The sequence below is a fragment of the Prunus mume genome, linkage group LG3 (assembly GCF_029339155.1).
Source record: "Prunus mume cultivar Tortuosa linkage group LG3, ASM2933915v1, whole genome shotgun sequence".
NCBI classification, from domain to species: domain Eukaryota; kingdom Viridiplantae; phylum Streptophyta; class Magnoliopsida; order Rosales; family Rosaceae; genus Prunus; species Prunus mume.
This window is the reverse complement of record NC_142700.1, coordinates 26,630,573-26,756,517: the sequence shown is the minus strand read 5'-3', so window position 1 is coordinate 26,756,517 and position 125,945 is coordinate 26,630,573. Positions and strand designations below refer to the sequence as shown.

Genomic DNA, 125,945 nt, shown 5'->3' with positions numbered 1-125,945 from the left:
ATGATAAAAAAAACCATACTTGGTTTGAACAAAATAGCCACTGAAAACGGCATTGAAAAAATTTGAAACTCATCGGCCGTTAGAAGCTTGATTTGTCACTGTGAGTGGTTGAGATGATCAATTGTAATATCTCGATCCAATTTTAATCAATTAATTAATCTTTATAAATGTATTTAAATTATTTAATTGTGAAATTACAATTTTGCCCTCTGTGGTAGGGTTAGTTTGGTCACTTTTTAATCCGGAAGAATTTTGGGGAAATGAATAGCATCATGACATAGATCGGGTCAAGATGAGTCCTTAGACACATAGTGGGCGCAAAAAACTGAAAAACTGATATGCACCAAAATTTTCACTCGTAAATATCATAATGTAAAATCTTCCAACTGACAGCATGCACAATAAAAAGCCATAACGATTAATACTAAGATAGTTCTCATATACCCAAGCATTTCTCTTAAAACTTCACAAATCTATAATCTCATGTAGTCAAAATACTCACAATCATTCCTCTCATAAATCATGCTTTTCAATGTATAAAACGATACACCACCCAACTCTATGTGATTTTATAAATAGAGTATTAGTCACGCATCATACTAGGGTCCAATATACCAAAGCATGTATGCCTTAAGGTCTGACATCTCTGAACCTACAAGTATATTAGTGCACACTCTGAAGGAACAAGAGCCCACAACTAACTTCACAAAAATACAAGTAACATAGTAAGGCTTTAATACATAAGCACGTTCTCAACAAAGGTTATCTAGCTCTAAGTATACAACCACATAATATTTAAACTTCATAAAATCATAGACTAGACAATTGAACTGAAATGTGTGACATAGTATCATAGTCAATCTACCTAGATGCATAATGTAGATAATGCATAACTTTAACAGTTTATTTTGCAGCTGCACCTAGGTTAAACCTTAGGCTACCTACGTACCTCTTTGTGCGGGACCAAACTACATGTAGTTCTTAAATCAATAATCACGATTCAGATAATATACGATTATTTAAAATAATGCCAACGATTCAATTTAGATTCAATTTCAACATCAAATTCGATAAGGCAACCACTGAACACTTTAATAATTCCTTTCCTTTTATTCGTTCATCGCCACAACCATACCATATCCAAGGCGTATGTTGCCAAACAACACTTTCCAAACCATGATTTCAACATTCATACCTGTACAGAGTACTAACGAAGCACAAGTTCAAGAATCTTAACCGAAAACGAATCCCCATATATATATAATATGTATGTATGTATGTATGTATGTATGTATGTATATATATATATATCACACCTCACACCATCATCATGTATCAGGGGAAGACAATTCAACCCGAGGATCGTTTGACTAGACCACATGGAGGAATCCTCAACAACCATGTGGCCAGGGATGAGGCGTCCATCTGGGGAATTGGGCTAACCATCACGTATAGTAGAATCCTCAATACTCGTGGGCATGTGACAAGTCCTACGCGCGCAGACTATATAGCTATCCATTTTCATGTATCCAAGTATCCATATCCATTGTTTCCAAGTATTAGTATCCAACGGGAGGTATATGTGATAGTACACATCATGCACTAGGGAAAACAATCCAACACGGGAATCGTTAGGCTGAACCACAAAGAGGAATCCTTAACCACAATGTGGCCAAGGACGAGCCGTCCAAGGGGACTAGGCTCACCAAAGACGCATAGCAGAATCCTCAATACACGTAGTGGGCTCAAAATTCAAGTATGGGCAAAATCGTAATTTTTTAAACTGATTTTTAAAACCAGAATCTCTTTCTCTCTCTCTCTCTCTCTCTCTCTCCTCAAGAGCAGAACCCTGCCTCATTTTTTTAGTTCATTGGTGGCTTCCAAGAGCCACCGCCACCACTCATGGGATTATACCCAAAAATGACCCCCTTCCTCTTCCTTTACCAGCCACAACCCTCTGCCGCCTCAATCCACCACGGGTATCACCGGAAGCCGTGAAAAAGGCCGATTTTGAAAAAATTTGAAGCTCTTTAGGGTGATTCGACGACCAAATTTTGCGATCTAGGTATGCTTTCTCAACCTCTTGAGACGTTCTAGCTGCTGGTTGTGTTGGATAGGAGAAATTTATGCTTTTAAGGGGTTAAATAAGCAATTGAAAATCTCTCGTTTTAGACCTTCTATTCCGCCATACATCAACTTTTTAGGGGGTCCAAGAACAAAAGTTGATCCACTCCATGTGGTAGCGCGTGGACACTATGTGGGTGACCTTCTTGGTCATAAATTGATCCTCATGTTATCCCGAGCATGATGGTATGCTCGGATTTCATTTTGGGTACCGTTTGACTGTTGATCGAATATCGCATATTAGGCGATATCCGGGTTTGATATGTTTGGATCGTTGGATCAATTTGATTCTCAAATATGTTGATCTAGGCACTTCTAGGATTGTATAGGAATTCGCGGATCTAGAATCGGAGTCCCAAATAAATACTCTGATTCAATAATTTAAAGTTTAGATAAACGTTAATCGTCCGATCATGCGATTGTAAGCAATCCGACTGTTCGATTTGGACCAAACTTGCAGAGTAGGTTTGGAAAAGTGTGTAGAACCTATATGAACTCCCGGATCAAGAATCGGAGATCGTGGGCCCTACGGGCCCAGTTGACCAAGTTTGGCAGTTTGACCCCTTGGTTGACCGTGAGTCTTCCGAGGTAGTTTTACCCTTCGAGAAGTACTAAAACGACCACTGTAAACGAGTCTTGACCGGTAGTCGAGTTATTCTGATTACGTTGAGATTAGGGAACTGTTTTATAATATCTTATGGAAATTCTTGCTTAATGAGTTTAGAATGAGAAATTATTTGATAAGGGATTTTCTTTAAAGGTTAATACTGTTCATCGATTAAATTACCATGAAATCTATTATGGATTTATATGGTTATGGAATGAAAATATATATATATATATAGTGATATATATAGATTTCCAATTGTGAATATTTCTATTATCTTGATGTTTGAAATCTCTAAGGGTGGTGGTTATTTATTTACTTGTTTATTATTTATTTACTTATCTATTACCATTAAAATTATTATTATAGTATTGGAAAGGAATACTTTGTTAATCAGATTGTGACGTGATTAATCAATTAATTAAATATCTAAGTTCATGTTTGCATTCAATATATATACTAAGGAGTTGAAAATGATGAATTATGGACTTTAATTCTCAATAGTATGTGGTGTAAATTCATAGGCAGCTGAGAATTGATTTTTGTAAAATTGAGGAAAGATTTGAAAAATGGATTTGTGGAATAAAGGAAAATTTTGTGATAAGTTTTGGATATGGTTTTCAAACCCACCATAGGAGTACCCCCCCTAGTTGCCTTGAAAAGTTTGGTTATTTTTGATAATGCCCCACGAGTTTCGAGGACGCTTGAACCGTGTGGTGTGAGGATTGCGGCTCGGGTTGACTTGGTGTTCCCGAGGCCTGCAAGGAATGCGGCTCGAGTTGACTTGGTGTCTCTGAGGCCTGCAAGGATTGCGACTCGGGTTAACTTTGTGTTCCCGAGGCTTGCGAGGAATACGGCTAGGGTTGACTTTGTGTTCGAGGCCTGCGATGATGTAACAGACAGGATACTTGGAATTGACAAAACATTATTGGAATTGACAGAATTTTATTGGAATTGACGAAATGTTGTTGGAATTGATGAAATGTTATCGAAATTGATGGAATATTAAAGGAATTGACGGAATATGGATGGGGGTATGTCCAGGTGGAGAGTTTTGTAAGTTTTAAGGATTTTATACAATTCACAATTAATTTATTAAGCGATGAGTTTGTTTTATAACTAAAAGAGGAAAATATATGTTTAAGTTAAGCTGTTATTATTGACATTAAGATTTCACGTGGTCAATGTTATTTTAATAATTTTCTCATTTTCCGACTTATCTGTAATAAATTAATTATAAATTATATATATGTGTGTGTGTGTGTGTGTGTGTGTTTATAATTGGGTTTTATGTGAGTTTCAAAGGAAAGGTTAAAAGTGTCTTCAGCAGTTGTTTGTTTTATTTTTATTTTTATTTTCATCTTTATTTTTATTTTATACATATATATATATATTAATTTAAGCCAGTAATACATAAATTGATTTATGAATTAGAGGAAGTTTAATGAGTAGCTTGCTTATGTTCTGAATATGAACTGTTTTGAGAATTAGGAAAGTTGGAAAGTATTACTTTAGAGTTTGTGAATGTTATTGAGCATATCGCTAACATGAGAACTTGGATTGATTTGCAATCACAATGGACAATAACAACTGATGAGATACACAAGTGCAATATAAAAAGAGGAAGAACTACGTGTGGCTTGATCCCTTATTAAGGGTAGGCAACCTAGAGTTACTAGGTGCAGCCGTGAGTTCAAGTGATTGAAAAGTTATTTAGTTAAGTTATTTTGAAACCTATTTTAGTACTAATGTTGTTCTAAAATTGAGATCAAATTCGGTTTGCAAAACGATTTATTTGAGTTAATGAGGCCTAAGGCCAAAATGATTCGAGCATACATGGGCCACTTTGTGGCAGGCCATTCAGTCCTAAAATGATCCCCATGTCGTCTCAAGCATGACAGTATGCTCGGATTTGAATTTGATTACCATTTGATTGTCTCGATCGAATTACGCATATTAGGCGTTATCCTGGTTCGATATGTTCGGACAGTTGGATCGACTCCATTTTCAAATATGTTGATCTAGAAATCTCTAGGATCGTGTAGGAATTCGCGGATCGTGAATCAGAAACCGGGATGCCTCAATTTTCTCAGCGCGCTTGACATTTGCCCCACGAGTTTCGGGGAAGGCCGGACCATAGGAGCGAGGAATGCGAATCAGGCTAACTAAATGTCCCATGAATCCTGCGAGGATGGCAGCTCAGTCGACTCTGTGTTACCAAGACCTGAGAGGACATGTCACAAATGTGGGAATTGATGAATAAGGAATTGACGGAAAATAAGGGAATTGACAGATAAATATGGGAATTGACAGAAATAAAATAGGTATACCTAGGTGGTAGAGAAATATTTATTTTTCAATATTTAAACTGTTTGATGATTTCTGTGAGTGTGTGAATGTTTATATAAATATAAATATGCATGCCTGATTTCTGTACGAGTATAGTATGCAACTTGATTAAGTTTTCTAAATGCTTTGACGGTGGGGTTAGTATGTTCATATGCTATTTTCTAAAACTTTATTTTTGGTCCACTCACATTTTTGAATGTTTTGCGCCCCTAGGCATTAGACCACCAGGAAGTCTCCACACTCCGCACCACTCTCTCTCTTATATAGGATTTTCTTTTGAAATCAAATTGCTCTGTTGTATATTCTTAAATTAGTTGCTCTGATGAATTGCCCTAGGACTTTTTGTATAGCCTGAGGCCGTTTAGTTCAGTAGAACTGTTTAGATGTAAATTGAATGCATGCTGGCAACTGGGATGTGTATGTTTTGATAGGCTAAAAAGTTGGGGAAATGATCAAATTACAAGGGAGACTCTACCGAATTTTTGGCAGAAGTCAAACTAGTAATAAACCTGAATTTTTTTTTTACTAGAAGGGCAATTTAGTCATTGTGCCCGACACCTGCCAAGTGTCGGACACGCATAGGGTTCGGCTTGGATTCCAAAGTGGAATTAGGGTTGGGTCCTTTCATAAAAGGAAGAAAAAAAAGTCGAAGACAAAGAGGGAAAGGGAGAAAGAAAAATAAATAAAAAGAGTTGGTTTCAAGGGATAAGATAGATAAGAGACAAAATAAAGAGAAGAGAGAGAATTGGTTTCAACGCATGCAACATTTAATATTTAAAAATATTTAAAACTAATAAAAAGTTTAGTTTGTGTCCCCTAATGCACTTTTTTTTACTAGATTCCAAAGTATTTTATGACTTAGCACCTTTTGAAATCTTCATGTGCCTTGTCTCTTCCCAATGCACTTACATTTTGTTTTAATATTTTTGATAACCCCAATAACCTTCAATCTCTCTCGTCTCTCTTCCTTATTTTTGTTTTCTATCTCTCATTCTCCCTGTTCTCTTTCTCTTTATCTCTCTCTCTCTCTCTCTCTCTCTCTCTCTCTCTCTCTCTCTGTTCACCCCGTTTATGTTTACTCCTGAGATGGAAGGGCAAAGTTCCCTATTTCCCTGGAAACCATTGACTGGTCAACAATGAAGATTCTAGCAGACTTCTTCTAAAATAGATAACTTGCGCCCCAAGTTACTGATTTCTAAAACAAACGATACCAAATCGATACCAAAGTTCAAGTTTGGCAGAGCTTTAATCTACTTCAAGCTTCGGGAGGCTTTTGAGCGGGCAGAATGCAGCTTCTTCGCATTTGAATGGGCAGTGGTCGTTCTTGAGGATTTAGTGAGCTAGAGACTGCACTGTGAGATTTGTTGAGGTTTTCATGATTGGGAAAACTCAAATTCTGCTTGTTTTGGCTTTGTTGAACCAAATTTGTAACGAGAGAGATCTCGTTTTGAATAGTTAAGTCTGAACTTTGGGAAATCTGATCTAAAGCTGGTTTTTCTTGGAGTTCAAGTGAGCTTTTGGTTGATTTTTGAGTTGTTTGTTTGATTGATGAATTGAGTGTCTTTTTGTCTACCCTGTTCACTCCCTCTTATATTTACAAGAAATGCACAGGGGCAAGGTTTCTTTCTTTAAAATAATGGGCGACAAGTCTTCTCAAAGATCTGCAAAGAGATACAAGAAAGGGAAGGATTTAATTTAATTATGTCAGATAGGCTTTTATCAATCAATCTTTGAGATCACTTCCCTGTTTCTAAAAGAAGCCTAATTCCTTTTCCCAATTTAACTGCCCCTTGTGAGATTTCAACCGTGATGGTTAGTTTGATTTTCCAGATGAATAACTCTCTGTCCTCCTGCTTATCTCCTTTTTGAAAATATGGCATGCGTATCTCTTGAAAGGATGGTGCCTCCTTGGAGTGAAATCAATATTTTTGAATATATAAGAAGGATTTTGATCTTCTGGTGGCAGAAATTCAGAGAAGTCCTTTTGCCACTGACCTGCTTTAATTAATTCCCAATCAACTCAGTTGAGTTTGTTGACTTTTCCATTTTGGTAGTCACGTGGGTTCTGAAAATGGGTCTCTTCCTTTTTTTCTTTTAATCATGCTGGGCCCATTCTGATTTGTCTGAAGCCCAAAGGTGATTGATTTTCTTTTGGGGCCCAAGTTTGCTTGCCACATTTTGATGAGTCTTGGGCTGGGGCTCTCTGGACTTTGGGTTTTGCCTTCCGTTTTGCAAAAGCCCAAACTGCTTTAGTCCTGTAGCTTTTATTCTGGGCCTTCTCCGTGTTGGGCTAGGCGCATTCAATTTAGGCCCAAACACTTTCTAAATCTCTAATTGCATGGTTGGGTTGGCGTTGACGAGTGGTTGCAGTGGGGATGAGGAAGAGGAAAAATAAAGGGAGAGGGTAGGGGTGGTTGCGAGTAGGAAGTTGGAGAGGAGACCTTCAACTTCTATGGAGTTTTCAATTTTTTTTTTTAATATACTTGGTCGGTTGCGGTAGCCGACGGAATTGATATTCGGTATCGTAACCAGTATCGTCATTGGTCGGTCTGGTTGTCTAACAGCAAACGCGTTGCCTTTCAAGTTAACCATAGTTTGCCCACCCCAAAAATAGGTCGATAATCAGTGTTTTTCAGTATTTTTAGTCTAACCGCACAACTCTACTTGGGTGGGTTAGGCTCGACTGTTGACATTGATCTTTTTCAGATGGTGGCGTCGGCAACTGTGACCGAATGGCAGCACAACACCAAAGGGAATTTAAAGCGGAGCTATGCACCGATGAGAGAGAGAGAGAGAGAGAGAGAGAGAGAGAGAGAGAGAGAGAGAGTACGGCACACTTCCCCTCATCTCAAAAACGCATGTTTTGGCTTTAAACCACTTATTTTATTATTTTGTCTTAAATTACAAAATTGTTCTTGAAGTTCATTGATCGTAATGTCCTCCTTAAAACTTGGATTTGAGCCTAGTATATGTTCACGAACTCATTAGAGTGAGCTATACTCAATGGTGCAAAGGAATTTCCTAAAACTTGTCCCGACAAAAATTGACCAAAATGCCCATAGTTAGAAGGGCAAAATGGTAATTTTCACAAATAAGATTTCAAAATTAAAGTAAATCTCAGGATGGGATGCTACATATATGGTTTCCCTCTTATTGATTTCAAAACAGCGAGGTTAGTATGTTCATTATATTTATGTTCAAAAACTTTGTTTTTGTCTACTCACTGGATTTATATGTTTTGCACCTCCAGGACTTATATGGTTTCCCTCTTATTGATTTCAAAACAGCGAGGTTAGTATGTTCATTATATTTATGTTCAAAAACTTTGTTTTTGTCTACTCACTGGATTTATATGTTTTGCACCTCCAGGACTTAAGGACGCGAGATCAAGCACACCACGTTGAGGCATGTTGGATTCTATGGAACCTTTTGGTTTGTGTGTTTTGATTATATGGCAAGTTGGAATTTTGAGATCCTTCATTGATAAGTGCCTCATTTCTTTTAGACCCTTTATATTTGGTTTTTGTAGGGAAAGTTGATTAAAAAGAGCCTTATTACTTTACTTTCCTTATTTCTAGCTTTTTTGCGCTATTATAAGGTTTTTGAAGGACAATAAACTATTTTGAGGAGTTTTAGCGTAAGGCCAGTTGGAGAAGAAAGCTAATACATTGGAGATCATTGTGTCAAATTTTCATAATTTTCTATGAAGCTAATTGTTCTAGAATTGCAAGTTAACATAGCCTAAGTTGCAATCCCATCAGAACTATGCTGCTATGGGAGATTGAACATTTGAAGACCTTCTCGATTTTTCTAAGTGACGTGTAGGTTCTTTCCTAGTTTGTTCCCATAATTGTTTAGGGTTTTGCTTTGTTTTAGGAGAGTATTTTTAGACCTTTTTAGATTAGGGTTTAGTTATTTTTGCACTATATGAGGCCACCTTAAGCTCTCTCTAACGACCTTTTACACAATTTCCATTCAAGAGACGACATGAAGCTTAAGCGTGGCAACACCATTATTTTCCAGGTTTTATTTCTTCACGACTTTTCTTATGATTTTTATTATGACTATATGTAACTAAATGCTTTTCTAAGGTTTATGATGAAGCCATGACATGATTATTTACGAAGTACTTTGTTGATTGTTATTAAATTATATGTCATGTTAAATTCTTAATATTTGTGTGAAATTTATCCTAGGTTTGAAATCCTATTGCTTGATCACCACTAGGAACTTTGCATCTAGATAATTGGATAAATCTAGGAGGGAAATGCCATCTACTAGTCCTACTTGGTTGATTGAATTCTTCTAATTTTAACAGGTTCTTATATGTTAAATTTTTACACATTGACATGGTAGAATTGCATATAGGGATACACGATTTATGACATTGACAGGCTTACTTCATACTTTAGAAAGAATAACCTTTAACGTTAGCATCATAATTGGATAGTGATTGGCTCTAAGAAAAGGAAATAGGATTGCCATTGGTGGATTCATAACCTTAGATCTTCATAACTTGATTTCTTTTAAACTCTATCTTTGTTGAGTGTTTTATTTTTCTTTCTTTTAATTCTTGCAATTTAAGTTTTCTTTAATTCATCACTCAAATCAATCAATCATTCATTTAATTGAATTTAGTGCGATTTAATTAATTAAGTTATTTTTATCAGTCCTTGTGGGTTCGACCTCGTATTTGCATATTTCTATACTATTATTGATTTGTGCACTTGAGATTAATTTAATTTGTGAATTTTGGATACTCTTTTCAAGTGTTCAAAAATCTACATCATTTATTATAGGGTATACTAGTGATTTGCCCCTTGAACTTGTACCACACTTTAGATTTACCCATTATCTTTTTTTTTTTTTTAATAGAGAATTAAGGATATGAACTTCTTTTATTCGCCATTTCCCCCTGTTGAGGCCCAAAAAAGTCCACAGTTGGGCCCAAATAAGTTTTCGGTCCAATATGCTACTATATTAAGAAAAGTCACATATCTGAGTACACGAAGGCTCGTCATATGCGAGTCACACCACACGCCATGCCAAATAAATAATTCGTCATGTTAGGAATCGAGATTAAGATTATAAAATGCATTATCTTTGCAAATCCATGCTAATTATCCCGTCAGACATAATAATTGAAAGCATGCCAAGCGATATGCCATGCCAAGCGACATGCCATGCCAAGTAGGAAATCATTATTACATACCCAACCACGCTACAAGCCTAAGTAGACCCAAGCCAGTCGAATGCCCGGGGCTTGCTTGAGTGGGTTGTGGTATGGACGGTAATAAATCAACATGAGGCCCATTGATGGGCCAGAAAAATGGAAAGTCTCGGGTTGCTTGGGAGCCTCGAGACTCAAGCCCATTTCTTAGGCCCAAACATATGGGTAAGCACAAGAGAGAAAAGCAGCCCAAAGGCCTAAGCAAAATAACCTAACCAAGAAATAACCCAACCAAAAAAATAACCCCAATCAAGAGGCCCAATGTTTCACAAAAAGCCTATTTGCTTAGAAAGTCATCTTGGCCCTTAGAAAAACCCAAAATAGCCCACAAGAGCTTCAGCTCTTTTGAAAAAACAGAGAACACGTGAAGAGGTTGGCAGACTCATCAAGCAAAGTTGCTGGGATCAAGTTCCAAGCCAGAGATGCCCAAAGAACCAAGGAATGCTGGCCTGCACCCTGTCAAAAGCACCCCTTGGACCAGCATATATTTTCACTTCTTTTCCTTCATCACATTCAGCCAAGGAAGAGGAAAGGAAAGAAGAAAAAACAGCAAACTAAGAGTGGAAACTCCCACTGCTGCGGGAAAGGAGGATGTTGAGCCCCCAAATCCCCTGAATTTATGTAAATAGACATAAGCAATCTTTGCCAAGAAAGGGAAGTCAGAGAAGATGAGGAGAAAGGAAGAAAAAACTTAGCCAAAATAAGTAGAAGCCATTAGGGTTTCTTGAAAAATGGTGATTTCCAGCAGCTATAAATTGAGCCTTCCCCTACCCAACAGAGACAACCCACAACCTGCAGAGAGCAAGCTTTCTCTCTAACTTGCAAAAACTCAACAAACTCGTGCACTGTTCATCTTCTTCTCCAATTTGTTTTTCTGGCAGCTGCCAGAAGAACTCTGCCTTTCTTTTTCCTCTTTCCCTAGTCAAATTCCTCACAAAACACCTCATTCCTTACTTAAACACTTTCTTTTCTCATAAACCAAGCCTAATCTCTCTCTTAATGCTAAACTCATGTTGGTTTTGCTCCCATGCCACATGCCACTCATGCTGAGCTAAAAAGACCATCTGTAAGCATGCCAAAACTATCTGCAAGTCACCATTATTCTCGTTGGTGAAGATTATCCAAAATATCTCCTAAGGTTTTGCTGCCCTTTCGAGGTATTTTGGGGCTTAATTTTCGAACCTAAACAAAAGGGGGCAATCTCCTCATCGCCTTTTGCAGCAGCCCAGCCCATTAGCTGCAGGAAGAAAAAGTCCCCCTACATAAATTGGCGACTTCACTGGGGATTAAGCCACTATCTGCACCAATGCCTCCAAAGAAGAAGACCGAGCAATAAACCGGAGGAAATAAAGAGATAAGAGCATTCCCTCTTTCTTTTTCTTTTTCCTTTCGTTGGCTATCTACTTTGTAGAACAAACATAATATAGATTACTCACATGCTCCCTTTGCTTGTGTCTTAGATCTCCATTTTCAAGCAAAACAAGATCTTGTAAGAGTACTGGGGGCTTCACCAACGTGCAAGCCCGACGACCGTCCAATTGTTGAGGCTAGCTCTGCGTTCACCTTTCCGCCATGATACATCATCAGCAAGTCTGGCCATCACCGTAAATCACCTTCATAGCAGCCCTCACCTCTCTAGAGTTGTGAAAACACGGTGAGAGAGGGAGAAGGAACACTTGCTCAATGCTCTCAGCCTCATCTCTGCGAATGGCTTCACAAAGATAAGATTTTTATTATCATGCCTTGTTGATCTCAATATAGTATATATATTTGTTTGTTGTTTTAAGATATCCATAAAATTTATGTTTCATTGAACAATCTCAAGCATAGACAAAAGCATGTGCATTCAAGTCCAAAAAAAGATTGATTGATTAGTTGTTATTCATATGGTGCACCAGCTTGCATCATTTTCTTGTTATGTATTAAACCACCTTTCAATTTTGCATCTCCAGCAAAATTTCTCAGGGCCTTATTCCACGCACTATTCACTTATCTTACTTCTTATCATTTCGTATCGATCCACCTTTGTGTTAATCAATCCAAGTTACACATTGCAATGTAGATGCCAACTATGCATGCTCAGTACTAAAATCATACCTGCCCAGCATGCTTATGTCAATTATGTTAGTCATTTGCAAGCTACAATGCTTATATTATTTTTATGCTTTGGTCATGCAGCATTATATCGCTCATGTGCAAGGGACCCAAGCCTTCAAACAACAAACAAGAAAACAAATGCTCTCATGTTTCCTACCTAACATCTCAACACACTGCCATTATCATCTATTCCTTAGACAAATCTCTGGAAGGGTGGAAGAAGAACAGAGCCAGTCAAAATCCAAACACCATTGCTGGAAGAGTCGCTGCTAGAAGCACATGCTACCACCGAATCATGCCAAACTGTCACCGTTGCAACAAAGGGATATCCCAAGTTCATCATACCATGCAATAACCCAAACAAATACTAAGAAGGCCATGTTGCAAGAGTTTTTGTAGCCTATGCCCATCAAATCCTTTTCTGATGATTATGGTGCACTTGGGGGCTGAGGAAGGAATTCATTGCAATCACCACGGCAGTGATTCCAAAACCCCAAAGGAGCTTAAAAATCCATTATTACCAAAACCACTATTCCCAGACCAAAAATCTCATTGAAATCCCAATTATGTTATTATGACCTCCAAGTTCGCCATCACTTGTTGTTGTAACCCAACATATTTGCTGCAGTGACCACATACAAAGCTCAAGCTTCAATAGCCAAGTCCAAGCTTTTGGTTCCTAAAACATGTTCACAACAGCTGCAACAAACAATATCTAAGTTGCCATAACTGATATGCTCCAACGCCTTAAGCACTTTCTAAGCCTTGACCATTCCAATGACCAAGTTTAGGAGTCAAAACCAAAAGGCTATCGGGATGTCTCAATTGCCACAATTCCATAATCAAGCATCATCAAGCCCCGAGCCTTAGTCAAGAAATCCAAGCACTATGCTTTACTCAAGAAGGAAAACATCTCAATTCATGGCAAATGAAAGGAAAATATTGTGAAGGTAGTGCTATGATACTGCTGGAAGATCCTAAATTTGTCAAGATGAAGTTTATTTTACCAAGCAATTAGAATTTTTGAAGCGATGTCAAGCTTTCAAGAAAAGGGGTGCTGGAAGCGTATTTTCCTATATTCATCCATTCTTCACCTGCAACATCCACCACTGCTTGCCATACTCTAAGGAAGATCTTACACGCCGAGATACATGACAAAACTCTAAGAGGCAAGCTATTGACAAGGACCCCTTGCCAAAACGAAGGGGAAAGTAGATGGCTACTGTCATTACGTGCTTTGATGACTTGCTCGACGACGACGTATTGTGCCACCTGTGGAAGAATGACCCAAAGCCACCGGAGGCTATGTGGGAACCTTGTGGAAATATGAGGAAGGCCAACTTGAGCAAATATTCAAAATCTGCAAGCTATAACACCCCATGGCTACTTGCTAATTGATGGGAGAATGGTTCCAGCAGTGAAGTATTCACATTGGACATGCTGGAAGAAAGCCACTCAAGGCTTCATTTGGTCATCAAGATTATCAAGAAGCAGCTGTTGTAACTTCTCATAACTTCACAGAGGTTGAAGAAAGTACAATGGGTTAGGAGCTGCAAATCACTCTTTGATTAGTTGGGTTATGAGCTGCAGGCAAGCAAAGCAGCAACTGTGGCTCTGTTAAATATCTCTACAGAGCATGGCATCCTAGTACAACACATGCCAAATACATACCAACCTAAGCCACAAGCTTTCATGCTATTGCAAGTCATGCACAACCTTGGGCCCTATTTGGGGGGCTTGATTTGATTGGAGTATTCATCAATGCAAAGTGGCTTAAGGTCTTATTATTGCTGAATTGCTTTTGCACCTATCATTTTGTTTTTGGCTTTTCAAATTTATTTCAAAAATGAACTCCTTATGTATTTTCACCCTATGCTTTCACAACTTTTTTAAAATGCACCACCATTATAGCATGCCGAGGTGTAAGACGATATTTGCAATAAGAATGGAGTATTTTGGAAGAGGAAAGAGCCTCTAGAATTCTTCCTTGCTTTTACCTTATTCTGTTTTACAAAACATGTTCTTTGATTAAAAAAATAGACAAACAAACTTTTCATTAAAAGGCTAAGCCTCTCAGCAGTGACTATACCAAGCAAAGCCACTTAGATGGGGTCCTGAACTGAAACAAGCATCAAGCCTAAGCAAAACGATGTGGGGTATGCAAAGTCAAGCTATTACAAAGAAACGAGCAGTAAAAGTGTATTTTGAGGCGCTGGAATAACGAAACCATTGTCCCCTTTTGATAAGCAACCAGAATATGCATTTTACAAAGACCATGCATATGCTAGTTTGACATTTTTTAGGTATGACAAGAAGGTGTTTTTCAGGCCCAGTGGTTGGACAAAATTTTGGCAGCATATACCTTGTTTTTAAGGATATCCAACCTGTCAGAAAATCTCCAGCAGTTCATAAAAACAAATTTTGCCAACCAAGCAATATATATATATATAAGACATGCATATTACAACGTGCCTCAAGCATTCAGAAATTAATACAAGCTCCAGTGATTCAACACTACATTACAAAGTCATAACGACATGGTCGTTAGAGTGTCCAAAAGAGAAATGAAAAAGAAGGGGGAGCATTTGGAAGTGGAGAGGTGCCGGCGGTGTGTCGGATGTGACTAGGAAAGGAGGAGTAGAAGGCCTTCGAAGGTGTGGAGAGGTGTCGGCAGTCGATGTGCTTAGGAAAGGAAGAGTAGGAGGCAGCATTGCTGCAAGTGTGGAGAGGTGCAGCGGTTGTGTCGGATGTGCTTAGGGAAAGAGGAGTAGGAGGCAGACCTTCTGGAAGCTGTGGAGAGGTGCCGCAATTGTGTCGGATGTGCTTAGGAAAAGAGGAGCAAGAGGCTAAGCTCTGGAAGGCGCAGGCGTGTCGGCAGCTACGTTGGACGTCCCAAGAGGAGGAGTCAGAAGTGTATCTTCCGTGACTTGTGAGATGCTCTCAACCTATAAAAAAAAAAAAAAAAAGGGAAGGTCATGCTATGAAGGAAAATCATCCCAACCCTTGCAATATTTGAAGAGAGTGTATGTGTTGGGGTGCTGTGAAAGAAAAAATCAGATTACATAAGGAATGCCTTATGGAAGTAGAAAAAAAATGCAGAGGCAATGGGGCAAACACTTTTGTGATCCTGTAAAAAAAAATTGGCAGCATGTACCTTGCACCTACCACAACCCAACCTGTTAAAATCTCAAGCAACTCATGCATTTCGACCAAGCAAAGTGTACAAAACAAGCTGAAAATCATTATCTCAATGCAATCTAAACCTCAACAATTCATGCATTTCAATATTTCCAGCCAAGCAAATTGTACAAAACAAGCTGGAAATCATTATCTCAATGCAATCAACCTCAACAATTCATGCATTCCAATATTTCCAACCAAACAAAGTGTACAAACAGGTCGAAGCTTAATATCTCAAGCATTCAACATCAAAAGTTCTGACAGAAAATATGCAACAATGCTGTGTTTCAACCTTCCAACAACACGAGTTTTAGACTCTCCAAAAAAAAAAAAGGCGCACAACTCAAGCTTAAATGCAGCCAACTATGCTGCAGATCAATACACCCTGCATTTGAAGGAAAAGCTACTATGCACTGAGCCACCAGCCCCTACAACAAAGAAATGCAACCTGCAAAGCGAAATAAGGACAAGTATTAAAGAAAGATGGTGCTGGAAGATATGCCCTTTCTATTAAAAGAAATATATATATATATATATTATGGTGCAAAGAAGGAGAATTGGGTACCTCAACTAGATCACAATGCATGACTAAAACAGAATAGAAGAAGCGCTATGAGATGATCCTTTCGATGTTTCCACCATGCACCAAGCGTCATTCTTAGTCGCTCATTTGTCAAGGAGAAGATCAAGCAGCTTACGGCACTGGCTCTCCAATTGTGTTCTGAAGGCTTAACGCATTAACGACAACTCTTGCTTAAGGGGATCATGCATACATCTTCATGCTACAAGCAGCTCGTGCTCTAAAAATTGTGTGTGCTATAACTTCTTCTAAGTATTCAACGGGAAGTCCATGCAAAATCCTAATAAGACACACGCTTAAGCCCTTTCAGCACGCTACTGTAAGGTCAAAAATGATGTTTCCTTGGCAACCTTCAATCATTCTCAAAACATCTTTGGTAGTTGGGGCTGTCAACTCGCGATCGAACCACTGTGGCCAGCCCTTAGTGATGCTGTAAGGGTATTGAAAAAATAAATAAATAAAGCGGCCACCGGAAACATGTCTTTCTTCTATACAACACCTGAAAATGAGAGTAGCCTCCAAAGCTTACCTAGTACCTATGATCAAGTCTTGGCAAGTGTTTCTAAGCTATGAAGGTAGTCATCCCTTCTTCAACCCATCATGCAAGGGGAACTAGTCCATGAATCCCTGCAAGAATTGCCAACAAAGAATATGCTGCAAAATAGCAAAGTATAAAGTTAGTTCTCTGTGTTAAAGCCAAGCAATTTCCACACTAGCATGCAAGCAATATAAACTTCGCATGCCAAGCAAAGCAAGCTATCTCATGCCAAGCGAAATGCATAAACAAAATTTTTTGAAGCATCATGCAATCTATTATTCGAGCCCATGGCAAGCAGAATTCTTGCTTCATGATCGGCAAGCAATTCCCATGGCAAACAAAATTCTTGTTTCATTATCGACAAGCAATTCCCATGGCAAGCAAAATTCTCTCCAATAATACAAAATTCAAGCATTTCAAAGCATGCATTCTGTCAATTTCTATTTCCACAAGATGGGAGAAAAGTCCAGATTCAATCAAGCATGTGTTCATAAGAAAAACAAGCCTAAGCCGAGATATCAGTTTATATATTCCTACAGAGTTAAAAAGAAGGACTTGAGATTCCAGTGAACGAGCAAAGCCCATGGGCATGAAGAACCCAACAAGCCCCTCGATAGATTCAAGAAATTGCAAAGAGGAAAGGGCATACCTTGTCAATCACCTCAAAGGACGACCTCAAATGCACCAAGAAAGAGGGGAGGTTGGTGCTGGGAGAAGGGTAGTTGGTGCTAAAATAATATCGTATCTTATATTTCACGTTACCATCTCCTTCAGCATCATTGTTGATCTCATTATTTATGCAACCAGCTGACCCATCATTGCAATTATCCACATGTTTTTCTGCGCAAACTTTGGCACCATCATTATTTTCAGGCATACTTAAGAATTGGTCTTTCTGAAGATGGATACTTCGGCAACTAATACTTGCAAGAACTTCTTCTCATGGCTATACGACAACTCCTGAAAAATCACAAGCTTTATTCATGCAATTGCACTACAGCAAAATTTAAAGCTTTTCAGATAAAACATCTTGCGAAAGGCTTATGGGGGCTTAAGAGAATCCATCATAGCAAACAGCACATCCAAACTCCAAATGGCTTGGGGGCTTCATGCCAAGAAAAAGAGAGAGACAAGAATTCAATTTGTAAAATTGAGTTTTCCTCTTGGAGGAAAGCAAACTGCTTGTTACTTATCCGAGGAAAACAAACTGCTTCTCTTCCAGAACTCGCTTAGCCTCTTCCTTCTCATATTCAGCCTACTTCTTCCAAAGATCTTCTTTGACGCAAGTTGCAAAAAAAAAAAAAAATTTACAAGCAGGCCTCTACTTTGTTTCTCGACCCTGAGTAAGCCAAAGAGAATATAACCCAACTCTGCAACCAATTGCTGACCTCAACAAGCTGACTTGAGGGCTTCATGCCAAGCAAATTCAAGGAAGTACACCATGCCATCCAAACAAGCAAACCCATCTACCTTTTTTTTGCCACACAGTATAAATCATCTCTTTGATTACAACAAGCTTAGATAATCTTGCATTATGGTGAGAAACAGTTTTCTATTTCCCCTTTTTGAAACAAGCCAAGTTACATTCTTCTAGCACCTACTCCATAAGCAAAGAATTTTTATCACCTACCCTATTTCAAACATCCTTCCAGTACATGCCTAATTTCAAACATTCTGCCAGTTTCAAATCTTCCAAAAGCCTTCATATCGCAAGTCAAGGTGCAAGCAACCAAAACTCACCTTCATGCTACCAAATTCCTTGCAAATTAGTAAGAAGATGGCATTTCTCATGCTGTGGAATCTCTCAATCAAGCCTGAAAAAGAAATAAGGGAGTACGTTGGTCGATCAGTCTTTGGAAGGAACTTGTAAACGAAAATGGGGCACCGGAAGCATAATCGCTATTGAAACATTTTTTTTAAAAGACAAGTGACAAGGGACCAAAACTCACTTTCATGCTATCAAAATCCTAGAAAATTATATTTTCTCATGCTTTGGAGTTTCTAAACAAAAGAATACTTTAGCCAAAATCAGAAGCCGGAAAGGTACTCATACACAAATGGAGGCGCCAGAAGCATAATTTTCTCATAATGCAAGCAAACTCATGTATCAAGCATTTAACAAAATTCACAAGGCTTGAAACCAATCCACATGCCAAGAAATTTCATTTCATTCAAGCATTCCAAGCAATTCGGGCATTTCAAGCAAATTGAAGAACTCATGCTCTTATGACAATACCTTTCAACATCATGCTGTCACAACAATATTGCTCAAGAACATGCTCTAGCAATACTCAGATCAGCACTCAATGCCAACAAAAAGGACATGCCAAATTCTCAACAAAAAGCAGCATGCCAAGCAAAACTTATACACAAGCTTTCCAACCATCCTAGCTAGAACATCCCACCTTTAGAAAATCACTATAAATCAAGCTTACAACCAACAAATCCCAGACTTTCCAGATTAGAACTAGACATATCAAGCTTCATTTTTCCAAAATTTCGTTGCATTTCAAGCTAGGGAAGCATGTCAAACAGATTTCTAAGACAGCCCACACAGCAGAAACTGTACAGCTCCAGCACCTTAACCCTTACTTTGAAATTCCACCGAAAATTCATTTTTTCTTCAAGTGATGCAAGACCAATTCCAACATAACCATTGAGAAGTCCATTTTTATGTCTCAAAAGCTCCAACTCAGATTCGAAAAGAAACATTTCAAAAGTTCAAAAAGCAGCCAGCAAGCTACTTTGAGATATTTTGACAAACACTTGGCATGCATACCCAAGTGAGCTTGTATAACTCTTGTTTATCACCAAGCTAGAATCCTAAATCAAAAGCTCAACCTTAGAATTCGATTTCTAGTTCACAAATTCTGGGAAATACAGAGGAACTCAAGCATTCAAGCATAGAAGACAAGCATGCAACAAAGGCATCAACATCAACTCATGAACATGCTTTAGAAAAATGGAGGTAGAGAGCACTAGAATGGGTGGATGATCCTCAATTTTGGATATGTTATAGACAACATAATTTCAAGCAAATTTTGTGAAGCAAGCGCAATCATACGAGTATCATAAGTTAAATACACATGCAGAAGAAAAATCTGCAAAAACTCACCAGCCATGGATGAATTCAGAAGTTGCAAACTAGCTTTGAGGTATCAGAAAAATTCAAAAAATTATGCAAATTTTACTGGCTATAGTACTCGAGCAGATGAACAACTTTGATCGAGGAAGTTTTCTGATCCGAGCTTCCGAAATACGACTTATGTACTGATGCACAATACCCACGGGTTTGGGTCTTGAAGAAGAAGAAGAAAGAAGAGAATGAGAGAAAATCAGAAAATAAAGCACATCATGCCAAGTTCAGCCTTTTTATATACAAAAAAGAGGTCAGAGCAAGATTAAAGTAAGAAGAGGAAAAGGTAGAAACCCATACCAACAGTTTTGTTCGCACGGAAATTGGCACCCTTCCAGCTACTCGAGCAAATCAAAGAAAAGGGAATCCCAGAAGATTAGTGCGAGCCCTTCCTTGCTAGCACCCACGTTGTAAGCACTCACGTTGCTGCAATAACAAAATAGGTCAAAAGAGGGTTTGATGCTTGACAACCAAAACAAAGGGCAATATTCATGGATGACGGGAACCCAACAAATTCCTCAATAAATCCAAGAGAAATACCTTGCTAAAATCCCAACAGGTGACTTTGAATATACCAAGAAGGGAGCGAAATTGAGAATCATAGAGGAAAACCCGCACAAAAAGGTCCCTTCTAGCAACGGAAGGGCTTTTCAAGGGAGAAGGGTGAAGGGGTTGAAATCGACTTGGGCTCTTTTCCCAGTGGTGGAGGCAGATGTTTTCCACTTGATCTTACTCTCTCACTCAGTTTTGAGCTGGGGGAACAAGGGAAAACGAAGAAAAGAAAAGTAGGAAGAAGTTGGATCTGGTGCAAGAAAAGGGAAGAGAAAGAAAAAAATAATAAAAAAGAAAGGAAGAAGGCGTTTGGCATTGGGAACTGCAAATAACCGCTGGGCCAATTATGACACGTCGTCATTTTGCACGCGGGAAGAAGAGAAGTTCTCTACAAATACAAATCTGATTTTTTTGGTCGGGTTTAATTATTTGGCCCATTCCAGCACCTATCCTGTTTCAAATATCCTTCCGGCACCTGCCATGTTTTTAAACATCCTTCCAGCACATGCCTTATTTCAAACACCTTGCCAGCACCTGCTTTATTTCAAATATCCTCCCAATACATGCCAGTGCCAAGCATCCAAGCATACAAGCCCAAAATCAAGCATACATAACTAATATTAGATACACAAGTCAATGCAACTCTTGCAAACCACAATCATGCAAAATCAAGCCTCTCTAGTCACTCAAGCAAATAAATCACGCAAGGTAAGTACTTATCTTGGGCTAATCCATCAAGCATTTTCTTCTATATCATGCCACAAAATAGGTCAACTCTTGGTAACTCTAGTAAATGACCTCCAAAATTACAGTGTCTAGGAAAGTTCTTCAAGGCAACACCCTTGGTGTTTAAGAAGGATTGGGTTTTAAGCGGGACTATTGCGACCCCTCCAACCTTCCCGGAAAAGACCTGGCTGTAATTTCAGAGACCCTTAACTGGTCATCCTTGAGCTGCTCCTAAACTCATGCCATGCCATGCCACTGCAATTTATTTTAGGTAGAAAATTGATTATTCGGACCATTTCAATACACATTTATGGCCCCAATAATCAAGGGGGCTAATGTTGAGGCCCAAAAAAGTCCACAGTTGGGCCCAAATAAGTTTTCGGTCCAATATGCTACTATATTAAGAAAAGTCACATATCTGAGTACACGAAGGCTCGTCATATGCGAGTCACACCACACGCGCCATGCCAAATAAAGAATTCGTCATGTTAGGAATCGAGCTTAAGATTATAAAATGCATTAACTTTGCAAATCCATGCTAATTATCCCGTCAGACATAATAATTGAAAGCATGCCAAGCGATATGCCATGCCAAGCGACATGCCATGCCAAGTAGGAAATCATTATTACACACCCAACCACGCTACAAGCCTAAGTGGGCCCAAGCCACTCGAATGCCCGGGGCTTGCTTGAGTGGGTTGTGGTATGGACGGTAATAAATCAACATGAGGCCCATTGATGGGCCAGAAAAATGGAAAGTCTCGGGTTGCTTGGGAGCCTCGAGACTCAAGCCCATTTCTTAGGCCCAAACATATGGGTAAGCACAAGAGAGAAAAGCACCCCAAAGGCCCAAGCAAAATAACCTAACCAAGAAATAACCCAACCAAAAAAATAACCCCAATCAAGATGCCCAATGTTTCACAAAAAGCCCATTTGCTTAGAAAGTCATCTTGGCCCTTAGAAAAACCCAAAATAGCCCACAAGAGCTTCAGCTCTTTTGAATAAACAGAGAACACGTGAAGAGGTTGGCAGACTCATCAAGCAAAGCTGCTGGGAGCAAGTTCCAAGCCAGAGACGTCCAAAGAACCAAGGAATGCTGGCATGCACCCTGTCAAAAGCACCCCTTGGACCAGCATATATTTTCACTTCTTTTCCTTCATTAGATTCAGCCAAGGAAGAGGAAAGGAAAGAAGAAAAAACAGCAAACTAAGAGTGGAAGCTCCCACTGCATAGCTGCGGGAAAGGAGGATGTTGAGCCCCCAAATCCCCTGAATTCATGTAAATAGACACAAGCAATCTTTGCCAAGAAAGGGAAGTCAGAGAAGATGAGGAGAAAGGAAGAAAAAACTTAGCCAAAATAAGTAGAAGCCATTAGGGTGAAAAATGGTGATTTCCAGCAGCTATAAATTGAGCCTTCCCCTACCCAACAGAGACAACCCATTAACCTGCAGAAAGCAAGCTTTCTCTAACTTGCAAAAACTCAACAAACTCGTGCACTGTTCCTCTTCTTCTCCAATTTGTTTTTCCGTTTGTCGGAAGAACTCGCCTTTCTTTTTCCTCTTTCCCTAGTCAAATTCCTCACAAAACACTTCATTCCTTACTTAAACACTTTCTTTTCTCATAAACCAAGCATAATCTCTCTCTTAATGCTAAATTCATGTTGGTTTTGCTCCCATGCCACATGCCACTCATGCTGAGCTAAAAAGACCATCTGTAAGCATGCCAAAACTATCTGTAAGTCACCATTATTCTCGTTGGTGAAGATTATCCAAAATATCTCCTAAGGTTTTGCTACCCTTTCGAGGTATTTTGGGGCTCAATTTTTGAACCTAAACAAAAGGGGGCAATCTCCCGATCAGCCTTTTAAAGACCCATTAGCTGCAGGAAGAAAAAGTCCCCTACACCCCCATCCGTCTAAATCCACAACATTTCATCCAATTTGCCATTAAAAATGAGGGCAAAATGGTCATTTTTTACATTAACAATAAATAAAAATGAAAAAACAAAAACATAATAGAAACTCCAAGTCATGGCCTACCATCATATTTCAAGACCCAACTCTACTTCATTGGTTGGAACTAGCTTCGCTTACTTCTTTGCATTCCATCTGCCTCGACAATTGGGAGGAAAGGTTTCTCCCTGCAAGCTTTGTTGTAATTCTTGTAGTTATAGGAGGAGCTTGTTGGGTAAGCCATGGAAGCCATTGTTTTTTGGTCTGTCTCTCTTTCTCGTTTTGTACAACCACAATTGCAGACTTTCAAATTACTTGCCACCGTTTGGTTAATGGGTTTTTTCTCTCCAGCCTTTGTGAGAAGAAAATCATGGCGTGGATTATGGGCTGCAAGATTGCAATTGTCGCCACTATCAAATGACGACCCCCATCTCCACGTGAGCCTGAGAGAGAGAGAGAGAGAGAGAGAGAGAGAGAGAGAGAGAGAGTGAGTGAGTGAGTGAGTGAGTGGTTGGCGAGGTTGGGGTTGTGTAAGGATTATATTTTGGCTCTTCTCTTATGACAAAACCAATGTATTTTGCTAAGGTATAAATATTTGTTTAAGTCTGTTTGAATGAACATGCTAGATTCAAAAGTGTCATCTTTGCAATCCAAACTTAAATTCATTGCATACATTCACATGGGTTAATACACAGGATTGATACAAGCCTTAAAATAGTTTTCTATTTCATTTTGTATCAATCATTCCTAGTATGTTTTAATCCATCTTTCACTTTGCATTCATACACATGGATTGATATACGGGGATTGATACAACCTTTAAAAGACGTGTTCTACTATATTCTGTATCAATCCTATATATTCTGTTTCAATTAATATTTTATTAAAATATCTTCAGCTCTTGATTTCATTCCTTGAAGACTTCTTAAATTGCTTCTGGTGGCAATTAACTTCTTGAAACTTGTTTTCAAAAGCAAGAGTCTTGGATGAAGTTACCCCATGTTTATGTGACCACAACATATTATTATAATATATTCTTTCTTTCTTGAAACTAATTTTCTCCAAAAGAAGTCTTTATATTATCTTGCACATGGGCTACTTCTTTTATTGCTTGTGGAGTCAATGCTCCATGCTTCAACCGACTCCTTCTATTCTCTCTTTTAGGATTCTTGAAAACAACATATTATTATATAATATGTTCCTTCTTGAAACTAGTTTTCTCAAAGGGAGTATTTATTTTCTCTTTTGTGCACATGCCATCTTTTCTCCACTCTTGCACATGTGTTCTGACAAAGCATGAGTTCTTTCTTTTCAATAGTTGTAGCTCATGGCACGGCTATTTCCAATAACATGTTATCCTCTTCATGACTGTATATGCAGATTGCATATACTTTATTATTTTCTACCACTTGGACAGACCATGCTTAGCTTTATGTGTGTTGCTTCTTATTAGACAACAAATAGGTTGTTCATTCATACTGGTTTTCCAGCATCACTTCATAGGAACGGATTTGCTGCAGTCTTGCCCTTCAAGATATTTTAGCTACCAAACAACATTCTTTATATTATATGTGGTTGGGTGAATGATTCCCTTTGTTCAAAATATCCCCTCTTCATTCGAATCAAAATCTCTATATATACTAAGCTAGACCTAAGGAAGAGGTTGAGAAGTTCATTTGAACTTGCTTCATTTTTATCAGTTCTTTGAAGAACCATTCATGCTATTCATGTAAAAACAGAAAATCTGCATCTTAGATGCAGACTCGGTTCTAGTTTTTGAAATTGTTTTATATCTGCTCTTGAGCATTCAAAAACTATTTTATTGTTTCAGCCATTGTTAATTACTTAAGAGTAGGAGTATGATTGCATACACATAAAATTCATCCAAGTATATTCACATTGATTTCAGCTGAGTCTTTTGTTTCATTGTTGTTATGTTGATTTAAACTATATGCTTCAAGTTCATTACTTCCAGTTTAATCATCACAACACTTGGTTTCATTTGTCTAGCTTAATCATTCTTTGTGATTAGGAAAGATGAAAATCTGAAACCACAACTCACTTCATATCATTATACTTTCTGCAACTTGGAGCTTCGTGCTGTTGCAAACCATGAAGATTTGTCTGTTGCAATTGGAGCTGAATGCTCATGCAAAGACTGGAAGAGAACTTGCTATTGAGAAGTAAAGATTGTGCTTTTCTGGAAGGTTTGATAGTTAGCTGCCTATTGTGTGCAAATGAGCTAATATTGTGCTTTGCTAGAAGGTTAGATAGTTTGCTGCCTACTGAGTGTAGATGGAGCACAACTCCCTTTGTATCTTGTACTTCTCTTTGATAGTGGATTCTCTTACTGGCTTGGTCCCCCAGTTTTCCCCTTGTTGGGTTTCTAGGTTAACAAATCTTTGTGTATGTTTATATTCTTGTTGTCATTAGTTGCACTTGCTGCATCTTGTTCAAATGACATCAGTACACTAACGTGGATCAATATGGCGTTGCACTGTATGATCCAAAATCACAAGGGTTTCTGTTTGTATTAATATGTGGTGTCGTATGTATCAATCCAGTTTCATGCAGTTAGTTCCGTTTACTCACTGCATATGCTAAGTAATTAAACACCATGGTTGTGCATGTGTTTATGTTTCCGCTTATTAATTCTTAGTTGGGCTTAAAATTTAAAAAGATAGGTTATTACCATATAGCCTACTTCACCCCCAACTGTAGGCTTTTAGAGCCTAGAGCCTGTTTTACAGGTTGGTTGGTAGGGATTGGAGTTTGGGGTTGGGGTAGACGCCGAGAGGATAAGAAATCGAAGGGGGTTTATAGGTTTGTGGGTGAGGGGTGAAAAACTAGAAGGGGTTTCTGGGTTTGGAGATGAGTGGTAGGGGTAAGGGGAGGTCATGGGAGAATTGGGGAGAGAGAAATCGAGATTTTAAGGGGAGGTCATGGGAGAATTGGGCAGAGTCACCCATGTAACTATAATATTTCCCTTATAAGTACATGGGTGACTCTGCCGGATTTTCAGCAGAAGGTTAACGTTTTATTTGTTTTGAAACAAGGCTAGGATTAATTTAGTATAGGGGGTCCAACATCTGCCAAGTGTCTGACATGCACATGGTTCATCTTAGATTTCAATAGGAAATCTAGGGTCTAGGGGTGTGGGGGTGCGGCAGTTGATGACCAAAAGGGAAGAGAGGGAGAGGATTAGGATTTTTGTTTGAAATATTAAACTTTTTTAATTAAGCAAACTTACAGTATTGAGACAGTGAGCTGGGTTTGTTAATTACTATAAATGCGATGATGAATGTGGGAAAATTGAAATCCTGGTAACCAAATTGTTTTTTTATCTAACCTCAATGACCAAAAGTGTATTTAACCCTTATATATAGATATAAATTAGTTTTAGGCTTCCCTTCAAAGCTTGAGCTAGGGGTGGCATTTTAGACCCAAAAACCGAAAAACTGCAAAAACCAACCAATATTGTACCGCATTGGAACCACAATATCTAGAAATTGACCGCAAATTGTTGTTTGAGGAACCGCATCGCAATTGCGGTGGATGAATTTGGCAACTCGCGGTTACTAGAAACCACAACTATATTTTAAATAATAATAAAATTGCATTTTATCCTATTCTTTTATAAGTTGCCAATGATATCTTTGCAATTCTAAGTTCTACGGTTGCTAGTGAAAATGTTTTTAGCTTAGGCAAGAGGATTGTGGATCCTTTAGAAGCTCCTTGCATCCAAAAATGGTAAAGACATTAGTGTGTACTAGTGATTGGCTTAGGGCAGACAAATTTTCATTTTACAAGGAACCAACAGATGATGAGGTTGAATTCTATAAGGAAATAGAACATATGACAACTTTTAAGTAATTCGTTTATTTATGCTTATGTTATTTCTTATAATAAAATGTAGTAAACTTATGTTATTTTATTTGTAGATAGCATTAGTGCTCAAACAACGCATCCGGGTTCTTAAAATCCACTCATCACCACCAACTCCTTTTGGTTTATAACTTTAATTAATTTTGAGTTGGATTTGTCATTTGGATTGTAACTTTAATTCATTTTGCATTGCATTTTTCTTTTGGGTTGTAACTTTAATTCATTTTGCATTGCATTTTCCTTTTAGTTTATAACTTTAATTAACTTTGAATTGGATTTTTCTTTAGGTTGTGAATGCTTGAGAAGTTGAGGTTGAGGTTGTAAATTTATATATACTTGAGAAGTTGAGGTTGTGAATTTATTTATTTAGGATGTGAATTTATTTCTTTGGGTTAAAGTACGCTTGAACTCAAAGGGCTTAAAAAGAAGCATCAAAATTAGGCCTAAAAGTGTGGAAGATTGGATTTTTATAACATAAAAAGACCACACTTGAAAGACCTAAAACTGTCTAATTTAGGCCCAAAATATCCGAATCGGTTTAAACCGTTAATTCATGGTAACCAACCGAACTTGCGGTTTTACCACAATGCGGCAAACCACAAAAAGCGGTCAGTTTGCGGTTTTTAAAATTACCTTATCGCATATTGGTCGGTTTGCGATTTGGGCAAAAATTTGCCACGTGGCGCGACGGGACTCTCGGATGGCTTTTTCCGAATCTGACGGTCCTCGTTTTTGGCTAAAAATTGCAAAAAATTGAAAAAATTTTGAATTTTTTTAAAAAATACCCAAAAATTTTGTATTTTTTTCTATAAATACCTAACCATTTTATTTACTTTCCACACTAAATCTTCATACAATTTCTTCTTCATCCAATATTTTTTACTCTTTACTCACATTATTCACTTCTCACACCAATTCTTCATACAAACTTTTCTCCTTCCAATATTTTTTTTCTCCACTCACATTTTCACTTCCACACCAATTCTCCATACAAACTCTTCTCCTTCCAATATTTTTTACTCTCCACTCACATTTTTCTACTACTTTCCATTTGTATAAAAAAATGAATGGCATCTTCTATTGAAGTCGGAGGCTCGTGGTCAACGAATGAAGATATTGCGTTGTGTCAATCTTGGGTGAACATTAGTCATGACCCTATCACGGGCAATGAGATGAAGTTTCATCACATGTGGAGCAAAATTCATGGAGAATTTTGTCAAAGATCGGGTTCTATTCAGACCGAAATGGCCTTGTCTAGTAGATGTAAACTTCTGAATAAAGAGTTAGGGAAATGGAGAAATGCCTTGACAAAAGCAAAGGCGAACATTCAAAGCGGTCAAAATTTGACCGATGAGGTAAAATATTTATAATTGCCATTTTAATCAATTCAATGTCACTTTTTTTATTGCATATTCTATTTATTTTTCTTGCATAATTTTTTTCTTGGTGCACCTTTAATTTGTCTATATTTTCTTGCATAATCAATTTTATTTTTGCATTTCAAAATAGTTTATATTTTCTTGCATAATAATTTTTGTTTCTTACACTTCCAATTATTTATTTTAATAGATGATACAAGCACAAATGTGGTTCGGTGCCATGGGGCAAGGCAAAAAAGTTTCGTGCATTTCCTTGTTGGGAAATTGTGAAGGATTGTTCGAGATTCAAAATTATTCCCACCGGTCCGCCAGTTGTGATGAATGAGATGTCACTCCACAATTCGACATTAACCGATTCTCCATTGGACTCCCCAATGGAAACGGAGTCACCATTTGTGCCACGTCCGCCGAGACCTATTGGGAGAAAGGCGGCAAAGGCCAAGAGAGGGGGCACTTCGACCAATGAATGTGTACAATTATTGGAGCAAATAGCTAAGAGCACCTCACTAAGAATGGAGAAAGACTTGAAAAGAGATGAAATGGACGTGGCACGAGAGGAAGCATTTGTTATGCAACAACAAATGGCACAAGAAAAAGACATAGAGGATAGAGAGATGAAAATCATGGCCATGGATACGAGCCATATGTCTCCCAAAACAAAGGCCTATTGGAAGCTACGACGAAGAGATGTGATGAGAAGAAAACTTTTCCATGACGACGGATCTAGCAATACGGATTGATTAAATGATGAAAACTATTAGGTTGTATTGAAACACCTTTGCCATATGTTGTATTGTTGTATTATCCTTTAATTTATTGTATTGTTTCATTTTTATTCAATAAAAAAAGCATTAAATAAAATAATTATTTATTAAAAACATTTTAGCATCAAAACAAATATTAATTAAAAAAAACCTTCATTTATTGCAAACAACACACAAAACAAACCATACATAAAAGCATAATAATAATAAAAAGCATAATTCCAAAAAAAACCACACACAAAATAAAGCATAATTAAAAACAAAGCATAATTCCAAACAAAGCACTCATCTTGACTTCATCCATTGTGATTGCCTTTCATCTCCCACAAGTGCTCAACCAAGTCACCTTGACGTATCTCGTGAACATATAAAGATTGCATTTCTTGATACCGATCAATCATGGGGTTGTTGAATTGACCATCCCGAAGTAAGGGTTCGGGCTCCAATGGTAGTCCATTTGGTCCAATCGGCCTTTCATATATTCTTGTCAACGATGTGTTCATTGGATCGGGTTCAAACACCTCTTGAGCATCATAGTCATACTCATCCTCCATAATCATGTTGTGGAGGATGATGCAAGTCATCATAATACTCCGCAGCACCTCCTCATCTAGCATCCGAGCGGTACCTTTAATAATTGCCCAACGAGCTTGCAAGATACCGAAACACCTCTCCACGTCTTTCCTGTAACCTTCTTGAAAGGAAGCAAAATTTCTTTCCTTCTCGGATTGGGGATTGAATTGTTTTCACGAATGTCGTCCACTTAGGATAAATTCCGTCGCAAGGTAGTACGCACGAGTAAACGGTATTGTTGATTTGGTACGTGACTGGGGGAATGATACCTCGTCGAACACTAGGGATTGACCAAGGACATTGAGGTCATTCGAGATCCGCAACCCCGAAGAAGGCATGCCAAACCCAACAATCGAATGAAGCTACGGCCTCCAAAATTATACTTTTTGGCCCTTCCGATTCCCGTACTCCCTTTGCCAAGCAGAGGGCAGTTCTTCCACCGTGCATGCAATCGATGCTTCCAATCATTCCAGGAAACCTCGAGCCTCGCCTTTTTGTAGAAGCCGTTGCAGGTCTCTTGGCGTGGGTTTGCGAAGGTACTCCCTCGTGTACAAATTTTCCACTGCATCACGATCTCACCAAGCACTCTAGGACAGAGATTTTCCCATCCTTGCAATCTCATCCACTGCTCTGCAGATGACCCATAAGCAAGCATCTGCAGCATTGTAAGTTTTTGCTCCGGATAAGACCCAAAGCTCCAACAACATCATGCTTTTGAATGAAGTATGTGTCGTAATTACAAATATCATGCATGATTTTTTGGAACAAATGTGGCTGCATTCTATATCTTTCTCGAAACTTAGAAGCAGGATATAACGAATTTGGGATAAAATAATCCTCCATGAGATTCTTACCCCAAGACTCCCTACGTCTGTCCACATTCGGGGCACGACGACGACGGTGTTGCCTTGATTGATCCATTATACACACCGGCTGCGCGGTTGTTCCTCTTCTTCATCAGGCCCGATCTTCTTGAGCACGTCTAAGCCGGATTTCTTCCCTTTGTTTGTTGCCTCTCCAACACCCTCGACAAGTTTGACATTGAGAGTAGAATGTGTTTTCTAAAATCCGAGAAATGAAGAAATATATAAGAGATGGTGTGAGAGGTATGAGTTGATGGTGTAGTTTTATAGAGAGATTTAGAAGATAGAGATGACACGTGGCACAATTTTAGAGGATGAAAATCTTATCTAAAATCTGAGATTATAATTTTTTAAAAATATCTGAAAATCTTATTTGATATTTGACACGTGGCACAATTGTAGAGGGTGAAAATCTTATCCTAAATCTGAGATTATAATTTTTAAAAATATCTGAAAATCTTATCGACATTGGACACGTAGCACAATTTTAGAGGTGAAAATTTTATCTGAAATATGATATTATAATTTTTTTCAATATCTGAAAATCGTATCGACATGGGACACGTGGCATAATTTTAGAGGGTGAAAATCTTATCCAAAATTTAATTATAAAAGATTATCAAAATTAATGGTTTAAAGTATAAAAATAGGAAATAAAGTACAATGAATAGTAATTTCTTAGACTTGCTAGACTCTCGTGAACCATTAACGCAGCCGACACTATTCACGTAAATAGCACTTTTCTTCGCTTAGACTTTCGCGCGAGATCTCTAGGGTGGGCATTTGAGCCAGAGAATCGGGAAATTAAGCCCAACGAGTCAAAAAAATCGAAAAAAGCCGTGTTGACCAAAAAAAATGAACTTTGGTTTTTCTGTTGGGAAAAGTACATGTGGCATCGTATGATTGGCACATGAGGCCGATTCTATACTTATAGAATAGAACCGGCTGCACGGAAACCCATTTTCCGTCTTCCCTCTTTCATCTGAGCCAGCCAGCCACATCTCGCTTCTCGTCTCTCATTTCTTCTGCAACAGTTTTCTTTTCTTCTTTTTCTTCTCTCTCTGTTTCGTCTCCGCCACAACTCCCTCGCTTCTCCAAGCTCTGAGTCTAAAGATCAAACTCAGACTGTCGCCCTTTCGTCTCATTAATTGTTCTTCTCCTCTGTCTCACCCGAACTGGGCTTTGGGTAGCCTAATTTAGGCTTTGTATAGGGGCAATTTTAATTAGGGTTTTTAATCTGTGAGTAATTGAAATTGTGGAAAGTAGAAGAAGAAGAAGATGATGGTGGAGGATCTTGGTGTGGAAGCTAAGGAATCAGCGGTTCGTGAGGTTGCCAAGCTCTTGCCTCTTCCTGAACTCCTTCAGTCCATAGCTTCCATCAAGGCCGATTACATTGCTCGCCAACAGGTCCCCTCTTGTTTTGTTTTTAAAAATTATATTTCCATTTTGAAATGAAAACTCTAAATGTGTCTTATAATTCTGTCTATTTGACTATGTTTTTTGAATATGAATAGTGGGGCAAGAATAATGTTGCTGTCTCTTATTAGAGTTTTGAAGAACTTTGTAATTGGAGTATATTGTTCTTTAATTTGATTGTGCAGTAACAATTGTTGACCTAAATTCGTTTCTCTAGTAAGCACTGATTGGTGGTGTGAATAGTTTGTGTGTTTGGTAATCTTGGTTTACTGATTGTTGGATTGATGTGCTAGATTTATAATGTGTTGAGTTGGGAGAAAAGAACAGTGGTTGGGATGGTTGTGACACATAACATAAAAGCTATCTAGGCCAGTGTTTTTAAGGGTTGTTTATGATGGTTTTAGTTGCACAGAAATTGCGACATCTACAATGTCTTTAGTAGGAAAAGTAGAGTTGTGGTTCAGTGGGACTGGCTGTGACACCATGGATAAAGATCTCTAGAGCAATGGCTTTAGAAGTAGAGGAAAGGATGAATATAATCTCATGCAATATATGTTGCATTTTTAGGAGATGGCCAAAGATGATTTTAAATGATTAAAATCAACAAGTTATTTTCATGATATGATATATCTCTTCAATTTCTACAGTAGATTTTACATAATAAAAAATTTTACGTCGAATTTTAAAGCACAAGATCAAGTTAACCAATTCATGGCATGGTAGTTGAATTGAAATAAAGTTAACATTGATAAAGCAGTTCATGCATTAAACATGAACTGTAGCATATTGGGGTTCAAGTTTTAAGTAATTTATGTTTTCAGATAAGTGGTGGTCAGTTGGTGCTGTCGGCATTAATTTTGTTTCTGGTAGCTGCTTCTGCTGAAGTGCCACACATGATAGTCTGATAATGATACACACGCACAGACATGCAAACACATTCGTTGATTAGTGGCATTACCTTTTGCAATATTGAAGTTCTTTTATAATCAACTTGCCTTTTGAAAGCTGTTCTTTATTGTCAGGCTAATGATGCACAACTTAGCACTATGGTTGCCGAGCAGGTACATGCACAAACTTTAATCCATATTTCGTTGGTCATGATTAAAGTTTCTTATTGATAGTGAGTCAAGTCTTACATGATACGTTTATGGAGGTGAGAAAGGTGGGCTCTTTAATTAATATCAAGTGTCTTACGTGGTAGTGCTTTGCATGCAGGTTGAACAAGCACAAGCTGGGCTGGAATCCCTGTCCTTATCTCAAAAATCAATAAACCAACTCCGTGAAAACTTTGTTTCTATTGAAAAGTATGTTGTTTATGGAAATTCTAGAGGCTTTATGATTTAAAGGAGATTATTTTTGTATGTTACTTGCTATGCCTAAGCAATTGCACAGCATTGATCTGTTCATAATTTTTGGTGGTTATGATTTCCTTGTCATCAGGCTATGTCAAGAATGCCAAACATTGATTGAAAACCATGATAAGATAAAGCTCCTTAGCAATGCAAGGAATAACTTGAATACAACCCTGAAGGTTGGCAAGCCTTTCCTTGTGTACATATTTTGTGAGTCATGATCATTCTCTGTATGTGTGTGTGCCTGCAATGTGTATAACACAGAAGGATTAATAGTTTCTTGTCAGATTTTCTTTCTCTTTTGACTGAGATACCTTGAAATGCTTGAATTTCCCATTTAAAGTAACAATAATATTAGAGTCAGCATAACCTTTTCCAAATTTTAGTTACCAAATGATGTGGCAGGTCAGTGTCTTATTTTTTTAGGCTCTTAATTTTGGAGTTGTACTTGTTTTTATTTGTTCATTCCCAAATTGTGGATTCCTTATCCACTCTTTGTAATAAGCTTCCTACTTTAATAAAATTATGTTTCTTTTTAAAAAGAAAAATATGTCCGTGTCTTATTTGTTATAAATGAATGAGTTTCAGTTAGAGCCTATATGCACAAATAAAGCACTGAAACATCAATTTCTTATTTTTTGTAAAGACAATTTTATTGCTATAAAATAAAATAAAATAAAGTTACAAAGGGAAAAGATAGTGGACAAGAGGGCCACTACAGAAGACAAAATGAAAGAAATAAAAGACCGAACTTATGCACTGCAGCATGCCAATCTGGGAAAATAATTGAGAAAGATAAACCACTAAATCTCTGGAGAACGCTCAGAGAGCTGACCAAAAACAAACTTCCCCATAACTCCTCAACCTCTACACCAATGTAGTCTTCCAATACCTTCTCTCTACCCAAACCACCCAAAGCACAGCCAACACCATACAGCCCCACATGAGTTTTTCCTTCTTATCCTTGCATATCATTTTATGGCTCTCACAAAGAAAGGAAAAACAGTCCCTTGGAAAACTCGGCTTGTTTCTCTAAACAACTTAAGCCAAAGACAACTTCACAGGGCAGTGACACATCATTTGGTATCCAAATTCTAGGGTTTGTTCTCATGTCCTTTGTATTATTACTCTTTGAAAAAAGGGAAACCATTGGGCTAGAAGGCGACTATTCATTTGTGTTAATAATATTGAATATATATATAGATATATATTTGGTTAAGTACAAATCTAGATGTACTTCTTTTTAAAAATTCAACAACACAACAAACTCTCATCCATTAGATTGGAACTCAGGAAAATCTGGATTTACTCTTTTCGAATTTTACCTAAACATTTTAGAGATATTGCCTTTAGTGGTTTTCTTCTAGTTTGGGTGGGAGTTTTAATATTGTATGTTTGATTTTTGCTTATTGATGTTTTCTGGATTAGGATGGTTGATGTTTTGTGTCTGCTCTGTTCTTAATTTTCTTGTAGTTTGAGGGTTGTATCTTGTTTTTCACTTCTGGTCCAATTTCATTGCATACTTCCATATTTTTCTTAACACATTCATTCCTTTCCTATACAAAAAAAAAAAAAAAAAAAAAAAAGTTTGAACCTATATCTGTGAAGCTTCGGGACGTATTGAAATGGTGATATCTTGCATTGTTCTTTGGTGCTCACTAGTTAATCTTGATCTTTGGTAGGATGTTGAGGGTATGATGTCAATTTCTGTTGAAGCCGCTGAGGCACGGGATTCTTTGAGTGATGATAAAGAACTCATTAATACATATGAGGTAAAAGTAATGTTGCAATTTTTAGTCTGTTACACCTCTTTCATTTGGGCCTAATTTCTTAAACTTTTGGTTATTTTGGTTTCAGCTCTATATTTGTCATCGTTAAATTAACTTATCAATTAAGATAGCTCAGCAAAATTTGCACATTAATTGTATCTTTATGGTCCAATCTTTTCATTTTCATATTTGCTATAGAGGTTAACAGCTCTTGATGGAAAGCGGAGGTTTGCATTAGCAGCTGCAGGATCTCACAAGGAAGAGGTTGCCAGGCTTAGGTATACATGCATCCTCTTCTCTACCTCACTGTGGCATTTATAGTTCTTTTTGGTAATCTCAATACCTATGATGAGCTCTAACTACTTGTCAGTCCTTCATAATCCTTTTCTGAGGTTATACTGGTTTTCGAACCCTTAGCGAGCGAGTGAGACAATATGATGTTGTTGATCAGTATTTGCAGAAGCAAAATCGTCTAAGCAGATTATGTGGTTCTGTTTGGGTCGATTTGAACATTGGGGTTGGCTTGATAAGTTGTTGGGTAATGATAATGGCCATGATGATGACATTTGTACCTGTTTGTTTTATCTATTTGATGTTTTCGAGGCACAGTTTGTGATTTGAGGCTTGATGACTTATTTCTTTTTTAATTTTTTATTTGGTGCATATTAGAGAATATTTTGAAGATGTTGATAGGACCTGGGAGACATTTGAGAAGACATTGTGGGGCCATGTTTCCAACTTCTATAATCATTCCAAAGAAAGGTATTGTCTCTATGATATGAATAATGGTTTAATAGTGTGATTGTTCTTGTTCCTCTTGGCATATGCGCCGTTAAAATTTATGGTTGTTTGTTCTATTTAGAGTTCGAATTTACTTTTTGCAACCACATTTGAAGCTGCTCTAGGTGATGTTTCTTATTTAAATGATCTATAGAATTTCCTGCAGTGATTGAGGTTCATGTTTTATATACTTCTTAGGGGTGCTTTTGTTAGGATTTTGGCTCGTCAAATGTGTCCTAGTTGGTGTAGGATTGTTTTAGGAAAATTAGAGGTATACCAGTTCTTGTCCTAGAGGGATTAGGAAAGAATTTCAGTTTTCCTTATTCAATTTAGGTTTGGATTTCTAGAAGTCTATTAGGATTTGGATAAGTGTAATTTCCTAATCCACTTAGGAATAGGAATCCAATCAGCCTTGGGACATGTAAGCCAACTCTATATCTATAAATAGGGTGTGGCAAGGCTTATTTTTAGAGAGGAAAAACAGCCAGAGACAGCCAAGAGTTTTGAGATTAGTTCTAGGGTTGCAAAAGTTCTGTAATCTCTATTATTAATCAAAGGAGCGGTGATTTCTCTACCTAGAGAAATCACAACTGGACGTAGGCAAAAGTTCTACCGAACCAGTATAATTCTTGTGTGTTTCTAAGTGTTTTAATATTTGCTAGTTTAGTCTATTGCCTGTTGGTTACATCAAAGAACAAGATCTAGAAGGCGGGTTATTTAACAGCTTTAATGCTGGAATTTATGTGTTTTACTCATTTTTGTTAGTTTTTGTTTGGTACAAGAAATGAGGTTTATTAATTCTAATAGTATTACACATCAGTGGACAAGGAATCCACTCCAAAGACATACAGTAAGATGGAAAAAGAATAAATCAAACATTCAAACACCCCAAACACTAACTAAATGATCCTAACATACTGCAACCTATCAGTCAAGAAGAATATCCTTGAATTCTGTATGGCCCAAAGAGATGACTGAATTAAATCTGGCCTTATCCCAAACTTCATTCGTCCCCAACCCTCTAAAACCTTAAAAATTTCTTCTATCTATTTCCAACCATATGACCCAAAGGATGACTAACACGCTACACCCCTACAGAGCTTTAACTTTCTTGCTTGATGATAAAAGATTTGCTTATGATGCTGTTAGTGTCGTCTTCAGAGTAAGTGTCAGAAATTCTCTCCGTTTTTCCATACTATTTTTGCCTTAATTTTCTTTCTTTATGTATAATTGTTTCAGATTACCAAATGCACTGAAGCATCCTGAGACCTTAATATATATATATATATATATATATTTATATGTTGTTCTAATTATTACCTGATCTAATGCTCATTTTGTCCTTTTTGCAGCCCTTCAACATTGGTTCGTGCTTTAAGGTATGTATCAGGGAAACATTTTCTGTAATTGTCTTCTTGTATGCTGAGCTGAAGTATACTTTTTTCTTTAGCCTTAGCGGTTAAATTACTAATATCTGTTGTGTATGTATTTGTTCAAATTACCTTTTTCCTTTTTAGACAAAATCTCAAAAGTTTTAATTTAAATTTTCTTCTTGACCTTTGATTTCAGAGATCCTTGATAGACACCTATGTTTTTAAAATTAACCACTCTATCTTGTGTACAAAATTCCTTATAAAAACAGTTGTTTCCATTAAGCAAGATTTACTCGAGTCTTGGCAACAAAGCTTACTCCTGTTTCCTTGGCTTTAAAACCTTTTCTTCTTCTTGCTATTGTATTCTAATTTTTGGGTTCAATTAGAGGTCATTATGTATTTTCTCAAAGCTCCGAGTTCCATATTTTCTGTTTATAAAATTGTGGGTTTCATATGGTGATTTCACAGTGAGAGTGTACATGGCAATGCTTTTGGTGTTCGTTATCTTTTATTCAGTTCTTGTAATCCAATAGTGTCATAACCATTCTATTCTTCTTCTAGGGTTGTTGAAATGCAAGAAATCCTTGACCAACAACTTGCTGAAGAAGCAGCTGAGGCTGAAGGAGGTGGTGCCATGGCATCAATTGCAAATCCTCGTAGAACTGCCAAGTAACTATTTTGAATTGATTTTCAGTTTTATGCATGATCTCTCTCCTTGGTGTTTGAATCTTATGAATCTTCTCATGCTATTAACCAATATAATGCTAACGTACCGATTTTTCATGTATATGACTTCAAACCATACTTGGCATCTAATTGCATTATTTTGGAATTATGGCCTGCAGAAAGTCTACCACGGCAACGGCTTCTTCAAGAAACCTGACACAGCAGAAATTGAATTTTCAAGGCAAAGGCTACAAGGACAAATGCTATGAGCAAATAAGGAAGACTGTTGAAGGACGATTCAACAGGCTTCTGACAGAGGTACGTTTCAAATAATCATTTGGCCACATATTGCTGAGAGAAAACTATCGTGACTTCTTGTTTACTATATCTTATTCTTACTGTAATTTCTGGAACAGCTTGTTTTCGAGGATCTTAAGGCAGCATTAGAGGAAGCTCGAACGGTACACACACTTGACTATTAATCTTCTTGATAGTATGATAAGATTTTTCATTGATTTTTGTGTGGTCTGGAATCAATAATGTAAATTATGTCAGGGGAAATATCGATAGTTTGATTATTTTGAAATGTCAACAGAAATATTGATATCTTGGGAAATATTGGTAAAAATTATTGAAACAATGGGAATATGGATCAAAGTTTTGGTATTTTGTGTAATTTGGGTAGAAAGAAATAGGAGGAGCTTTGAATTCTCAATTAAGTCCCTCATATTTCACACACCTGCAAGCTTGTATTTATTTATTTTGTGGATAAGCAGATTTGCATTAGAAACAAGGACAAGCACAGATTCGCATTAGAAACAAAGAGAAGTACAGCCATGATGGACGACTTGTCTACCACAACAATACATCAATGAAAACTAAACCCTAAATAAAGCAAACGATACAATTTCTAACAATTATCAGGATTCAAAACACAAATTAGACTCTTATAAAACAGCTGTTCTCAAATCAGGAAACTAGAAGAAAATGGTATGTCCCAAGCCGAAACTCAGAAGACATTAAAGCCCAAAGTGAAGACCAAAAGCGTACCTTTGTCCTATAAAGCCTCCACCCCATTCTCAAAGCCCCTCTTAATCTTCTTATCATCACCATTCCTTCCCTCTTCCATGGTTTGGAAGGCTAAAGTACCACTCAATGTACGAGTTGCAGATTGCTCTTGGTAGGGTCAACACTTGCGACATGGTTCAGAGGAGAAAACCTACTGTTTTCCTCTCTCCCCACTGGTTCACCATGTGCACCGAAGTACCTCCTAAAGTACCATCAGCTGTTATTTAGGGAGAATTTCCAGTCATTGCAATTATGTTCTCATTAGATTTGTTAGCAGTTAGTTTTCTTATTTGGGGGACATCTTGTCGCCTGAACTGGTTGTAATTTTTATTTAATAAAATTTGTTCTTATAAAAAAAATGTGATCTCACCAATTTCAGGTTCGTTTAAATTTATTTGTAAACCAAAATCCCAACTGAAAGGAAGAAAAGATTTGAGTAAAAATTGAGCAATGGGAAACATTATGAAAGCTGGACAATCTATATACAAAAAGGGTAACTCAAAACCTTGCCCATTCCCTATTTGCCACTACAAACTGATGGCAAGAAGAAAAAGAATCATGGTCTTGGGACATGTCTTTGCAACGGCAGCGACTTGAACACTCCTTATTTAGCATCCCACCCATAATGGCAATAGCAAATAAATAATCCCTTTCTAATGGAAATCTCCATAATAACTTCCCAAATAAATCCTTGTTTTTCGTAACAAAATTAATAGTTCCCAGACTACCCTTCCCTTTTACTCGAGAAGCCTTCTCCCATATGACAAGTTACTTAAAACTGATTGTATCAAAGTTAACCTGCCTCCTCTTGACAGAAGTTCCATTATTCCAATGTAATTTCCCTACTTTCTCCACCACCAGATTCCAAAAGCTGTTTGATCGCTGGTTACTTCCCAGTGGAAGTCCCAAATTTCTGTAGTCCATGACCACCTTCGTAACCCTCTAAACCGTTCGCTTCTTTCCCTTGTGTATTTATACCCACTAGGGCACACTTGGCTTTGTTAATTCTTAAACCCAACAATGCACAAAAACTTCCAAAACTAATAAAAGGTTGGTCTATTTCTGCATATGTCCCCAGACAAGAACAATATAGTGTCTTCCAAAAATTGCAAACTGGAAATCACCACACCTGCTCTGCCCACTAGCCCCTCCATTAAATGCGTTTGCTTGCTTGCATCAAATGTGATATGCATTGCCACTAGAGAGAATTTGTGCGCAGTTAAGGCTTAGAGTCATTTCATTCTACCATAACAAATGTGAGCAGCTTTTATTTGTTAGGTTAAATTCTGTTTGAGAAGGAATCACGTTTCTTCATTTCCATATATTTTTACCCTTTCCTACCTTATGAGATGTATGGCGGCTAAAGATGTTTGATTTCGTTTTAGCTTGTTTCTTATTAAGGTTGTTGAATTGTACATTTGGTGTAGCATCATGTTGTTCATACTTGTTGGTGTTAGTGATTGGTTTTCTTGTCTTTTACTTATCTTTTATGATGTATTCACCTTCCTTTTTTCTTTTTAATGTTTTAGATTGGAGAAGAGCTTGGAGATATATATGACCATGTGGCCCCTTGTTTCCCCCCAAGGTTTGCACTCTCTGTTTTCCTTGGTTTATGACCTTTGAGTTACTACATCTGTTTGCCTTGGCTCAGGTTCTGAAAGGGTCTCTTTGGTCTAGGATAGATCTTAGAATCAAATTTCATCAAACATTATTGTACAACAAAATGTCTCAAGTCATTTTAAGCTTTTGTTCAAAGTTATCCATCTCTACCCCTTGGAAAACGCTTTATGTTTTGTAATTTTGATGTTGGTGAGAATTTCATTCGTTTGTTGGTAGTAACAGTTGGATAGGGCACTGTAGCTCAGAAGTGACTTAGCATACCAAATGATATTCTACTTTGTTGTTAGGGCTGAAGAGAGAGGCTGTATGTCTCTCAGTCTTTCGATCAGAATTTTGACCAAAGAAAAACTTTAATTAAGGGAGTTAAAATTGTAAAGTGGAACAGTGTTAATTTTTATGCAGCATATTGTTTTCTGATCAAGCTCAACGCTAACAGAATGTTGGTGCGTGAATGCTGGTCAAAGAAAACTTCTCAACACTAGTAATGAATCTAACGACTAAGAACAGAAGTTAAAATTTGGGAATAGGGGTTCTAGAGTTTTCCAAACGAGGAAATAAAAAGGAATGGTTGTAGTTTGTTGTCTTTCCACTACTTGTTTTACTTGTAGACAAGCAGCTTAATGCCTTCCTGGCAAAGATTCTAAGATTCTATGGACATACAATTACTTATCCCAAATATACTTTCAAAAGAGATAAAAGACCAGAAATCATGTTCATTGCAACTGGTGCATGTGCAGTCTTTTCTTATCGATATCTGCTATAGTCATAAGGTTGACTCTCTGAAATGAGTTAATTGTCAAAGTCCATTCTAATTTGTTAGATTATCGCAACATCCAAAATGTTAAGCTATTAGGGAATCAGCCTATGATTTATATTAAGCTAACGCTCTCCTCATCTGCAGTATCATCTTGCACGTGGATAGACAGACAGAAAACATATATTTAGTTTCTTCCTACACGTGTGAAACACACTTATCCTACACACAATTTATAGATAACTGGGGGACTCTGGAATGAGAGGTTTTGAACCCAGAACTCAAATACTATGCTGGCTGTATATCAAGCTTACATAATTGATCCGAAGAATCAAGTGCTCTAGAAAGTGGATGCATGCCTATATTACACATATGAGCATACTATGAATTCTGAAAGCAGAAAAACTATCCTAGTTAAATGTTCTGTCAATTTGATGGCAACTTCATTTTGGCAGATATGAAATATTCCAACTAATGGTCAATCTGTATACTGAGCGATTCGTTCAAATGCTTAGATTACTCAGTGACAGGGCAAATGAAATGACGAACATAGAGATTTTAAAGGTACTCTTCTGATTGCTTATTTGTTTCAAATTCGCATTTCACATGCAGAAAAGTTTGCTTTCTATGAGAACCAACCTTGTGCGTTATACAGTTAAACTAATTATAAACAGTAGCTGGTTGATTGGTGACTTATTAGCATAGGCACACATCGATTATTTGTTTTCAAAGTACATTGTCCCCAAAGAATCAAATTCTTTGCGCTGTTATTGCTTGAAAACATGTGTATACTAAGAAAAGTGGAATGGTGCTGAGATTGTATTCGATATTTTCTTTTATTTTTTTATTTTTATTTGACAAAGATTGTTCATTCTGCTGTACTCTGTAGTAAATACATTCAAATATTTAGCTCAAGTCATTGGGAGGGGAGGGGAAAGGACTAGATCATAGGTTGAAGTCATTATGTAATTAAAAGAAAAAAAAAACATTCAAGGTTCTTTATGTGAAAAGTAAGTAAAATTGAAGTAATAAGAATCACAATACTAAATTTTGATATCAGGAAATGGGCTTAGATGTGTTGATAAAATAGGGAGAGAATGAAATGTATTAATCATAATCCTAAAAGGGTTGCAAAAATATTTTTATTATCTAGCAGGTTTCATATAGTTTTTTAGCCATCCTATTCTACATTGCTATCAGGATTTTTCCTTGACACTTGGTTTGGCTTGAGCTGGTAGTAGTTTACTTGTGAAAGTATCTTTCATTACTGTCTATTCTTCATGTAACAGAATTTCATCTTACAATTTGAATTTCTTAGTTCCTCTTTGCATTGTCCTCTCTTATTTGGAACTAGGTAACTGGTTGGGTGGTTGAATACCAAGAAAATCTGATTGGGCTTGGGGTTGATGAGTCCCTTGCTCAAGTGTGTTCTGAGAGTGGTTCCATGGATCCCCTTATGAATTCATATGTTGAGAGAATGCAAGCTACAACAAGGGTAGAAATATTTTACTTATAATTCTCTTGTGCTTTATTTTAGGTTTTTTTTTGGGTGTAAAATTCTGACATCTTACTATAATTTTGCACATACACTTCCAGAAATGGTACTTGAATATCTTAGAAGCCGATAAGGTACAGCCACCAAAGAAAACAGAAGATGGGAAGCTATATACACCAGCTGCTGTTGATTTATTCAGGATCCTAGGAGAGCAAGTGCAAATTGTTCGTGATAATAGCACTGATCTCATGCTGTACAGAATTGCCTTGGCAATTATTCAGGTCATTTCAGCTATGATTTCATGCTAAGTACTAGTATAGTGAGATTTCATGATTTCTACCAGCATGGGTATAGTGCAGTTCATAACATTTATTGCAATGTTAACACCTTTTCTTGAATAAAATATCGCAAGTTCATCGGTGTGCCATCTAAACTGGTACAGCCTTGATAGAAAGTTGCGTACATTATGTGTCTGTCAATATACTGATCTTAGATGCGTATTGATTCCCTCCCTTAATTTGCTAATGCTCTAAGTTTCCCGGATGTGCTAATGTTCTTCCTTGGGTTGCCCTGATTTAATAATTCTTACAGAAAAAAAAGTTTAATAATGCTTCTTCATTTGTTATAATAATAATAATAATAATAATAATGTCCTGTAATATTGGTTTTTGTGATTTTGCAGGTAATGATTGATTTTCAAGCTGCTGAAAGGCAGAGACTTGAAGAACCTGCTTCAGAAATTGGTTTGGAACCTTTATGCGCAATGGTTTGTGGCTCTCTTACAATTTACCATTTGTCTGTATTTTATTGATTGGATGAAAAGTAATCTACTTTTGGGCTTTTCTATTAAATTTGTATGCAGGTTAACAACAACTTGCGCTGCTATGATCTTGCAATGGAGCTAAGTAATAGCACTTTGGAAGCTCTTCCACAAAACTATGCTGAGCAGGTACCATATCCGTCTTAGTTCTTTTTATTAATTCTGTATTCAACTTGGTTGTTTTTATTTTATCCCTGTGTTTCTTCGTTTTCAATCTTTCTATTTAAAACTTCGTTGTATCCAGGTAATTTGTTTCTTTACTAGTCTGATATAATATTCCGAGCCTGTCCTTTTGGGTTTCAATTAATGAGTTTATTGAGTGACTTGCACTAAATAGGGGCTACATTGATACAGAGAGAGCGTGCCAAACTAAGATCCTCAATAGGTTACTGTAATTAGAAAGTCTTATGCATAAGCAACTTAAGATGCACAAATGTAGCATTGTGGGTTGGTTGTGAGATTACAACGATCATATCAATTTTTCCTTTACATTTTTACAGGTCAACTTTGAAGACACATGCAAAGGTTTCTTAGAGGTTGCAAAGGTATTTTGTATGTTGAAGTGTGTTCTTTTTGGTACGGAATATTATGTTTTTTTCTTTCTTCATATGTTTCACATATCTTCTGCTGCTGTGTTGTAACTTGTGTTTATTATGATATTTCATCAAGATATAGTGCCATACCTCGTAAAAAGTTCCAACTTTAGCATGCATGGCTTGCTTTTTTTTTGTTGAACCCCTTATGGCCTACCCTCTCCCCACTATATTTTCTAATAAATGCATGTCACATATAAGTATTAAAATGTTGCATATCTTCTGTGGATCACACAGTTTTTAATCATATTTCCAAATTGATGGTAGGAAGCCGTGCATCAAACCGTCAGTGTTATCTTTGAAGATCCAGGAGTGCAGGATTTACTTGTCAAGCTTTATCAGAAGGGTAAGGTAATTTACTCGCTGGTGTCGCAGTAATTTTATTGTAATCAATATTTTTCATCCTCTCTTTCTCTCTCTCTCTCTCTCTCTCTCTCTCTCTCTTCCACTTCCCTCCCTCCTTGTTTCTCTTTTGCCAGTAAAAATTTTCATATAGTCACTGGTTCTTCTATTTATGGTGTTGAAGTTTTAACAAATTGAAGATATGCTTGTTTAAGCTATTTTTCTAAGACACTTGCATATGTACTCATATCTCTGCCTCATCTTGTTTCTCATTTCTTCCTTTTTGAATAGGAGAAGCCAGTCTGCTGAAGCAAAACATTTATTGCATTTAATTAATACAAAGAAATTAATTAGGACAAGAGAAAACTTAGAAATTAATGAGGAATGTGAAAAGATCATGTGGGAACATTAAAGATCAGCAATTACTCTTCGGTTGAAGTTTAAAAATATATTTAGCAAAGAGGAAGGGTTATTAGTAAGTTACCCATAGTATCAGAAAAGAAAATACTCTTTTATCAAACCATTACTTGGTTTCTTTGTATACCAGACTTCTCCTTCTAAAGATTAGGTGAACTATGTTCTATTTCTATGTATGTTAAGTGGTACTAGAGCCATATTGTGGAACACCAAACAGCACCAAATGGACTCAAATGCCACATTGAGATTGACGTAAGCAATCTTGCGGTAATCAATTATCTGAGGACAGTGCTACACTTACCAACTTGTTATCCTAATCTTTTTTCCCCAAACAATGTGGCACTATCACATTGGGTCCTACAAGATGGCTATTTTTCAATGCAATGGGGGAGTTTGCTTATCAAGTGCCACATAGGTTGGGAAAAAAGTTGGGAGAAAAAGTTAGGGCATTAAGCATTTTCCCTTGTCTCAGTCTGGGAGCAAGTGGACATATTTATAATTTTGTATAAAAAAATATTTTACATGATTATGAGTGAAATACTCTATAGGTCAACAATAATAGAGGGTAATAAAGTACATTACTATGAGTAAAACACCCCTATAGGAATTACTACTTTAACAGTCAATGTGATCAGTGAGAAAATAATAGTTCTTTATAAACCTTTTGTGATAAATTTTTGTCAGTATTGCTATTATTAAGAATTTACTTTTTCTTCTTATATATAAGATCCTCCATTTAAGTGTTGTGTTCTCCAATTTTTCAGAGTGGTGTGAAGGACAGGTTACTGAGTATCTAGTTGCAACCTTTGGTGATTATTTTGCAGACGTGAAGATGTAAGTTTCTTTCGTTCAGTCGTTGGTGAATCATTATTCATTTTTTTAAGTACATTTATCATTTTCTCATTATAATCTTGATTTATTCTACACACTATGAAACATAAATCTAATGCTGATGGTAAATCTGTAGTTTCTTATAGGAATAATTTTGATGTTAAGGAGAGTGAAGAGGAATACATTAGGACTAAGTTCATAAATCTAGTGTGTTTGTCCCTCTTCTGTTTAACAACCATCTTAATTACTCAGTCAATTAATAAATTAATTTTTGCAGTAAGATTCCATTTAATATTGGTTTTTCGTTCTACATATTAATGTGGATTTTCACCATAGCGAGATGGAGTTGGATACCATGTGCTGGTTGGACATTGAGATTTTGCCTGTTTAAGATTCTCTACCTGATTGTGAAGAATGAGAATGAAAAGGAACCAACGTATCATCAGTTGCGCAGACCACAGTTTCGATATTCTTCTTTACTAATTTGGAAAACTCAGTAAATTGGTCCTGCAGGGGGACCCACAAGTTTAACATTAAGTTGGGTATTTCAAGGTGTTTAAACTCTGTTTGTCATGATTCAGTGGTAGAGTCTTATATCTAACTTCTTCTTATATTTAACTGTAGATGAAATTGATGATGTTTTGCACATATCATGTCTATTCTTTTCTTGCAACTCTTTTCCATTGGAATCAAATAATAATTGAACAAATAACAAGTTTGCTCCGATATGGTTGGTTCTGTTTTGTTTTTTATTTTTCCGTACGTCAACTTCAAATTGAAAGACTTATGCTTTTCTGGGTTGTACTTCTCTGTATTTAAGGTATATTGAAGAAAGATCGTTCAGGAGATTTGTTGAGGCTTGTTTGGAGGAAACAGTGGTTGTTTACGTTGATCATCTTCTAACACAGGTTTAATTTCTGATAAATAGCTAACTGTTTTATTATTAATTGTAGGTTGGACAGTATAGCATGAATTCTTCCATACTATTCTCATCACTTATCGTGTTAATAATGCTTGTGATTGCAGAAGAACTACATCAAGGAAGAGACCATTGAGAGGATGAGATTAGATGAAGAGGTTCTGATGGATTTCTTTAGGGAGTATTTAAGTGTTTCTGTAAGTGCTGATCCTTGTTTTTTACGTTTCGTGAAAGATATTTCCATTCTGACAAGATATTTTCCATTTATTGGTGGGATATATTTCTATTTTTCGTTGCTAAGGCTTTTCCATTCTGATTTCATGAACTTGGCTACAGAAAGTTGAAAGCAGAGTCAGAATACTGAGTGATTTGAGAGAGCTTGCTTCTGCAGAGAGCCTTGATACCTTCACCCTCATTTACACAAATATTCTTGAACATCAACCTGACTGTCCGGTAAATATTAAGAAACAATATTCTGCTGTATTTTCCAGCAAATCTTTGTCTTGCGAAGATTTGTTCAAAGTTGTCTGATTCTCTCTGTTGCAGCCTGAGGTTGTTGAGAAGCTTGTTGCATTGCGAGAAGGCATACCACGGAAGGATGCTAAGGAGGTATGAGCAAACCTAGCACCTCGATTCCCTTTTTTTCTTTTTCTTTATATGTCAAAATCAAATTATTTAGGAAAGGAAGAATTAATAAAATTAAAATCATGTATTTTCCTGGAGGTGTAATGTATTTGTTTGTCAAACAGGTCGTACAAGAGTGCAAAGAGATATATGAGAATTCTCTTGTCAATGGGAACCCGGCAAAATCAGGTTTTGTTTTTCCAAGAGTGAAGTGTTTATCAAGTTCCAAGGGATCCATATGGCGGAAGCTAACTTAGTTGAACATCAACTACTGCACTGCTCCCACTCGTAAACTTGCTCTTGTATCAGACTGGAAAACTGCTCTGCCAATTACGTTTGTATATTTGAAATCTTTCTCGTTTTATTACTTTGTAAGTATGCTACTTTTCCCTAATCATTTTTGTTCTCTCGAAGAAAATTTGTATTTTTTTATTTAATTTTAATAAATATGAGCTTGTAAGTTACATCTATTATTTGAATTCACTTCAATTAAAACTTGCTTTTGTTAAAATGTATTGCGTGGATAATTGAATTATACATTCAGAGTTATAGTTCAAGTGGTAGAGCATGTACCTTAGCAATCATTCAGAGTTTATAGTTCAAGTGGTGGAGCATGTATCTTCACACATTCAAAGTCTTTTTCTAAGGACCTTTCCTATTGAGGGGCAATAATATACTAAATTCACACACACTATACGGATGCTAGGACTTGAATTCAGGACCTTGTCTGATTGAGCAATTGCTCCAAACCACTATTCTAGTTGGTCTTTGCTATTTCAAAGTCCTTTATTGTATCAAAAAATTAATATAAAAAAATAGATTGAATGTTATGTAGCTTTGGATCTAAAAATGGTGAAAAGAAACATCTTTAGATTGATCTATCATTTCCTTTTTTCTTGATAATTTAAACACGCATGCATCCACACTTTGGCGATGGATAGTGGACATGGCTTTTACCATGCTTTATTAATTTAATTCAGAATGGTTTTATACACAACCATGCAATCAATTTGGCTTTCCTTAGAGCACTTCTTGCGCTGGAGGCTGGCCTGGTCAAAAGAGTGCCTAAGCCCCAAATCGCGATTCCAGCGGGCCAAAGCAGTCCAGGCAAATGGTGGGTCAATAAACCGGGTAAGTCCACAAGTAAATCCAACACGTGGGCAAGTTATGTAATGTTGAAGTCAGCAGCCAATTAAAAAAAAAAAAAAAGGAAAAAAGACCAAAAATTTCACAATTTTTTTATTATATAAATACCTAGCCATATTATTTACTTTCTACGCCAAAACCCTAAACTCTATTAAAATTAATCATTTATGTATAAAAAATAAAAATAATTTAAAGTGAATAGTAATTGTCCTTTGCAATGGCAATGTGTGGAAACACACTTTGCCTTTTGTAAGGGCTGACATTATTCATGTGAATTACAGCCTTACCTCCCTTGCCATTTATCATGGCAAATGGGTGAAAGTGCTCTTATTAGTTAACTTTCGAGGCATTGAAAAGAAAAAAATGTTGGAATTTTGATTTTTTTTTTCTATTTTTTTTTGTGTGCAGATTTCTCGAGGGATGAGCTTGAGCTAGCCTAGCAGGGTATTTTAGTGAATCTCTACGATGGTTGTTTGGTCTTATTTCGTCGGCTCCAAAACTTGATGCATAGTCTAAACTATCGATAATATCAATGAAATATTAAGGATATTATCGTTTTTTCGAGTCACGGATATTTCGGAACGTATCCATACACATATCGTACAAATATCGATAATATCGGAAAATATCGATGTAATGGAAAAAAGGAAAGGGAAAAAAGCACAAAGCACACACGCAAAGGGGATTCAAACTCCTGCCATTTCACTTCTCCAACGCCTTAACCACTATGTTGCTTATGTTTTTGTGATAATATGCTAAAATATTTATATTTTTTATATTGTTTTGTTTTGAATTGTTTTTGCAAGAATCAAATTTTCACATGAGAATGTGAGTCTTTGACATTTCCTTTTCAAGGGTCATGGAAAGAATCTGAGACCTAATTTTCAAATGATTTTGCTTATGGACAACGTCACCAATCTCAAATCCATATGGGTGGCATGTTAATAATTACATACAAAACTATTTTAGGGATTTATCATTTGATGATTACTCTTCACAATACACTTACTCTACACAAAGAGATGATGAAGATAGTGACAAATTTGAACCTCATAGAAACTCCATGTGGTACTAAGTCACTTATGTATCTTACCATACAATGTATAAAGTATAAAGTATAAAATATTGTGGTAATGTTATAAAACTAGAGGGAGAAAATGTAGAGAGAAGTGATATGCTAAAAATAAAGTTTCACCATCTTTTCTTCACTTAATCTTTGGTAGAACCACCTATTTATAGGCTTACAAGATAGGAGATTGAATACCATCATTTACAATATACATATATGTTACAAGCACTAATTACAAATACTTAGTGCATAAGTTACATAAAATCCAACGGTGGAATACTAAGAGGTATGGTGGTCATCCACCAACTCATGCATTTACAACACTCCCCTTTGGATGTCCACCATACAATGGCATAGTTTCCTCATTAAAAACCTTGCTTGGAAAACCCAGTGGGACAAAACCAAAGCGAAAGGAAAAAGAGTGAAACTTTCTTCTCGATCATTGATATGGTGTTGGATGCGCTTATGTTGCCTCGTTAAAACCTTACTAGGAAAAATCCAGTGGGACAAAAACCTAGTCGAAGGGAAAAAGAATACAATGCGCATATGTCTTGTATGTAGTAGAATTGGGATGCTCCCCCTGATTAATATCTCCCTTTGATTTTCATTAACTTCTGGAATTTAGGTTTCAAAAAAAGCTTTGATAAAAAGGTTCGCCAGATTATCTTGTGAACGAATTTGTTTAACTTCAATCTCTTTGCTTTTTCTGAAACTATGCCACCCTTGATGAACCCTTCTCTGATTTGAGCAATACAAGCAACATTGTCTTCATACATGATCATCTATCACACTATTCGACCTGCTTTTCACTTTTCAAATGATTGAACTCTTTAGGAGCATCAACGAATAATTTAATAGTTAGAATATATTACAACAATATCAAATTTGAATTCAAAATACTCAAACTCTTAGTGTTAACTCTTAATCAAGAATATCATGGTACTTTATATCCTTCAAGGCGTTGCTTCATGCTATATATCTCAAATATTTCATGAGCTTTGAGGATCTCCATGTACCATACAGTCTTAATAAATATGAATTTAACACATGTTATAAGTTTCACATTAAAATAACAAATGTACTTATAGAAATGTGGATGCATCTATGATGAGATGGGAGACTAAAACCATGTCTCTACCATGAAACCTTATGTCATATTAGTGATCTTATTTCACTTCACAAACACCAATTCGTAACCTTCATACTTAACATTTGTAATTTAGTGTTTGAGCTATAGATTCAATATCCCACACTTGATATTTAGTGATAAATGGAATTGCCTATTTCCATTTTGGCCAATCACTTAACTTGTCGACATTCATAAGGCGATTTAATATAATCATAGCCCTTGATGATTGTAGTAGCTATTTATAAACCAAATGTATCATCAATTCGTGATCCCACAATTCTCATGTGCATGCGCATGCATAATTTATAAGCATCTCATTGCTTTGGGGTACCAATGCCTTTTCAGGGCTGATGTTGTCACTTATGGGACAAACATCTCTTTTACGTTGAATTAATTAGAATATGTGGATCATAACCTCATATAGAGCGTCATTTTTTATAGGGCTTGAATTTTTCAAATAATCTTCACTTCTAGGGAGTTAAGTTTTTAGAACCTATATTTTTGTCATACTCATAGTCACTTATTGTCATGTTAATGGATTGTGATACATGAATATCAATCCATGCTTGCATATTCATAACTTTATATATACATTATCTTGATGAGACAAAAGCGGACCGATTCAACACTATTTCACGACGTTCTTTAGGAATTGTCATTTTTGCCCCTAATGGCGGGAAAATTGTCTCAAAATGTAGGAAAATAAACTCACCATCATTATCAATTCAAATTGACTGGATTGGATAATGTGGGAGTTGTGCTCATAAGCGTCTTGGCAAGAGACAAATATGTGACCATTTTAGTAGGCACATTCAATAAAACTGGTGAAGTGATCCATAATTAAATGTTGTATAGGCTCACAAATATTCCCTTGAATTATTTCAAGAAAGAGGGCTCAAAGTCAATTTTTGACTAAGATGATCTTATGACAGCTTTTATTTGTGAGCCTTCTTTGTAATGATATTTGTTGGACAAGACAATATTTTGAGTCTTTAAACGATGTCCTTACAAATTTATAAAAATCTTATGTATCATTGTGGAACATGGATTGCCAAGATAGTCATGCCACAACATAAAAGTTATCCGATCAATGAACTTTTGATTCATGATATCATAATATTCAACTACTATAATGGTTGTGTAATATTGGGGCCTCATAAACTTCTGGTTCATAACATCATAAACTTTAACTACTGCAATAATTGTGTAATATTAGGGCCTCATGAACTTCTGGTTCATGATATCATAAACTTCCTACCCACAAAAGAAAGTATGAAGTTTCTCCAATAGACGCCTCTGGCTGTCAATATTGGGGCGGTAATACAAAACATTACCATTGTAAAACAAAATTAACTAATACCCCAACATAAATAAAATAAAATGAGTAAAGTGGTATAAATGAGGAATAAAATAAATAAATTAAAGACTATGAAATTCCAAGATATTCCAATATTAATGTGGATTTAATATGTAGATAAAACTGCAAGTTTAAAAATTGGATTTCCAACCAATTTAGGTTCATATAGGCACAAATAAGTAATGAACTTTAGGTTCATATATAGTATTAAGATCCATGAAAAACTATGAACTTCAGGTTCATATCAATATATATTTGAAACTTCAGGTTCGAATACGTAGATCTAAATAAATTGAATTAATAGTTGTGCTTTGAACTTCATACTCAAATCGATGTATATGCACTCGAAACTTCTGGTTCGGGTTCTTAACATAGGTAGGCCTCATGGAATTCTGATTTTGATTAATACAAAATCGAGGAGTTTCATGTTCTTATGTGCTCTTTAAATTCACGGAACTTCATGCCCTAAATTATTTGGAATCAAAGAACTTCAAGTTCTGCTTCAATCAAAAGAACTCTATGTCCTAATCTAGTTATATGATGAGAATCGAGGAACTTCGGGCCCTGATCTTTTGTATAATACAAACTCATCATAATAATTAAGATCAAACTTAAAATTAAATAAACAAACAAATAAAAAAAAACATGACATTATATTCATGTGTAATAAGAATAAGAATTTTTTTTTCTTAAACGAGCATGATGAAGTCTGAAGGTGAGTACAAAGAAACTCTATATCATGTGATAACTCTAGCTCATATAAGAAGAATGAAAATTTAGAGAAAGAAAACATACCAAGAGCAATGTCGTGCTGATAACGTGTTATAAAACTAGAGGGAGAAAATGTGGAGAGAAGTGATATGCTAAAAATAAAGTTTCACCATTTTTCTTCACTTAATCTTTGGTAGAACCACCTATTTATAGGCTTAGAAGATAGGAGATTGAATACCATCATTTACAATATACCTATCGGTTACAAGCACTAATTACAAATACTTAGTGCATAGGTTACATAAAATCCAACGGTGGAATACTAAGAGATATGGTGGTCATCCACCAACTCATGCATTTACAACAAGTAAATCATTATATATAAATGATTGGTGTGTTTAATCTTCTTTCATTAATTACTACATATTTTCTACACTCACAGTGTTTGTTAGTGTTGAGACCCAAAAAATCCACGGATCGGGCCCAAGCAACTATCAGCCCAATACAATATTTCCACGAGGGAAAAGGAAAAAAGGATCTATCGCATGCGAGTTATAATCCACAGGCCACGCTAAACAAACAAATTATCATGCTATGATTCGCGATAAAATATGATTAACTCATGCTAAGATTAAAACAATTCTTCCCAATGGCGATAAATTAAAATATGCCAAGCAACATGCCATGCCATTATCTCGCATCCAACCACGCTACAAGCCTAGGTGGGCCCAAGCCACTCAAAAAACCCGGGGCTTGCTTGAGTGGGTTGTGGCATGGATGGTGATAAATCAACATGAGGCCCATTGATGGACCAAGAAATGGAAAGTCTCGGGTTGCTTGGGAGCCTCGAGACTCAAGCCCATTTCTTAGGCCCAAACATGTGGGTAAGCACAAGAGAGAGAAAATAGCTCAAAGGCCCAAACAAAATAACCTAGCCAAGAGATAACCCAACCAAAAAAATAATAAGCCCAAATCAACAAAGCCCATTTGCTTAGAAAGCCATCTTGGCCCTTAGAAAAAACCAAAATAGCCCACCAGAGCTTCAGTTTTTTCGAAGAACAGAGAACACGTGAAGGAGTGGATGGCAGGCTCCTTAAGCAGAGCTGCTGGAAACTAGTCCCAAGCCAAAGACATCCAAAGAACCGATGAATACCATCCCGCATGCTGTCAGAAGCATCCCTTGGACCAAAGATACATTTGCATCTCTGCTCCTTCATCAGATTCAGCCAAGGAAGAGGAAAGAAAAGAAGAAAAACAGCAAACCAAGATTGGAAGCCCTCATTGCACAGCCGCGGGAAAGGGGGATGTTGAGCCCCAAATCCCCAATTCATGAAGATAGACAGAAGCAATCTTTGCCAAGAAAGGGAAGTCAGAGAAGGGGAGGAGAAAGGGAGAAAAGCTCAGCCAAAGTAAGTAGAAGCCATTAGGGTTTCTTGAAAATGGTGATTTCCGGCAGCTATAAATTGAGCCTTCCCCTACCCAACGAACTCAACCCACAACCTGCAGAGAGCAAGCTTTACTCTCTACCTTGCAAAACTCAGATTCGTGCACTGCTCACCTCCTTCTCCGATTTGTTTTTCTTTTTCCGCAACACTGAAGAACCCGCCTTTCTTTTTCCTTTTTCTCTAGTCAAAATCCTCACAAAACACCTCATCCCTTACTTAGACCCTTTCATTTCTCACAAACCAAACCTAATTTCTCTCTTAGTGCTAAACCCATGTTGGTTTTACTCTCCATGCCTCATGCCACTCATGTCTGGGCAAAGACCATCCGTAAGCATGCCGTAACTACCTGCAAGTCATCATTATTCTCGTTGGTGAAGATTATCCAAAATATCTCCTAAGGTTTTGCTGCCCTTTCGAGGTATTTTGGGGCTTGATTTTCGAACCTAAACAAAAGGCAATCTCCTTAGTCCGCTTTTGCAACAAGCCCACCATCTGCGGAAGGAAAAAGCCCCTACATAAATTGGCGACTCTGCTTGAGGATTAAGCCATTATTTTCATCAATGCCTCCAAGGAAGAAGACCAGAAGCAACAACATGACCTCCCAGGATGGGCCAAGCCATGCTGACTCAGAATCAAGGCAACATGCCTCTTCCAGAGAAGAAGAACGTGCAAGTGAGGGAACTTTTACCCTCACGGACCTTGTTACAGCCATTCATGCTATGGGTGAGACTCAGAGGGAGATGGCAGAGATGATAAAAGAACTCAAAAATTCGGCTCCAAAGCCAAGTGAAGTGAACGAGAAACACCCACAAGAGGAATCTGCTGCTGCCGGAAAGGAGTCCGAGCAGAAGGACCATCTTTCGCCACTCAGAGGACGTTGTCGCCATGCCGAAAAGGAACTGAGTCAAGTCGTCGAAGATTGAAGTATCTTCTCAGCCGCCAGTATTCCATCAAGCTTGCTCCAGCAGCCATATCCTAAAGGCTACGAAGCACCAACCTTTGTCCTCTTTGATGGAAGGAAGGGGAGCCCGAAGGAGCATGTCAATCGCTTCATCGATGCCTTGGGACCATATGCTGGTGATCATAATCTTCGACTTAGAGAATTTTCAAAGAGCCTCACCGATCGTGCTTACACATGGTATACAACGTTGGCACCAGGCTCTATTCATTCCTGGGAAAGTCTGGCAAGCAGGTTCTATAAGAAGTATTTCCAGCATGAAGAACGAGTCACCACCACTCAACTCAACAACACTCGCCAGAAGCATGGTGAGGATCCCGTGGACTTTGTACGCAGGTTCCGGGACCTGGCATTGGATTGCTATGATGAGAAAGACGAGGAGGCGCTTGTTGAAATTTGCATCAGCAATATCGTGGCGGATTATAGAGTGTATTTGGAGAATATTGGCATTAGTCAATTTTCTCGGCTGCTGGAAGCTGTGAGGAAGACGAGCATGTCTGTCAAGCCACCAGGACAAAGGACTTGGAGGAATGAGAAGAAGGAAGGGCATCAGACATTAGCAATAGATGATAAGCCATCCAAGCGACTACAATTCACGCAAACGGAAGGATAGAGAGACGTATCCACCGCTACCATGCAAAGATGAAGAATTTCATGCTATCCTTGACACAATGATTGCTGATGGCATAATCAAACCTGTCAGACCCTACAAGGTCCCTACTCGACAGGAAAAGAATGATCCTAGGTACTGCCGTTATCATCAATTTGTGGGGCATCCAACCACTGCCTGCCAGAGTCTGAGGAAGATTTTACACGCCAAAATACATGAGGGAGTCCTCGAACTTCCCTCTAGGAAGCAAACGATTGATGAAGACCCCTTGCCAAAACGAAGGGGAAAGGAGGTAGCCGCTGTCATTACATGCTCCGGTGATTTGCTGGATGATGACGAATTGTGCCACCCTTGGAGGAATGACCCAAAGCCGCCGGAAGCTATATGGGAACCTTGCGGAAACATGGAGAAGGCATATTGGTGTAAATATTCGAGGCCTTCAAGTTACAACACACCATGGCCACTCGCTGATGGATGGGGTAACACTGATAAATAAATTTTTGTTTTGGACATGCCGGAAGAACGCTACTCGGGGCTTTATCGAGGCGGAGAGCTGCCGTGACATTTCATAATATCACGGAAGCTGAAACAAGTGTGATGGAACGTTATTTAAGCATGAAACAGGGGCCCACACTTCACAGGTCCTTCAAAGAAACCCAAGGTTCAAATCACTCTTTGACCAACTTGGCTTCGGGCCTCAAGCAAGAGAGGCAGCTGCCGTAGCCCGATGAATATCTCTCGAGGAGTCCAGTTCTCAATGCTTTACACTCAACCACAAGGGTCATTCTTGGGAAATGACAATGCTATCGTCTTTACGGACGAAGACATGGAAGTTCCATACCCGGACCATAGGAGGCCGCTTTACTTGGAGGGACAAATCAATGATGTGTTTATAAGGAGAGCTTTGGTAGACACGGGTTCCTCTGTCACAACATATTACCTCATGCTTACGGCACTGGTATTCCATTGTCCAAAATTGTTCAATCACAGACGAACATCAGTGGTTTTGGGAATAAGAGTGAGGTCACGGTCGGGCATCTACAAGTACATTTGAAGGTGGGGCCAATTCGGTCACTTACTAAGTTCTATGTTGTGGATGTGGATGTGGCTTACCATGCTTTGCTAGGAAGACCATGGCTCAACAAGCATAAGCTCGTGGTCTCTACCTATCATCAATGCGTAAAAGGAAGGATTGGGCTGAGGCCGCTACGCATACCTGGAAATCAAGCACCGTTCAACAAGGATGAAGCTCACTACTCCGAGGCGGAATTCTACACTGAATGCACAGGTGCTGGAAGCAATCCATCCAAGGATTTCGGGACCTACCTTCCCTCGTGGACTGAAATTCGTGATTTAAGCAATGAGGAGCTCATCACCATTGTTGATCGAGAGAGAAAGAGGCACTCGGAAGTCAACAACCACGCCTATGATCATCCCCAATGCTCAAAGGTGACGCTGCCCGATGGGCGTACTGTGTACCGCTTATGACGGGGTTGGGGGCTTGACCGTGTCCTACGGGAAAGCCCCGAGTATGGAGGAAAAGTAATGCAAGCAAATGGCTGTGGAAGTTCCGACAACAAGGCACCCATGCCTTGTGTTTTCCAAGAACCAATGGCAGCACCCAGACACATGCAAGATGGATTGGCAGCAGTAGCCGAGCAGCTGGAAACAATTGATTTGAGTGAGGATCCCTCTACCCCAAGGCCTATTTCCATAAGTGTTCATTTAACAGGTGAGGAGAGGGCGGCTTTGGTATCTTTGCTAAAGGAATTTCGAGATGTATTCGCTTGGAGCTATGAGGAAATGCCTGGCTTAAACCCAAGCTTAGTAAGTCATACTTTGAATATTGAGCTTGGTGCAAAACCTATCGTGCAGCCAAGAAGGAATTTTCATCCTGAAGTTGAGAAGCAAATCAAGGTGGAAATTGAGAAGTTGTTAGCTGCCGGATTCATTAAGCCAATCAAGCATCCTACGTGGCTAGCAAATATTGTCCCTGTGAAAAAGAAAACCGGTGTGATCAGAGTATGCACGGACTATCGAGATCTCAACCGAGCTTGCCCAAAGGACGAGTTCCCGCTGCCTAACATGGATATCTTGATTGATTCGACCTCGGGTCAAGGCTTGTTGTCATTCATGGATGGGTTTAGTGGCTACAATCAGATCAAGATGTCTCCCAAGGATGCCGAGAAGACAGCCTTTCGAACACCATATGGGAATTTTTATTATACGGTCATGCCATTCGGCCTCAAAAATGCTGGCGCCACCTACCAAAGAGCCATGACAGCGGTGTTTCACGACATGATGGGAAAAGAAGTCGAGGATTATGTGGATGACCTTGTGGTGAAGTCCAAAACCAGAGGAGGCCATCAGGAAGCTTTGAGGAGAGTGCTGGAAAGGTGTCGGCTGTACGGTTTGAAGATGAATCCAAAGAAGTGTGCGTTCGGGGTCTCATCCGGTAAATTCTTGGGGTTTCAAGTGCACCAGCGTGGCATAGACGTGGATCCTGAAAAGACTAAAGCCATAAATTCTCTTGCACCCCCTAGAAACCAAAAAGAATTGAAAAGCTTTATGGGAAGATTATCTTATATTCGGCGCTTTATCCCAGGTCTTGCTGCCACCATGAGTGCTTTTACTCCATTGCTCAAGAAAGGCAAGCCGTATGAATGGAGTGAGAAGTGCCAAGAAGCTTACAAGAAGGTGCAACAAATAATCACCAAGCTGCCCACTATGAAAGCACCTATTCCGGGGCTTCCTCTCAAGCTTTATCTGGCTGCAACAAACACAGCGGTTGGGGCCTTACTTGCTCAAGATGATCACAGTGGGGAAGAAAGTCCTATTTATTACATAAGTAGGCAACTAAGGGGATCTGAAGTAAGATATCCGAAAACTGAACTTTGTGCCTTGCTCTTGTCTATGCTGCACAGCGCTTGCGGCATTACTTCCTTGCTCACAAGCTACATCTCATGGTGAAGTCTGATCCCGTAAGATATTTGCTTACAAGACCGGTATTGTCCGGACGCCTTGCACGCTGGTTGCTACAACTGTCCGAGTTTGATATCACCTGCACCACCCCAAAAGCTATCAAAGGGCAGGCCGTGATTGACATGTTGGCTCTATTTCCCGAAGTTGAAGGATCGACAATCTCTAAGGAAGTTCTGGGGGAGCTGCCAAAATGGTTGCTGTAGTCACAAAGGCAAAACCATGGACCCTCTACTTCGATGGGTCTTCTACGTCGAAGGGTGGAGGGGCAGGTGTGGTGCTTGTCAATCCCGAGGGGCAAGCCACGACCCTCTCATTCAAGCTAAATTTTCCATGCACAAATAATACGGCGGAGTACGAAGCTTTTATTGCAGGGATGTCTACAGCAAGGGAAATGGGTGTCGAAAGAATTAAAATTATTGGGGATTCAAACTTGGTGCTGAGCCAATTACAAGGAAATTTCGCCGTGAAGGAACCAGCATTGGCACCATATCGTACAGCTGCTGAAAGGCTTGTTCGTTCATTCAAACAAGTTGTGTTGGAACATATCCCGGGAGTCACTAATAGATATGCTGATGCGTTGGCCACTTTGGGGTCGAGGCTCTCATTTATTAAAGAACAGCCCAATATTGCAGTAATCAAGAAGGACATGCCAGTTGTTGAAGCAATGGCTCAAGAGGAGCAGCTGGAAGAGGATGACTGGAGGAAGCTTGTGAAAGAAAAAATAGGCAAAGGAAGCAATATCAAAGAATTGAAGGATTATGCGATCATCTTTGGGGAACTGTACAGGCGCCTTCCGGGAGGTATTTTGACCCGCTGCATAGGGATAACAGAAGCACAGGAAAAACTTCAAGAGGTACATGAGGTTACTTGCAATTTGGAGCCAATAATCGGCTTGTCAGCGCCTGCAGCGCAAGGGTTATTACTGGCCAGAAATGAGGAAACAAGCAGCTGAAATACAAGCCAATTGTCCCAAGTGTGCAAAGATACCTTCCACCGAGGAATCATTCACCGTCTCGTTTGCGGAGGATTGGAGGGCTCCATACTTGGCATCCTTCATCAATGGAGTCTTGCCAACCAATCCCAAGCATGCACGCAAGCTCAAAAGGACAATGAAAAGATACTTCATAGATGGGTCAACTCTTTACCGTAAGGGGTTTAATGGTGAGCCATTAAAATGCTTGGGAAAGTCAGAAGCACAACAAGTCATGCAAGAGATTCATGCTGGAGAATGTGGTGAACACCAAGGAATGAAGAAGCTTTACCGGCAGCTGCTGAGTGTTGGGTACTATTGGCCTACAATGAAGAATGATGCATACGACTTTGTGAAGAGGTGTCACACATGTCAAGTTCATGCCAATTTAAGTCATAAGCCTCCCACGCTGCTGCAAGACATGCGCACTCCTTGGCCCTTCCATACTTGGGGGCTTGATTTGATCGGGACTATCCATCCACCGTCCGACGGCTACATATGGATCCTCACAGCCACCGAATATTTCACAAAGTGGGTTGAGGCAGTTCCTCTTCGGAAGGCCACGGGAGCTGCCGTTGCCAATTTCATCCGTGAGAATATTGTATGTAGGTTTGGGATCCCATACAAGATTGTCACCGACAATGGCACCCCGTTTGTCAATAAGCAAGTAAGCTCGACACTTAGTGGTTATGGTATCAAGCATCGTCGCTCCACGCCTTATTATCCACAAGGAAATGGTCAAGCGGAAGCCACAAACAAGACTTTATTGAGGATCCTAAGCAAAATGGTTTATGAATACGAGGGAGGTTGGAGTGTTCACCTGCCGGATGCTTTATGGGCCTACCGCACCTCTTCAAGAAGTGCCACAGGTTTCTCGCCATATTCACTTGTGTACGGGTCCGATGCCATTTCACCGGTAGAGATCACCATCCCCACTGCCAGAACAGCAGCTGTTAACGACCTCGAATGGGATACAAAGTCATGCTCGGAATGGCGCCTGCTGGACCTTGAAGCTTTGGATGAAAAAAGAGCGGTAGCCGAAAAGAGGACAGCGTTGTACCACAGAATCTGTAACTCAAGCCTATAACAGGACAGTCAAGCCTCGCGCCTTCAAGCAAGGAGACCTTGTGCTAAAAGTTGCGGAGCATGTGAGAAGACAGTGTCGGGACCTTCCAAGTTTGCACCGAATGGGAAGGCCCGTTTGCAGTCAAGGAGGTTCACAAAGCAGCGGCTATTATCGCTTGGTCTCTGTCAAGGAAGGCACGCTGACCGACCCCGTCAATGGGAAGTGGCTCAAGCTCTATTACTGCTAAGTTAACTTTATGCCTAGTACTTTTGTATTTTCTCTCTGTCAAAAAAAATAGACTCCTTCTGTCTTATTTTCATGTTTTGAAAAGAAAAAACACTTTTTGTATGATGCACCATTATGGTAGCAAGGGGCTTTTGCAATGAAGATGAAGGAATATTTTGAAAAAAAATACATACTGTGTCTCCAAAACTTTACTATTATTAACCCTTTATCAAATTTTCCATATCTATATATGTATATATAAACATGCTACTTAGCAGTAAAACATGCCGGGCAAAGTCACTTAGATGGGGTCCCCAAGCATCACGCTTAAGCAAAAAAAAAGTAATAATAATGGCATAAGCCATGTTGCAAAGAAACATGCAATTTTGAGATGCTGGAACGGATTGGCAGAGCAAGGTAAACAAAGTAGTCATTGGACAAGGCGGCCTTTTAGGTCTCCGTGATCTCGATTCTCGTTGATCTGAGCGATTCGCTGATCGGGAGCGATTCGGCGATCGGGGGCCGGCCGATCGGGGCGATTCGGCGATCTGGGCGATTCGGCAAATCTCGAGTCGATTCGGCTGATCGGAGCGATTCGGCGGAGCGATTCAGTGATCTTCTTCCAAGGCATCAAAAGATTGGATGATGCTGGAACAACACGATACAACACCTGGAAGCTTTATAAAGCCCGAGTAGAAATCATGCACATATTGGTTCGACCCTTTGGGGAAGGTGGGGAGCTATTTTGTCAAGCCTAGAATCTAGATAAGCCATGCAAAAGAAGCTTTCGAAGATTTTGCTTCTAAACAAAAAAAAATTTCAAGCAGTTCGTAAAGACAATCCTGGCCAACAAAGCAGTACATATACATATCTACACAGGAAATATGCAACATGCCTCAAGCATTCGGAAATTCATACAAGCTTCAGTAGTTTAATATCAAAATTACAAAGGCATGACGACACAGTCGTTAGAGTCTCAAAAAAAAACAACACTACAAACAAAGCAAAATAAAGTTGCATATGCCGAAGGTTCATGCGCCCTTGAGTCACGAAGAAAAGCATGATCATGTGCCAAGCTAAACGATCTCTAAGCTAAGGATGGGCAATCTGCAAACGATAAAAGAAAATGTGTGTCAAAAAAATGGCTCTTGCTGGAATATGTAATAAAGGGATATAATGGATGAGCTGCGTACTGTAGGCTAAGGGAATGTCCAAAAGGAACAAAGGAAGCCCGGGGAGATAGTCGGCCGCCTCATCACGCACTCACATCAGAAATACCCTTGGCAAGAAGAAGGGCATGCATCTCCCAGCGCTGATTCTCCAACTCCTGTTGTTTAATATTCAAAGCATCCGCAGCAGCCCTCACTTCATCAGAGCCATGCGATAATTGTATACCCCGAATGGCCCTTGCTCCAAAGACCGCGCGTGCTAAGTTCTTCACAAGTTTGAGAAGAAATTCCACACGAAAACCCAGAATTACGGCCTCACATATCGCGTCTCGCCAGCAAAGTAGTTTGTGATCTGTAATGTCAAGGAGTTGCATGGTGTCCATCCCGTGAAGTACTAAGCCGAGGGCTCGAAGGGCAGTGCACCTAGAGAAAGAAGAGGTGACATCTGTAGCTTCCATCAAACTTCCATATTTATCCATAAACCTTTTCAAAGCTCCAACTGTCTCCGGATACACGAGGGCACCTTGAAACGCCACATAACCATCGAATCTGTGGCAAAGCGGAAGAAGTTCATCAATGGATCTGAGAATGGTGACACCACCATCAAAAAAGGCTTTGAATGTCGTGTAGGAGTTTTCCCAATCTCGCCAAGACATGCCTTTCTCGAATGAATGCCCTTTCGAGGAACCTGCGATAAAGGCACCACCATCCTTATGGCTATTGTCAATAACCCCGGCAAGGAGGTCTGCTTGGAAGAAGGGAGCGGCCGGAAGCTATGTCAGATGCGCTCAGGTGGAGAAATAGGAGGAGGAACTGTTGGAAGTAAGCGGAGAGGCGTCGTGCAGCCATGTCGAGTACATGGGTTAAGAGAAGGAAGAGGTTGCACCGCCAAAGGCTTAGAACAACCAGCGATGCGGGAAGGGCAAAATCAGCCTCGATGAAGCACCTATTGTGCCTCCAATGGTGGGCACGACCTGCAGGAGAAAGGCAAAGTATGAACCATGGGACACGACGGGCAGTATGCAATGTTAATATTCTAAGTAGAACAAGCAAGAAGGGTATTTCATACCAGTTCAATGTCGACCCGCATCCATGATTGCTAGTGAAGCAGAGTCGTGTCGAGCCATCGAGCTCCCTCAAGCTAGCGCCGAAGGCTGGATAGGTGTCTTCGTCGTGACTACCGTATTGACCTTCATCAAGGTCCTCATCCATGCCACTCGTATCGCGAGCGCTCTCTTGCTCATGAATGTTAATTTCAGTCCCCGCAGCACCACTGTCATCGTCATCATCACTACTATCATCAACCGTCACCACTACCTTGGGTCCCGGGTCTTCACCTTTATTCTTACGGGTATTAGCAAACCGCGTTTCAAGAATACGCATGCTTCGACGTTTCGGGGTCACAGAAAACCCCTTACCCTTACCCTTACCTTGGGAAGTACGTAAAATGAGATAAAGGGTATATTTATATGTACAAGCAGAAACAAAGAGAGCAACCAAAAAAAGCGGCAATACTTACTGCGAGGAGATGAAGCTCTTGGTGCTGCTCGCTGCCGGAAGCTATAGGCTCTTCTTTGCAAAGGCTCCGACACGCGATTTTTCTTGAGCTAGGAGGACCACTTGCCGCTACCTTAGGGATGAACTTTTTCGGCCCTTTTACAGTTTGCCTTTGCTCGACGCGTTGCAGCCTTCCTCTCGCTTCCGTTTCCCACGGACAGCGCTTTTCGATCTTTGTGAGAACCGGCCTTTCTAACTTCCGCCTCGAAAAGTCACCAACAATCTCTCCACTTTTGGAAGTAAAGGCGATTTCGCTTCTCGCTCAGAAATGGCCTTCTCTTCCGACACTAAGCGGGCATGATGAATGACGGTAGGAATCAATCTATCACAATGGGCAGCATGGAATCGGCTAAATGAGGCAAAGCAAGCGGTTCCAATAATTTTGGTAAGCCTTCGAGAGACTACCAGCGCTGCCGGCTAGCGAGCAAGAGCAAGAGGCTGCCGTCCCGGCACACTCGCCATCAAAACCCGTGCAAGGTCGGGAATCTCCATAGTTGGGGAAATTTGGAAGGCACGCCTTGGTCGAACCCAAATTGTCGTCGACCGGTAAGGGAATAATGCCTGAAACCTCCGAGTGATCGTCACCAAATGTGGGCAAGGAAGACATGCGGCGCTTAGTAATGCCTCCCTACGCAGTGGGCAACTAATCTTGGCGTGGCTAGGGCCTCGACCAAGACAACAGAATGCATAAAAGGGTGCATGGTGAATCCCTCCGATAAAACGCAGATATGGGCGGAAGATGAATTTCTCAACATCGTCCAGCTCTAGAAAATTTTGGCCCTTAGATTGCATGCGACGGAACCATCTACAGATCCGAGGAAGACTACCCGGATAAGAGTTCTCGTCAAAGCAACGATGACTCACCTTTGAATAAGGAAATGGAGATACCTCTATTCCTTTGAAGCGTTCCCATAAAAAGATCTGCAGAAAACTGGAATTTACAAAAGTCTCCACACCATGGTTCCGGCCGCCCCTTCTCAAGAAACTGAATCTGGTCAAGCAAGCGGTATAGGTGCCCTAAGAACATGGGGCTAAAGGAATCATGCTTTGCCCCGTACTATTGCCAAAGCCAACGGAAACACTCTCCCATGCAAGCAGTCTTGGGAAAAATCACAAAAGAGGAATCTCCCGAGCCACAATGACACGAATGCAGCAAGGCGACACGGCTCATCTCGGTCGCTATTCGAAAAACTGAATCCAATTCTGAATCTTAGAGAAGTACTAGGAGAGGTCGGAGCACCCTTCCGTAAAGTCTCAAGCTTTAGCTTTGTCTTCCGGGGTTAGTGCAATGCGGAAGGATCTTGACTGCCGCAAAGTGGGAGCCGGAAAATGTTGGCTACATCCTCAAGCGTGGGAGTGAACTCTCCCCACGAGCAAATGAAAGTATGTGTCTCAGTACTCCACCGTCTAACCAAATGTCGAAGCGTCTTGACTTCAATATGGATGTCGCAAGCCTTAGAGGCAAAGATGGCTTCCAACACACCTGCCCGGCTTAGGATATCACGGGTAGACGGGTCCTTCAGCTCACGGTCAACCCACTCAGGCCAACCCTTGCTGGTGCTGCGGGGATATTGAAAGAACAAAGGAACTGCGGAAATGACCCCTTTCTATGCAGCACCTCGATATAGATGCGGGTCAATCAAGGGTAGATTCTGGCGCTGGTTCTTCATCAATGATTATGCCCTTGTCAGCACCCTTAAGCAGAGGAGGTGGCCTCCCTCTCTTCAACTTGTCATCCATGGAATAAAGGTGATCCCTTATGATAAATGGTGGATTACCGGATGCCATAATAGGTACCTGCATATAGAAAAGCAAGAAGAAGCAAGATGGAATTAGCGCACGTACAATATGTATCAGGCACGACTGGTTATGGTCGTCCGAGCAAACATGCAATTTAGAATTCAAGCTCATGGCAAACAAGAGTTTTGCTCTGTGGTAGGATAAACAGGTCCATTCTCTAAAAAAAAAGGGAATAGTCAACCAGGCAATACGAAACATCCGCTCTGTCAAGAAAAAAATTGTTCTCCACAAGTGACAATTGATCGGACGTACGTCCTCAAGGAAAGAAAGCCTAGGCCAAGCATCAGTCTACACCTATTCTAAAATACCCAGAGTTGGCAGAGTTATTACCAAAGTCTAAGAAGACTGAAGGGTTTGAAGGTTCCAGCAGCAAAATGTCAGGGGTTTCTAGTACCTATCCTCACCTATGCCCAAGATGTGTATACCTGCATGAAAAACAAACAAGCGGGAAGGCACTGACATGCCAAGTCAGCCTTTTACACACAAAGGGAGAAAACCCAAGCCAGCGAAAAAAAAAAATTATTACCTTTCCAGCAGCTCGAGCAAAATCAACGAATGAAGAAATCTAGACAATGGCGCGGGCCCTTCCTTGCTAGCACCCACTCCGTGAGCACTATTGTTGCAGCGGAAACAAGATAAGTAAAAAGGGGGGTTTTGGTATTTGGCTGCCAAAACAAAAGGCAACATCTATGGGTATGAGAAACCCAACAAATTCTCCAATCAATCTAAGGGAAAACTGAAAAAAAGAGGGTACCTTGCTCTAAATCTTCCAAGGGATGACGTTGAATGCACCAAAAAGAGGAGAAAATCAGGGATTTGAAGGCAAAACCCGCACAAAAGGAGGACCTTTCCAGCGACAGCGAGGCTCCTTTGGAAGCGAAGATGGAGCAGCGACGGGTCGGGTTCGACTTGGTCTTCTTCTCGTGGTGGAGGAAAATAATTTTGGCCTGACTTCACTCCTTCATTATATTTGAATTCGTGGAGAAGCAAAGAAGAACGAAGGGAGGAGAGCTAGAGGAAGTTTTGGTGCTGGAGCGTGAAAAGGAAAAGGAAATTTTAAAGGTTGATGTCTGGTGCAAGAAAAGAGAAAGAAAAGGGAGGAAAATAATAAAATAAGGAGAGGAAGGCAGTTGGCGTTAGAGAAACTGCAAATAACCACCGGGACCAATCATGGCGCGTCGTCATTTTGCACACGGGAAGAAGAAGAGTCCTATGCAAATACTAATCTGATTTTTTGGGTTAGATTTTAATTATTCGGCCCATTCCGGCACCTGTTCATGGCCCTTATAATTAAGAGGGCTAATGTTGAGACCCAAAAAATCCACGGATCGGGCCCAAGCAACTATCAGCCCAATACAATATTTCCACGAGGGAAAAGGAAAAAAGGATCTATCGCATGCGAGTTATAATCCACATGCCACGCTAAACAAACAAATTATCATGCTATGATTCGCGATAAAATATGATTAACTCATGCTAAGATTAAAACAATTCTTCCCAATGGCGATAAATTAAAATATGCCAAGCAACATGCCATGCCATTATCTCGCATCCAACCACGCTACAAGCCTAGGTGGGCCCAAGCCACTCAAAAAACCCGGGGCTTGCTTGAGTGGGTTGTGGCATGGATGGTGATAAATCAACATGAGGCCCATTGATGGACCAAGAAATGGAAAGTCTCGGGTTGCTTGGGAGCCTCGAGACTCAAGCCCATTTCTTAGGCCCAAACATGTGGGTAAGCACAAGAGAGAGAAAATAGCTCAAAAGCCCAAACAAAATAACCTAGCCAAGAGATAACCCAACCAAAAAAATAATAAGCCCAAATCAACAAAGCCCATTTGCTTAGAAAGCCATCTTGGCCCTTAGAAAAAAACCAAAATAGCCCACCAGAGCTTCAGTTTTTTGAAGAACAGAGAACACGTGAAGGAGTGGATGGCGGGCTCCTTAAGCAGAGCTGCTGGAAACTAGTCCCAAGCCAAAGACATCCAAAGAACCGATGAATACCATCCCGCATGCTGTCGAAGCATCCTTGGACCAGCATACATTTGCATCTCTGTTCCTTCATCAGATTCAGCCAAGGAAGAGGAAAGAAAAGAAGAAAAACAGCAAACCAAGATTGGAAGCCCTCATTGCACACCAGGAAAGGGGATGTTGAGCCCCCAAATCCCCAATTCATGAAGATAGACAGAAGCAATCTTTGCCAAAAAGGGAAGTCAGAGAAGGGGAGGAGAAAGGGAGAAAAGCTCACCAAAGTAAGTAGAAGCCATTAGGGTTTCTTGAAAAATGGTGATTTCCGGCAGCTATAAATTGAGCCTTCCCCTACCCAACTAACTCAACCCACAACCTGCAGAGAGCAAGCTTTACTCTCTACCTTGCAAAACTCAGACTGTAATTCACCTCCTTCTCCGATTTGTTTTTCTTTTTACAGCATTCTTTGGAAGAACCCTGCCTTTCTTTTTCCTTTTTCTCTAGTCAAAATCCCTCACAAAACACCTCATCCCTTACTTAGACCCTTTCATTTCTCACAAACCAAACCTAATTTCTCTCTTAGTGCTAAACCCATGTTGGTTTTGCTCTCCATGCCTCATGCCACTCATGTCGGGCTGAAAGACCATCTGTAAGCATGCCAGTAACTACCTGCAAGTCATCATTATTCTCGTTGGTGAAGATTATCCAAAATATCTCCTAAGGTTTTGCTGCCCTTTCGAGGTATTTTGGGGCTTGATTTTCGAACCTAAACAAAAGGGGCAATCTCCTCACCGCCTTTTGCAACAAGCCCACCATCTGCTGGAAGGAAAAAGCCCCTACATTTAGCTCATTATATAATCAACTTAAATCAGTTAAACCCATCATGCAATGTATTTCTTTTCAATTTTTTGTGATAAATTAATAGATAATTGACTAAATAAACATCCTACAAAGTCTCAATAAAAAATTTCAAGTTTTTTTTAGAATTTCCGTTGTTTTTATTCAATTTTTATTAATAAAGATAATATCTCGATATTTCCATCAAAATTTCTATGTTTTTGTACTACCGATATTTCCAATACCATCGATATTTTAGACCTTAACTTGATGTTTATACATCCAGCTCCAAGTTTGGCGTTATCATTAATGAAACAAAAAATCTGGAAAATGAAAACCAAAATGCCAGCCACTCTCCTTAGAATGCCTACTCTTCACTGATCTCTGCTAGCCACCGGTAGCAGGTGGCCTTTGCACCCTCTTGGACTCCCCTCTTTGTTTCTTTCTCTTTCATCCTTGAGTGAGCATTTGACCCCTCGAAAGGTTGGCCAGTTAACTCTGCATCAAAACTTGAAAATCATAAAGCAACATCTAAATTCCGAGAATACTTTTATTACTTTTAACAATTGCATGATTGTCCATATAATCTTTGCAAAAATTATAGGTTTCGTTTCGTTTGGATTATTCATTTAAATAATTTTTTTTTTTAAATATATATATATGTAGGAGTAAATACTCACACCCCAATAATGAGCGGATGTGTGGACATAAATCGGACCAAAAATAGCACAAGCCCAAAAGCCCATAAGCCCAGTCAGGCTAAAGTCCAACATTGCTTAATAGCGGTGGGAACGGTCCAGTTCTCACCCTAAAATGGCACTGGAATTGGCACTATTTATCCAGTTCAATTCGATCTGATTTTGATGAAAAAAATTATAAATTAGTGCGGTTCAGTTTGCTCATAAGCCAGTTTGATTTTTGATTTTTTTGGTTGTGGACCGGAATTTGTGTTATTTTTATTATAAAACTCACCCAAAATGGTTTTTTTTTTTGCTTAAAAATTTCACAAATGGCCCAATTTCATGGGTAATTGGGCCTAGAGAAAAAGAAAGAGGTGATTTGGAGTTGGGCTTGGGGAAAGATTATTACGAGCTTAAAAATTTAGCATTGGTCTGGTTCGACCCAATATGATTTTTTCACCACAAGAACTGGAACCAGACCAAACTAGTCCGATCCGATTTTTGGTCAACCCAGTTTTCCCTTTTTTTGCCCCTACTCGCTTGATTTTCCTCCCTAATTTGGTTCGATATACCGATTGCCCACCCCTATTTGTTAATAAATTATGACCATCATGACCCCTCCTTAGGCATCAAGCATCTGATAAATTAGGCCAAATTTAAAGATCTCTATATCCATTACAGGAATAATGGAACTAAGATTAATTACCAAAAAAAAAAAAAGGAACTAAGATCTCGCATATTTGAATTAATTAATTATCCCATGTTCTTAAGTCAAACGGCTAATTGACCTAACATGCTGAATAACAAGTCTTAAAATGTCTAAGACGCATGACATGTTGCCTCTCATGATGTCAAGTTAGTCAAGATAGAGCTCTATAATAGCTAACCTCCATCTCCTTGAACCCTATTTTCCTTAAATCTCTTTGCAAAGACTGACTTAAGAATTAGAGGTTCTTTGGCTCCGATTCGAATTCTCTGCTATGATCTGCTTGACTTTATTCTCCACATGACACCTTATTTAATTTCAATGAAAAAGTTGACAAATCACATTTTAAAACAAAACAACTTTAATTGCCTAAGTTTTTTTTTTTTTTTTTACAAATCACACTTTGAAATTAAAACCCTAATTGCCTAAAGCATTAAACTGAAACTTATTTTAAAGCACAACAAAATCTCCTCTCTCTCTCTCTATCTATCTCTCTCTCTCTCTCTCTCTCTCTCTCTCTCTCTCTCAACAATCAAATGAACCCTTTCCTCATTTTTCCCATCCCAGATGGAGAAGATGAAGATTGCACTTTCCCATGTGAATTTTAATTTTGTTGAAGAAAGAAAGGGAAGATGGCACCATCCATTTCAATTTCCCAATGTGCCCTAGTTGAACATCATTATGCAATTTCACTGATTTTAATATATTTTTTATTTTTGTAATGACCATTACACAATGACGATTTAAACGTATGGGAGCCAAAAGGAAGCTACCTTATTTCTTGCCACTTTTCTTTCTTTTGGGTTAGGCATGGCATTTGCTCAATTTTGTTTTTATTCCAAACACATTTGTTGCCTAGATTGTAATCTTTCAAGAATGTAATAAGAATTATCATTTTTGGTTAAAAGTAGAATTAAACGTTAAACGCATAAAACTCATCAAGCATAGATGTTTGGAGAAGGGGAAAAAGAGAAGGAAAAAAAAATAGTGCTTAATTTTATTTTATTTTATTTTGGAGCAACTAATTGTTTATATATTTATTTTATAAATATGTGCTGTGAATTTTTTAGCCCTTAGATGAAATTTAAATGAGGTTTCATGTGTATAATAAAAGTCAAGTAGATCGTAGTAAACAAAATTTCAAGCAGAGAATCTAGATCCCTTTGGTTCACACCACACCGATGTGATGAAAGACTTTGATTGCTTTTCTTTTTAGTTTCAAGGCACAAAGGTATATTCACATGTTGGTGTTAGAAATATGCCCATAAAGTCAACTAATTATGTAATAGTTAGAGTTAAGAACTTCTTTGATAAAAGACATATTACGTTATCAATGGGCAAGAAATGTTGTTTTATACATTAAATCATCCTATATTATCTTTCATTATGTAGAACAACCATAGTCCAAGGAATACACAAGTGGATATGAGAGCTATGTAATGAGATTACATACATAGAGACTTCTCATCATACCTAAATCCTGAATATGTTCCTGATTGATTGGGCGTCAATATTGTGCAAAGACCAGTACACACAGTATCATCTCTATATGTAGGGAATGACAAGGTCTCAAGTCATTAAGTGTGGAGATATATCGATATGTGTGTAGGTGCTTGTAGAAGAACAAGTACACTAAACGCGATACAGCATGGAAGTACTCACATGTCAAGTTGGAACTCATAAATTGCAATGATGCAAACTAATCCTTAAACCTGATGCATCATAGATGTTTTGTGGCTATGTTGTTAATCTTTGAGGACACTATACGGTCATGCTGAATTAGGCATAGTTTAAAAGTGTTCATCAGGATTCTCAATATAGTCATAGAAGCAAATGAATGTACAACAAGGAATCTCTACCCTCAGTAAAGGAGAGAGAATACTCCAAGATATGATTGGTCAAATCTCTACGTAGAGTAGCGGATAAGACTTGAAAGAAGAAGTCTTCAAATCTTACCAGGATAATCATATAAAAGGAATGATTTACATTAGGATATTGACAATTGGATTCCATGATCTAATAATGTGAATAAGGAGTATTGACATAAGAGAATGATTTAATTGCACGGTCATTCCAATTGAATAGGTTCTTTCACAACATCTCATTTAACTCGGATAACCGTGTATTGCTATTAGGCGACAACCATGGTTTATGGATGTCCTAACATTTATTAATAGGAAGAATTAAATTGTGGAATTTAATTAGTATATCATCTCTAAGGAGTTGAGTCAACTCACTACCTTGCTAAAGGGAATTTACAGATTTGCACACCCAAAGAATGTGATTAGAGTTACAAATGGTGAGAAATGAAATGAAGAGACACAAGTCAATGGTTGATAATCAAATGTCAAAGTCAACGGTCAAAAGGCAACATGTTGACCGGAGCAATTGACCAAAGTCAAATAGTTCGACTGGGTCAATTAAGTAAGACTATAATTATAATTTAATAGTTAGATTATAATTAAAAGATTAATTTTGGAATTAATATTGACATATAGAAATATTGGATTGGGCTTTTAAATATGATTTAAAGAGAAAGGGACAAAATGACCCAAAAGGCTATTGGGCCCAAGGGATAAGTGGCATAAGATGACATGACCCATGGACCAAATGGAGCCCCAAATACCCACCCAATTGTCTTTTGTGTTGTCCTATATAAGCTAAGTATTGGAGAAAACCTAGCTAGGGTTTTCGGTTTCCTACTTTGGTTGATGAGTGATCATCTTTGTATCTCATCTTCCATAAACTAAAATTGGTCCAATCAAGAAGTAGACTAGTATCCATACTTCTTGATTGCCTTCTCTTCATCTCTAAGAGCATTTGGTGTGGTGAGGTAGATGACTCCAATCTTGGAGCCTTAAGGTGAAGGAGTCAAAATCAAGAGGAACAAAAGGTCTTTCCAACAAAGATGTTCATTCTTGAGAAATCAAGAAAAGGTCATCAAGGGTAAATGATCTATTCCCTTTTTCCTTTTTCTATTTGTGTTCAAAGAGACTAGGCTAAGATACTTGGTTTAAATTGAAAAAGGTTTAGCTCAACTAGTATAAACAAAATGAATCTGCCATTTAGAATGTTTTTGTTGTATAGGTTGTGGCTAAAGTTCATTTCCTAAGCATTAGATGCATGTTTCCTTTAGTTGGAACTAAAGAACCTAATTTGGAAAGGTAAGAACATAATAATTGGAAATTAAGAAATCAACAACTTTTTCATTCTTACCCTTCATCACAAAGAGAGAATATATACAACTTGGTCAATTGCCAGATGGCAGTAATCCCATTAGGGAGCTAACTAATTTTGGAAAACAATGAAAAAGAGAATCTAGCAAACTAGCCGTTATTCCTAATGAAAATAGGTAGATGATAGATAGGTAATAAAGGAAAGATCATAGGTTCTAACAATCCTGCTTCTTAAGAACAAAACTGTACTCAGGTTTAAAAGAATGGGAAGCGAGCTTCAATGTTAGAAGCATCTTCCCAAGTAACATTGTCCTCAGAACCCTATCCACTCTATGAGTTATTGTGTAACCAACTTGTTGTGGTGCTTGAAAATACCCATGTTCAAGATTTTGATTTGTGTCCAATTTACCACACCATCATACATTGGTGGTAGAGTTGGTGTAGGAACCACATTTGAGCCAATTTTCTTCTTAAGTAGTGAAACATGAAAGACGTTGTGGATTTTTGAAGTTGTTGGCAACTGTAATTTATAAGCAACATATCCCACTCAAGCAATGGTCTTGAGAGGACCATAATAGCGAGGAGCAGGCTTAGGATACTGAGAGCTATGGACAATAGCTTGGCTATACGACTGTAGCTTGAGATAAACCTAGTCCCCCAACTGAAATTCTTGATATGCCCTATGCTAATATGGAAAATACTTAATCCTTTCTTGAGTTGACAGAAAAGTTTGGCGGAGTTAACTAAGTATTGAATCTCACTCTTTAAGTGCGGTATCAACAACATCTACGACAGTACTGCCTAGAATGTAAAAGGCTATAGACGGCGGAAGCTTTCCATACACAGCTTCAAAGGGCTTCATCTTGATGGCGACATGGTAGGTGGTATTATATAACCACTTTGTCTAAAGTAGCCAATTAGACTATGATGATGGATTGTCACTGACAAAGTGGTGAAAATATGCCCTAAAGCCAAACATATGATGTAACTTGAAGGGTGTTTCATTACCTTTTATGGCAAATCATAAGAGCAATTATGTCAATTTTGGTAATAGTCTTGTTAATAGCCATCTACCTAAACCACAAGTCCATGTGTAGTGAAATCCAAAAAGCAATCTAAACAAGTTAGGTTTAGGAGACCTTTCCCTGCAACCTCATACCGTAAAGAGTTAGAGGTCAAAAGATTTTCAATTTGGCATTAACAATTTGCAAAGACCGTTATACACTGTATGTGCTCAATTGGGAGGATGACTAGTGTCAAGTCATTTGTGTGGAGACACTAAGATAAGTGTAAAGGTGTTTAATAGAGAGTAAATTCATTGAACGCAATCAACCGAGAAATCTTGTATGGAAGTTTTACTTACATGTCAAACAAGTGTTGTGCGAAAACACTGCATAACCTTGCCGTTGATTAACTATGCAATGGCACACACACAAACCCCTTGAGAATAAAGCACACATACTACGAAGAGAGTAAAACAAACATACAAGAACGCAAAGATTTATAGAAGTTTAGCCTTGTGCCTATATCTTCTTGGTGATCTACTTGAGAAATTCACTAGTATGTAAGAACAACTTTGGTTACCATCAAGAACCCCCTTAGCTCTCACAAGAACCTTAACTTTTTTTTCTATCACCCTTGCTCAAACCCTTGATGCCTTTGTAAACAACCTAGAATTCACCATCTTGAATTCTCTTGTGTTTCTCTCGAAAATTCCTACTCTTTAATTTTCTCCTCTCTTATGTAAATTAACATAGCCCTAAAATTAACATAGGACTTTAATTACAAGTTAATTAGGAATAGGAAACCAAATCCCAATTAAATTAGGCTAAAAAACCCCAATAAAATAGGAACCTAAAAACCTAACCTAAAACACCATTGCAGCATCATAATCATACTCATCCTCCACAATCATGTTGTGGAGGATGATGCAAGTCATCATAATGCTCCGCAACACCTACTCATCAAGCATCTGAGCAGCACCTCTAATAATTGCCCAACGAGCTTGCAAGATACCAAAACACATTTCCATGTCTTTCCTATAACCCTTTTGAAAGGCAGCAAACTTTTTTTCCTTATCAGATTGGGGATTCAAAATTGTTTTCATGAATGTCATCCACCTATGATAAATTCTGTCGGTGAGATAGTAGGCATCCAAATATACGGTATTGTTGATTCAGTACGTGATCTGTGGGGAATGACCTCGCAATACATCGGTGAACACCGGAGATTGACCAAGCACATTGAGGTCATTCTGAGATCCACCAACTCTGAAGGACGCATGCCAAACCCAAGTGTCGAATGAAGCTACAGCCTCCAAAATTATACTTTTTTGGCTCTTTCGATTCCCATAATCTCCTTGCCAAGTAGTTGGGCAATTCTTCCATTGCCAGTGCATGCAATCGATGCTTCCAATCATTCCTGGGAAACCTCGAGCCTCAGCTTTTTGTACAAGCTTTCGGAGGTCCCTAGCCGTAGGTTTGCGTACTCCCTCTTGTAGAGATTCTCTACTGCATCACAGAATCTCACCAAGCACTCTAGGATATTTGATTTTCCCATCCGCGCAATCTCATCAACCTGCTCTGCAGATGCCCCATAAGCAAGCATACACAAAGCATTGTAAGTTTTGCTCGGAAGAAGACCCAAAACCCCAACAACATCATACTTCTGAACGAAGTATGTGTCGTAATTACAAATATCATACATGATTTTTTGGAACAAATGAGGTTGCATTCTATATCTCTATCGAAAATAAGAAACAAGATATACCGAATTTGGGATAAAGTAATCTTCCAAGAGATTCTTACCCCAAGACTGTCTATGTCGATCCACATTTGAGCCACGACGACGGTGGTGTTGCCTTGATTCATTGAGCATACACGCTGCCACAACCATTTCTTCCTCCTTTTCATCGGCCTCACAATCTTCTTTAGTACGTCTGCGCCTGATTTCTTCCTCTTCATGCTCTTGCCTCTTCAACACCCTCCTCAGGTTAGACATTGAGAGTAGAATGTGTTCTGTAAAATTTGAGAAATGAAAGAATAGATAAGATATGGTGTGAGAGGTATGAGTTGATGGTGTAGTTTTATAAAGGGATTTAGAAGATAGAGATTACACGTGACGTAATTTTAGAAGGTGAAAATCTTATATGAAATTTGAGATTATAATTTTTTAATAAATATATGAAAATCTTATCTGACATGGGAGACGTGGAGCAATTTTAGAAGGTGAAAATCTTATCTTCCATCTGACATTATAATTTTTTTTTTAATAAATATCCAAAAATCTTATCTGAAATAAGACATATGGCAGTGAGAATCTCATCCAAATTTTTTTTCTTCAAATTTGATGGACACGTAGCAACCGAAAATCTTATATGGAAATTTAATTCGAAAATGTTATGAAATTTTAGGTAAGAATTTTATAATAAATAGTGACACATGATAACTGAAAATATTATTTGAAAAACTATCAAAATTAATTGTTAAGTATATAAAAAATTGAAAATAAAGTAAAGGGAATAGTGTTTGCCCTTGCCCTAGTCTGTGGAATCAAAAGGTAAAGTTGTGATATTGCGTGAATAATGTCTGCTTACATTGCTTTACCTTGCCTTTGGGGATGGAGGTGCTCTTATAATATTATACGTAACATTATAATATTACATAATATAATTGATTGTAAAATTGTAAATGAGTAGGCCAAAAATAACCACCGAAATTTTCCTCCCATCTTTTTCCTTCTCAACATTTCACCCACAAGGCTGGTTGAAGAAGGAAAAGAAAGAACGAGCGAAAAAGAGGAAACATTCAAAAACAACAAAGATAAATAAAAGAAGAGAGAGATTCAAAACCCAAAAACCAAAATAGAAGTGAAAAGGGCAGGTCAGATTTCCTGTTCTACCATACCACCCTCCCTCCTCACCCATTCTTTCTTTCTCAATATTTTCTCAGATCCCAAACAACCTTTCCTCTTCTTCAACATGATCACGCTCGTTTGAGATCCTTCATTTTGTTTTGTACAGCCAAAAACCAATAATACAACAAAAATAAGGGAGAAGAGAGGGAGACCCAGAAAGGCCAAACGCCATGAACGACTTCGAGGGTCTCTTGGCCTCCGATTTCGGGTTCAAACCCTCAGGCAAATCGGCCCCAATGTCTGCTTCTTCAGCTAATTCTTCAAAGGCCCCAAACTTCGATCTCGGATCTAGTGGGTCCTCCCGATCAACTCGCGCAACCAATTCCTTTAGTGGGTCTCTCGCCGACGATCGCGATTCGATCTTCGGACCCTCAAAAACCCAAGAATTTGGCGATATCTTCGGCGGCTCGGCGAGGTATTCGACCAAATCGGAGAGCCGTGGCGAGGATGCGGCTTTCAACTTCGACTCTATGTTTGGCGGGTCTACTGATTCGGTTCCAAAGTCGTCGAATCCAGGGCCCGTTTACGATAAACCTGTTTACGACGACGACATTTTCGATGGCGTCCCGGGGCTGAAGAGCACGTCTTCAAAAGTCAAGTACGCGGACGTTTTCTCCACGGTCACGTCGCCGCCGTCCAAGGGGAGTAGTAGTGGATTTGATGACCTTCTTGGCGGCTTTGGTAAGGCAGAGCCCCAATTGAAGAGCTCAGGTTCCAGAGGATCGGATAGAGCTGAGAAGGTTGTGCCGGGTCTCGATGATTTGTTACCTGGGTTTGGAGGTAGTAACCCCGCTAGTGAAAGGTATTGGCATTTGCTTTCATTGCTATATGGTTTTTACTTTTATATTTAGGGAGCATGTTATTTTCTTGTTTGATCCAAGTATCAGTAGTCAAATTTAGATCAATTCTGTGCAATCACTTTTTAATTTGAATCATCCCCATATTGGCTGTTTATGCCTGTTTCTACTTTGTCTTGTGTAGCGGAATCACGCATTGTCAATGTTTTTTTTTTTTTGTACATGTTCAATTGCAATTGTACCCGAGTGTTGTTGGTGAGGCAAAATTTTACATTCTTAAGGACAGAAAATTGTACGATGAACAATTTGGATCAATATGCTTTACCCAATTTTTGATCAACTCGCATGTTGGATTTTAAATTTTGGTTCCTACTAATGTTTTTGGATGCTCATTGTTAGAATTCTTAATTTTCTGATTTCGGCTTGCAGTGTATTATTTGTTGAATTGGCATTTATTCCCAAGTCCTGATGAATGATAGTGATAGATCAAGTGATGCTTCACTTTTGATGGGTCACATTGGATTGGTTGAAATCGAGGCATGGACTTTGAGGATCATTTATGGTCTGAATTGTTGCTGTACTTTTTATTTGAAATATCTTATAATTCACTGGTATTACCTATTCAGATTTCTTACTCTGCAACAATGTTTGACTTTGCCCAAGGTTTTGGATTTTGATTCTGTAATGTGGTGCTGTGATTTCCATGAACTGTGTTGAATGAAGTTATAATTTTCCTGAACTGTGTAGAAGGAAAAATTATGGCACATAAACTCATAGGTATGAGGGGGAAAAGTGCAATCCTAGTTTTTTAAATTCATTGTCACATGGTACTTTGAGGGTGAATGATGAAATTGATGATTTTCCCCTGTGCTTCACTAGCAATTAGGTAGTTATTATTATTATTTTTTTGGGTCAAATGAGAGATAAGAAGGCGGCTCAGTTGAACACAGCTAGTTAGGTTTTGAGTTTTGTCTCTCTCTCTCTCTCTCTCTCTCTCTCTCTCTCTCTCTTACAGTCAGCCAACATAAGATGCTCTTGTTGTTTCAAGCAAGAAACTAATCAATCATCTAGATTCACAATCTCGAAAGAGAAAAGTTTCCTTATATGTATAGAGTGATTCATATTGTGTTGAGCTTAGGTATTTCCACATTTCACAGGGAAGAACACTGATAAACCTTCAGTCAGATTAGACAATTTAAATTTAAAAGTTTCGGACAAGCCTGACCTGTTATTAGTATGAAAGTATATGCAGTGTCCGAACTTTTGGTTTTGGGTAATTATATGAGCATTCACTATAAAAATTTTAATTTATTTTTTGTAAATGGAATGTATGCAGTTAAATTTAATTCTGATTTATCTTTGATGTATAGTGTTCTGATGTATTCTCAAATTCATCAACCTCCTTTAGTTGCATTGCTTTTTCTGTAAGCATGACGGTACCTTCATGTTCATTTTAAGTAAAAATCTTGCTTCTTTTATGCATCTGTACTGTATTTTTTATGTATCAGGTCAACCTCAGAGGCCAATTGGCCCCCTGAAACGAATGCCAATAATCTGTCTAAAACAACCTCCAAGGTGATGGAAGATCCTTTTGTAGTATCAGGGCAGTTGAAGGATCCCTTGGAAGAAATAAGTAGACTTTCTAAATCTGCAAGCTCAAAGGTTGATAGTCCATCTGTTGATAATGGGCGAGCATTTGATGATATTGATCCCTTTGATGGCCTTGGAAAGTCAGTCCCAGCATTTTCATCGGGAAGAAATTACAGGGGAAAGGATAGTGGCAATTTAAGGGCAGATACAAGCACAAATAACAGCAGAGCTTCAACTGCTAAAGAATCAACTGAGAAGCCTTCTGTGAGAAGTCCAGATAACCAGTCTCAGAAGAAGGTTCCTGTTGGAAATCATTGGGATTCTCATCAGACCTTGTTTGACATGCCCACAATTTCAACTGATTCTCAGAAATCAGCTGGTCAAACTATGTCGCCACCTTCCTATGTAAATGTTAGTCCTAAGGAAGCAAATGTACAGGTGGATAGGTCTCCAAGATCTGAAGAAAGCTTGGATTCATCTGATTATATATGGCTCACTGTTTCAGAGATCCCTCTAATGACTCAGCCCACTAGTGCTCCACCACCGTCAAGACCACCTCCTCCAAGGCCAGTGCAGGTTTCGAAGGCAAGAATGGGTTCCCCTGCTACCACAAATGCGAGAAAGAAGGCTAGTGAGTCTTCTACTCAGTTCTTTCAAGCTCCGAAGTCTGCTCCTGCTGCAGCGAGGGGCCCTGGTGTCTCTTCAATTGACGAACTTGAGGATTTTGCTATGGGTAAGAGCCAAAGTAACTTTGATGAACATGCAAATGGTCTTTCTGGTGAAGAATTGGAGATGAATTCAGTTGCTGCTGCCATGAAGGAGGCTATGGATAGAGCTGAGGCTAAATTCAGGCATGCGAAGGAAGTGAGAGAGAGAGGAAGTACAAAGGCTGCTAGAAGTAAAGAAGCACAGTTGGAAAAGGATGAGAAAGCTATGCAGGATGAGAAAGTGCTTAGAGAGAAACAGGAGAGGTTGGATAGTGAACGGCTGCAGAGGGAAAGCGAAGAGGAAGATATGGAACAAAGTAGAGTGGAGAAAGAGAGGGAAATTGAGAGGGCGTGGGAAGAGAAAGAGAGAGAACAAAGGAAACTTGAAAGGGAAAGGGAAAGGGAAAGAACCAGAGAAATGGAGAGGGAAAGGGATAAGGCCAGACAAGCTGTGGAAAGGGCTACTAGGGAAGCACGAGAGAGAGCAGCTGCTGAAGCTCGCATAAAAGCTGAACGGGCTAAATCAGAGAGAGCTGCTGTAGACAAGGCAACTGCTGAAGCTAGAGAACGTGCTGAAAGGGCTGCAGTTCAGAGAGCTCAAGCTGAAGCTCGGGAAAGGGCTGCAGCGGAGGCAAAGGAAAGAGCAGAAAAGGCTGCTGCAGAAGCCAGAGAAAGAGCAAATGCAGAAGCAAAGGAGAGGGAAGCAAGGGAGAGAGCTGCTGCAGCAAGGGCTGGAGCTGAAGCACGAACAAGAGCTGAACGTGCTGCGGTAGAAAGGGCTGCTGCAGAGGCACGAGAAAGGGCTGCTGCAGAGGCTCGAGAAAGGGCTGCTGCTGCTGCTGCAAGGGCAAACCAACAAAAGAGTGAAAACGATCTTGAGCACTTTTTCAGCATGGGTCGAGCTAGCAGTGCACCACGACCTAGGGCTAATTCCTCGGTGAGGACATGGTTGCAAAATGCTTTTTCATTGGCATTTGGAAATTGTGTTTTTGACTAGATGGCTTTATTTCAGGACCCATTTCAGAACAGGCAAGAGCCTGAAGTTCCAAAGACATCAAGCACTGCTTCCTCGAATATAAGAAAAGCAAATTCAACCACAAATATTGTTGACGATCTTTCAGCAATTTTTGGAGGTAGTTTGAAACTTGGTGTTCAGTTCAGTTATTTGATTGTAAATATTCTTGTGTAACTATGTATAATGTTGCTTCTGCTGAACTTTCTAATTTTGGTGAAAAGCTGCTCCATCTTCTGGAGGAGAGTTCCAGGAAGTTGAAGGAGAAACTGAAGAAAGGCGAAGAGCCAGGTTAGAACGACACCAAAGGACCCAGGAGCGTACGGTATGTGTTTTCTTTCTTTAGATTTGTATATTTTAGTTCCCTTGAATAAAATGGAAAGTATATGTGTTCCTCAGAATCTGAACCAATTTATATCATGCGTACATGTGCCTATGCTATGTTTTATTGTGGTATCTGAGAAGTTCTCATTGTTGTCTTTGTTTTTCAGGCAAAAGCACTGGCTGAAAAGAACGAGAGAGACCTTCACGCCCTAAGAGAGCAAGCTGAGAGACATGTAAATCACTGTTTGCCATTAAATAACTGTCTTCCTATGTGCTGTATGACAGCTTCTTTCTGTCTGATTGGATGTATAGACTAGGTGAATATGCAATATGGGTTTATGCTTGTTGTCATTGACCTATAATTGCATAAGAACATAAAGTTACTTGTTTTGTTTTATAAATATAACTTAATCAAAGAGGTTGGGTTTTTGCCAACCAATTCAGTATTTATGTCCCACAAAGTTGCATCCTTGATATTAATTTTTATTGGGATGCAAGTTTTGTCACTTGTAAGTGAGAGTATATTTCTTAACTTGCGACTGCTACAAATTGGTAGAATTTATTGGCTTGTCTTCACTTTTTGTATGTTTGTATATGTCTACTTTAATTTGCCATTCAATTTATTTCCCTATATGTCTTAGCATCTCAGCTATACTGAAGCTCACATTAAGTTTTTTGAGTTATCACTGATTGTTTTATTCTTGTAAATTTTTTCAGAGGATTGCTGAAACATTAGATGTTGAGATCAAGCGTTGGGCTGCAGGCAAAGAGGGGAATTTGCGTGCTCTGCTGTCGACCATGCAATATGTATGTTTAATTGAAATATTGCGGTTCTCAGATGCTCCTCATTTTGATTATTTTACATTTTTCTTTTGTGTTGAGGTACATTGGGGTTTGGGTATCATGGGGCACTTCCTTCTTTCCTTTATGGAACGATGGTTTCTGTGGTTGGTTATGAGGTGGCTTGTAGGTTAACTTATTATAGCCACAAATATGAGGAGAAGTCCTACTAGAGAATGGTGAAGATGGTTAGCAGCTTGTGCTTGCATGGGAAACCATTAGTGGCATGCTAGCGCCCCTTTAATGCTGTCTTCTTTGTTTGAGAGCCATATCTGCAAGGTTCTCTGGATGTACAATCTTGGAGAGTTTTTTTTGGTGTTCTTATCTGCATATGGTCAGACTGTAGACTTTCTCCTGCATCATTGTTTTCTTGTTGCCAGTTGAAAAGGCAGTGTTTAGGCGGAAATACCAAATCAGTTTAGGTTTCTTTTCTTTAGTCCTATAAAGCCGTGTTTCTTCTGAATCATTGTTTTGTTGTGGCAATTTGGATGAGTAAATATAAAACTGTGTTTCTTATTATGTGTGCTCAAAGTACTTGATAGTGGTGGATATACTTGAATATTGAATGGTTCCACAATTATTGTAAAATTTATGCTGGTTACACTAACTCAACTGTTTGAATGATCATCAGGTTCTCTGGCCTGAATGTGGTTGGCAGCCAGTTTCTTTGACTGATATGATTACTGCTGCCTCAGTTAAGAAAGTATATAGGAAGGCAACTTTGTGTATTCATCCTGATAAAGTACAACAAAAAGGTGCCAATCTTCAACAGAAGTATATAGCCGAGAAGGTGTTCGACCTCCTTAAGGTAATTTCTACAAATCAAAGTATTATTTCAGAGAGCTGTTTATCAGTTACCCATTACTGTTGCTTTTGTGCTGCTTTAGGTATTATTAGTGATTACATCAGAGAATAGTTAGGTTGCTTGATTTGACATTAGTATCATTATACACATCTGGGTAGTTTGGTATGGACACTAGTATTCCCATAGAAAGCTGATTGCACTCGTTGAATTATTATAGGAAGCTTGGAACAAGTTCAATTCAGAGGAGCTTTTTTGAAACCCTTAAATGATTCTACCGCTTTGAGTTACTTCATTTGGCAACCAGATCATTTGTCATAAGGGAAGATGAATCTTCGCGTCTTTTCTAGAAGAAAGACTTCGCATCGGTGATGGTGGAAATTTTGATTGAATTTGAAAATATATTGAGAGAGGCTTCCATTTGCCACTGAGATGCCTGGATGGTATTCTCTTATATTGCCCTTTTTAATTCCCCTCTCTCACTTGTAATTGTTTCTTTATGGGAACCAGGGGTTTTATGATGTTTGAAAGATCGCTTGATGAAAAATGGGAAAGGCTGGTTGATGTAGAATGCCATATTGTGTGGTATTGCACAAAACTTTGTTCAGTGATTCACGTGATGTTAGGGTGGGCAGATTTTGCCCTTTTTATTTTTTGTATTTGTTTGTGATATAGCACATTCTGTTGAATATAAATATATATACCATTATTTGTATTGATATCAAAACATTCATATATCAATGTATGATTGAGCTCTCTGAGTTTTTATGAATTCCGTCTGCTTTTGTACTTTCTTTGTTTTCGAATAACAATCTTTCACTGTCAACAACAGACAATTTGGAAAAGTTGTACTTAAAACATGCCTCCCTATTATTTTATCCCTAGAGCTTTTATTTGACACAAACTTGGGGTTAATCTTAACTCTAACATGCATTGCATGCTTTCTTGCCATTGTCACTTGGAGGCTTAATTGTTGTGTGCGTGGTTGAAGATAAACCTTATGGAGCATGAAGTCCCAAAGTTCATGCTTTAGCCTAAACTGAGGCTGCATTAGCAGTTTGGGTTGCTATGGGGTTTGGAAGAACTCCATCCTTAGTCTCTTTTTTCTCAGTGCCAGTATGTTTGGCTGTCAATCCTAAAATTTACTGTTGTTATTAGGGCTGTTTGCTTTTTGGCAAAAGAAAGTTAGGGCTGTTTGCTGTATCTACTCAAGGTAATGATCACAGAGAGAGAGTTGGGGCAAATCTTCTGGCTTTTTCTCGTTAAGATTACTCAAAACAGTGCAATAGGCCTTTCATTCTTTAAGAGTCGAGCAAACTAAGGCTTAACTGATGAAATGGTTTTCTACTAGAATGATAGCTGTTATTTTGAGCAGCTGTAAACATCATTTATAAACTTAAACTAAAAATAGACTTAATAACATGTAGCCTTAGACCCGAGGTCATAGGTTCGATTACCCCCTCTTCCAATATTGCTTGTGTGAAAAAGAGGTTGACTTAATACAACTTTAACTTTGATTTTTGTAACATTGGGATGACTTGGATAATTCTATCTAATTATGAGTTTTGTTTTCATTAATGGTTGGAGATTTTTCTACAACACTGATGTTAATAGTTGAAGGTTGTAACCCACCTTCAGATTGGATTTGAGAAATTTGAAGCTTTGAGTTGTGAGCGGTTTTGGTATAAATATCAGTTAGCTGTTGATGAGTCATACAAACAAACCAGTTTAGTAGCCACCAACTCACGGATAATTATGAAATGGTAATCAATTACAGCATTTTTCACATTTACAGGGAAGGGAAGTGAATTTCACTGATTTCCTTTTGCGTACAGACAAAGGTTAGTCAGTGACAGATTTAGTAGCTGGTTTTGAACGGTCGGTAAACCTTCAAGTCGAGCATGACGCCGGCAATTGAACCGGCAGCAGCAACTAGAGAAATTACCAGGCAAGCAATGCTCAACATTTGGAGGCAAATCCATCTTGTGCTCCATTTTGGAATCTGCTTCTGTGCAATATACATCTCAACTGGGAAATAGACAGTTAATGGCCAAAATCCCAATGCCCCAAGTAGCCCCACCACATCATTGAAGAAGGGAAGCAGCATTGATATTATTGTGGTTAGCATCACGAATTTTGTTCTCCAAACCAGTCGAAAGAGGTTTAACTTAAATGAGGGTAGCCCAGGCACTGGGACTTGAAACTCTTTGGTGATAAGCTTGCTTTCAGGCCATCTCTGTGCTGCCCATTTCTCAACAAAGGCAAAGATGGGTTGGCAAAATACTTGATATGCTCCAACAAGGTGGACTACTATGGCGGCATTAGCAATGTCAAGCAGCCAAAATGGGTTGTAGAAGCCGAAACCGGTGAGAAGATTTCCAGGGGCAAAGTCTCCAAAAGCTGCATAGCCCATGCACCCACAAAGCATGTAGAAAGTTGTCGTTACCGCGATGCTTAGCAAGGTTGCCTTTTTCATGGTCTTTGCTTCTGATGGTGGGGCTTTGATGGTGTCCTGTGAGCCCAGGTTAGGTTAAACTTTAACTAGAGCTCAACCCTTGATCCTGTTTTTAGGGTGTCTATTTCAATGAGAAAAGAGTGAGGGTACCTGAATTTCAATGAGAATCACTGAATATGAGTAGGCAAAGGCAATGTCACCAAGAGCTTGGAAACTCCTCCACATCTTTTGAGTTTCGGTCACAGTTCCGATGCTTATGCCGGTGAGGCTGCCCCTAAAAGTCCCGGTTGCTGCTCCCAAAAACAGAAGAGATCTCAAATCAGCTAGTATTTGTTTATTCAAATTCAACTTGAATGTTCAATTAGTTGGTGTTTAGAAACACTGACTTGCAACTTTTACAATTCCAAGGGCAAGACCAATGGAAGAATAGGTGAAAGACATAACAGCAGCAACAATTGATAGCCACCATATTTGATCAAAATCCGGGATTTGAGAGAGCAAAACTTCTGTGACGCCAAACAAGATCATGTAGGGGTTGCTTGACATATGACACGGCTTCTTTCCTCCACTCTCATGGAAGCAATTGGATCGCTTGATTGCCCTATCAAGGAAAATTAACCAAAATATTGAACATCAACCAAACATTCAAGAAGCCAAGGAAAATCTAATATCCAGCAGTTGGCGTGTAAGTTGGAGGAATATACTACTAACATCATGCTAACAGATGCTGCAATGGTGTATCCAATGGCAATTCCAAAAAGGTTCAAATACTGAATTAGCCCACAAGCCTTGACCCTTGCTCCACCTGCATGAAGAGATTGAGATCCTTTTCTTACTACAATATTTGGGTTTGGAAAACAACCCAATTATAATACGCCCTTGGAAACACAAGCAAGTCCGAGACTAGAGACGAGGAGAAATACCAGTAGACTAAAAGCTAATTAGAGAAGTAAGAGAGTAGAAGTGTGCATGCAAATATTGTTATGTACATACATACCAAGAATGGAGCGGACAGCGTCTATGTAAGTGTAGTTTCGCTTGCCGGTGAGGGGGTCCCCGGAACGGTAACAGTCAGAGAGGAGACATGAAGTGTAGTAGCTGACAAAGGAGAACAAGAACATGACAGATGGACCAGCAATCCATCCTAGCTGAGCAATGGCCCATGCCAAGGAAAGCACCCCAGATCCAATCACAGCCGTTATTATGTGTGCACTTGCGGTCCATACACTTCCTGCATGCATTAAACAGAAGACAGATTTTGTGAGATGCATACATACAATATATACATACAACAATGTTGGTTTGGGACAGAGGAAACAGAACAGGGAAGGGGTTGGGAAAGCCACCAGTTCGTTTGAGCCGTCCGTCGTCGTCAAAGCATTTGGAGCCATTGTTCTTTGGAACCACATCAATGGAGATGTCAAAGACTTGTTGATTGTTGTTCTCACTCATTTTTTGTATGAACAGAGCCAAAAAAGAGTAGGGTGCTTTTTTTTTTCCTTTGGAGAAGTTAGAATTTAAAACATAAACACAAATGCCTAAAGCAAAGCTAGAGAGACAACTCAAAGACTTTGGAGGCAAGAATTCGAGACTCTGAAGTGAGGTGGGAAGAGTGGGAGTGTGTGGGGGTATATATAACGGGTCCGAACGTCCTTGGGGGTCTAAAGAAAAGCAAATTTAAAAAAAAAATAAAAATAAAAACAATACCACACACCTGATAATACATTGACTTTAGGATGATTGATTTTCACTAGTGGCAAAACTCAACTTTGGGCCTACCACACATGTCAACATGACATGAAAGAATATGTAGCAACTAGCTAGCTTGACATTGTGAATGGCAAAAAATTGCTTGTCGGAAAAATCTTTCTCAGTATTATATATATATATATATATATATATTAATTATGAATTAAGTTTCTATACAAACATAGAACTGCGGATTAATAATCTTGTTTCATTTGATACTAACTACTAACTCAAGCTCTCCTGAGCAATGATTAATTGCAAAATACACCTAGAACATTAAAATGCTTTCGAGGTTAGTCTGAGTGGTGAGGGAAAGATCAAATATATGCATGACGAAAAATGGGTTAAAATTAGAATCTTTCAATAGTATGATACCTTAGCAATTAAACAAAATCTAATTAGAATGGTCTGTTTGGTATCCAACTTAGATTCAATTTTATGAACTCAAAAACAGATTTTAAGTCAAAAGCCACAAAAACCCGTTTGGTAGGCCCATTTTTAAAAACTCGAAAACACCCTCATTATTAAAAAAAAAGAAGAAGTGAAGTTTTATAAATTCTCTCTCTCTCTCTCTCTCTCTCTCTCTCTCTCTCTCTCCACCCTCTCCCGTCTCCCTCTCTCTCCTTCCTCTCTCATCTCTCGTCTCTATCTCTCCTTCCTCTCCCGTCTCTCTCTCCATCTCTCTCCTCCCTCTCTCCTTTTCTTTTGTTAATTTCAATTTGGGAATCTAGGATTTTTGATTTTCTGATTTTGACTTCAATTTTTTTTAGATCTTAAAAATAATTTGGAGTTCAATATCAAACAAGTTTTTAGATCTTAAAATCACTATTTGAAATAAAATAAAACATAAAAAAGATGAGGTAAGAAGTCAACTTAAAATAATTGATAAAAGATAACTTTTTTTTAGTGTATATCTTACTAAAGTTTGCTTTTGCATTGGTATCGCATGTGGATAGCTTCCCATTTTTACTGAAAGTGAAGAATCTGTGCTCCTTGTTCCTTAGATTTGGTTATATCTTTATGTGTTTTGATTGGTTATTCATGTTAGCATCAAACAATGCATCATGGTTTTTTATTCGTTTTCTTTTCTTTTTCTTTGCTTTTTTCTAAGTGAATTGTGTGCTTGGTCCTATTACATTAAAGAGTCATGATAGAGGTACACAAGTTTCACAAAAACTATTTTACACATAAATATGGTGACTTGCCTGGCAATGATGATGCGTTTTAGTGCCATAGGGTTAGAAGCTGAGAACACTGGTCTGCAAGTCAATGTTCTTTTTGACTGGGCTAGATCCCCATTGGCAACTAAATTTTAATTATTAGACATATATTTTCATTAAACCCAAGTATTACATTGAATTTTGATTGTAGCCATTTTAGGTACATTATTTTTAAATATACGTAGACAAATTATAGATACATCAATATTCTTAGATACATTTATTTAGACATATGAATGAATCTACGATTTTTACGTATATACACCCATCATCCACATTATATCTCTTATTTGGTGCAAGAGATTTTGAAAATCATTGCAATGGTTAGGATTAATGTAATTTTATTGCATGAAATTGAACTAAAATAGTAAAATCTTACTTGCAATGGTGTGATTTAGTTCATTACAATAGATGCAATTGCAATAGAGACCCACCTATCTATTGAATTGCATTATACCTTTTTTTGCCTATATATTTGAAAAAAAATAATCCAAATATATATATATATATATATATATATACAAGTTTGGCATGAAATTAATTAATTTTTTCTTCAAATATATTTAAAATTTGTCTTTAAAAAAAAATTCTCTTTGAGAATATTTCAATGGTATAATTTATAGTGTTATTAAATTTATCCATTTTATTTTATTTGAGTATAAAAAATATCATGCAAGAAGATATAACTACTGATTAGAAGCTATTGAACTGTATCATTGCAAGTAAAAATACAGTTCAATTCAATAGATGCCAATGCAATGGAACTGAAAACAAATGTGATAACTTTTTCTTTTCTCTGTTTTGGGTGGAAAATAGGAGTGGTATTTACGTTTACTAGTAAAAAGATTTTGTATTTGGGGCCTACCACTAAAAAGCCTAAAAATGTAATGACCATTAATCAATCTTGTTTGAATTCTTAAAGCAAATAAGGTTGTAGCGTCTGATTCTTGCACCTTTTCGTGCAAATTACTGAGGAGAGATAGGCTATTAATTTTCACTATAAAAGTGCTCTTATCATTTAGTGGGTACTCGGGAAGCATATCTTCAACTTCTCTTTCTGATTACAAAGTAAGTAAGGAGTCCTCAAATGGTCAATTATGAAGGTATGTGGTTGGCTGTGAGAAAGAGGCATGCACTTTAATTTTTAACCTATCCCAGATTAATGTTCTTATAACTAAGCACACTTACTCAAATATACACATTTTTCATGTGGAGTTGGAGAAACCATGTTTATTTTTCATACCTAAAACAATGAGTTTATCATAGCAAATTAGTGCAATGGGTTTGTATCTCAAGTGGTTAAGAGTAGTAACCATTGTTGTACCCAAGGTCTTGTGTTTGAATATATCATCTCCAATATCGCTCGTATAAAAAAAAGGTATAGCAAAATAGTATATATCAAGCAATTCGTTAGCCTAGATTGGATAATAAGCTAATAAATTGTTGAGAAATTTATAATAAAATTCATTTCTTCCATTGATTTTATATATAAACACTAAAAGCTATAAATTGAAGTAAAAACCCAAAAAGGACCAACTGATGTATGAAATACCATTATTATCCTTACATTATGATTTTTAGAAGAAAAAAAAGGGTAAATTTCATTTTACTACCTGGAAATTTCCCGAAATTCAGACTTTATTACATAAAGGTTTTTTCGTATCAACTTCATATCCAAAGTTTGACGTTTCTTCAATTTTCATACATCCGTAAATCATTCCGTAAAATACTATATCAAATGATGACGTGGCAGTTTTTCTCAAATGATAATGTGGTTTAATGATTCGTCCATATTTTGCCACATAGAACAAAAGGTAAAATAAATAATTTTGTTAAAAGGAAAAGAAAATGAAATATGTAGGAACATCACCTAAATTTTTAGCCATGTGTATGATTATCATTCAAAATTTTATTCCCTTTAATTTCTACTATTTATTATCTAAACTCTGTAAAAGTGTTGCAATTTACTACATATGTCAAGTCCATCCACATATTAGGAGTCATTAAAATCGATTTCCCTCCATAGCCATACCTAGAAATTTTGAACCTCCAAACCGATCGAACCAGATGAGTTGGTTGGGTATTTTTAACTCAATTTTTAGCTTTTGGTCCATAAACCAAATCTTTATAAGTCAGCTCAATCACGATTGAAGATGTCTAAAACCTTCGGTTCAACGAACCAAACCGACCAAGTTTTGTGTTATCAAAATATTGCAAAACTATGCACTTTTGGGGGATCCAAACCCTAATGAGGTCCTCAAGTGGACTACTTGGCTTTGATGTTAAATGTATGTACAACCATGGTATTTAATGACTTCTGAAAGAAATTTAAAAATATTATATAAAAAAACATCTCTCTGATTCCCAGCAGCTTCACTCATCCACTCTCGTATCTCTTTTTTTCTTTTTCTTTTTTCTTTTTGTTAGCCGATTCTTCCCCTCCCTATCTCTTTCCTCTTTATCGCCGCCCTCCTTCTTCATCTCCTCCTCTCTTTTCTCTACCTCTCGATATTTACCGTTGTTGAACTGTTCCAACTGGATTCATTTGTGTTAAGAGAATTTGTCCCACATTGAAAAATTAAGGGACCTAGCCTGGGTTTATAAGAAGTTGGGCTACTCCCCCAATGGCCAATTGGTTTTGGAGTGGAACCTCAATTTCCTTTATGGTATCAGAGCAAGGCTTCACGTGTTGGACCCAACGGCCACACGTGCTCCCACGTCACCCAATATGTGTTGTCCACGTGTTAGGCTTGAAAGTCTCCAACACGTGCGGGGGCGTGTTGAGAGTAATTGTCCCATATTAAAAAGTTAAGGGACCGGAGTTGGGCTACTCCCCTCATTGCCAATTGGTTTTCGAATGGAACCTCAACTTTCTTCAATTTGATCAATTAATAGTCAGTAAATCGATGGAGTAGGCATCAGTGGGGGTTCCAATTTTCCTTTTATAAGATGCAATCATTAGTAAGCCCTAATTGAAACGTTTTTAACAGAAAAGTGGACAAAACCTTATGTAAATGGTAAATTACAATACTTTTAGAGTCTATGTCATTAATAATAAACATTGAAAATTCATTTGGTAATCGCGAAAAGTTTAAGTGCATTTTTGCAAAAAAAAATAAAATAATAATAATAATAAAAAAATTCTTTTTAAAAGAGCAAAGTGGACAAGAAGCCCAAAAATTTGTAATCAATATTGAAGCCAATTATATATATAGAGAGCGCTTCAGTTGAGAGATTCTTCAAATAAACTTATTTCAGGGACGCCTTTGTAGGTCTCACTCCGCATTGTATTTCACTAATCCAAACCGTTTATTTCGTAGATATTCTTTCAAAAAAATCACTTGAATTGCCACTCAATTAAATTATTGAAATTTAAGTACTTTCTTAAAGCACCATATTCATTAATTTTGTAGGACACAATTAGATGTCGAAACTGTTTCTTATTGTCTAGTTTTTTTACAAAAATGATCTATGAATGTAGACTTAAGAATAGATGGTTGAGATCATTGAAATTTTTTTATAGTATGCCCTAAAGGGTATCCCTCAAATAAAATTATTCGAGTATCCCTCAACAGAGTATATATCATGTATAGTGCGGCATATCAACTTGGCTAGCATTGCTCACATCACATAATGTCCCTTTTGATTATATTGTTTCCTGATTAGTGAACACTTGATTGTGACAATGCTCGTTGGAACTCGTCATTCTGGGAAGCTTGACACCAAATGAAGGAGGACCATTCAAAGTGGCTTGAAGGTTTTCAGCACCAAATCCACTGGTGGGTCTCCCAGCATGAGAATTGAGCATGCACTGGCCTTCATTTGGTTTATTAAGATTCTGCGTCCGATCCCAATATATATAATGAATTTGCAAAGCTACAAGCCCCTACTTTTGTCTACAAGAGATTCGGATGAATTTGCACAACTTGCTGGCATATCACCATGTGCCCATTTTCAAATTCAAATCATTAGAATTTTTTTTTCGTGTAGCCGAAAAGCACTCACATTCCATAATAGTAATTACTAACTAGCAATGGCGATCAGTTGCAGCTTTGTTAAAGCAACGGAGGAGAGCTCAGATTCGATTGGCCACTTTTCTTATAAATCTAAGCTTTATATTTATAATCGGGAGACTATTAATATAAATCAATACAAGAACGGGATAACCTCCATTTTCAATTTGACACTTTTCTTTTTGATTCAAAAGGGATCAATTGCTTCAAGGAGTAATAGTATATCAACCACAATGTTTTGTCTAATGCTTGATTTTATGGTGAAATCGTCAAGCTATGACAACGGACTATGGACGCGGTGGATACTAGTGCTGCTGTGTCTTTCTTCTTCCCCTCCTAGTCTGTCTATTGTATTGCATTTTGGTTTTGTTGTCCTCCCTGTGGCTTGGACGTCCTTGTTTTTTGTTGTATTTCTTTTGGGTTTGGCTTCTTGGCTGCTCCCCTCTGGAACGAAAGCACTGTTTCTGATCCGAAAAAAAGGAAAAAAGACAACGGACTATGTGGCAGTCTCAAGGACATTTAGACAGTGAATAATACCGAAGGTTGCTCTTGTAGAGGTGGAAATCTACCAGACCCCAAACTCTAAACTCAGTTTTCGCCGTAATCGATTGCCCTCCTCAGTTACCCCTCCCTCTAGTTCAAATATAAACCCCTAACCCGGTCAGCAAAGGTAAGACCAGGACTCGAAATGCTGAACTTCCCTAAGTTGTGATGTAATTGGAAACTTGGAGAACTCCAATTATCCAGGACTACTTCACAAGAGAGTTGTAAGCATGAACTACCATATCATAAAGTAAATATTCACCGCTCCACAGTAACACCTGCCTGCCACCATAAGTATTAAGTAGGATCTCCTGCTAGCATAAGTAACACCTGCCTACAAGGAGCTCTTCTAAACAGTACTTGTTGGTACTCAAGAGCAAGTTAATACTACAAAGAAACAAATTTTTCCTGCCACTTCTTCCTTTCTAAGTGTTTCTTAAACTCTATGGTTTCAATTAAATGAACAGAAATGATGAAGAGATAAAAGAGTTTAAATAGGCGTTGAGGGGAAACAGGAGAGTATAACATTACTTCACCATTATTATATTGACACCGCAATGTGAGTTCTGTTGCACAATGTCATGAGATAATAAAAGTCTTCATGAATCAGTTCCACATACTCTCCTTTTTTTGTTTGGTTTATTTAGGTACCCCAACTTGAGGGAATCCCAACAAAAACTTACCAAAAAGGAAATGTATATATCTTATGGATGCAGTGGCTGATGATGTATATGCATTTATAACCGAAAAACTGAGACATGTAAAGTAGATTCATGTTTTACCCCAATGTTACTAATCTAGGAAAAGATCACTCTCATACTTGAACCAAAAAGTCCTACCAAATTATGTTTACCAGCTCACTCCATGAGTTAAAGCAGTTTTATCACCCAATCATCCACTATCCGAACATTAGGCTTGCGGATTGTTACCACAGTAGGGCCTTGCCTTGAATGAAGGAGAAGTGGACCTTTTTCAATTTCAGCCTTCTGATTTTCTGGTTCAATTAGAGCACTCTTCTGCCCAGTGGACAGTCCTTGCAAAATAATTCTCTCAATGACGCATTCTGAAGAAAATTGGGCTTGGCCAGGGGGAGTGGGTGCCAGATTAAGAGATGTTAGCTTCCCATCTGAAAATACAAATCGGCGATGGATATAGGCTCCTTGATGAAATTCAAAGCTTCTACCGTCATCGACATAGAGTTCACCTTCAGCTGCTTGTGAACTATTAAGTGCTATAACCTACAGCAGGTAGAAAGAAAATTAAAACCATCCAACCTGACATGCTTTTCATAAAAATAAAAAAAAAAGAAAGGATTTTTTTCATAAAAACAAGTGCTACAAAGAGAAACTACAACAAAGTTCGACTTCACAGTCAAATGGTTATGGAGGTGTATACAATTTGGCATAGGAAGTAAATTCCACGAGACAACTGTTCACCCTATCATCAAAATTCTTAGGCGATACATAGATGTTGAAAACTAATAACACCATGAAGAAGTTGTCACAGTATACTGCAAAACATTGTCTCTAGGTCCTGATTGAAATGGAAATAGGGTCAAATACAATCTTCAATGCTCTTTAATTATGCTGCTAACCTACCCGATGTATCAGTATTTCCTAAAATCTTAAGATAAAGAGAACATATTGAAAGAGAACCAGCATATATTCACACAATTTTCAACAAAATCAAATTCTTTTCAATGCTTTCTTGGGAACATAAGTGAATACTCTCTCTCTCTCTCTCTCTCTCTCTCTCTCAGATTAAAACATAGCTGTTATTGTGATTTTCTTATCTCCTAACGTTGCAAAACCTTTATAATATTCAGTGGAAGATCATATAAATTTTCTGGTTTTCTCGAAGTTAAACCACAAAATCAGCATTTAAAGTTTAGATGAGCTAAAAACAACCTTCTGTTTATGGCATTCAAGGCAACTTTTGACCAGGGGATGTAAAAAGTGAGAGCAGAGTGGATAATCACGTACTTCTGCTTAGCCAAGGTCCAATTCATCTACCCTCACCTAAATGTGTCCGTTGACTAAGAAAATACATTTTTAAGTTTTGTTGCATTCTTAATTTAATTGTATTTAATAAAATCCTTAAAGCAGGATGACATTTCAAATTTCACTTTCACAAATGTTGTAGTACTAAATGTTGTGATTGATTAAAACATGTTTTCCCACTTGGTCATATCCTGTTTAAAATAACTATTAAAAGAATCTTAAGTGTCTAGACGACCACATGATTTAGGAATATAGTTCAGACTCCATTTTTCTTTATGCTTGGTTTGTAACTTCTTACAATATCATATATCAATTTTTGCTTGGTTCCTAGTTCTTCCTATCATCCAATTAACATATTTCTATGGGTCTCCTTATTAATATGAGAAGAGTTGACATCAGAAGGGTGTTGGTGAGAGAGACCAAAAAAGATAAAGAAAGAGAATAACCAGAAGAAAGTTCAGGTTTTCATCAAAACCAATACAAAAGGGAAAGAGAATTTGACATGTACGTACATAAGTTATAATATATGTTATTCCTAAACTTTAAAGTCAAAGGCATACCAGAGTGTATGGATCATTCACCATCTGTGTGGAACTTCGACGAAAGCGGTCTTTCCTCGGTATGATGGTTCCAGCCCTTTGGAAGGCAGGAACGCTCTCTTCATTAACGTCCAACTTATGGGTCCTGCCTCCCTTGTATGCAACTCCAGTTTTCACTTCATACCAGGATTCTTTCCCAGGCAAATAAACTGAAGCATGTCTTGCATGCTTGTACAATGGAATAAAAAAAACAGCATGACACAACAGTATAAAAAAGCGGATAACACGAAAACAGGGAGTTGAGATGAAAGCCAAATAAATGATTAAGATATCAGGATGTTGTAATACCTCTGTATAAATTCCTTGCACCAGAAGACTACTTCCAATCATGAAAGCCTCATCATTGCTGAAAGTAGCTTCCTCAGAAGGAAACTCCATCCACAATGGACGAACAACTGGAACACCACTTGTGTTTGCCTCTCTGAATAACGTGTAGAAATATGGAAGCAACATGTAACGAATGTGTATGGCCTCTCTAATACGTTCAGTATTTCTATCCCTGTGATCAAGGTAAAGACCGATAATTAAAGTAATCATAAGAAGTCTATTCATGAAATACTTAAACCACTTATTCATTTTAATGCTGAATATGGTAACAATGAGTACCATCAATATTTCACATTTTCTCAAATTTTATCATACAATAATAAGTTTTTTTTTTTTCTTCATTTTTTCACTGAACTGGAATAACAAGGTTGTGATTTTGAAAGGGGCACAACCAAGCAGTTAGATGATAGCCCATGATGATAATCATCTCTACCCCAAAGCCCACAAAACTTAACCCATGTTGTTTAATACCCCTCTTGTAGCATCATCACATCATACCGCATCGGCATCACAGTACTACTCTTCATTTAAAGGCACTTAATCATTTTAGAATACTTATCTACCAAAAGTACTACAAATATTACATTTGATTTTTCTTTAGAAACATCAAATCAGTATAAGTTGAAATCATAGTGGAAACTTCTTTATGTCATAATGAGAGACACTCACTTAAAGAAGTGGCAGGTTTTAAAAAGAAATCTTTGTAAATCTTGCAAGAAAGACAAAATGAATATCACTCTAACAAAGCATGCAAACAGAAACCATTTCCAACATTACAGACAAAGAAGCAAATTTTTAAAGATGTAATATGCAAAGTAAACCTAACAATGAACAAAAATAGTATATTCTTCCAATTATTGAGAACGTTCTCTTGAAAAAGAAAAAGGGAAGTTTGAAATCTGAATTAGTTAAAAATGCAGATATATAATTGCATCCTGAAATAGCAACGATACTCTTATAGTAAAGGAAATCCTACCCAAATAACCATGGTTCTCGCCTTTTGGTGTCATGATGGGCATGACCTCTAAAAAATGGATAGTAGGCACCTAACTGATACCAACGAACTAACAACTCAGGTTCTGGATTGCCAAAAAACCCACCAACATCAGCACCTGTAGAAACATTATGGCCATTAGTGCCAGTTGAAAAATAAATTTTGTATCAACAAGAAAAATTGCTTTTTTGTACCTGAGAATGATATCCCAGTAAGACCAAGAGTCAAGATCATTGGAACTGAAACCCTCAGGTGATCCCACTCAGCTGTATTATCTCCGGTCCATATTGCTCCATGCCTTTGACTTCCAGCAAATACTGCTCTTGATAACACAAAAGGTCTATCCTTTCCATCACCTCGCTTCACGAGCCCATCTGCTGTAGCCATGTGGAAGTAGTAGCCATAGGCATTATGTAACTCTCTATGTTCTGCATCTTCTTGATGTAAAGCATCTCTAGGCATTGTAACCTGGTCATGGTCAATAATCATGAGATGCAAAGATGCTGAGAGGTATACAAGAAATAAAAATTAAGAATTGATCAGAAATTTTTTTCAGCACTTGTATTGAATTGAGACCATAACCAAAACAAAATCAAGAAAAATATAGATGCAAACTTCCAAGTAAAAAACCAAACAGAACAAATGAAAAGTTTATTTTATAATCTTGCTCTTTCAGTCACTAATATTTTCAAGAAAGGCACTACCTCTGATACATTTTCACTCCCAACTAAAGGTTGGTTCCATACTTTCAAACTCCAAAATAAGAAACTTCTTAAATTTACTCATACATTTGGTTACAAGTATTCTTCTCTTTTTTTCATTTTCATGTTTGAAGCATTTTCACTTATGAAGTTTTGCACTCCTTACACTTGAACATGGTTTTCAATTTATCAACCATTACAGATCCTTTCAGTCCAACTCCAAGCTCGTGATCATAGCTGCTTTTGATTTTTGTTTTATCTAACTAGCTCTCCCCTTCATCCTATTTGCTATTTTTATATTACATTGCAGATTTTCAGATAATGCTATGGCCAATTCTTACATTGCATCTATCCAAACCTCACATAATTTCACCAACTCCCTACACTCAAATATTATTCTAATATATCATGTCAGAAGCAGTAGTATTATTACATTATTTCCCCACTCAAATTATGTTATAACAGGGATTTGGTTTACCATAACTATAGCAGTAGAGGCCTGTAAGCCAAAAGACCCACTTTTACCTGTCAGAATAATATGAATATTAAAAGTTTTGCTATTCTAATATATACCTTTAGACCAGTCTATACGGAAATATGGTTGGGGAAAAAAAAACTTAAAACAAAAGGAACAATAATGTTAAAGAAATTCCATGAAAATTCCACAAGAGATATTAGTGGTGTAATGAATACATTATGTAAGAACTAGAGATTAAGAATGCAGAGAGTTCAAGAAGATACAATTTACACAAAATGTCTCTATAAAACCAAAGCTAATCCCTACATAATTATAAGGTAGGTGGCTTCTTAAACTAATCATATATATATATATATATATATATATATATATTCATGATGATACTGCAACAAATTTTTTCATTGTGACTGAACTTAATATGTGTCGCCTTACATTCTGATCTCCCACATTTCTCTAGTCATAGGTAAGAGATGATACATGTTCATATAAACAAATGATAATTAGATGTATATTATAATCAACCTATTTAGAAGTGAATTGATTCAGTGTTTTCACTCATTCAAAAAATACACGATAAGTAACTGAAAGTGTACTAAGCACCTTTCCTCAATAAAATTTTGATAAAATTTTGAAGACAAAAGATATTTTCTTGGCTCAAGTTTCTTCTTGAACAACATTAAAAAGCATTCTATTTAAACAATACTGCATAAATATATACCTGAAAAATCTAATCTCAACTAAAAGCATGGCACAGTGGGGATTAAATAACTTACCTCGGGACCATTGAAGACAGAAGGTTCATTCATGTCATTCCAGATGTACAGAGAAGGAGTTGAACCAACATAATTCTCCAAAGAGAATTTTTCAGCCCACCAGGACCTAACTTCTGGCCTCAACACATCCAAATATGATGATGAACCAGACCAGCACCACCCGTCATAATCCTTTCCAGTGGCATCCCTAACATAATACCGCTTTTCTGTGGCCTCCTTGTGCAAAAAGTATGAGTCATCCCGCTTAATATGAGGATCTACAATCGTAACCATGTGCCTACCCTTAGCAGCTAACTTCCTCTGCATCTCCTCTGGGTGCGGGAAAAGCATCCTATCCCATGTAAGATATCTCTTCCCATCTGTGTGCTCAATATCAAGCCACAAAACATCATACGGAATGTCGTGCTCATCAAACTTAGAATCAACTTGCTCAACATCCTCCTCATCCCTATAATTCCACCTGCATTGGTGATAGGCCAAAGCAAACAACTGTGGCATTGCGGGTGTGCCAGTCACACTTGTATACTGGCGGACTACATCCTTAGGCCCTGGTCCAACAAAAAAGAATGCATCGACAATACCTGCCTCACTCATCCAAAGAGTATCGATCCTACTCTGCGATGAAGGGAGAGAAATGCCAGACTCTGCATCCCAGCCAGACCCGAGAACATCAATCTGCATTTCAGCAGCATTCAACCAAAAGAACCCGGAAGTCCCACGCGACTTCCCGTGGGAAATCATCAAGGGTATGGAACCATAAAGCCCAAATGGGGATTCATGAATATACTCAAATACATCTAAGTTAAACAATCTATAGGGTTCAGAGTCCTCAATCCCAGGACCTCTAGTGGGCTTCAAAGCAAAGCTAGTAGCACGCTCAGGAATCCCATATACATGATCAGCCCCATAAAAGGACACATCAAAACTAATCGATTGCGGGCCGTAGGGCCTCTTATCCGTATGCCCTTTAAACCTCTCTTCCCACTCCTCACCATCTCTCTTCACTCTCAACTGTTCAAAGTCAAATAACCCATGAGAATTCAGAGAAATGACGCGATTACCTCCCTTTTCACGCACGTATACCTCGAAGGGATCATGTCGAAGCACCGCCTCGTAGCCGTCCAATAAGTAGACGATGGTCGAGGGACCGGTATCACCGCCGATCGTCTCCGTCGAAAGCTTCTGCAACCACAGCTTCTTGTTCGAAAACTCGGGCAAAATCACATCGGGAACCTCGAAACGCTTCTTGGGTGGATCAAGTTTGGGGTCCTCGTCGATCTTGAGCCTTAAGATCCCATCTTGATAAACAGAAAGAGTGAGAACCAAGGGCTTGATTCGGTCTTGATCTTGTTCGTCTGGGTTTTCTTGGGTTTTTTCGGGGAAGAGCTTGGCCGTGAGCTCACCGTCAAAGATGGCTACGTCTTGGGCTATGAGTGAGGATGAGCTGGGTTTGCGGGCTCGGGCTCGTTTGCAAAATGGGGTTTGGTTACAGTTTCTGAACTCATCTTTTTTCCAAGAGAAAACTGAGCAGAGCTGAGAACTAAGAAGGAGAAGAAGGAGAAGCGTGGGATTTCTCATTTGGGTCTTCATGGATTGGTGGTCATACTCAGTCCTAGCAAGCAAATGGAGGAGGAAGACCTACAAATGGAGAGGAATGATTTCTCGTCAGTATCACTATTGGAGCGGTTGAACAAGTAGCTGAGATGGTGGTTCGGATCTAATGTTAGGGATGGGTTGATTTTATTGACCCGAGTGAAAAAATTTAAAAGATAAGTATTTTTTTAGAGGTTTTTTTAAGAAAGTCTTTTTTTAGTGGTGATTTCCCCACTCCTTTTTCTTCTATTTCATCCACTTACACTCCAACCCGAGTGAAAAAATTTAAAAGATAAGTATTTTTTTAGAGGTTTCTTTAAGAGAGTCTTTTTTTTTTAGTGGTGATTTGCCCACTCTTTTTTCTCATATTTTATCCACTTACACTCCTTTTTTATAACTAAAAAGGAGTGTAAGTGATAAAATAGGAGTGAAATCATTGCCCTTCTTTTTTGGTTGAAATTTTTTAAGATAGTCTAAACTAATTTAAATTAGGGAGTTTCACTAAAACACCCAAAATGGGAGCTGAAATTATAAAAAAAAACCAAATACCCAAAACTCATCATTACACACTCAAAGCCCATTTATAAACACACCCAAAAAATATACAATTGTTGATTTTGGGTGTGTTTCTATGTTTAAATAGTGCTTGAGTTTTTTTATAAATACATGTCTAGGATTGGGTTTATTTATAAATTTGTATTTAAATTAATCTAATTTTTATAGAGGGACTCGAACTTGGGTGAAAAGTGGTAAGCTCACTATAGGCTAACTAGTCTCTCTTGGACCATTAAAACGTGTCCTCGTAATATGGACAAATGATCAATGATTGAGATTAGAAAGACAACTAAGTCTCGGAATTAAAGGAGATTTGTTACTTTTTGGCGCATAATGAACCTATTTGAAGCTTGATGACCTCTAACATCACGAAATCCTCTACTGCGGATGAATCATGTAGACAACGTTTTGAACTGTTAAATCGACTATCAAGTTTGCTTATTAAATTTCAATGAGGCAAATGAAACTCGAATTGGAAATAATGAACCAAGGCCCAAAAAAGCAGAGAAGTCACATTTGAAAATAGTAACCTTTTGAAACTAATGAAAACAGAGCTGTAATGGGCTTGTTGGACTATCAAAAGGATGGATTAAGCTCTGCTTCACTCCTATATTTGAGGCCAAAGAACATTTCAAAAGAATTGTGAGCCTTAAGGAGTGCTTTAGTCATCTTCAATGACTCATTGAAATATTAATGGAAGAGAATTTTATCTCTATATAGGGTTTTGATAGAGAACAACAATGGGACAAAACCTCAATACACTGCAGGTGCTCATACAAATACAGTAGGTGTTGGAAAGATGTTACTTGACAATACAATGGAGGAGGCGCCAAAAGGATGTAACTTGAGTTTGAACTTGTGCAAAGGATATGAATAATGTATGATCGTTACTTTAATGGCTAGGTTGAATCAAGATTAAGCTTGTATTGGCACGAGAGGTTTGTTCTTTGGGAGTTCAAGACTCACAAGTTTAGCAGGAAAAATAGAGGGCTTTTGGTATCCTATTCAAATAGAGAACTTAAAAACTTGATATATATTTTCTTTTAAACAAGGAGTTCTAAAATCCATTTTTTAATATTCAAAAACTTTTTTAATATGCAACTTGAATACTATTTCTAAATCTTAAAAATTTGAGAACTTCTTTGGTTAAAATTTTTAAAATAATTTTTTTTTCAATTAAGATATTGATAAAATATTTTGAAATTATATCAAACATACTATTTTAACATCCATATTTTAATACCATAAATATATGATCGCAAAGCTCAATTAATCTTCAAGTCCTAAATAATACATATTAAATAAATTCTAAGACTAATGATTCTGTACATAATCAAGACACATTGATACGGCTATGTGATCTGTAACATCATTCATTTTATTAGCATTGTCATGCAAATGGATGAGTTCCCCTGCTTGATTCTCCCCAGAGCTTTCTTCATCCACCACATGAAGATCATTGGCTTGATGATGAACTATTATGTCATTTCTTAATTGCATTCTAATGATATTGTGCATTGTACAACAAGCAACGTGAATATGTATTGTTTCCTAATTAGATAATTTGGCATTAACTTCATAATAGTAAAGACACCCTTAAGCACTCCGAAGCATCATTCAATAACATTATATAGTGATGAATGCCTATAGTGGAATAATTTCATTGGCCCTCTTGGATGTTTGCCTCTCACTCTATAAGCACGCAAGTGGTATCACTCTTCATGATATGGTGCGAGAAACCCACGCATATTTGCATAACCCATAATCAATAAGATAATATTTTTCCTATTTAAGAACAATTCATATAAGTATTTTACGCCATTTTAATTTACTATAAAATATTCATAAAAATATTGAAAATTGATAAGTTTAAATAATTTTATACCTTCTTTTGGCAATGAGAAGTTGTTCTCTTATCTACTTATTGCATCCATCAACACTCTTTAGTCATTAGCCGTTCCTTCTCATCCCATATAAAATTTATGTGAACAACATGTCAAACGAATATGCTCACATAATTGTTTTTTTATCATCTGAACTTTTTTGCCTAGACATGTTATTACTTAACTATATAATAAGAACAAAAAGTTGTTTACTTAATCACATTTATGACAAAGAGTAAAGTAATCTTAAACCATAGGTGTTACTTAAGATTCCCCATGATTTCATGAGGTGTAACCTCTATATTTGGAGGTTGAATTATCTAAGTACCAAGTTGACATATTGCTTTGAGAACTATGTTAAATTGTCTAGACACTATTTGTTTAGAATGTTGAAATTTCTAAGGAATCATTCTATTGCGAACTGTATGCCTAATAGTATGCAAAAATATGTGCATTGCCTCATTGACACAAATTGTTCTGTCATTTTGCAAGAAATCCAAGCCCCTCAATGTTGAAGACAAGTTCGTAAATGTGTTGTTATCCATTCTTGCAAACGGTGAGGGTTCGCATTATCACCATACTACAGCCTCTTGACCAGTTGTCAGTTTCATCTTATCGGTGTTTTTGCTGGACAAAAAACAACCATGCTTTCCATGCATTTTGACGAGCTTTTAGGTAATCGAAAGTGATTTCAAGTGTTGATAGTCGTGATTCCGACTAAACCCCGTTGTTCTGGCACTCTTTTGTTGCTTTCTTTTACTTTCCTTTGATTTTAGTTCATGTACTGGGAAAATATTGAAGTGCTTATTTGTCTTTAAGGCATTAAAAAGAACCAATTTGAGCGAGCTCCCCACTCAGAGAACAGTTGTTTGATTTGAAGTCAGTTTATTTGAGGCACATATTATAATAAACTCATCTTTCTCGCTATTTATAGCACTAATGGTTGCATGCTAGGGCAATTCAATCTCTTGGCCTATTTCTAGGGCTATGGAGATTTAGGGGCTAACATTTTTTCTTTTTGAAGGCCATATAATAGTCATTAATAAATTCCAAATAGTTTTTCTTTTATTAATCCACTTGAGTTTTAATGATATCCTTGCTTTGCACCATAGGATATTAGGATCAACCCAAAATCAAAGAGGGCTTGAGGATTTTAGTATGTTTTTAATTGACTATAGTATCAAGGCTTATTTATAGCAATGCCCCTGAAACTACAGTTCAAGCTCACTTTGCCCCCCTCCCTCCCAAACTTCAAATAGCCCACTTTCCCCACTTGACCAAGATTTGTGGACCCACTTTGACCCTTGCTGTCAACTCTATACAAAAGTGTATTAACTGTGATGACATGGCAGGGGTATTTTTATAATTTTGTACACATGGATCATTATCCACTAATTTGGGTGGGTGATGTGCGAAAGTGGAGCCCACCTCCACTATGAAAAATAAACTGAAAAAAAATTTATTAATCTTTTAAACTAATTAAGAATGTGAAGATCCTTATACAACCATATGTGGGAAAGTAATTAATGAAATATCTCTGGTTGGATGAAGAGAGAGGGTGAGATGGGGGCGCAGATCTATTAGTGTCACCTTGCCCACCTTGAAGGAAACATTAAATCCTAGCTATGTTTAGCCACAAAGATAAGGTTACATAACCTTAGGCAATGGAAGCTTTAAAATTTAATCTTTCATCTATAACATAACTAACCCCAAGTAGTTTAAGGCTTGGTTTAGATTGTTCAACTCCTAGACTTTCTAGACTAAGAGAAAGAGAAAATAGAAACTTTACCCTTGAAGCACTACTCAAGGTTGACATCCTTTGAGTTGATCACCTTATGGAAGGCCTTATAGGTTCACCAAATCACTAATGAAGATGATCTCTAAACTTTCCACACTAAGGAAGATGGAGGATATGATGCAACCTAGGAAGGAAGGATGCTAGTGTTCACTTCCTAGTGTGGCCGATTTTTGCTAGGTGGGAGGAGCTTGATGGTGTTCTAACTCCTCTCTATAGGCTTGATTGTTAGATAAAAGGAAATAAATATGATGTGGGAGAACCGTGATTTTTGCTAGGTGGGAGGAGGTTGATGGTGTTCTAACCTTATTTCCTTTTATCCTAACCTTAACTAGTCCATGCACATCATAAGGGTCTCCTAAACTTAACTTCTTTAAGTTACTTTCTACTTCTCACGATCCACGGACTTGTTAGTTAAGTAAATGACAAAGATTATTACTCAAAATAACATAATGCCCTTCATTAATTAGGTGAAATATCCCTAGAGTTTATATATCATGATTGGCTCTAGGGCATACTTCTAACGATCTCCCACTTGTACTATAGCCAATTAGATTTATACCTAATGCCCATCTTTTCTAGATGCCTATCTAGTTGGGCTTGACTCATAGCTTTAGTGAACGGATGAGATGTGTTATCTGGAGAAGCTACATTGAGAATTTTAACCTCTTTATCCGTTATAAATTCTTTGATGACATGGAAGCAACGTTCGATGTGCTTGTTCTCTGATAAGACCTTGGTTTCTTGGCTTGAGCTATTGCCCTAGTGTTGTCACAACTCCAAGTTCTGATATGAACTTTCTCATCCATACAACTTCCTTGGCAATTATAGATGCTGCGACATATTCTACTTCAGTTGTAGATTCCGTTGTAACATCTTGTTTACAACTCTTCCAACTGATTGCTCCATCATTCAAAGTAAGGACAAATCCAAAAGTGGATTTTCTGTCGTCTAGATTGAACTGAAAATCCAAGTCAGTATGTGCTTCTGGCTGTAACTCCGATGTTCTTCCATACACCAAGAACACGTCCTTAGTTCTCTTTAAGTAATTTAGGACAGTTTTGACAGCTCCCCAGTGTTCTGATCCTGGGTTTGACTGATATCGACTTGTAATACTCACAACATAACTGATATTAGGCCTTGTGCACATCATGGTGTACATGAAGCTTCCTACTACAAATGCATAAGGAACTCGTTTCATGTGTTCCACCTCTTCAAGACGTTTAGGGCTCATGCTCTAGGAGAGCTTGATTCCATGTCTTACAAGGAGATAGCCCTTCTTAGATTCTTCCATATAGAACTTTCCAAGTAGCTTGTCTATATACAAGGACTGAGACAAACCAATTAGTTTTCTCGATCTATCTCGGTAGAGTTTGATCCCTAGTATATAAGATGCATCTCTTAAATCTTTCATGTGAAACGTCTTAGATAGCCACACTTTTACATAAGAAAGCATTCCAATGTCATTTAGGGTTCATCATCTTTGAATTGAATAAATTCAAACCTTTTGATTGCTTTATCAAATCTAATGTTCCAACTCCTATATGCTTGTTTGAGTCCATACATGGATTTCTCAACACTATGCCAAAAATGACCCTCCTATTCACCATTCCTACTATGGTATTTGTGACTATAGCCTATTCCATGTAATAGGCAACAGATAATGTATTTACGGCATCGCATATTTCAAAAACTCTGATACCAATGCTTGTTATGAATTACGACATCGCAGAAACTAATAGTGCTTTTGCAAATTATGTTATACGTCATCGCTTGTTCTTTTTTGTTGAGGTGAAAAGCCTCCAAATGGTTTGACTTTCTATAAAGATGATTGACCTTTTGATGCCAAAAACAAGAACAACGCCAATTGATATATAAATTCTGATGCTACTTCTAGTTTTATGTATCAGCTGTCATGGAAGTCTTCTTGTTGTTTTAATCTTTTAACTTCAGTTGTTTCTGAAAAACTGAGGTTGTTATAAACAATAGGCATCACTTATATAAGGAAAGTGTAGGCATTTTGCATGTTCCACATCACAATTTACTTGGTTACTGTCTTAGAATATCAAAAAGGCATCACATCCAAATCATGCTGTGTTGCCATTGCACATAAAAGAAACATATATATATATATATATATATTAATTTAAATACATCCATACTTGTCACATCCAAATGCAACCCCACACCACAAATGATCCATGCTTGTCTATATATAAGCAAAATACTAGCCAGAAAGACATGTAAAATGAAGGAGGAATGTTTAGTTCAATAAAAAAAAACCACTCTATGACATGAGTTGCCAATTCTTCTCGCACCTCGTCCAATTGCATTTGGGTGTACGTGTCCTTCTGTTTAGCTATATACTGAAGAAAAAAATGAGAGCATGTAAAATTTAAACACAAACAACAGAAATAGGAACATAAGCTTAAAAAGTGTAAGGTACAAAATTTGCATAAGATATGTTGTTTCCCAAAATTTAAATTGATATTTACCAAATGCAAGTACATTGATATTTTACCAAAATTTAAGACACTCAAAATAAAGTAAACCAATATTTGAGAAAAAGTTTTGCATGTTTCCCCATGTGTTTATCTGCTACCCAAAGCGAAACATAGTTAGAAATACAAATCCATAAACCCAAAAGAGAAAAAAGATAAATGGATATGATCAAGTAACATGCAAAGCTTACTCCTTTGAAAGTCATACTATGTTCAAGGCTTGAACCCAAACTCCTAAACTTCATCTATGATCTCAGCACATTTACTCTCAAAAAAAGTATGCGTATTTCATGGTCTGAAAAATAGCCAAAAAAGAAAAGAATTAAAACACCAAAGGCAAGGTGAAGGAACTCAACGTACTCCTTAGTTCCTTTATTTGCCTTGTGGAGCTACAACACCAAAGGCCGCCTTGTCACAATCCCTGCAATTATGTAAGAAAACAATGCCATTATCAAATGTGTAAAACCAAGAAAGAGTAAATAAACATTGTGAAGTAAAATCAAATCTTTGAATTAAGCTTATCCTCTAGGGAGAAATTCACGCTCAAATGCCCTCCATGATGGAAAAGACATTATTTTTGTATTGTTTCTTCAATTATTTGGTTATTAATGCAATCCAAAAAGATATTGAAATCAAATGTAGTAATAAAAATTAGTTACAAAGTGTCAACTTGGTAATTAAATAGAAAATAACTTCATGAATTTCACCACATATAGTTCAGTGGACTTTCTAAAAGATACATATATATCTTTCATAGTATAGAATAAATATATGCATTAATAATCCATGTAATTTTATATGCAATAGAGACTGAACCAAAACCATGAATTAAAGCCGTGCAACAACTTCAAATATATGGAATAAATTAAAAGAGTATTAGGATTCTATTCTTTTGTACTATCTATTTCCACAGGTTGGCTCTCTTCAGACAATAGATTCTTTTCATTAGCTTCCGGTGAAGCTTTTTCAGGCAAAATATATAAAAATCAGTCCAATCTTATCATCATCAAGAACTGCAAATTGATTTTCATTGGGTCCAATAAATGCTGCATCTCGACCTACAAAACTCAAAGATGCAATTTTTGAATAATTATTAGATCTCCTACATGCATATGTAGACATTTAGGGGAATAAAGACATTCAATGGACAGACAAACCTTTTACTGTTTGCTGCTTGAGAATTGGTATTTTCAAAATAGAGCACCACTTCATTTGTAGCACCACTAAATTCATAGACAACATGAAATAGGTTCTACTTTTACTGCTTTTGCATAAGCTGCAATAAAGCCCTTTATATCCGCTTGGTAAGGTACAAATTTATCCATCCTCACAGCATAACAATACATATTCAATGGAAACAATTTCTACTTCACATATTTAAAATAAGAAAGTGATGTACACTATGGAGAAAAACCTTTCAGGCAATGTCTAATATCATAGGTGATCGTGCCTGCTAGAAATGACAAACTATTATTGACAATATACCATACTAATAAAGTTCAACATAGTATAGAAGCAGCAAACAGATCCAATGAATTCAACACAACAAAGCCTCTAATTCCAATGAAGTCTCACTTGCTAAGGCTGGGCTCGGTTCGGTTCGTCCCGACATAAAACTAGAACTTGAATCAGTATTGTTAATTCGGTTTAATTTTTATGAAATTCTAATAACAAATCCAAACCAAACCGGACCAATTAGATCCGATCTGGTTTCCGGTTTTCCTAGTTTGGACTGGCTCCAAAGCCCAATTGATTTTTTTGGTTTTTTGTTTGTTTTACATTTCTAGCTTAAGACCAACCAAATTTTTATACTTTTTGGGCTTAAAAATCACTATTGGCCCACTTACTATATTGAATCAAGCAATCATTCTTTGGCAAAAATAATAAAACAATCCAAAATCAAATTTAAAATTAGAACCCAACAACAAAACCTTTATAATAAAGCAAACTAAATTACAACCAAATTTTAAATTACAGCTCCATTTTCTTTGTTGCCACATATCAGAAGCTCCAATGATCTGTTTTTACAAAACACAAAAAAAAAATAAAAAATAAAAAACCTAACTAATAAAAGTTTAAAAGTACCAATTTATAAGAATATTTTCAAAAGTTGCATTTGGTGAATATGAGATGCAAAAAATTTAGCACTCTCTAACCGCAAAAAGAACACCAACAAGAAGCATACCAAATCGTAACTTGAAAGTTCCAACTTCCAGTAAAGAATTTCATAGTTACTTGGGAAAAAAAACATGCGTTAATCGAGCATGTTGAGACCAGAGACTACGACAGAGACTCAAAATAAAGAACTATAAGGTTGAAAATGAATGACGACCTCCAGTAGGCAACATGATGATGTTAGTTAATCATTAGTGGGATATCAAGAACTGGAAGGTGGCATATTGGCAATGTCCAGCCCAATTCTATTTAAACATGGTAACCGTGTAAAAAAACACACCTGATCAAACAATGGATGCTGAGCAAGATATGTTGGGGGTAGTAGAGGAAGAGCCATTAGCCTTAATCATCTCAAGAAACTGGGAAAATGTAAAAAGTTCTTGCTTCCATTCTGGGTATAAATCGTAATAACCTAATAATAAATAAATATTTAATTATAAATTTATTCAAGTAAAAGAAGAATTTACCCCAGGAATATTTTATTGGGTTAAAAGTTGACTTTTTGTTCAGTAAAGAATTTGGGAATTTCAGTTATACCGTTGCGTAGAGCACGTCGAGATGAGACCATAGACACGTAGTGGCTCAAATCGGAGTTATAACGAAGAAGATATGGTCTACGGAAGCCTAGTGGCATAACCGTAATTATCCCAAAAAGTCAAATTTTATGTGGACATGGTACGGAAAAGTCTTGTGGACTTAACTTCTTTAAGTCACTTTCTACGTCTCATGATCCACAAACTTGTTTGTTAAGTAAATGACTAAGACTATTACTCAAAACAACATAATCCCCTTAATTAATTAGGTGAAATGAGTTTACATTTCATGATTGGCTCTAGGGCATACTTTTGACATACCCAACAAATCACTACCCGCCATTGCCACCACAAACCCCACCTAACAACCACCACCAACCACTGTCCCCATTACCTACCTCTCTTATTTCTCTCTCTCTCTCTCTCTCTCTCTCTCTCTCTCTCTCTCTCTCTCTCTCTCAGCCCATATAATCCTCATCCTTATGTGAACGATGATGATGGCTTGTTTGGATTGTCGGAGAGAGAGAGAGAGAGAGAGAGAGAGAGAGAGCCTCATCCTTATGTGAACGATGATGATGGCTTGTTTGGATTGTCGAGAGAGAGAGAGAGAGAGAGAGAGAGAGAGAGAGAGTCTGTGGGTGTGTGTGGTTATTTGGTTTAGATGGCTGGTGGTGGTGGTGGTAAGGGTGCCCTTGAGCTGGGTGATGGTTCTGGTTTGAGGGTAAAGTGAGGGCACAAGAGAGAAAATGGGATGAAGAATTTTTTTTTCTTTCCTAGTATACTTTGTGCACCTCTCCATCCGCCCTTGACATAAAGTATTAGTTTTGTGTTCATATTCCACCCACCAAACTCATATCTAAAAGAAAACTTAGAAAGTTATCTTTAAACATCTCTTCCTTCTCCCTTTCAACGATTCTAGATTAGCTTGTCTCCCTTCCTCACCTGCCATAGCTTCCACAAATGCTCATTTATCTTCTTTTTCTTTAAATTCTATAAATTAAAGTCTTATTCTTGAATGAGTAATCCTCTTGTAAAAATCTTCCCCATAGCTAGCTGGGCTTATGTTAGAAATTGATGGAAATTAAAAATCTGGGTGGGCAATACTTTTTTCTATGGGCTTTTCGTTCTATTTTTTAGGAAAAAGGGAAAAACAAGCAAATGAGGGAAAAAAAAGATAAGTGAAGAGATGGAGATTCAACAAAAAAACAAAAAAGAGATAGAAAAAAGAAATTTAAAGATTGATGTTGGATATAAGTAGAAGAGAACACGTCGTGAGAGAAAAGTATAAGAGAAGTGATGTGTGGTGGATGGAGAGAGATTCAGAGAAGATAAGGAAAAAAAAATTAAGTTTAATAATTCTTTAGTTTAACAGAGGGGTAAAACGGGAAAATAAAACATGTGCTACATTCCCAAGTTGGCGGTGGGCTCCACTTGCCACATCACCCTCCCAAATTGGTGGATAATGATTGTAGGGGGTTTTTTGTTCCAGCAGCCTGACGAATGGGCCTGGGCTGCTTTGTGAGAAGGCAACGAGCAAAAATCCCCCAAATGCCTGAGTTCGAAAAACAAGCTCCCAAGAGAGTTTTTAGAAAATCTAATGAGATTTTAAAAGAACACTCTCAGGATCACTTCACTAACACCCAAATAGGCATGAGGATTTCATTAATGGCTTAGCTTGAGGAGCATGTGGCATGGGAGCTAAGCTTCCACAAGTTTAGCAATTTGAGAGAGAGAAGACAGCGTGGGTTTCTTACGGAGGAAATATCAGTGCGAGCCCTATCCTAAGAAGAAGAAAGATGAACAGAAGAGAGGTTTGGGTGGCTTGAGAAAATTCCAGATTTGCTTGACAAAACTTGGTCAAGGTCTGGATCGTTGAGTTGGGATGGATTTTCTGGGTAACAAAAAGTCTCCTTTTATAGGCGTTAGGAGCTCCAATTTCGTCTGGTTTTCTTCTTCCTTTTTCCTTGGCAGCTCCTACCTAGCTCTATTTTGATGAATTTCCCCACCCAAGGAGCATGGGTAAGGAACCCTTTATGGTTCCAATGGTTTGACGCAGCTGGGCTTTCCCATAGAGGGGAAGGCACCACCTGCTTTCCTTATGTTTTCTCCAAGGCAGAGCTTACAGAGGAAAAGGGGAGAGATGGAGCCTTTTGTCCGATGGACACTTCCCTCACCCCCATGGATTTCCTCTGGTCTTGCCATGGCTCCATTGTTTGGAATTCAAACGGGAATAGGACTTGACGCCAGATTTTTGTAAGTTGTTGGGTTTGGGCTTGTACATATGGTATTGGGTCCTCTGGCTTTGCTGCTTCTAACATTTGGCAGGCTTTCGTCAAGCTGCTGGAAAGGCTTTCCCTTTAATTCTATTGATGTGGGCTGGGCTAAATATTTTGGTGGGTTCTTTGGTGTCTTCCTAGAGCATGGGTCAATTTTTTCTCCTCTCTCTCATGCTAACCCATATGCTTGGGTTCTAGGAACGGGCTTGAGTTCCAAAGCCCCCAAGTGGCTTTGAAACCTACGTTCCTTGAACCCTCAATGGGCCCCGTGATTGCTTGTCACCTTCCATACCACAACCTTCTCAGTAAGCCCCGGTTGATTTCGTGGCTTGGGCCCACTTAAGCTCGTGACGTAGCTTGGTATTAGAATGCGCATAATTTCTATGCTCGTGCTTGGGGTTTTATTATGCCATGATAGGCTAGAGTTGGGCCAAGTAGCACCGAATGAGCATGTGAGCGTGATTTAGTAATATCGGTATGTCCTTGGCTTCTTCTGCACGTGCTTGTTTGGCATGATTCGTGGCTTGTAGCTAGTGTTGGCGGCTCTTATAAATTTCCTTTTACCCCGATTGAGCTTATTTTGCATCCAATTACCCCATATTGGGCTAAGGATTAATTTGGGCTTAGCCCCTTGGATTTTTGGGCCTCAACAATGATCTATGTGTACAAAATTACAAAAACACCCTCGCTACATCATAAAAGTTAAGAGACTTTTGGATGGAGTTGACGACATAGGCAAAGTGGGTCATTTGAAGTTTTGGGGGGCGGTGAGATTTAATTGTATTTTCGGGAGCATTGTTGTAAATAAGCTTACTACCAAATAAGCAGCATACATTTTCTGTCTATGAGACTTAAATTGAATATTGCAGCAAGTTTTAAGTAAATAGATTCTGATGATTCTCATTCTCTGTTCTTCTACCACAAGTACAATTTCAAAAATTGAATTCCTCAAGCAAATATTCATGTTAAAGGCTATACTAGTGACACATAAGTTAGATATACCACTAAGAGATAGAAACTTAGCTTACTATGAGTTTTCTTAATTGACTATAGTACCAAATAAGCATCATGCGTTTTCTGTGTCTGAGACTCAAGATTGAGCATTGTAGCAGGTCTCAAGAAAATAAGGTTATACCAGATTCTCGTTCTTTTTTTTCGGTCAAATCATAATTTATTAGAATACTGGAAAAGGAATAGTGAAAACAACTGACGAAGGAATGAGTAGTAGTGCTCCGATGGTGCACAACGTGTCTCAAGGACTAGACTTCGTTCTAAATATTAAACCTTAGGGAGGTGTAGAGAGCTCTAAGTATACCCACATGGTACATGCACTCCTTTATCTTCTCAACGCCTAACTCGAAGGAAACCCATTTTTTCCAACTAGCATAAACAACGAGGATTGCCGACTAGTCTTCACATGTTATGCAAACATGGGAGATACTAAGTCAACACCATCATCAATATTTATTCAAGGGGAATGCTTGGAAGATGCGTAATTGGACAAATCAAAGCACTAGAAGCTACTCATAAAGCAGTCATCCATTTTGATATTTTGAAGCATTTTTAATCAACAATCTTGAGAACCCATCATTAATAACCTACATGAACAAACAACTAGAAGTTAAGGAAGTAAACACTTGTAAAAAAACAAAGTTTTAAAGTGCTAAGGTTTAAGCTGAGGCGTTTTACCTCCTGTGAGTCAAGACGTGAGCCTTGAAACGTTTCAAATGAAGCAAAATACATCTAATTTCAACAATACCATAAAACTTAAATAGAAATCTAACCAAACAACACCATATGAAAATCTAAATCCGAATCCAATCCAAACAAACATAATGATGATCTTATAGATCATTCACACAATTCACAAAACATACGAAAAGTTTTCCAAAAGAGAATTCACTTCTTCATCATTCCACTCATGCCTATCACTAAGAATAACACCATTCAAGCTATCATTTTCATCACTATCATTAGTGTGATGTTCATTCAAGAATCAAGCCAAGAATATGACGAATGAGGAATGTCCATGAAATTTATATCAATATCAACAAGAATCCCTTTTCTTAAGGCCTTGGTTTTCCGATCTATACATTAAAAATAGGACATGTAGTGATGAGAGTCTCAAATTGCATCTTTTTAATATTATTTTGGAAACTCTTATGATATAATTTTAGCTTCATAAATATAATTTCACTTTTGTTACATTTTATTCTCACAAATTGGATTTATGAATTTTCTGTATTAATTTGGTGAACTTATTAGGTGAATTTATCTTTTGTAGGAAGTTGGAAAGCTAAAAGATGAAGATATATATATTTACCAAGTTCAAGCCAAGTGTGAAGAGAATTGCTAGCATATTTTATTGAAGAATTGATTGTGGGATTTTTGTGATTATAAAGATAAGTAAATAGGGAGAAGAGAAGACAAAACCGTTGAAGCTAAAGAGCCTATTTCATGTTATTCATAGCCATTTAACGCCCACTACCTCACATTATTTCTTTTCCACTAACTCTCCACCATCAACACATGTTTAATCCAATTAATCCCTCGCTTAAACCCTTCATTACCCACCATGAGTGTATTAACTTTCCACTCACCTCATTGACTACTATAAATCACCCATCAACTTATTTGGCAAGAGGACCAGTATGATAGATTTCTTTATCCATTTCATTCAAAATTTAGTTATGTTTTCCTTTGTAATGAGTTGCTAGAACTCAAGCTAAGGCTAAATGGAATGTCCTTTGAGTAAGTTTGTGAATTCTTCTTTAATCCAATATAGGGTAAGAATTGCTAAATTTTTTTATGGGTAAACTAAAGTAAACCCCCCAACCTATAGGGTCATTTACGAGTTCATACCCGATTTTGGGGACATTTAAGAGTACATACTCAACGTCACCGAAAACCTACAAATTACCCCCTCCGTTAGAGAGATCGTAAAAAAATCCGTTATCTGCCTACATGGCATTTGTGGGACCCATTTTTAATTGACGTGGAGTTCCATGTGGACAAAAAATAATAAAATTTTTATTTTTTAAATTATTTTAATAAACTAAACATATTAAATTTAAATTTAAATATTAATAAAATAAAATAAAATAATTATTTTTATAATAAAAAAAACCCTACCCAGATTCTTTCTCTCTCTCTCTCTCTCTCTCTCTCTCCCGATCTCCTCTCCTCCTAGCCCCCAGCCACCCAAACCACCACCCAAGCTTACTCAGGCCACCTATCCCAGCCTTAACACCTCTCTTGTTCTAGCCCAACCCATCACATCCCCTATGCCATAGATCTGATCGTTTTCCCCAAAATCACAAACCCCAAAACGATGATCGTTTTACCCAAACCACAAATCCCATAGATCTGATTGTTCTCCCTCGCATCCACCATCTTCCCCACAGAAAGAAGCTTGGCATCGGTTTGTAGTGAAGTTTAAATTCTTTTGAAGATTCTCTGTCTCTCAGGTTTGGTAATATTTGGATCATTCATTTTGCTTGTTGAAATTTAAGAAGAAGGAATGTGCCATTCTTTTATGAAGTCTGAAAACAAAGATTCCCTTAAAGTGGAACAGCATAAGATGATGCTCATGTTATATAAAGGAATTACACTAACAATTTTAATATGGGAAAGATGATCTCTGGGAAGGGAAGGAGGTTAAGAATGGCATTAGATGGGTAAGATGATCTCCGACGTAGCGAACCCAAATCCCACAAGCACTGGTGGAGTCGTCGTCGCTCATAGGCCCTCTCACCGCCACTTGCCCTCTCGGATCGATCGTCCCTAGTAGGCAGCGACACCGTCCGATCGCCGTCTCTTCCTCCCCAAAGCAACTTAGGCTGGTTGCAGAAGTGGGTTGCGATGGCTCGGAGGGCGTGTGGAGGGTGGGCTGGAAGGGATGGGATGGAATGAGGCTGTTTGCATCATTTTACAATATTTTGAAGAAGTGCAATATACACCCCCGAATATAAATTGGGATGATCCGGGTGTGGTGTGTGTCACCCTTGTTAAATTTCTTACAAATCCTCATCAAAAGATTGACATGTCCACTGCTGAGGGTGAATGTGGTGAAGATGTTATAGTTGGGGTCTGGCAAAAGAAGGGTTGGGGAAAGAGTGAGATTCTTTGCCCTGCGATGAAAAGGCAAAGGGCAGTGGTGAGGAAACTCCACAAACAAGTCGGGAGATTCCCAATATTTCAAAGGACACAATTGCTGACCCCCTAAGGCCTATTCCTCGTGATTCCGTTTTGGAGGTGGTGAAATTCTGCTGGGAATGGGGACAAGAACAAAAGTAAGTTCCCATTGCCCGTCCTTAGTGAAATGTAAATGGTTTATTATGATTTAGTTGTTGAGTGAATGGTGAAATAGAATTGATAATAATAATGATTCACAAATATAGTTCACATATGCGGTTATGTGGAGATGACTGTATGGAAGGTTTGCATAACTTCTTTGTTCGATTGCTGACTAATGATGGTTGGTTGGATGACTCGGTAAACATTGATTGATTTGGGATTTTGTCGAAATGCCCATGTTATGTAGTGATTTATTGATTTAATAATGGAAACAACCTTTTTATGTAGAATATAGACATGGCCTTGCTTTTGCTACGGGAGCGGCACAAGAGCTCTGGCAACTAGGTGGGTTTTGACTGGACGATACTGGACACCACTTTTCAGGTCTCTATTATTTCATAAGCATTGTTTATTTTCAAATTTGGTATATGTGATGATGCATAACTCGTGTGCCACTATGATAAAATGTGTTGCCTTGGATTACAAGCAAATGAAGGCATATGTGGGAAAGGAGGATAGGCAACACAACAAGGGCCTATTAGGAATGGTCAAGGGCGAAGGGCCTAAGTTGGCTAAATCATGGTCGTCTGTGAATCACGTTTGTTTGCCCTTCAACCTACAAAGGCAGAAGCACTGGATCTTACTTGTTGTTGATTTAAAAGAGTGTGAGATAAGGGCATATGATTCAAAAGTATATCTGTGCAGAACTCAAGCCATCCAACGGGCCGTGCTGGTGGCGAAAATGCTGCCCCGGTTGTTAAAGGAATCTGGATATATTGGTGACGGTCTACTTCTGAAAAGTGAGTGGCTAGTTATTCGCGTCATGGATGCACCTCAATAAGTGGGCGGGTGAGTAATATTCCACCTAACCACATTGTCTTATGAAATGGATTTGTTGTACAATGAATCACAGCTTCTTCGCTATGTTTCAGTGGTGACGGTGGGATGTACATCCTCAAATATTGCGAGTTTCTGACCTCAAATGTAGACCTGACCAAGATTTCCCATGACGCCATGCCCTTCTATCGGTTGAAGCTCGCTGTACAGTTGTTGCAAGGATATTGGTATCTGTGATTCATAAGGAGATACTATAACTTGCAAAGTTTTTAACTAGGTGGGTGTAGTGTAGAATATGAACTTGCAAAGTTAATTTAATTGGGTGGGCAATTATGTTGGTAACAGACCTTATATTCATGAGTTATGAAACAAACCTTTCTATAATATAAGGGAAGCTTGAAGAGCTTTCTTCGCATGCTTGAGCGTATCTTTCCCCGTTCTATTTTAGTAAGGTTTTGAAAAGGTAGTTTTCTTGTTTGTTAAGGAACAAAGTCTTCTTTATGATCCAACTCCCCCTTTTCACTTAAAATTAAAGAATTAGTTTTTGTATTCTGTTAAAATACAAGTTGTATGTAACCCTCAACCCATATTGTTGATAGTATGTTGAACCCAAACCCTAAATGGTGCATGATTCTTTTCAAATGTTGAATAAATAGTAATGTATCTTGTTTAGGGAAAACACGATTGTGAAGTTAAGATGCAGGCATATGAAATGTTGAAGTTTGTGATTGACTAATTGTGCTGAAGGCTTAATTATATTTGTACATTAACAAACACGTCTTATATGTAGTTGTCCGGATTAGAAAATTACAAAACATATACTTAAAAACCCAAAACATTTCTTATTTTTTCATCAATTTAACAGCCAAATTCAGAAATGATAGAACTAACAACAGTAGGAGGATTTTTTTAATGCCCTTCAGTATACGGATTACTTCAGCATATGCATTAAGTTCCTTCACATCCACCTGGTTTTGAATGTCAGATCAGTTGGGGTGTTGGCTGCTGTCACCTGTTCATAGCCACTACACCTTGTAGCTCCCTATAAAAAAAAACTACATTTTTCAGTCTAGGATTACAATGTCAGATCATATTCCTTTTCTCTAGAGCAGTTTCAGTTTGGGATAACTGTTTATTATATATAGCTTATTGTGTTTTACATACGAGGTTTGGGAAGATTATACTTACATATGTTGTGAAGATTCCTTTCGGATTTGGAAATTAGCTTCACCATCTCAGCATTGCAGTGTTGGCACCTCTTTGCTTCAGTGTTTGTTGAAGAAATCGACATCACTTTGCCCAGAGTTGAAAATGAAGAAAACAGAAGAATTATACCCTTCCAAATAGTTGGTCAAAACCTGCAAATTATTTTCCTTCATTACTGAAAAGGAATTGTATTTTATTATTAGGTCGAAACATATATGGAATTTGAAGTTTGAATTCGCCTTTTCAGTCTGACAATGCAAGGGAAATTCCAAAGTTGAATTTTTTTATTATTTTTTTTAACCCCTAATGCATGAGCGGGAACATAAAAAGCATTGTTGTGGGCAATTTTTAATAATTTTTTTACCCTAAACCGTAGCCTTAAAGGCGTTTATCAAATGAAAATATAAGTAAGACAAAAATTAAAAGGAAAAGTGGCATGTGAAGGCATGGGAATGCGCCGCGCGTCGCTGAGGTCTGCAGCTCCCCACTCTAGCACCGCCACTTGGCATTTCGTGTGTATTTTATTCATTTTTTTTTCTTTTGAAAATCTTAAAAAATACAGGAAAATTCAGAAATAATAGGGGAAAATTCCTAAGTACGTATCGGGATGAATACTTCGTACTGAAAGTACAATAACGGATTAAGGAGTGAGGAAAAAATAAAATTAGGGAACAAACCCTAGTGTTGGATGATGCAAATGAAAACACTAGTACACTTTTCAAACCTTAGACTCTTATTTGTTCGATCACATTCATTCCGTAAGGATATTTATATGACGCGGCCTTTTTCGGATATGTCATGGAAGGAAATGTCGTCACGAGTCCGAAGGATTTTTTCTAGAATTTTTCCCCCTTCAATTCGATTTTTAAATGAATATTTAATTGAAAATGAATAAAAAATTTAAAAAGGGGCGAGTGACGGCATGGGAATGCGCGGCGTGTCGCGAGGTCTGCAGCTCCCCTCTCCAACTCCGCCACTTGGCATTTCGTGTGTATTTTATTTCTTTTTTTTTTCCTAAAAATCTTAAAAAATGCAGGAAAAGTCAGAAAAACTTGGGGAGAATTCCTAAGTACATATCAGGATGAATACTTCGTCAGGAGTTTTGACTTATACATATAAAGGAGTTTTTAGTAGTCAAAAGGGATTTCCGGATTATTGGATTGCAATTTGGGTTTCCTTTTTGTTGTTGCAACAATCGTAAACATTGCATGACAAATTCCAAATGTGAAGGGGAAATTTTGTACAGGGTCCTACTCAATATGACGATTAACCCAACACTTATTTCCCCCCCTTAAATTCGATATTTAAATCATTATGTTAGTGAAAATAGATTTTCGGATTACTTTATTAAACTATTTTTTATCTTGCAAATATAGTTTCAATTGTAGGACAAATCAGGAAATGTGGGGAAATTGAAAACGTAATTAAAGGATCACCAGAGTATCTTAGAAGATCAAGGATGCCTTAGACCCGATCTGACTGAAAGGATAATCCCTCATGCTTTGACAACAAGCAACCTCTCTGGCATTTGGCTGCCTGTCATCTTCAACGAATGACTGCTTCGGGAATTGGAACCATCAATTCCCCATTTCAGAACACAGAGTCAAACCATAGGACCCAAAACCATCCAAAACAAATGCACGCAAGCTACAAAGGTCTATGGAACACAAACGTCTACAACTTGTACTTAAATTGGATCTTAAAAGTGCACCGATTACAAAAGTAGACCTTGAAACCATAAACAGGACTTAATACCACAAACGTCTACAACATTACCATAAACAGACCTTGAATTAAAAACATTAAACATAAGGTAAACTTCCCCTATAAATAAAAACAAACAAAACCCAGAACACACTTTAATACCCATATCATACCATGGATATTTAATTTATTAAATCCACGAGGTCTGCCTACGGAGTTCGCGCTGGAAGCAGTACAACTCCCTTTTCCATTTGCAAGGTTCACAGTACTTCCCGATAGCTACCGTGTAAGAGTATTCACCCCCCATGTCCCATAAGAAATACCATCCCGATTACCCTCATAGTTAACGCAGTTAAGAAAAAAAAAATTTGTCAGTAGTAAACTTTGCAAGAGTTGGAGGAGTCACCAAGCCCGAAATTGTATAACTCATCAGTCGATTCATAATTGATTCCTTGCATGCTTGCATGTCAATTTTCTTCGTTTTGCTTAGATGGTACAACAATTCCATCGCATCCTCTTCGCCCTCCGTAGGGTTCGCCAACCCTAGCAAGCCAACAATGTAGGACGATTCCATAGCCTTGCCTTAACCGTCACCCGGAAGTTGTTAACAGCCTCATCATCTTTGAATATAAAGAATTGAGTTACAGCTTCTCTGTAAATGATTTTTGGATTGTTGTGTTCCTTGCACTTTTGCAAGAACTCAACAAGTTTCTCTTGATAAAACCCGTACCATTCAAGATGCCACTGATACTTCTCTACAGACACGGTTCACCAAACCTCAGGATCATTCAGCATTTCTTCAAATAACTTGCATGTCCCCGCCATGCTGTACAAATCTTCAGAGGAGTGCTTTGCAACCAAAAGCAGTACCTTAAACCATGCCAAATCTGGGATGTCCATCTGGGTTGTTGGAGAAGAAGGAGTGAAAAAGTGTGTGGAGGAATAATGAACGGTGTTTCCAGACAAATCAGGAAGAAATGTATATATTGGAACGAACCGTCGTCACCTAAACTATGGACGAAGACAATATTAGGGTTAGATCATGTATTATTGGCTTCATTTCACCAAACCTGGTTCAGAATAATTCCTTTTTCTAGCAACCAAAAGGAGTATGGTGGCAGACAAAAGAAATGTGGCAGCAGACCTCCATGATGTACATGCAGCAAATAAGAAAAGAAAGAAGGAGCAACACATGTGCATTAGCAAACCCATGTGAATAAAGCAGCAGAAGAAGAATAGGCAGCCACCATGTGTGCAGCAGCCAACATGTGAAGATGATGATTATGTTGATGCTTTAGTTGTTTTTCTTCCTCTATAAATAGAAGGTACTACAAGAGGAGAAAGTGTGCAGAATTGGTGCAAGAAGTTTTGGCATCAAAATAGAGTTAGAGTAGATTAAACAGCTGGGGAGCCAAGAGGCAAGGATCCATGAAGAGGAAAAATGGCAATGCAATTGGAGAGAACCTTGGGAGCCATGAGGCAAGGAACCAAGGGGTTAAAGATGCAATTTTTCCTTCTCCTCTTTGTTCTTCATTTTTATCTTGTATTATTATTTTATTTATGTCTAATTAAACTTTGTTAATGATGAAATACCAAAATGAAATGAAGTTCTAGTTTTTATCTTTCAATTCCCAACTATTATATTCTTCAATGTTTATAATTTCGGCTTCACATGATTAATAGGTTAATTTTCGTTTCACCACTTCTATCATGTATTTGTGGTAGTTAAGAATACAAGTTAATCTATTAATGCATCCTTGGTTTTGTATTACTAATATACAAATTTCTTTGATCTTTTATAGTTAAACATGCTTTTTCACATAGGATGCTTAGAATATGTAATTATGAAGGGAAGAGGAATCTATATAAGATTAATTAAAATGCATGCTTAATTGATATATATTGAGAAAGCAGTAGATTGATTTCTAGATTGCTACTCCACGGGAATTGTTAGATAATTAATTAGAGTTTATAGAATAATGGTATGGAATCTAAAACCTTAGTTTTTCCCTATTTTAGTTTATTTTCATTTTCAATTCTATGCTTTACCTCTTTTTCTTTTTCAACGAACAAATCAACTTTGAATCAAATAGGTTAGCAATTGAATTAACTTTGGTTGGATTAGTTTTCCATCTTTTTCACGCACTCCATGTGGGTATGACCTCGCACTTACACACGCTTATTCTACAATCGATTCGTGCGCTTGCGAGTTTTATAAATTTAAAACATGCACCTTCAGGTGGCAAACAAAGATGATGAGGAACTTCAATCTTAGCATGACTTAGAAGAAATCATCACAAATGGCTTCTTATTCAAAACACTTCCCAGTGGACTTATTCACTAACCCAAAAGAAATAAGTAAAAAGAGAGGAAGGGAGGAAGGGTATTGACACTTCACCTCCCCCTCCTCCCCCCTTCTATGGAGTTGTTCTTTGAGACTCATCGAAGGAGAGCGGCTAGAGTTTTTTTGTTGTCACTCAATACAAGCCCAACTGTTAAGATTAAAATAAGATTTAATTACACATACATCCTTTGATATTATGATTTTGGCATGAGGAGTGGTATTGTACTTCTTAGGCCTTGGAGTGGTTTTGTGCCACTTCAACTTTAATTTGATGATTTGGGAATTAAATGAGATTTTTGAATTTGAGCCCCTTAGAGCATCTACAATCATGTTCTCTATTTTTTAGTTAAAATTTAGCTAAAAACACATAGAAAATATTTTAGGAGTTCTCTATAAAATTTGAACTCCAATCATACTCTCTAGTTTAGAGAGTCATAAATACTATAAATTTTTTTTAATCCAATATAACTGGTCCGTCACTCCTTCCTTGTTGAACAGGAGTTTTCGAAACACGAAAGCAGCCAAGTCTTTGTCCAAATAGAATTGAAGCATTCATGCCTTCTTTAAACGATTGCAAGTGGCGTGGAACTTCATTATCATCTGCCACAGACCGAGAGTAGAGAGGAAGAATTCCTCTTGCTTTTGACTCCGTGGTGGGTTCACCACCACATCCTCATCATCCATTCTTTTTTTTGTTCTTTTTGTTTGCCTCAAACTGGTTGCAGGACCCAAACTCCTATTAGATTGCATACTTGAACTTATTTCCTTACTTTTTGTTCAAAGCCATTATGAAATACAAGCACGTGGTGGGCCTCTCATCTTTGACCTTTTTTTCTTCTTTCTTCTGCCATTGATTGCAAGATTAACTTCTTGATGAGACTCGACTCTTACATTTCATCTTCAATTCTTTGAGGTTGAGAAGGAGGTTGCTCCTCGCAAATTGGAGGAGACAGAGAAGGACCCGAAGGCATGCTAGTTGATGATTCATCATTGTTTCTCTAAAAAAATCTTGAATGGTCTTTGATCTCTTAACATTACGATGTTGACCCGACATTATAAAGTATAACCTATTGAATAATATACAGAAGATGTAAACATATAGACCAACAAAAATTTCAAGAAAAACATTACATACTTAAATAGTTAGTTAAAATCTCTAATTGACAATTCATACAAGCAAGCAAGAACACCAAAATAAAAAAACTGATTGATAAACCTTAATTGTAAATCCCTAATTGATACTTCATAAACCCTAAATAATCCCCAAAATTTCAAAAGAAAAGAAGATGAAGAATGGAAGATTACCTTAGTTTGCTTTAATTAAGTCCGAGGACATGCATAATTTTCCTTATTGTCGAAGAGCAGGAGTTAGCCGCAAGCGGATGGAATAGAGAGAATTCTTTTTCTTTATTTATTTTTTTTTTGGTAAAGGAGAGAGGGAATGTATATGCCTAGTCGGAGTCTAATTTTTTTCACGTGGGGTGTGGGGTTTAGTTCTTTTTATTTATTTGTTGGTCAGCCTAGTTCTAATGAGATTACTTAATAATATTTTATTTGGATTGCCTGGTCCTAATGGGAATAGTTAATAATATTTATTTGGATGAAGGTTTGTTTGAAATTGAAAGTAATTATGATAAAATTGGTTGCCATTTGCAGCCACTGATTGACAGCAAAGAACCAATATTTTTCTTTTCCTTTTTTTTTCCTTTTTTCGTTTGAGTGTTTTCTGACCTAGGCTAGAGTATTAATTTAACTTTTAAAAAAAAGAGCCCAGGTTAGCTTGCTAGTGGGTACGTCCCTCCCCATCCAGAGCTTATGGCATAGTCACATCGGTTGGATCTTTGATACCCGTCATCGTCGATGTGAACATGTAAAAAACACACATAGTCCTCCCTCTCTCTCTCTCTCTCTCTCTCTCTCTCTCTCATGCACACACCAACTGATACGTATATATACTTATTTTATTTTCTTTTTAAACGAGAAATTTACAGCTTGGTGGACTGAAGAACGTTGAAGAATTAAAGAAGCAGTCCTTCTATAGGTTTCTTTTTCGTACTAACTTTCTACATTCATTTGCTCTTGGAGGTTTACCATATGCTATGGGTGGATTTCCCTTCTTGGTCTGGGCAGTGGTGAGATCGCTTACTCATTAATGTACCTTAGTTCTTCTCCTAAATAATCACTCTCTGTTAATCATTTCTTGACTTAAAAAATAAGATACAATACACGTATTTTAATACTAAACACAAGGGTGAAACTATGAATTTTTCAACAGATGGGCTAACATAAAATCTAATGATTATTTTTTTACTTACCGTTTCTACTAGTTGTTCTATAAATGAAAGTGCAACATTAAATTACATAAACCACGTTAGTTCGTAGTTTCATTGACTATTTTTCAATAAAACATAAAACAAATATATACTAAACGTGACAAAAAAATTCGTATTATCAAAATTAAAATATGTTCAGCAATAGAATTAAAAGTGTATCTATTCAAGTTGTGCTATGCAATCCTTGATATAATTAATTTTTTTTGTTTTTTTAATCTGAATCAAAAAGCAAGTTTTGATTGCTAAGATGTATTTTCATTGCTGCCCTACAACTCAATTCATAAAAAAATTGGTCTTTTTTGAACTTTAATAAGTTAATACATATTGGGCTATATATTTAAAATAACTCATTTATAGGCTTGTTTATTTTTTCTTTCCCTAAAACTTCCCTAGGCTATAGCCCACCGAAACCATTAGAGTGGTTCCGCGAGTGATTAAACATATTGTACACGTAAGCACATATTTGTCACGTTTTATACATTTTACAATTTATAAAAATAAAATAGATAAAACTCACATATTATACAAGTAATTTTTTTTTATACATATTATTGAATAGAAATAATACACGTTAAATTTTTTAAAAATAATTAATATTAAACTATTTATAATAACCCAATTTTTTGCAGTATTTTTTAAATAATAATTTTACCCAATAATAAACGTATGTATTTTATTCATATTTTTCATTTGGGAGCCTTAATTTACTCGTAGCACTAGTTTTAGGCCTGGTTCATATGATCGGGGTTCACCTTCTTTCCTTTCTGTTCAGGGGCGGATCTTAGCCTACCCAAAAATATTTCACTAAAAAAAAAAAATCTATATATAAGCTATGTAATTGATATCCATTCCATGTGTTGGTATACACTCTTGCCTACCCAATACATATAAAACCTAAAGCACAAGCCCACTCAAACTTTAAAAAACTGAAGAAAAAAAATTATAACCAGCCATCCCATGTTATGAATGGCCCAGTCAAACTTTAATAAAAGAAAGAATATAACTTAAGCAGCCAAATAGTGGCTGTGCAGTGCAATTCCAGAAAGAGTCGGGAGAGCGTCTTCTCAATGCAAGTCTTGGCTGTGCTATGCAATCATGGACACTGGACAGCCTCTTCTCTTCTCTTCTCATATACAAGGAA

The 125,945-nt window shown here is 37.7% G+C and overlaps 5 protein-coding genes, 2 long non-coding RNA genes and 2 pseudogenes across 10 annotated transcripts; 4 read left to right on the top strand and 5 right to left on the bottom strand.

The window, feature by feature from the left end:
- Positions 1–16,008: 16,008 nt before the first annotated feature.
- Positions 16,009–16,823, bottom strand: LOC148919265 (uncharacterized). The gene is made up of 3 exons (XR_016125645.1): positions 16,697–16,823; positions 16,153–16,597; positions 16,009–16,035 (listed from the first exon to the last, which is right to left on the bottom strand). It is a non-coding gene; the product is annotated as an uncharacterized LOC148919265 (long non-coding RNA).
- Positions 16,824–18,002: 1,179 nt separating this feature from the next.
- On the bottom strand, positions 18,003–20,485 carry LOC148919264 (uncharacterized). Its single transcript, XR_016124974.1, has 4 exons — positions 20,382–20,485; positions 20,142–20,267; positions 19,821–20,003; positions 18,003–18,519 (listed from the first exon to the last, which is right to left on the bottom strand). It is a non-coding gene; the product is annotated as an uncharacterized LOC148919264 (long non-coding RNA).
- Positions 20,486–31,531: 11,046 nt separating this feature from the next.
- Positions 31,532–47,884, top strand: SEC6. 4 transcript variants are annotated; one of them, XM_008229300.3, is made up of 25 exons: positions 31,532–31,941; positions 32,973–33,011; positions 33,166–33,254; positions 33,391–33,481; positions 34,985–35,074; positions 35,270–35,349; positions 35,741–35,833; positions 37,204–37,230; positions 37,786–37,893; positions 38,070–38,208; positions 38,307–38,351; positions 40,488–40,543; positions 41,788–41,896; positions 42,687–42,827; positions 42,929–43,108; positions 43,510–43,593; positions 43,690–43,776; positions 44,148–44,192; positions 44,508–44,586; positions 45,764–45,833; positions 46,651–46,738; positions 46,857–46,946; positions 47,086–47,202; positions 47,296–47,358; positions 47,499–47,884. In XM_008229300.3, the coding sequence occupies exons 1-25, from the start codon at positions 31,813–31,815 to the stop codon at positions 47,628–47,630; spliced, it is 2,271 nt and encodes a 756-aa protein (XP_008227522.1). In that variant the 5' UTR covers positions 31,532–31,812; the 3' UTR covers positions 47,631–47,884. The 4 variants fall into 4 exon arrangements, 3 of the variants coding, with proteins under 3 accessions (XP_008227522.1, XP_088904060.1, XP_088904059.1); XR_016125064.1 differs by lacking the exons at positions 47,086–47,202; positions 47,296–47,358; positions 47,499–47,884 and adding an exon at positions 45,977–46,037 and having other exon boundaries at positions 46,857–46,918; XM_089047933.1 differs by lacking the exons at positions 31,532–31,941; positions 33,391–33,481.
- Positions 47,885–58,970: 11,086 nt separating this feature from the next.
- On the top strand, positions 58,971–60,837 carry LOC148919263 (uncharacterized). Its single transcript, XM_089048830.1, has 2 exons — positions 58,971–59,633; positions 59,680–60,837. Exons 1-2 carry the CDS (start codon positions 58,971–58,973, stop codon positions 60,835–60,837), a joined length of 1,821 nt encoding a protein of 606 aa, XP_088904956.1.
- A 15,853-nt stretch (positions 60,838–76,690) lies between these two features.
- On the top strand, positions 76,691–83,693 carry LOC103327029 (auxilin-related protein 2-like). The gene is made up of 8 exons (XM_008229299.2): positions 76,691–77,651; positions 79,155–80,880; positions 80,956–81,076; positions 81,180–81,280; positions 81,447–81,512; positions 81,997–82,086; positions 82,751–82,927; positions 83,142–83,693. Exons 1-8 carry the CDS (start codon positions 77,020–77,022, stop codon positions 83,178–83,180), a joined length of 2,952 nt encoding a protein of 983 aa, XP_008227521.2. The 5' UTR covers positions 76,691–77,019; the 3' UTR covers positions 83,181–83,693.
- A 960-nt stretch (positions 83,694–84,653) lies between these two features.
- AAP4 (amino acid permease 4) lies at positions 84,654–87,001 on the bottom strand. Its single transcript, XM_008229296.2, has 6 exons — positions 86,723–87,001; positions 86,374–86,607; positions 86,088–86,181; positions 85,763–85,977; positions 85,527–85,666; positions 84,654–85,433 (listed from the first exon to the last, which is right to left on the bottom strand). Exons 1-6 carry the CDS (start codon positions 86,826–86,828, stop codon positions 84,780–84,782), a joined length of 1,443 nt encoding a protein of 480 aa, XP_008227518.2. The 5' UTR covers positions 86,829–87,001; the 3' UTR covers positions 84,654–84,779.
- Positions 87,002–93,402: 6,401 nt separating this feature from the next.
- On the bottom strand, positions 93,403–100,523 carry RSW3 (Glycosyl hydrolases family 31 protein). Its single transcript, XM_008229295.3, has 6 exons — positions 98,774–100,523; positions 97,016–97,289; positions 96,804–96,939; positions 95,789–95,999; positions 95,462–95,668; positions 93,403–94,139 (listed from the first exon to the last, which is right to left on the bottom strand). Exons 1-6 carry the CDS (start codon positions 100,361–100,363, stop codon positions 93,771–93,773), a joined length of 2,787 nt encoding a protein of 928 aa, XP_008227517.1. The 5' UTR covers positions 100,364–100,523; the 3' UTR covers positions 93,403–93,770.
- Positions 100,524–105,139: 4,616 nt separating this feature from the next.
- Positions 105,140–105,833, bottom strand: LOC148919262 (secreted RxLR effector protein 161 pseudogene; annotated as a pseudogene).
- An 11,004-nt stretch (positions 105,834–116,837) lies between these two features.
- The window catches only part of LOC148919261 (acyl-CoA C20 Delta5-desaturase-like), an 11,475-nt pseudogene continuing 2,367 nt past the window's right edge, over positions 116,838–125,945 (top strand).

Coding starts and splice junctions, on each gene's coding strand:
- SEC6 (XM_008229300.3), top strand. CDS start 31,813: ATGATGGTGGAGGATCTTGGTGTGGAAGCTAAGGAATCAGCGGTTCGT. Junction 35,350..35,740: donor GAAGAGGTTGCCAGGCTTAG/GTATACATGCAT, acceptor GGTGCATATTAG/AGAATATTTTGAAGATGTTG. Junction 43,109..43,509: donor TTGCCTTGGCAATTATTCAG/GTCATTTCAGCT, acceptor GTGATTTTGCAG/GTAATGATTGATTTTCAAGC.
- LOC148919263 (XM_089048830.1), top strand. CDS start 58,971: ATGGTTGCTGTAGTCACAAAGGCAAAACCATGGACCCTCTACTTCGAT. Junction 59,634..59,679: donor CACAGGAAAAACTTCAAGAG/GTACATGAGGTT, acceptor TCGGCTTGTCAG/CGCCTGCAGCGCAAGGGTTA.
- LOC103327029 (XM_008229299.2), top strand. CDS start 77,020: ATGAACGACTTCGAGGGTCTCTTGGCCTCCGATTTCGGGTTCAAACCC. Junction 81,077..81,179: donor TCTTTCAGCAATTTTTGGAG/GTAGTTTGAAAC, acceptor TTTGGTGAAAAG/CTGCTCCATCTTCTGGAGGA. Junction 82,928..83,141: donor AGGTGTTCGACCTCCTTAAG/GTAATTTCTACA, acceptor GAATTATTATAG/GAAGCTTGGAACAAGTTCAA.
- AAP4 (XM_008229296.2), bottom strand. CDS start 86,828: ATGAGTGAGAACAACAATCAACAAGTCTTTGACATCTCCATTGATGTG. Junction 86,608..86,722: donor CGGACGGCTCAAACGAACTG/GTGGCTTTCCCA, acceptor TAATGCATGCAG/GAAGTGTATGGACCGCAAGT. Junction 85,434..85,526: donor TGATTCTCATTGAAATTCAG/GTACCCTCACTC, acceptor CTGGGCTCACAG/GACACCATCAAAGCCCCACC.
- RSW3 (XM_008229295.3), bottom strand. CDS start 100,363: ATGAAGACCCAAATGAGAAATCCCACGCTTCTCCTTCTTCTCCTTCTT. Junction 96,000..96,803: donor CGAGAACCATGGTTATTTGG/GTAGGATTTCCT, acceptor CCTTGATCACAG/GGATAGAAATACTGAACGTA. Junction 95,669..95,788: donor TGCAAGGAATTTATACAGAG/GTATTACAACAT, acceptor CCATTGTACAAG/CATGCAAGACATGCTTCAGT.